We start from the raw sequence: 143,098 nt of genomic DNA, 5'->3' as shown, positions 1-143,098 counted from the left end.
CGCCCAAGCCTATGGCGCCCATAATTTTCATGCTAGATAAAAAATTTTAGCTAAAATGTCTCGTCAATACCTATTGATTGATCCAAAAAAATTTTGCCACGCCCATAACGCTTAAATCTGTCTACCGCCGGTAGGCGCATTTCAATCTCGCTTTGCTGCTTGCATATCTCCATTTCCCTTTGGTCTCATTAGCTGAGTAACGGTCATCTGATAGTCAAGGTACTCGACTATAGCGTTCTTCCTTGTTTTTTTATAACAATTGAGCAAAACACATTTACTGGGTGCCTTCGCTTCAGTCTTCTTCTATGTTAATTGTTGGGTTGAACAAGGAAGCTGCTTGGTGTGAGCTATGAGGCGTTCATTGCACCGACTTGAGTGCCGGTTAATCTGTTCCTTAACAGAGGGAATTGGAGGTCGTTAGCAAGGTATCGTTCCTGAATCGCTTCTTTCTACCTGTTACCTAGTTTTCGACGAATCTAATGTAGCATTTTACTCACGAGTAACGGGTAATAAAAGTTTTGTAGCGCCTAATGTTGTGCTCTTTGTCGTCCTGTATTATCGGTATCCAACTGACCCCGCCAATGGACGCTATCCAGATGGTAGGTAACCTACCGTAGCTTATTTTTTGTCTGACATCCCCCGCAAGACGCCCTGAGTTAGGTGATGCCACTTGGTGATGAACCTCTGGACTGTCCCCATTCCAATCCCATTAAGCAGCTTTCAGAGTCGCCAGTTTACAATGAGCTGCCCGGAACAACGAACTATTATGAATGCTCTGGACGCTAGAATATATTAACTACTGTCTTCCACGTAAGCTTAAGATATTGTATGAAACTTAACTTCCCCGTTAAAAAGTGAAACTAGTAAATACTGTTATTCTTTATAAAGGTTTTTACAACAGAGGTATGGGCTCAGAGACTTAAAAAACACCCACATACATATGTATAGTAGTAAGTTGTGAGATTCTGCCTCTGCCACTTGATTTTAATACAATTTATTATATTTTTTATTATATTATATTTTTAGGTCGTCGGGAATTCGATTACATAATTAGATACAGATATGCAAATATGCAACGCTTTTTTAAAAACTCTGGACTTTACAATATTTTAAATAGAGTGTGGATTGATACTTTTGGAAACTTAAATTCCAAGTTTGATAGTTCTAGTTTCACTTATCTGATTTATTATATACCTTTACACATTAGGAATATGTCATAAGAGTCCAGAGATATTAAAAAACAACCTCTCAGATATGGATAGTAGTAAGTTGTAAGATTCTGTGGTTAATACTTGGGTGATCCTTTCGAACCTTTCTAGAACTCGGTGTGCTCGTAGCCGCCGTTGTCGTAGATCGCCATGCTGTTCCGATTGGAAGCCGAGAAGCTGACGTTCTTGGCCATCGGTACGAGGGGCGGTCGCTTGCCAGCCTTCGGAGTGGGCGTGCCCCCGGGCGTGGCAGCTGCATTGACCTTGGCCACCGAGCGACGCTCCTGCAGCAGCTTCACGGACTTCCGGTTGAGGGCCAGATTCTTGAGATTCAACTCGTCGTCGCCGAAGAAGCGACGTTCAAAGTTGAACACCAAGTTGCTGTAGTCGCTGTGCTGCTTGTTCCGGGTCTCGTGCAGCCGGAAGATCGTCTGGCGGCGCACCATGCTCTCCCTGTGCTCCCCCTCGACGCCATCCATCATCACCTCATCGTAGTGTGGATCCCCCTCCTCGTCGTCGTCAAAGAGCCTCTTCGGGCGCTGCAACTTCCGAGCTATATTCACTGCACTGCCCTTCAGTTCGGTGGCGGCATCCTCGTCCGTGAACTGACCTCCGGATCGGAACCAGTCCACCTGGGTGGTGGCCAGCAGCTGGCACAGGGTGGCGAAACGGTGGAAGAACATGGCCAGGAACTGGATGATAAGGATCAAGCCAAAGAAGATCACAAAGCACAGGCCTATGGGGTCCAGTTCCTTGTACTGCCTATAGATGCCAACCATCAGGTTGTCCCTGTCGAAGGATACGAAATCCGTGGGATCGATGGGCCACTTCAGGTGCAGGAACTCCTTCTTCAGCTGAAGCAGGAACACGATTAGCACGAAGATCGCGTTCACCATCACGAAGGCAAAGGCGATCATGTTCCTCAGCTCCTTGAGTCCGTCGGCCATTGCCTGTTTCTGCTCGCGGCTTAGTTCCAGCGGTTTCAGATACTGCTTGATCACATCCTTCCAGAATCGCTGCTCCATCAGCGATACTTCCCCCAGCTCCGAGTTGATCAACAGTGGATCGTTCAGCCAACCTGGCAGGTAGTTGTCCGCATCATTGGGTGCGTCTTTGTCGTCGTCCTTGAGCACTGGCGCCTCTCGAGTGCCCCACGAAACATCGTTCATATTGAAAACCGAAAATATCATGAGCAGCATGTACATCGAGGGGATGGTGATGTAGTAGATGACGCCGCACAGTAGGGCCCAGAACTCCTGCGGATGCATGAAGCCTGGAGAACCCGGAAAAGAAAGTCAGAACCTAGGACCTATATTTGTCCAACCAAGACTTACCTGCGATCGTGATCTGGACAGCCACGAGCAGGAAGAACAGCGATGCTGGTGCCAAGGGTCCGTCCTCCAGCATCTGCACAATGATGCCGATGAGGACTGCCATCATGACCAAGCAGTAAAGAGAGCTAATAACAAAGGCTATCAGCAGCTGGAACTTCTGCTTGAGGTAGACACACGACAAAATGAAGAAGATGATGGGGAAGAAGTTCCAAAGGAAAGCGGTCCAGATGTCGATCGAAAACACGGCCACCAGAGCGCCCACCATCATGAGGAATATGGTGCCCGGTCCCAGCACGGTTCCAATCATCAGCATGCCCTGGTACCACACGTACATCGTGGATATCGAGTTGTTCTTCTTCACCACCGTGTCCGCGTCGGCCAGGATATCGAAGATATTGGCTATGGTGGAGGGCACCCATCGGCGGCGCTGGTTGTAGAACTCGTTGAAGCTCTCCGGCGCGTGGGTGTACGCATCCGAAGCGGCGCAGTACTCCACCCTGGAGCCCGCCTTTAGGAGCAGTGTGCAGAGCCAGCGGTCCTCGCCCTGATCATACTGCACCATCTTCATGGCCTCCGAGCTGACCATCGTGTACCGCTTCATCACGCTGTTTTCCATTAGGGCGCTGGCCCGGAACAGGCTGAAGCATCCCGGACTGCAGAGCACACATCCGATGACGTGCTCGGTGGCCTTTTGCAGCCAGTGGCCGATGGCGTACTCGAATCGCTGGTACCACACCATCGGACCCCTGCCCACCGGGTGAATCCGCCCACAGGCGGCTCCCAGCTCGTCCACGGCCTTCATGCGGTCAATCAGGAGCTGCACGGCCCGCGGCTGGAAGTCGATGTCCCCGTCCAGGGCCAAAATAAAGGTGTTCTCCGCGATGACCGCCTTCCGACGTGGCGACAGCTGCTCCGTCTCCATAATCCGGTAGCCCAGCAGATAGTACATGTACATAACCTGGGACCACCGCTTCTTGTGTCGGATCTTGTCCTTGTTCTTGAGGTGAGCCACCATCTTGGTGCGGCCTGGCAGGATCCACACCAAACGGCCTCCGTAGGGAGTTTCGATTTTCAGAGGGGGCTTAATGCGAATGCTCACGCCGTAGACCTCGAAGGCTGCCTTATCGATGGTTCGAGTTAGGGTCTTTACATACTCGTTTATGGGTGGATTGCGCTTGTTTTGGCACTGTCGCGGGTCCGAAACGAATGCGTCGTCGAAAAAGATGTTCGCTGTAAATATATGTAGGGGAAAAAAATAATGAGAAATCCACTGAGACAATTTATTAAGACTTAAACTACTTAAAGATTGGTTGTCAGAGGAAAGGGTACCTAATGGCCGAAGCGTTCGACTATACCGAAACTAATTTACAAGCTTTTAGAGACTCGGGGAAAATTGACACACTATTTATTCTCTGTGTGCGGGCAGAAGAAGGGAGATCGTAAAGTTGTCGCAGACAGTTGCCGATGCTTGGCTTAATGCCATTTTGGCAAGCGCGGAAATGAAGTCGGCAAGCGCTATAAATAGAGCTGCAAACAGCATCCCGAGCTCGCATAAATTTTCACTTTGACACATTTTAAATGTGCAATGCAAATGCAGCCGCTGAGCACTGCAGGCGACAGCAGCTGCATCTGCATCCGCATCTCCATCTCCATCTGCTCCCGCATATTTTGGCCCATTTGCATACTTTCCAATTCATAGTACTCGTCGTCCGCCTTGCCGCCATTGAGGTGCGTCTTCGCCATGCGGCGGGCGCATTGATCCTCATCCAAGCGGACAATTGACTTGAGGAACTCCATCATCTCTTCCTCGGTCTCGTGCCACATGGTGGCGCACACAATCAGCTGCGGCACCTTGTCCTCCTCCAGGATGTCCCGGCTGGCGTTGATGTCGGCTGCCAGGGCCACCACGGGATCCCTCGGCGTGGTGAGGTCGCTCTGGCGAGTAAAACAGATACGGGGGTTTAGTTTAAGCTCCGAATGATTGCAGTGCATATCAAGTGGTTATTTCTGAAATCCGATGCGGTGCTGCCGGAACAGCAACAGCACGGAATTTCTTGGTGAAGACGACAACATTAATTTGGCAGAGGTAAACAATTGTGAATATGTTGCTCGATTCCTTTCGGTGTGCCATTTTGGATCATATAAAAAGGAGTCTTTAAAGTAACATCCGAAATGTGCAGTAACATTTCCCGACTCTAAAGGTCTTAAAATCGAGTCCGATTAACTCGTTAGGCCTACCTAATGCACCGACGGCATTACGAATGCACATAATTCGCTGGGCTTCTAATTTATGCCCGTAAAATCAACTCTTATGCCCTGATTTTAATTACTTTAATGTCTTTATGCCGGGTAGGCCCCGAAAACATGCGAGTGGAGCTGAAGCACTTTTAATTAAGTTTACACCCCCGAAAACCCTCGCATCACATCCATGCCCAGTCCCCACGCTGAGGGAACGCAAACATTTCCTGAACTTTGCAGTTTCCCCGTCATTTAACTTAATTACATTGCCTGACATTTGAAGCCCACATCAGTAGTGCCGGCAGTCCCGGCACTCTCCGCCGGAATAGTCAAAAAGTCCTCGAAATAGATGGACGTGGGCGGGCGGATTGGCACAGGGGCCGCTGGGAGCCGGAAGCTGCGAACTTGGCGCGATGATTGATGCCAGGCAGGCGCCTGATTACAATAATTCATTAACACGAACTCGACTCAAATCTGATTTGGCGCACTCAATTCCGGAGGCAGTGCCAGTGAACCCTCCCCGCTCACCTTAATGGCCAAGTACTCCTCGCTCCAGTCGACGATCCGCCTGTTCATCATCGAGCACTGGTCCACCAGGAGGCCGCAGTACCAGGGGCACACGAATAGCTTCTCGGTGGGGGCGTTCTTGTCGTTGTGCGGCTGCCAGACGTGCCACGTGGTCCACACCTGGGCCATCCACCACAGAGGCCACATCCACAGGGCCAGGTCGAGGCATTTCCGGCCCAGTTCCTCCACACTCCCGCCCAGAGCCTGGAGCGTTAGGTAGTCCGGAAGAAAGCCGTGCAGGGAGCACGGGTCCGAGGCCCGCAGCTGCGCCAGGAAGGTGGCCAGGCAGACGGCGGCGGGTCCTGCCAGGCTGAGGGGCAGCGCGAAGCTGAACACCTGGATCTTGATTTTGCAGGCGAACTTACCGAAAATGTGGCACAGGTACGCAGCACCCACCTGGGCGACCAGTGCGTAGACCACCGCATTCGGACTGCACTGCACGGTGAATTGGGTCCGGACCGGTGGGGCCCTGATTGATGAGTTCGTCTGTGCTGAAAGCAGCGCATCGGGGTCACCTCCGGCCTGCTGTAAGTGCACAGAAAGTCTTTAGATGCAACTTCTACAGAATTTTAAGCATATTACGGTAAGACAAGGTAATTTATCGTTGAAAACATAATTATTTAATTAAAGGATTTATATTCAAATATCGAAAAAGTTGTCATTTAAATTAAAAAAATTAAAATCTGTAAAAAATTATAAGAAAAGATATCTACTCCTAAGATAATAAGTTTTACAAAAGGTTAGCTTTAAAAAATATTTTTAGAACCAAACCATTTACCTCAAGAAAAGTGAATTAAACATATATATTAACTTGTCACGGATAGTTAAATAAACGCAGTAACATAAAACTTATGAAAAAATATCTTCATCAAGTGACTGATTTTTTTAACCACGACAAATTTAATTATATAAACTTAAAACTCAGGTTCCTATTTTTTCTGTGTTCGTCAATGTGATGGTAACTTCACTCACCACCAGCGTGATGAGGTGCGGCCGCCAGGCATCCAGGAACCTGCTGAAATACAGCACGAATTCCTGGCCGTGCAGGAGGAAGCCCACACCGGCAAAAACCACCACCTTCAGGGGCGCCAGGTAAAGGTAGGTGTGGTAGCGGGAACGGGTGCAGCGGATGGTGCGAATGATATATGCTGTCGGTGGGAAAGAAGAGAGAATCAATCTGTAGTTGGATGGTTCATTTAACTGTCAAATCAAGCAATAAAGTCGCTAAGCAATCAATTTCCACGATTCTTAACAATGACCTTCCCTAATCTTAATTAAATATAACTAAAAGTTGTATTCTTCCTAAATACAACAGCCTGCGTTCAAAATGAAATCGTTTCATTAGGGCACTACGGCTTTAATATCATCTACAATAGGGAGAGCATGTCATTTTTTCCATAGTTGCGTTTTTGATGTTTCCAAACTTTAAAGTGAACTTGGTAATACAAATGAAAATATAAATACTTGTAATGATTGTCCGGCCTTTAAGTACTACTTTCCTCACTAGTATTTCCAAGTACTTGGAAATTCTAAACGATTTCTGGGAAATTGCTCGAAACCCGTTGAAAGGCTAACCTTCCTAGAATCTAAGTGCGTTCGGTAGTCAATAAGCAACCACTCACCGATGGCCTCGTGGGTGTTGGCGAAGTTCTCCCACCAGCGGAACGAGACGAGGAGCAGCGGAATGGCCAGGAGCTGGACCTCCAGGCTGTCGCTCAGCGAGGGCCAGATCAGGAAGACGCTGCCCTGCGCAACCAGGGCCAGGATGGAGAGCCCGAGGACCAGATTGTCCGACCGCCAGCGCGTCCGCGTGCCCGTCAGCAAATCTGAAACGCGGAGCAGACGGGGCAATCAATTTAATTGTTGTCAGTCGGAGCCTAGACACCGATAACATCTGGGGGCTCTTGTGGGCGGGGTGTCTAGATGTCGGGAGTTACTCACTGAGCAGGGCGGGCACAAAGCAGACGCAGCAGCCGAGAATCGCTCCACGCGTCACATCCAGGGCCGGCAGCACGGTGAAAGTGAGCGAGGCCAGGCCGACGACGTGCAGCAGCTCAAAGAGCGTGACCTGATTAGCGGGGCTTATCAATCAATCTCCGCCTGGGTTAGGGTGGCTCGGTTCGTGGGACACAAGCTGAATCTCATGTGGGTGGAACAATTTAAGGGGATACCGTCGCTTGGGGTTATAAATTCCCCCGACATTTTTGTATATTATTTAAGGTCGACTTCTATAGTGAAAGTTTTTAAGATTTCAAGAGCTTTCGAGGTCGTGACTTCCTAGGTGACCATATATTTACTTTATACAACGAAGGGATATAATTATTTATTGATTTTTGACTTTAAGACATCAACTATTAATTATATATTTAACACCTTCCAAAAAAAAGTTATAAATATTAAATTTTACACTGATCAAAAACGTAATAGATCGAAATATTTAACGATCACTTTAAATATTAGTCGCTATTACTTATTTCTATTCAGTGCAAAATTGATTTATTTTATAGAACTATTTATTTTAATTTAATTATTTTAAACTTCTTGTAATTGACAAAATGAGCGTATTTGAATTTAGAATTATTTGTATTTAATATTATGATTTTGTTGTAGTGCAATGCATACCCACAAATCGTGCCACCCTATACATAAGTGTGTACCGCTAGGAATCCTAGGCTAGGCTAATACCCACCAGGCCCACTTCCAGTCCGCTGGGTCGCTGCTCACGCTTAAACATGCAAATTCGAAGGGCGCGCAGGAAGGTTAGCAGCTCGGGGAAGGCAAAGGCGAAGATCAGGGCCCAGACCCACGCGATTTGATCCAGCTCGCTGGGCAACGCCTCCACCTGCCCCTGCCGGAGAACTTGGGAGGGGGAAGAGGCTCTTTATATCGCTATTCCAACAAGGTATTGACCTTCACTCACGGTATTTGCTGCACACTTGCACCCGAGGCCCGCTGCCACCTGTGTTTCCAGCCATGTAGAGATAAAGCAGCTTGGCAAACACGCTCGTGGCAAGAACCACCGCAAAGACCAGGAGGTAGACGAAGAGTTTGAAGAGTTTGAGGAAGAACTGCAGCTTCTTCCAGTCGGCATCCGAGCCGCTCGTCTTCTTCGACGGCGGGTCCTGGAAGGAATCCCACAGCGGCGGCTTGTCCCTAAGCTTCCTGGAAGAAGTCGGAAGTAGTGGTAACCGGTGACATCACATCGCGATTAGGGCCGGACCCACCGACTGCGCATAAAATAGTCACCGCTTTCGTAGTCTCCTCCGCTCATGTCTATGGGCCCATTGGCAATCGAAAACTGACTGGCTCTCGGAAATTGGCACTACGGACCTGGGCCATCCGATCGGCCGATTGGCAAGTCGGAGATAAGGTTCTTCGTGGCGATATCATCGATGCAAGGCGCATAACTTGTCATCGTGTCAACAACTCGTCCGCCCCGATAAGACACCTTCCGAAGCCCTAGACCCAACGACTATAATTGCAATTACAAATGCCATCAAATCAAATCACGCCAGCGTTTCCCATTCATAGAATGATACACACGACGCGTTTTAGGGTCCCTATAGTTACCTTCACTATTATATTATATCTCTCTCAGGGAGCGGCTCTGTTTGTTTTCCTAAGTGGTGCACTGGGCCCAGTGCATATGCTCCGCCTACGTATGGCTTTAGTTGTTCAGTTTATTGTCCGACATGGGACCTACAAGCACTGCAAAGTTGTAGCTCGACTTCTTGACAAAAGTTTCGAGTATCGTCCATAGCAGAGGGTTTACACCTGGGAAGCAGGGGAAGCCACTCAAGTCGATGGCAGCCAATGCGAAAGTTTGTTTGATCTTTTGATTGGGCTGATTCACGCTCAATAAAATATTTCTCACAATGAAGAGTTTAAATTTTTGTTTTCATAACTTACCACATGCTTTAAATGCAGATAACAAGTCTTAAGCGGAAAACCCTCTAACTATTAGCAAAATTTAAAATATTATAACAGCTTTTGGTATCAATATATATTCCGCGATATTGGTAAAGAAAAAGAAATTGGTAGAGAAAACTATCTAAGAACATTGTTCTTGAATTGAGAACATTCGTTCTCAAAAACCGTGTAAGTACATTTTGGTATCAATATAAGAACGAAATGTTGAGAAGAGAAAAGTTAAATTGAGTTTATTTAACAACTTTTTGATAAGTATACACTAAGGACTGAACTAATAGTTTATTTGTACATACAATTTACTTAATAAAGATTACTCCGGAGCTGTTCACTCCAGTGAGACCATCCGTGCCACACCAATGCATCGCCTTAGTATAAGTCGCTATTAATTAGATCTCACTATTATTACATGCTTTCTTTTTTTGTTGTTTTTTTATAATAATTTATTTTGATCCCAAGGAGGTTTAACAGTTCTCCCTGGTAGTGATACTATAGTTGGTTCTACTTCTTCTAAACTGATACATCCAGCGGTTTCATAGTCCATTGTTTTATCAGTATTACTTTCGATTACAAAGGTTCTATCACTGAAAGGAACTATGTTTTCTTGTATGTTTGCATTATCAGTTTGATTTAAATAAAAATGTTCAGTCTCACCTATTTTTCTTTGTTAATATTCACAGTATCTTCGTTGCTATTTTCAGTTTCGGTTTCGCTTAAAATGACAGTTTCGAATTCTTTTTAATTAACAGTTTCGTTTTCGCTTATTATTCTATCGGTAATATTTTTATATACGTCACTACTTTTATTTTGGGTCTTATTCATTAGTCTGCTGTTTTCTCTAAAGTGGTTGTTAAGATCATTCCTTCTGATATACGATTTTTCATGTACTGATTTTTCAACCATTTCTATGCCAATTCATTGGCTTCCAATCCTATATTTATTACTTTTGTGGATTTTTCCTCTATATGATTCCTAAACAACTCAGATTTTTTAACTGTCATTTTCATTTTTTTACACCTTCCTCCAAAGAACAATTTGGAAGGAGCAAGATCAAACTAGCTACAGGAAAGCATTATACTCAAGTATTCTGTATTTGTTACCTCTGGCTGAGCTACATTATTAAATATTCATTGCAATCGCCACTCCTTTTTCTGCTAACCGCCAACGAGCAAGCTCGACTTGGCAATAAGTTTTGCTTTTCAAATCAATTGTGGTTCCCTTGATGACGAATTGCATCCAATTATGGAGCATGGCTTCAGACTCAAACGTCATGAAAAGTCCAAAAAGTCCAAAAACGGGCGCTGCGTATGATTGCAGATGCCCCTTGGTACATCAGGAACGACACCTTGCTAATGTCCTCCACATTACCTCTGTTAGGGAACAGATTAACCGGCACTCGAGTCGGTACAATGAACGCCTTACAGCTCACACCAACCACCTAGCAGCTTTCTTGGTCAACCCAACAATTAGAAGAAGACTGAAGCGAAGGCACCCCGGCTATCTCTGGACAAGAGGATGTCACATTTCTCGAGTCCGTTAATGTTTTTGCTCAATTGTTATAAAAAACAAGGAAGAACGCTATAGTCGAGTACCTCGACTATCAGATACCCGTTACTCAGCTAATGGGACCAAAGGGAAATGGAGATATGAAAGCAGCAAAGCGAGATTGAAATGCGCGACCTACCGGCGGTACACAGATTTAAGCGTTAAGGGCGTCAGAGTATGCGTGGCAAATTTTTTTTTTTGATCAAACGATAGGTATTGACGATACCAATACATTTCAGTTAAAATTTTGTATCTAGCATGAAAATTGTGGGCGCCACTGGCTTGGGCGGTTTGTGGGCGTTAGAGTGGGCGTTAGAGTGGGCGTGGCAAACTTTTTTTTGGGTCAATCGATAGGTATTGACAAGAACAATACGTTTCAGTTAAAATTTTTATTCTAGCATCAAAACTGTAGGAGCCACAGTTTTGGGCGGTTTGTTAGAGTGGGCGTGGCACTCTGCTGAAACAAACTTGCGCTGCGCAGGAATCTCAGGAATCTGCACGCCTAATCCCAGTAGTGTAGCTTGTATAGTTTCCGAGATCTCAGCGTTCATACGGACAGACGGACGGACGGACAGACGGACATGGCTAGATCGACTCGGCTAGTGATCCTGATCTGGAATATATACACTTTATGGGGTCGGAAACGCTTCCTTCTGCCTGTTACATACTTTCCGACGAATCTAGTATACCCTTTTACTCTACGAGTAACGGGTATAAAAATTAATCATTCCCTTGTTATCTATTCATGTTAGCTGTTTCACAATTTACTCAACGTATTGTAGCCATTAAGTTGGTTTATTGACGTTTAAATAAATTTATATGTTATACTAAAACAAAATTGGCTGGTCTATGTTTCATTAATTTCAGTTAAGTTGAGCTTAGGAAATACCAGAAAATTTACCATAGCGAGTGAAATTCGATGAACGCCGTTGGCCGCGCCCAAAGAATAAGAAATTTAATCTTTGGAGGTAATCTTTCGTGCAAAAGCGGTGTGGAAACAAAAAAATATTTATTTATTTTTTTATTTAATAAATTAAGCTAAGCATACAATGAATAACTTAATTGCAAAATTACCGAGCACTGGCTGCAGTGGCCTTCGAGTCTGGTTGTGATTTAATTATTCTACGTATTTATTAAGGTTAAAACAACAGGGCCGCTGGTGCACAAAGAAATTAAAATACAAATAGATGAAATGTTCAACGAATGTTTTTATTTATGTAAATTAGTAGTTCAAAGCTTCCTTCTCGTCCTACGGATGCTGGGCCATCTTTCCCGCGCCATCTGTAGTCCAACTCCGAGTCCCAATAGACATATTCGAACTTGAGGAAGTGGGAGCCGGATTGGGAACGGGGTTGTTCCGCCTGAAGCCGCATGAAGTCGCCCAGCATCGTGGTAATGGCTGGAGATGGCTACACCAGCTCCTCCTCCCTATAGAAGCCGGCGCGTCCCCCATCTCCCCTTTAGCTACCAAGTAGCTGGTGGAGGTGGAGTCCGGTGGTTTCTCAATAGAGAGCTCGTCGGAGATCGATCGAAGTCCCACTCGGCTTGTTCCTTCCCACTGGGATTCTCTAGTGGATCTCCTCCAGCTCTTCAACTGTTTTGCGGATTTGCCCTGTCGTGGTATTGCTTCCTGTCGGTGAAATCCCACAATAATGGGCAACATCTTGGATTTGGCGTCCCTTTTCATCTGCCCTTACCTCCTTATGCGATTTTTGGGGTTTTTTTTCCATTTTTAATTTTTAAATTCCACACCGTTTTTGCACGAACACCGCCAAAGATTACATTTCTTATACTTTGGGCCGCGGCTAACGGCGTTCATAGAAATTCAGTCGCGAAATCTGGTATTTTTTCTGGTTTTTCGTTAGCTCATCTGAGTACCGCCCTGAAAAACAGACCGACGAAAAAGCGTTAGCAGCGTTTTTGTCTCTCGTTCACTCCTATGGTTAGCTCGCGGTTTTCGTCGATGTGGGTACTAGGCCTATGGGGTTTTTTTTTAAAAGGAACTGCAATGGCGCCGTTATAAGGAGTTAACCCTCTCTGGCATAGCGAACCACTGCCATCGCCAGTTTGACAGCTCCAAAACTCTCCAACTTGACAACAATACAAACAAACACACGCAGTGCAGATCAGGCAGGCAAACGTATAAAATTCATTTTTAATTAAAAATTAAATTAAAAAGGAATTATTATTATTGTAGAAGAAGTCCTTGCTAACAGTCTCCAAAAAAAAAGCCGATACACACTCCCGACAAAACGGACTCACTTTCCACATATGGGACAACAAAAAACTTTGTGTGGAACGTGTATTTTTATTAGGAACGTACGAGACATTTATGTGGCTCCCCAGGCGGATGTTAGCCGAATAAGTTACTGCCTCCCGACGTTTGGAGCGCCACTGAGCCAGCTTCACATATCATGTATAAATCTGTGTCAAAAGTAAATTAATTTACAAGCAGATAGTCCGCCGCAACGTCGTGTAAAATGAATAGTCCAAGCCTGGACCCAAACCATATTTTAAAATTCTCAGAATTAAAATTTATTTGTGAAGCCAGATACCAAAAATCTAACAGCGATAAAATCCGATAAATTATAGCGGCGCCTGGCTCTATAAAATATACTTTATATAATCCAGGTTCGTGTCACGACTGGAAAGAGGAGCGCCCTCTGGGATTCTTGATGTTGTCCCGGATTTAGCGGTTTGTGGGGGAAATGTGGGTTGTGACTTTGATCTAGTATAAACACAAACCATATTTTAAAATTTCTCAGAAATTAAAAGAATCAAGCGTTGCCACTGGCAAATTAAAAGTATCCGTGCTGCCAGACCGGAAAAATGTTTATTTTCTAACAGCACTGTTAAGATGTATCAAAATCTAACAGAAATGTAAAGATGTATCAAAATCTAAAAGCACGTTCTGTTGCATATTAACATTCTTGGAAGAGGAAGAACACATGGCGCCTTGATTCAAAAATATTGCCAATTATTTTTGAGCGCTTCATTCTTGGTGATTTTTGCAACAACTTAGGTAAAATTTGACAAACTTTTACGCTCGAGGACGTACGAATTTGAAGGGAAATAATATTCTGCAGATAAAAGAAAAAAATTCAATTGAGAAGAAATTATTGCTAGCCAGGCTAAAAAAATCTTTTTTTAATATTCTTAGCCAAATACATGTACAGCGGAAGAAATACAGGCTCGACAATGGACCCAATATTTAAATATTATGGCCCGAAAAATAACTAAATCTTATTTTAATGTGATAAAGATTTGTTTGGCTTTGACTGCAGAAAAACAGCAAGCCGCGACAATAAATTAGAAAACGCGTATCTTTTTTTCATAACAAATACTTTGAAAATATATCAGCTTTTACAAATTTATTCTACGAATCGTTCTTTAAAAAATTAGACTATTTAAAATAACTTAACAGTTGCATTCCCGTTTTATAAAAACAGTGCGTTCTATGACCCATATGAAAAATTATTTTACATATATATTAAGCGGAGTTAAGTTAACTAATTTGGCCACAAAAGTTGATATCAGAACATTTGTACGTTAAATGTGCGATCGTCACCCTTCTACTTTACGAGTAACGGTTATAATTATTCAACAGATAAATCTCGGATTCTGGTTATACCAACTATGTAACAGGTAGAAGAAAGCGTTTCCGAACGCATAAGGTATATACATTTTTGATCAGGATTACTAGCCGAATCGATCTAGCCTTGTCCGTCTGTCCGTATAAACGCTGAGATCTCGGAAACTATAAGAACTTTAAAGGTGTGATTTGGCATCCCGATTTAAGAGCTTCTTGCGCACCGCAAGTTTATTTCAACAGGATGCTACGTTCACTATAACGCCCACAAACGTCCATATCGCTAAAATACATGTAGCAAATTTGTTAATATTTTGTAAAAGTATAAATCAAATATTGTTTTGATTATCAATATCCATTTTTTAAAAAGTTAAACGCATATAAAATGTGCAATCTTGGGAACAGTTGCTTTGTTCCTTGCATATCTACATTTCCCTCGCACTCTTCTTAGTTGAGGTAGTTGATGGCATCGACTATAGCGTCCTTTTGTTTTTTTTATTCCCCCTAATAAAAAAATTGAAGTATCGAAAAATCGTTCTTTGTTGTAATTAAATATCTAGATAATATAAGTGCACAAATCAATGCAGACACACTCAAAAAATCAATTAAAAAACTTTAAATTCAGAAGTAAAATCTGGAAACAGGACGTTGACGTAAATGTGTCTGCGAAACATAGCCATAAATAAGTGGTAACAAAATGCACATTCTAAAAAAATTTCATGAAAAAATACATGCTTTTCTACCATTAGTGGACCGGTTCAATTACTTATGTATGTATAATCTAAAATAATAAATAATGACACATACAAAATTTTTAACGTTTAAAAGAAGCTAGAAAGACAGCGCAGCAAATAAATATCACGGATAAAATTTGATGTGCGTGCACGACAAAATCGTACGAACGAACCCTAACTAACTAAAACACTTTTAAAAATCAACAAATGCGTGGACTAACACATATTTGGCTTCTATTAGCCTCCTTGCAGCTCCCGGCCCGAGATCATTATTGGGGGACCTTGGGTGCCGGCCCCTCCCCCAGCTCTTCCCCCTCAACCCCCTGACCCCGGCGCTTGGCCAGGTTGAGGTCCCGGGCCTCCTCCATGGTCGTGGGAAGCACCTTGTCCGCCGTCTCGGGGAAGGCTAGGGTCAGGAAGCCGCTGATCAGAGCAAAGGTAGCGAATAGTATCTGCGGGGCATAGACATAGTATTTGGCCTGGAAGAGGTAATGGCATGGGTTAGGAGATTATTCGTAGAATAGGTGAATCCATTCTAACCAGTAAAGGTGTTTGCGGAGCCAACATGGAGCCAATGCGTCCCACCATGGAGCAGAGCGACAGAAGGCTGTTCCGCACGTTGGTGGGAAAGATTTCAGATGTAAAGAAGTACAGGATCTGGAAGCTGCAAGTGATGGCCAGCTTTCCGAATAGGAACAGAGTCAGAGAACCCGCGTAGTTATCTGAAAAAAGGGAATATATAGAGGTATTGAGAAATTTATGGTTAGTTAGGGAGAAAGTGTTACCTTCTGGCACACCCGCGGAGGCGGCCATGCAGATGGCACAGAGCAGCATTGAGGCGCAGAGCGAGTAGCGCCTGCCAACGCGATCCATGATGACCAAGGGCAGCAGCAGGCCCGGGATCTGGATGAAGCCGTTCAGCATAAAGTTGGTGTACTTGTTGCCGCCCAGGTTAACCGAGTTGAGGCTAAGTCCCAGGGCGATCAGCGTGTGGGTGAACCAGCAAAGGCAGCAATTGGCGATCCGCAGGGAAAAGAAGCGCACGGCCCTCATGATCGGGTACTGGCTCTCGTTGGCCTGGCTGAGCTTCTGTCGGTTGGAGGCCAACAGCTCCTCAACCTGCTCCTCGGGCAACGATCGCTTGTTGATCCGTGCGGCCCGCCGCAGGACGTTGGCGGCCTTCTCCTCGGCGCCCTGGCTCAGCAGCCACCGAACACTCTCCGGCAGAATCCACAGAAACAGGATCTGTAGCACGGCGGGGGCGTAGAGCACTCGGAGCAGCCACCGCCAGTGTTGCACCTGGGAAGCCAGGAACCCGAGGAAGGCCTCCCCGAGAGCGTAGAAGATGGTGATAATCGTGGCCGCTGCCACTCGCCGCTTGGGACCCACCAGTTCGATGGCCAGCAGGAAGGCGGTGGGGAAGAGGGTGCTGCCCACGGCCATGTCCAGGAACTCGAACACCAGGAACATGGAGTAGTTGCTCGACAGCGAACGAATCACGCCCATTAAGGCGCTCAGGGAGCCGGCTACAGCAAGCATGGTGCGGCGACCGAACCTGGGGTATAAGTAGAGGCAATTGGATTGGATCAACTCTGGGCAAGTCAGGAACTACTTACCTATCTGCGAAGAATCCTCCAAGAGGTATGCCGACAAACTGGCCCACATTGTTTATGGTGCCCACCATGGAAAGCTTCCACTCGTCACTACAGTATATTCCGAACTGTTTGGGTATAAAATGAATAAGTTGTTGGCAAACTTTCTATAATTTCTTGTAATTTCATTGGTTAATTCATTTAAATAAGAACCTAACATTTTTTTTTAAGTATTGAGTACAGGGTACTAATAAAAAGCACACTATGGATGCAAAACAAACTTTGTGTAATGTTTTGGTCAAGGAACTAAATTACATTTTTCATTCCTGAGCTTACAAATGCTAGCACGTTTACTTATAGTACGTGCTAAAATTACTGATAATTAATCTCTAACCTATGGGCATTATATTTATTGTCCAGTTAAAAAGTGTGAGCAAGCCCATTAAAATATAACCATAATATAGAAAAAAGCAATTAGGGTTCTCAAATATTAGCAAGTAATTTGAACAACCATGTTAAGTCACGCACGCTATTCAGCACTTAAACTTTCTGCTGATTAACTCAGCACTGCCCACTTCCGGCTCACAAGAGTACCTTCTTAAGTTCCTATCAAGACTTTGCAGCTTTTTAATTACTCCCTTATCAGGGATACCCACCTCAGTTGATATAGTCTTTTCCTCGTCCCTGAACTTAAAGTCATGTCCGCAGGTCTCCGATACCCCGCTAAAATAGTCCTTGTCGCAGTAACTTGAAGATGGATCAGTGATCAGAGTCTCGTTGAACGCGTAGCGATGGCAGGCATCCAAGGCGGAGTTCTTGTAGGGGATGGTAAAGTTCAGCCAGTCTTCCTCGTACACTGTGCTGAGACTATCGCACTGCGGGACGTTGCACCTGAGGCAAGTCGGAAGTCTTAGGATTGGCTATATTATTTCACGGATGGTTTGCTTACCTGTGGACCACTGTGCTCGCCGTGAAAACATAGGAGATGGAGAAGAACGCGTTGAAGAGCATGGGAATGCAGAGCAGAACATAGTTGATGATCTGATAGCGCCCGAACTGGCCGATCCGCACCAGAATTGCGTCCAGCGAGTTGTCGTCATCCGCGCCAGCCGTCGCCGCCTCCGGGTCCGAATGTCCATTGCTCTTGGCATCGCTCGGAGAGCTGCCGTTTCCCTCCTTTTGGCTGGTCATTGAAGGGTCCGCCAGGCACGTGGTGAAATGCACTTCTAATCGGTGTTTTATAACTCGCGACCGCGATCTTTCCGCTTTGGCAGCTTTATTTATAGACGCTCTGGAGCGACTCGCTGGGAGCAGTGCCACTCATTGACTGATTCAACCACATCAACTGGTCGGGTTGGGAGCGCTCTGCTGTGTTTTGATTCGGCGCTCCCATACCTCTTTCCGATTACCGCTCTCTCGCGCGTTTCTATTTTTATTCCGTCTGCTTTTCTCCATGCCACGGATTCTTCCCTTCTTATCGCGGTCTTATCAGGCCCCAATCCAATCCTAAAACTATTTGCGCTCCCCGACGATGGGAGTACCTCGAAAATCACCATCCTAATCCGTTAAGTTCTGAATGGGTTAGCACCATACCGTTTATATCAATCGAACTGGTTTCGCTGCTATTGCTTATCTATCAGGCGGCGAGACAGGCCGTCTGGTTGTGGGTGGCCAACAGCTGTTCCCGCCTGTTAACTGATTGCTCCACTGGGTCAACAAGTGGCCCGACCTGGCCAGCGGCGCCTTATCTTACCCTATTTGCCCGATGTCATTGACTTTGGCGCATGTGTCTGAGACCTCTGTTTGCCTTTACACTTGATTTACTTTACCCGACTATAAGATGATTAAGTGCGGAAACAGTATACACAAGTCCACAGGCGGGCTGGCATTCGATCGCTTGGGCTGCCGAGCAGATTGATAAATCAATGATAAGTTCCGATGAAGCCACAATAAATGGGAGCTAGTGAGTTATTGGCGCGCTGATAGGGCCCGATTGCAAAGGGAATTAGATAAGTACTTGAGCTGAATAAATATTTATTTTGTTAGGCCACTTGAACGAAAATCAATTCCCAATAACAAATAATCTACGCAGGATCAGATGAATACATACACAAGTAGGAAAGTGTAGCCAAAATTAGTCATCTCACGACGTATGCAGTAGTATTACCACGCAGACGATTTTTTTACCATTACAGAGGGTATTATGATTTCAGTCAGAGGCTTGCAACGCAGTGAAGGAGACGTTTCCGACCCCATAAAGTATAAATATTCTGGGTCAGCATTACTCAGTTTTCTCTCAGTTTTAAAACTATTCCAAAAAGTGTTCCTTCTTTTGCAGGTAGTACATAAGTCGAAACCAGCCGGATAAATCTTAATTTTTTTTTTTTTTTTTTTTTTTTTTTTTTTTAGTATAACAAATTCATTTGTTTAACGTTGATAAGCCAACCTAATGGCTATAAAACGTTGTGTACGAACAGAAATAGTTAGCATAGAAACATAACAGAAAAGTATTAACAATATTTACAATGATTGAACAAAAACAATTTTATTGACTTAGGACTCGAGAGATCTGACGTCCTCTTGTCCAGATCACCGGGGTGCCTTCGCTTCAGTCTTCTTCTAGTCCTTGGGTGGGCCAAGGAGGCTGCTAGGTGGTTTATGTGTGTGGTGAGGCGATCATTGTACCGACTAGAGTGCCGGTTTGTCTGCTCCCTGACTGAGGGATAGGTTAGTTGTTAGGGCGAGGTGAGGTGCTTCCAGGTGAGCCGCTTGTCCAGGATCAAGCCCAAATATTGCGCATGGGGTGATTGTGGGATGGTGATGTCGAGAAGCTCTACTCTGGGAAGGATCTTTGCTCTCAAGGTGAAATTGCAGTGTTGCGACTTTCTTCCATTTATGGATATGTTCCATTTATTTGTCCACTTCCCGTAAGAGTCGAGGAATTCCTGGGTAATCCTTGACGCTTCGATTGGGCAAGAGGCGTTCGCAATAAAGGCAGTGTCGTCAGCGTATGTAGCCAGAATCGTGCCCGGCTTGTTAGGACACGACAGATCTGAAGTGAACAGAGTGTACAAAACGGGGCCCAGAACGCTTCCCTGAGGAACGCCAGCTCGAACCATTCTGATTCTTGACCTTTCCCCTCTCACCTCGACCTTGAAACTTTGGTCAAGCAGGTATGATTTTAGTAGGAGGAAATGGCTAGTTGGGAGTAGGGACTTCAACTTATAAAGTAAGCCATCGTGCCACACGCGGTCGAAAGCTTCCTTAACATCGAGGAAAATTGCAGAGCTGTATTGCTTGTTTTCAAAAGCATCTAAGATATGCTGGACAACTCGATGTGCTTGCTCTGGGGTTCCATGATGATGCCTGGTGGTCGGGAATGGCATCCTGCACGCTTCTTACTCCCATGATTCTGCTAAGAAATGTTCTTTCGAATATTTTTTTTTTTTTTTTTTTTTAAAGTGTATATTTATTCAGGATTAACAGGTATACTGCTACCTATGTGGCAGCTTGAGCAGGTTGTAAAACGAATATTGTAGAGAATGTGGGTAGCAAGCTTATCGGTCGGTAAGACTGGACAAGGTTCTCCGGTTTTCCTGGTTTTGGTATCATCGTTATCACAGCACACTTCCATTGAGAGGGAAAGTGGTGGATACGTAGCATTGAGTTGAACAGGAGAACAAGGAACAGGATTCCCTTTTTAGGCAAAGCCTTGGCAATTCTGCTATCGATGCCATCAAAGCCCGGCGCTTTTCTAGGATGTAGCTTTTGGATATGGAGACAAACTTCTTCTGGGCTTACGTGTTGGATTGGTAAGGCATTCGGGGAAGGGGCATCAAGGAAGGCAAGAGTTTCTTCAACATCCTCGCGGCTCGCGAGTTCAAATGGCTGGAAGCGTTTTTCAAGTTCGTCTGCAAATGCTAAAGAAATTTCCGAGTCGGACCTGCACCATGTGTCCTCAGATTTCTTTATGGGGATCTTTCGTAGGGGCTGTCGTTTCATATTCCGTGTGCATTTCCAGAAGTTAAAGCCGTAAGGTTTGGTGGGGTCAGCATTTAGGAGCATCTCATCAAAATATTTCCGTTTGGTTTCATAAAGAAGCTTTTTAAGATCATCCTCCGCTCGTCGATATGCACTTTTGTCGACAGGATCTTGAGATCTCATAAATCTGCGACGTAGGGAGCGTTTCAGCCTTACCAGGTCCATAATCTCATGTTTTAAAGGAGCCTGAGGTGGACTGGAGGGCTTTGAGCTTGAGGTTGAGGACTCGGCAGCGATATGGATGATCCGGACAAATAGCTCGACGGCGTCGTTGATGGCGTCAGGAGAGCGTAACACCATATTTAGGCTCACAAGCCGGTTGACTGCTTCTTGAAAGCGTGGGAGGCTCGCATTCCGAGGAAGGATGCAAGGCCTTCGGGAAGTTTTTTGCGCAGCGACTCTTAGTTTCACAATCAATGGGATGTGATCAGAGCTCAGTTCAAGAGTTTCTGAGATGGAGAGACTCTCGGGCCGAATCCCTCTGTAGACAGCAAAGTCAATGGCGGTTGGCGTTCTTTGACTGTACGGATAGTGTGTAGGCCCTCCGGTTGCAAGGACCTGGACATTTGATCTTTGAATGTAGTCTGCTAGTGCTCTTCCGCGGGTGCTTGAGTTACGGGATCCCCAGAGACGGTGGTGTGCATTCCAGTCTCCTGCGATTATGAAATTGTTTCCCAGATCGTCGAAGAGTTTTTCAAAGTCGTCAGCAGTACATTGAAAGTTTGGTGGACAATAGATAGACGCAATAGCTGTTTCACCAAGGTCTGTTTTAACTTTGACGGCGACACATTGAACATTTGGGCTTTGTAGACTATAAAACTGGTAACATTGAAGACAGGATTTTATTAAAATTGCAGAGTCACCGCGTTTCCGATCAGCCGATCAGCCGATCAGACCTCGAGCAGAAGTGTGTTTCGCTAACAAACATAATATCAATATTATGACATTTTACAAAGAGCTCAAGCTCAAGGGCTTTGTTGGCAAGTCCGTCAGCGTTCCACACATTAATGTTGAGGCCGATTTGACTCATGGTTGTGCAACATTGACTGGGAGAAACTCAGCGAATGCTTGAGCAGTTGCATGGAACAATATCTTACGTAGAAACGGACGGACAGACGGCCAGACGGACAGACGGACATGGCTAGATCGACTCGTCTAGTGATGCTGATCAAGAATATATATACTTTATGGGGTCTGACTGAAATCAATAACCCTCTGCAAGGGTATACAAATTATACCTTTGGTGTTTTTTGTCAAAAAACCTCCTACGCTTGGAAATAACATTTTATAATTAACTCTGAATTTCGAATTTCATTTTATTAAAATCGGGCGACTATATCAATAGCTGCCATAGAAACGATCGAAAAATTGAAAAATAATAGGAAACAAAATATAGCTTCGGTGTTTTTGACATATTATCTTATACTATTGGGAATATAATTTTATGTATCTTTTGTAATAATTATAAGTGCAAGGGTATACAAACTTCGGCTTGCCGAAGTTAACTTCTTTTCTTGTTATATTTAGTTTTTAGTTTTATAAAAATCGGAATGCTCTGTCCATGCAATGCTCCCACGGGAACAACCTGCAAGGGTATAAAAACTTCCGCGTGTCGAAGTTAACTTCTTTTCTTGTTTTTATTTTTTTTTATAAAAAGTGTATATTTATTCAAAAATAACTGGTATACTGCTACCTATGTGGCAGCTTGAGCAGGTTGTAATATAGGGGATAACAAAATGTTGGTATACAAGATTGTACATTAACCCTGTTTAATTTACGTTTTAATTACATTAGACTTCGAACATGTTAAATATATCTTAATTGAAGGTCATGTGGGTGGTATCTTTTAAGTGTTCTTTTTGCAGATCCATGTTAGCCTCTTTGCCAGGGAGTTAGGATGAGAGCCAAGACGTCTGAAGTAGTTTCTTACTTCAGCGTACGACATAAATCGCCAATCTTTGGGACTTTAAGATCTCTTTCTATGTCTATAGTTCTTATAAGCCAGGGGGCATTAAAAATCGATCTGCTTTGCGCCACTCGTATAGATTTATAAATGCGAACTTTGTTGGACAGTGAGAGCTTATTTCTTGGACATAGAAGCCAGGACATACTTGCTGCCTTTGAGAGCACAGACTGCTTTACCATCGTTGTGTGCCTCTGGAAAGTGAGTCCTCTATCCAAAATCACACCAAAGTACTTGTAGTAGGACTCGTGCCGAAGTACAGAGCCGAGCATGGAAATGCCTGAGCAATTCTTTGGCCTTGTGGAGAATGTGACACACACACATTTTCTGAAGTTAGTGCCTATACTCCATTCTGTAGTCCACCTTTCAAAACGTGTCACGTACTCCTGCAGGCCCAAGGTTGCAATATCTATACTTGGACTCCTGACCATAACCGCAGTTTCGTCGGCGTATGTTGCGATGAGCATGTTGTCATCATCAACTTCGGTACAGCCCCAGAAATCTGGCATTTCCGTCGTATAAAGTGAGTAAAGAGTCAAGCCTGCCTTGGGGTACACCCGCTGAGATTGGACGTTTTGACGACTTTTCACCATCGACAATTACACTAAATTTTCTGTCCAATAAGAAGCTCTGCTCTAGTCAGAGATCCGATCTAGTGTCACTCTTTCCATCATTTTGCCCAATGCAGGTAAGAGACTAATTGGTCTGTATGCATCTTCTTCGGTGGGTTGCTTTCCAGGCTTGGGGATCATCATGATAATAGCATTCTTCCGTGCACTTTGGTAATGACTCAGCCTTAAGACGCTGTTAAACAACAGGACTCTAAAAAGCAGTGCTTTGGTGGGAAAAATCTTCAGCGTTTTGTTGTCCAGCAGGTCCTTGAATGGAGCTTTTTGTTTTTGAGCTTTCCGATCTTTGTCACAACCTCTTCCTGGGTTACAGGCTCGGTGGGAAGAGCCATTTGAAAAGGTCTGTCCAGACGCAATTGCACAAGCATTCGTTTTTCCATGGGAGTTAGGTTTAACGGCTTAAATCTGTCCCCTAAATTGTCAGCAAAGATATCAGACACACCAATCACCCGCGGGATTTCTCATAGGAGCCTTTGGGGTAATCTGTCTCTTAGCTTCCACAAATAGTAGTTAGTCGATGCATCTGGATTCGCATTTTTCAATATATGGTTAACTTGGCGTTGCTTGTTCTCGGTCAAGACTAAGGCGATTTGAAAGCCTTTTGTAAATGTTTTAGACCGGCATATCTCCTGTTCTTGTGTACTTTCGACGAACTCTTCTTTTCAGCTGTATGAAAACTAAAGCATTTTTTTAGAAGCAGATTGCTTCTATTTTGGTCCGGAGAATGACTTTGGTTTGGGGTAGCAGCTGTCGCAGCAGTGTATATTTGTTCCACTAAAACCGTTACCGCATGTTCAAGACCATCTGGATGGTTAATCACAGTGTTGAGTTCTGAGTTCTGTACAGGGTTTCCTTAAACATTTCAGCGGGGGAGCCAGGACTTCCTTTTTGCCTGAGCGGTGCAACAATTGACAAATGGTCCGAGGATAGCTTGTATTTTGTTTCAATCGAGAGTTTATTGAATGGAACTCCATTTATGAAAAAGTCCAGAGCTGTTGGCGTAAGTCTGGTGTTCAAAGAAAAAAAGGTAGGACCCCCAGAACTAACTTGAACTAGATCGCGAAATGCCTTGTTCGACTCAATCCTTCCTTGAAGAGTTGATCGCTAGAGTGGATCAACTCTTCAAGCTAGTCATGGGAAGGATTGAGTCGAACATTTATATCAAAGATTGCCTTCTCCCAACTAGACAAATTTTTGTTGGGGTTACGGTCATCACCAGGTATATGTGCGACAGACTGCCTAGCTGCAGCGCTGGTACTACTCGGAAGGCTATTTATTGCCATATCAGCATAACAGACGCCATCTCTGGTGATTGACATGGAATATAGTTGACTGTGTCGGCTTTGTACTCCAGCTTTTAGTTTTTTGCTTAATTCCATTCAGACTTTGCAGCCCATAAAACCAGCAGGGTGATTTTCTCCGCAGTTTGCACACATGAATTGGTTGTGACTAACACGATTTGGTGTTGGTAGGATAATCTCCGGCACGATTCCCACAAACAGGCTTTATAAAACAGCATCTTGAGATTGACATAGAATAGATTTTGCCTATCATTATCATTAACGTTGGCTGTAGTCCAGCGCATGCCGGGTTTTCTTGGGCAGTAAATATTAACAACGTTGGAACCTTTGTCCGTGAAGCAACGGTCTATTTCCTCCTTAGGGACTGTGGAATGTACATATGTTCCTCAGCACCAGCTTAAAAGGCTTGACACCACATATTCTGGACGCACTATATTTTAATGCACCTGGAACACGTACCTAGGAATGCATCCAGATGCAACAAACTAGACACATTCTGGACGCACTCTTTTTTAATGCACCTTTTATAATGCACCTAGGAATGCACCCAGATGCAACAAACTAGAACATGTACCTAGGAATGCACCCAGATGCTTTCAAAAATCAAATATCTGTAAATAAAAATCAAATATCCCAGGGAATACATTAAACTGGGTTTCAATTTCATTTATTGTTATTTATATATTTTACTCCACCCTGGTCTCGGTGCAAACCTAACATCAACACCAACCTGCGTATCTCAACAAAAAATCATACTCCCAGCTCAGTACATCGCACCCGATTTCAAAACGAACAAGGAAGAACGCTATAGTCGAGTACCTCGACTATCAGATACCCGTTACTCAAAGGGAAATGGAGATATGCAAGCAGCAAAGCGAGATTAAAATGCGCCACCTACCGGCGGTAGACAGATCTAAGCGTTATGGGCGTTAGAGTGGGCTTGGCAAATTTATTTTTGGATCTATCGATAGGTATTGACGACACCAATACATTTCAGTTAAAATTTTTTATCTAGCATGAAAATTGTGGGCGTCACAGGTTTTCGCGGTTTGTGGGCGTTTAAGTGGGCGTGGCAAACTTTTTTTAGGTCAATCGATAGGTATTGATGAGACCAATACATTTCAGTTAAAATTTTCTATCTAGCATCAAAACTGTAGGAGTTACAGTTTTGGGCGGTTTGTGGGCGTTAGAGTGGGCGTGGCAGTCTACTGAAACAAACTTGCGCTGCGTAAGAAGCTCAGGAATCTGTACGCCAAATCTCAATAGCCTAGCTCTCATAGTTTCCGAGATCTCAGCGTTCATCCGGACAGACAGACGGACAGACGGACAGACGGACAGACGGTCAGACGGACAGACGGACAGACGGACAGACGGACAGACGGACATGGCTAGATCGACTCGGCTAGTGATCCTGATCAAGAATATATATACTTTATGGGGTCGGAAACTTTCCGACGAATCTAGTATACCCTTTTACTCTACGAGTAACGGGAATAAAAAAAACTGTTCGGTGAAAAACGTTGGCTGCTTACCGACGGATCCAAAACGTTGGATTCAACCACTTTCGCAGTTATCGACGCTAACAACACCATCATAGCGGGAAGCAGAAGCTACGGCTATATTACTAGCCTGCGGCCTTGCAACCAGTAAAAACGGCGAGTTTGTTGTCTGCACTGACAGTCTGTCGTCACTCCTGGTAATACATAACCCAAAGTATCGCGATCCCACCATAAGAGAGCAACAAAAACACTCCGATAAAAATAACACTGTTTGGGTCCCAAGCCATCAAGGCATAAAGGGTAACGAAGACGCGGTCCATTGGCCTCTCACCAACATTCGATTTCACTCCAAAAAACAGCAAGGACATACACATGCTAATAGATCGCAACTTGGAAAACCAAAAGATGGAGGAATGGACCACATTCACCCACAGATACACAAATACCTCTCCCAGCGGCAATCGGGATACAACAGTGCAGCACCTTTGTATGGCTTCGTATAGAACACACTAAATACACACACGAACACCCCATAAAAGGCAACAACAATCCGATCTGCAGTCTCTGCGGAGGAATCCCAAACACCGACCACTTTTTAGACAATTGCCCTGGACTGGCCAGTATTAGAGGCCACTTGTTGGGTACACAGCCCCCTTCCCAAATACTCGACTTCTTATCCGTAGAATATATTAAAAAAATGCACGAGTTTATAGGTAAATCAAATCTAGCAATATAATAACAAACTAACCCCATAAAAAACCGCATATACAGATATAAACACAGCAGACTAATTACAGTCAAAATCGAAGGACTCCGCAGCCAGTGCTCGGAAATATAGTAACATTTAACATTTAACAATATATAAATAATTTTTTAATTTGAATCGTTTTCTGGTGCGGCTCCTGGTTCCGGGTTGGCCTTTTCCAGTGCTCTATTCCTATTAAATATTTTATTTTTCTTAGCTTTTCTTATCTTTCACGTAGTCCAGCAGGGCGTAGCCGTCTCTTTTTTGGGATTCTGTAAAGCACATTTAAAATTTTAGATTTGGTCAATAACATTTATAAAATAATATATAATTTATAATATTTTCTACTGTTTGTGTATATCAATTGTTAGTCTTAGCCTTTTTACCAAGTTATGTTTTTATAACCCTGGCAGAGGGTATTATGATTTCTTGACTAGACGAGTTTCTACGCAAACTAGTCTCTCAGTTTTAAAGCTATCTGTCTGAAACTTTACCAAAAGTCTTTTTTCTTTTGCAGGTAGTCGGAACCAGACGGATCGGACAACTATATCTAATAGCTCCCATAGGAATAGTCAGAAAAAAATTTAAAACTTATATCTTTGGTGTTTTTAACATATAACCTCCTACGCTTGGAAATAGAAAATTGGTGGAAAAATAATATGAAACAAATTATAGCTTTGATGTTGACATAATTTCGTATACTATAGGGAATATCATTGTTTGTGTTTTTAAGAATTTCGAATTAAATTTAATAATTATAACTATAACAATTATAACTCGCCGAAGTTAACTTCCTTTCTTGTTTATAAAAGTGCTTAATGCAGACATGGCAAAGATGCCTTAAATAAAATATACATTTTCTCGCCTGCGTGTTAAATGTAAAGCGGATTAAAATGTTCTTAAATTAACATGCACACGGAAATCGTCTTAAAGTTTTTAAATCAAAAAAATGTTAACTAATTTTTGAAAATTACAGTGTGAAGTACCTTGTAAGACCGAATTCAAATTATGGAAAGTTACCAATCCATACTTTTGCCTAGAGCCACTGTAGTTTATTTTGATTATTAAATCTGGGCTTAGTATCTTGTCCAAATTTGTAACTAAGTTGTTGCACAACATCGATTTAAAGAGCGGTATCTGAAAAAAAAAATACAAATTACTAGAAAACCGGAATAAAAGCTTATTTCGAAATTCGAAAATATTAAAAAAACTATATTCCTTAGGTTTCAGTACCAGTCTAGACTTCGAAGAGTAAAGACGTGCTATAGGCAAATCCACGCTAGTGCTATCTGCAACTATTATCTACCAATTTTGTCCAAGCAAATAAGACCATAAGCATACTCGCCAACTAAAGCAAAAACAATTTCTGCATCTGAACAGTTACAAAAGTGCAAGTGCATCGGGCAGCAGCCCAACAACAACAACCATGACACGACCGCCAGACATAAACAAAACCACACCACGAGAAAAAACTCCTTAACAAACACCCAAATTCATCGCCATTAAAAGAAAAGTCAACAATGCATTCTTTGAAAAAGTTAGTTCATCATCAAAAAAGTTATTGACTTTACATGCTGCGGGAAAGTAACGTCAGTTTCAAAAACCAAAGCGGGTACTCTTCTTGTCCAAACCAAAGACCTACTCCAAGCTCAATGGCTAATGAAACTCAATAAATTTCAGGACTTTGACGTTAAAACATATGAATACAAAACACTTAACTATTCAAGAGGAGTCATCTATTCCACATTCCTTGACCTCTTAAATGCCGAAACTGCCAAAAATTTAATCACCCCACCAAAGCCTGCAATAACGACAAAACTTGCTCTAACTGCTCTGAAGTTTACTCCCCCGACGACGAAGACTGCACCAAGCCTAAATTCTGCATCAACTGCAAACACCTCGACAACCCTCATCATAGCCCATTGGACAAGAATTGCCCAACATTTATTAAACAAAAATAAATAATGGCTATAAAAACAATAGAAAATGTTGACTTCTCTCAGAAGCCACAACAAAGAAAAAACCAACCCACTGGCTATACCCCTCAAAGCTAAAAGCAAAGCAGACAAATCGAAAACAGTAAATACAAGCCAACTAAAACACTCGAAGTAACCCAACACTGCAAAGGAGGGTTATTAATTAATCACTCAAATTAGTACTAAGTAATACACCTTCTCTTTACATTTAATTCTTAAAATTATTCAATGGAACATCCATAAATATAGAAATAACTACATCGAACTCCAAACCCTGATCAAAACCTTTAACCCCCTAATTCTTGCCCTACAAGAAACACACATAACGAATTTTATCTCTCTACCCATTCCCATTAACTACACACTATACCAACAATGCTGCACCAACTCTTACGGGGGCGCAGCTCTCCTGATACACAACTCAATATCGCAAAGACAAATCTCAATCACCCAAGACATCGAAGACTTCAATACAAAACTTAAACTAAACATAATATCAGCCTACATTTCACCAACTAAGTCCTTTAACAGAAGTAACTTAGAAAACGTCCTCTGATTCGACAACACACTCACTTTAGTCCTCGGAGACTTTAATAGTTGGCCCTATTCTGGGGCTCTCCTAGCCCTAGTACCAGAGGCAATATTATTGCCAAATTCCTAAACCGTTCAGATTACATTTTATTAAACGACAAAAGCCCCACCCACTTCTCCACTCACAACTCTTTCACACATATAGACTTATCCTTTTCTTCATCCGCTATAGCCCCAGAATTTCTCTGGGAAACAATAGACGATCTCAATGAACCTTAATACCTCCCCCTCATCCTACACCTCCAAACCCTTCTTTAACTTAAAGAAAGCAAACTGGGAAGCATACAAAAAATCTTTTCGAAACAATTCTACTGACAAGCCACCGAGCGAAAATTTCAATCAATATCCCAGAACTCTACATTTAAATTTCCTAGAACAGTCCCTAGGTGGAATCAGAACTTATTAGTTTTGAAGAAAGCCAAACCGTCTAAATGGTCAATACTAAAACGTAACATCAATACCTATAATATAATTGAATACAAAAAAGCCAACGCGAAACTAAAAGTAGCTATTAGAGAAGCCAAACGCATCTCTATTTTCAATTTCACATCCGATATTAGTCCCTTCTCATCTCCAGCAAGAACATGGTCCAACATCAGACGACTTTGCGGCCATTACCCCACAAAGCACATTGCATTAACCACCCTTCTTTCCCCACCACCAGAACATCCCGAAGTGAAATCGCTAACTCTTTTGGACTTGCCTGGTCCAAAGGAGCCGACGACGGTAAATTTTCTGCAACTTTTCGCACTAATAAATTCCTTTTAAACCACACTGTAGACTACCAACCCTCCAAAACTGCACTAGAAATAGAAAAGGACATTTCGTTCTTCGAATTTAGCAGCGTACTCAACTCCCTGAAAGGCAAAACTCCAGGCTTAGATCGCATCTCTTACATTATGATCAACAACTCCCCCATATCATTCAAACACAGAGTCCTTAACCATTTTAATTCAATCCTAGATTCCTCAATCCCTCAAGCCTATAAACATAGCCTTGTACTTCCCATTCTAACACCCCAAAAACTCAAAACGGACATTAAATCGTACCGCCTGATATCCCTAAATTCATGCCTTGCCAAAACACTTGATAAAATTGTCGCGAAGAGGCTGTGGTGGTTTGTTTTAAATAACAATCTAATCAACAGCAATCAGATTGGATTTAGAAGGGGAAGATCTGTTATAGACAGTCTACTCTCAGTAGACCACATGGCAACAAAATCCCTTTCACTCAAGAAACACATCACATTGATCTCTTTTGACTTCAACAAGGCATTTGATAAAATAGGCTTCCACTGAGTAATTAACCAGCTGAAGGAATGGAAAATAGGCAAACTCATATTAAATTACGTCCTTAACTTTGTAACAAACTGAAAAATAATCATTAAGTCCGGCAACAACCTTTCAAGCTTTTTCCCACTCAACAATGGCATCCCACAGGGGTCTCCAACCTCAGTAATTCTCCTTCATATAGCTTATAACACACTCTCCCATATTATCACCTTACACAAAGAAATAAAACTAACAGCATACGCCGATGACTTCTATCTTATAATCGAACACAATAAACAACAAAAAAACCACTACCAACATCTAAACCCTGTTTTCTCAAATAGACGACTGGTGTACGTACTCTGGATCAATTCTATCAAAAGAAAAATGCCAAGTCCTTTACATATGAAGAAAACATAACTGCTCTGCCAAGATCCTTACAGGCGACACAAATGTTCCCAGTTCCAACTCCCTCAGAATACTAGGACTTACTATTAACAACAAATACACCTGGAACACCCATACTTGAAAATTAAAAACAGAACTATCAAAAACTGTAAGTATTATTAAACATCTCTCTTCCCTTAAAAAAAACAGTACCACAACCACTCTTATCAATACTATTAAATCTATCCTCATTTCAAAAATCGATTTTTGCCTGCCTATTTACGGATATTCTCCCAAATCTAAATTAAACTGTTTAAAAACAACAATAAATGCAGCTCTAAGATCAGCCTTAGGAGCCTATCGAACCACACCAGCAAACAACTTACTACTAGAAACTAAAAAAAACACAATAGAACAAAAACGAAACATCCTTACAGCCAAATTAAGTAAAAGTATCCTTTTCGCCCACGGCACCCATATAACTAAACTAATAAAGCCACACAAAAGAAAATACAGATACCCTAGTACCATAGACAGAATAATCAAATCATGCAACCCCCTTTCCTTCCCCGTTTCTCCTGTCCAAATTAGTAACTGTAAAAAATGTAATATGACTACCATACATAAAGCTATCGACACTAGTCTGTCATCTTATAATAAACAAAATACCCGGTCCTTACAATACTCATACCTACAACACAATCTGACGGTTCTAAGGCTGATGGTTTATCTGGATTCAGTATTAATGATGAAAATAACCTTTTAAAATCCGGTCTACTACCAATGTACTCTTCCTCCTACACGAGCGAGATCATTGCCATCCTAGAAGCCACAAAACTTTGTCAAGGAAAGTCCTGAAAACACGCAATCTTCACCGACTCCCTCTCCTCCCTTAACTCGATTAAGAACCACAATAAGCACTCCTACTATGTAACATCAATAAGAAACCTCATAACGAAAAAACTTCCCAAAAATAAGCCTTATTTGGATTCCAAGACAACGAAACTGCTCACTCATTTGCCAAACGTAGCCTTCAATGCCGCCTTATATACACCCCTAACTACAATTTTACTGACATCGCTCGCCACCTAAAACAATGCTTAGACAATGAACTGATATACACCTTGGAAACAGCATCTCCTTGGTACAAACTTGTAAAACCCCCAACATTTATACACAAATACGAATTGAATAAAATACAACAAATTATTATCAACAGAATACGACTTGGACACACCAAGTTCACCAACGCGCATTACATTGAAAGAAACCTTTCCTCTATCTGCCCCCTGTGCAACATCAGCCCAATAAGCCTAACCCATATTATTACCTCATGCCCCGCCCTTACTCTCCAAAGAAGTGCATCGTTCAACTCCCAAAACCCTATCCACATTATATCAAATCCTACTTTAATCAATACCTAGAAAATCCTACTCTTTCTTAATAATTCCAACATAATGTATAAGATATAATAAACTGTAAAATATAATAAAAATAATAATCATCACTACTAAATTACCATAAGCGAGTTTAAGGCCTTTTGCTGTTATAGCTATAAAATAAACCCAGTGTTAGCTTATAGTTTTAACTATAAGTTAGCATTAGATAATAATAACAAGGGAGAACGCTGTAGTCGAGTACCTCAACTATAAGATACCCGTTACTCAGCTAAAGGAACCATAGGGAAATGGAGATATGCAAGCAGTAAAGCGAGATTGACATGCGCCACCTACCCGCGATCTCAATATTGGTTATGTGGGCGGTAGACAGATTTAGGCGTTATGGGCGTTAGAGTGGGCGCGGCAAACTTTTTTTGGGGTCAATCGATAGGTATTGACGAGACTAATACATTTCAGTTAACATTTCTTTCTAGCATGAAAATTGTGGGCGCCACAGGTTTATGCGGTTTGTGGGCGTTAGAGTGGGAGTGGCAAACATTTTTTGGGTCAATCGATAGGTATTACCAAGACAAATACATTTCAGTTAAAATTGTTTATCTAGCAATAAAATTGTGGGAACTACAGATTTAGGCGGTTTGTGGGCGTTAAAGTGGGCGTGGCATCTTCGCGTAACAAACTTGCACTGCGTACAAGGCTACGGAATCTAATTCTGAGATATCCGCGTTCATACTTAACTTGGTTAAAGTGGGCGTGGCAAACTTGTTTTGGGTTAATCGATAGGTATTGATGAGAACAATACATTTCAGTTAAAATTTTTATTCAAGCATCAAAACTGTAGGAGCCACAGTTTTGGGCGGTTTGTGGGCGTTAGAAGTTAAATGTGTTTGATTACTTTGGAATACAAACTTTCGATAAGTGCTTTTGGAATTCGAAGTCCAAATAGCTTTAATATTTTGGCAAATCAAAGCTAAATGCGGTAAAATTCTTTAAGTATAAATTTGCAAAAAAATTTATTGCTTACTGTACCACAAACATCCATCCAGTGTAATTATAAATTTCAACCTACAGCTTAAGTGTGATCTTAAATTTTAAAAATGTTTATTGTCCAATCTTGACTTGCAGGTTTGTTGGTCATCAAATACCACACTCTCCGATGTCTCTGATCACCGATACTGTCGATGCGATAATGGCTCGATTTCGATTATACAGCACTTTTCAAAACTTTTTCCCTAGGTATACTCTTGTCCAGGGCACGTGCTTCAGCCAGCGTGGTGGGCAACACCTTATTCGTAGTCTCCGGGAAGAACAAAGCCAGCCCCGAACAGGTGAATCCGAATAGGGCAAAGAGTAAATGAGGAGCATACTGGTAGTGCGCGATCTACAAGAAGACGTTGAATGAAACTGAGCGAATGCATATCAAAAGGTCACTGACCAGTAGAGTGGTTTGGGGGGCCAGCATGGATCCGAAGCGACCCACACTGGAGCAGAAGGATAGCATGCTGTTCCTGCAGTTCGTGGGAAAGATTTCAGAGGTGAAGAAGTACAGGATCATAAAGCTTCCTGTGGAGGTCATCTTTGCCAGGAAATAAAGTATCGAAGAGGCCGCAGGGTACCCTATTTGGGGAGCGTTGAGAAATACATTAAACTTTTAGTTCCATTTGGAGAAATTCCATCGGGCCCAGAGCAATCCCGCACTTACCCTCATCCGTGGCAGCCACAGCCAGGAGTAGGGCTGCACAAGTGAATTGGCAGGAGCTGAGAGCCCAACGCCGACCTATCCAGTTCATAAGTATAGTGGCCATCAGAATACCAGGCAACTGCATGAAGCCCGTCATGCTGAAGTTCTCAAATTTGCTGCCACTCAGTTGGGTGGAGTTTAGGCTCAGGCCCAAGGCGACTAGGGTGTGGGTGAACCACACAAAGCAGCACAGGGCGGTGCGACCGCCCAGGGCCTGGAATATCTGACGGACACTGTATTGGCCCCCGGAGGCGGAAGACTGGTCCACCAGTTGGCGGTTTGAGCGAATCAGATCGCTGAGCTGCTTCTCCGACAAATCCTTTCGGTTCACCCTCGCCACTCTCCGCAGCGTGGACTTGGCATCCAGCTCCTTCGACTGGCTGAGCAGCCATCGCACGCTCTCAGGGAGCAGACAGATGAAGGTCAGGTGCAGCAGGGCGGGTGTATAAAGCACCCGTAGGAAGACGCGCCAGTCTCGCAGGTAGTTGGCCAGGTAACCCATGAAGGCCTCGGCGAGACCGTACGTTAAGCTGATCGCGGTGGCGGCCACTACCCGGTGCTTCGGACCCACTAGCTCCACGGCCAGCAGAAAAGCGGTGGGAAAGAGGGTGCTGCCCACTGCCATGTCTAGGAACTCTAGGCTCAGGAAGCTGTAGTACTCCGGCGCATGGGAGCGAGCCAGTCCCGCAAAGGAACTGAGGATTCCTGCGGTGACCAATATAAATTTTCGCCCATATCTACGTAAAAATAATAAACTTGAGTCAATCAGGAGTCTAAACCAAGGAAAAGTAAGCAGATGTAATCAGTTTAAAGAAAATTAAAAAAAAAAAAAGCGCCTAATCATTTTCTTATAATAATTATTTATCTGAAAGTCTTTAAAATATTGCAGAAAACTTGGAATATTTTCCGTGAACTAATTTTAATAACACTGGGTGGATTACCATTTTTTTAGTATAATTATTATTATTATTATTTCATTCAGAAGATTGCAACGCAATGAAGGAGACATTGAAGGATCGGACAACTATATTCTAAAGGAGTTAAGTAAAAAACATGCAAGAACGCTTTAGACGAGTACCTCGACCAAAGGGAGATGGAGATATGCAAGCACCACCGCGTTCTCAATATATGGTTATGTGGGCGGCAGACAGATTTAAGCGTTATGGGCGTTAAAATGGGCGTTTGTTTTGGGTCAATCGATAAGTATTGACGAGACTAACACATTTCAGTTAAATTTCTAGTTTCTAGCATGAGAATTATGGACGCCACTGGTTTGGGCGGTTTGTTGGCGTTAGAGTGGGGGTGGCGCACTAAGGAAACAAACTAGAGCTGAGCAGGAATCTCTAGAATCTGCATGCCTAATCCCAGTTTTTCAGCTCTTATTGTTTCCGAGATCACAGGGCTCATGCTGACAGACGGAAAAACATGGCTAGATCGACTCAGCTAGTAGTCCTGATCAAGAATATATACACTTTATGGGGTCGGTCTACTACCTGTTACATACATTCCGACAAATCTAGTATACCCTTCTACTCTACGAGTAACGGCTTCGCCTCTTCTACTCTGAGCTATAGCATTGTTTTAAGATATATAGCTGTCATAGGAATCGATATACCTATAAACAAATCTACCAAATACATTTTTTCTAGCTGCCGAAGATATCTTTTCGTCTTTTTTAATAAAATGAAGTTAACAACTGTTACGTACGCCCTCCACATTGAAAGATTCACATAGAGAAACAACGACGAATCTTGAGTCGGGGGGAGGGGTGCATTTGACAAACCAGACTCAGACTGGTAAAGACAGAAGAAAATGCATTTCGGCAATTCACGGGTGTCGCGTGGCCAGAAAAACGGCCACGATCGACCTTCTGGTAACCATACTCCGGCAGCTGGCAAAGTGCAAAAGCCGGCCGTTGACTCCCAAGATAGCAGATATCAAGAAACAGTAACAATAAAATAGTAATAGAAACAATTTTTGGCTTCGTCTCTTCTACTCTGAGCTTTAGCATTGTTTTAAGATATATAGCTGTCATAGGAATCGCATTATATATGTATATACAAACCTACCAAATACATTTTTTCTAGCTGCCGAAGTTGTCTTTTTGCCTTGTTTAATAAACTGAAGTAAACAACGTTTTTTAGTTTAATCGAAATTTCTGGCCCAATAGGTCTAATTTGTTCATAAAATGTATGTATTTGGCATAAATACATATCTGCACGGCCCCACTTGTGTGCATTTATGTAATAATCGATCGCGCCCGATTTCATTGCCCCTCCAAATTTAATACCAGTTTGGTTGGATTTCAAACTTGCTGTAACCTACAAATTTTTTTCAAGTTTGTATAGTACTTAAACGAAAACAGAAAACAACTTTGGCAAGCATTACAAAATAAATACGGTTTTCCAAGTTTCATGTCAATGGCTTCAACACTGACAAAACTCTTAGGCCTTAATACAAATTAGTATTGCTAAGCCTAGAGCTTTTTTCAGATGTTTCAGCGTCAAAAATAAATGGTTCTATTCTTGTAACATACCTATCGGCTAGATAACCGCCTAGTGGTATGCCCACAAACTGTCCTACATTGTTGACTGTGCCCACCATTGATAGCTTCCATTTATCAGCGCAGAAGATGCCAAACTGTTGAAATGGTGGGGTGCACCAAAATATCAAATGGATAGGTTTATTTTATGCTACGAACCTACCTCATTGGCAATAGTTTTATCGTCGTTTCGCAACTTAAAGCCCGCATCGCAGTCGACCCGCTTAGTCGAGTCAAAACTGCTGGCGTTGCACGAAGATTCACCCAAAAGATCCGATCTTACGGCAAAGTGCTGGCACTGATCCCAGTTCCCGAGGCGTTGCGGGGTAGTGAAGTTGAGGAAGGCTTCGCCATAGCTGGTGTCCAAGCCATCGCACTGAGTGATATTGCATCTGTGGAAGATGTTCTACTAAAGATGGCGATGGCAATATCTAACCGACCCACCTGTGGGCCACATCACCGGCTGTGAATACGAAGGAAATGGAGTAAAAGGCGTTGCAGATGATCGGCAGGCACAGCAAGAGGTAGTTGAAGATCTGAAAACGCCCGCACTGGCCGATCTCAACGATGATCGCGTCCAGCTGGCCCTCCTCCGTCGATTTCGATGGGTCTGAAGCATCCTGTCCGGGTCCGGGCTTCTTCGGAACCACCTCCAGTGTGGGCTGCGGTTTGGACATGCTGCTGCCGATATCGCCGAGCGACGCCAAGTGACTGAGTCCGGCTTTGAAAGCCGCGCACTCGACGCCTGATGCCCTTAATTGGCTAAGTTATTCACGGCGGAGAGCTCTGTCCCCGAGCAGTTCCCCGGACGCTTTTTCACACGTTCAATTACCTAAGCACGCCCACTGAAGCCCGGATTTAATTGCCGGGTTAAGTAACGGCGATGAACGGCTCAAGTGCAGTCTTTTCTTAAACCAGGCAGGTGAATAAACTTTCAGCTTATCACGAACACTGTTTGTGCATTGTAATGTAATTATGCTTTTATTGTTCAGATTCAATGAAAGAATTAAAAATATCACTTGATCTTGTTGTTTTTGTCGAAAGAGAGTGTGCTTGGGTGTGGGTAAATAAGGGGACTAGATAACTAATATATATAAATAGAGTACAAATACTTTAAGGTTTCTAAAGCTTAATTCAAAGGAAACTTGGATTAACATTGGTACGAATACAAATACAGGTAGAGAGGAGGTTTCCTAGTTGCTACTGATCATAAATCTGCTTTAATATGGCGACTACCGCATAAATGCGGGACGAGCTAGTTATTTTTACAACCTACAGCTCCGGAGTTCTTCCCCGTCAGCTTAGCTCAATAAATCATTTCAGGCCTCAGTTTCCGAATGTTGCGCTTTGTGTCAAACTGAAATGTCAATAAATTATGCCTCTTTGTGGGTGTGTTCTAAAACTACAAAATACGTGTCGACCAATTTATAGAGTAGAAGCAAAGCTTTCCGTGCTCACTACTTTGCTACGTAAATATCAATCAATCTTATCGATTTTCAATATGATAACTTTCTTTTAGACTAGTTTAACGTGGAATGTAGACCGACTACAGGTTGTACATGGGATTGCTGGTAGCGTCAAACAGTTGGGTTCCCGTGGACTCGATCATGGACCTTAGGGCAATGCTTCTTTGCTTGGCCACCGCCTTGCGAAGCGTTAGCTCGAACACATTGTCTTCGTCTATGTTGTCCATCGGCATGTGATCCCTGTGACCTTCCTTCCGATCAGGAGTTTTAAACACGAGCTCCTCGTGCTCATAAAGCACACATGTCTCTGCAAATTCCGTGGCAAAGTACTGCGCCGTGTTCCGATTTTGAATCACTTCGCTGGGAAAGCATTGAAGAAGTTCTTCAAAGCTCAGTTCAGCCACAAGGTTATTTAGTATCTCTGCAAAGTAAAATTATTTATTTTAGGCATTTTGATATACTGTGTCTTACGAACCCGTAATGTTTTCCTTCCAGTTGGGCAGCGCTTCCTGCTTGCTGAGAATCTTCCTTAATAGGCTCTCCCAGTGTTTGGGCGTAAAACCACAGGACTGCAAGAAATCAATAATTAATTAATAACATCACGTATAGCTAAATATAAATGTATCCAATTATACAAAGGGTAATAATTCAGATTATTGTGAACCAGCTCTTACCTTTCCATATTGCCACAAAAAAGCGGGACAGAAACTAAGCATGTAGTTAATGGCCAAGTTCTTGGGCAACACAATGACCAAGAAACTGTCAATACCCATTAGATGCGGCGTCTTTTGTATGAAGGCAAGGAACTCCGAGATAATCTCTCGATCCACCTTGGTGGAGGCTAGCAGACTCTGAATCTTCAAGGTGAGGGTCAGCAACTCGTTATGCCAGCTGAGGAAGCGCACCTCGAACTCGCCGTCGTCCTTGTTCGGATAGGTGAAGTCGCTGCGTTCGAAGGGCGGAAGGCGGTTTAGATATTGCGGTCGGTCCAGCAGGCAGGGAATGGGGCGGATGTAGCTTTTGATGTGGCGGTCATACTCTTCTCCCTCGGGGAGCTTATAATCGGGAATAAAGGGCACATAAATAAGCTTGCCCGCCAGCGGATCATTGGGATTCTTTACGATCGGCTTGGGACAGTAATTTGGAGCCATTCCCACCATGTAGGAAATGCATTCCATACGCAGGTTCATGAACTCCTCCCGGCTCGTCTGTTGCTCCACATCCGCTGACTGCAAATCTGTAATAAGATCACTCAGGGCCTTCAGCCGGCCCATGTACATGCGAAACAGGATCTTGAGACCCTTGAGATTAGTTGCAGCCACGTCGTCATCAGCTAGGGGCTGTGAGAGCGAGGCATTTGAATTCCGCTTCTGGAATGGCGAAGACTGTTGTTCCTGCAGCTGGTCGTAGACGATTCGCTGCTGTCTGCCACTGATCGAGAGGCTGGCCGATCGCTCCTCGTGCGCCGAACTGGCGCAAGAGCTGGACAGTGACTGGGCATCCGCCTCGCTGTGCAGCGAGGGAGCCCGCGAACTGCTGCACTCCTCGTCGTAGTCGTCATCCAGCTGTGGAGGCGTTTGCGAGCGAATCTCGTGGGGCTGCAGGGACGAGCTAACGTCATAGAGATCGTAGAAGTACACCTGCAGAATGTTTACAAACACCTTCTGCGAGGTCTGGTAACCCTTCTGACCAATGTGCGAGGCGATGTAGTTGAGGAACAACTGCAGAATCACATCCAGCGTCAGGCTATGCTCAATGCAGAGTGCGTGGATAAAGGCGTCGCTGATCGCTTCAATTAGAGCTGGTTGCTCGTTGGCTAGCAGAATCGTCTCGCAAAAGTCCGAGAAAGACACGATAGTGCTCGGAGTTGGTGTACCGACCGCAATAGGCTTGCTCCTTCCACCTATTCGTCGGTTTTTCTTGGGCCGCGAGCTTGATGCCTGGGAGTCAACCTGCTGCTGATGGCGTCGCTGATAGATCACAGTACTGTCGTCGAACAAAACATTCTTGTGCCGTATCAAGGCGGTGGCCAGGTTGCGTCTGGTAGACTTTGAAATTATCTCCTGAGCCAGCAAATAGTTTGACATTCGGCACGCGGTTACAGCCAGCAGCAGATTTTCATCGGGGGATCTGTGAGGTATACCAAAATAATTAACTTAGGCTGTTTTTACTGAGATAAGTAATTAACTTACAACTTGTTTAAATACTTTAGATAGTTGATTAGTTCCCCACTCATGGAGTCTGCAACAACTGGAGAAATAAGCATTATCTGCGGAATATCCACAGGTGCGTGTTTAATAAACATGTTAAGGAACTCCAGCGATAGTGGAACCTGCTTGTAGCCCTGTTGGATGACCCTGGCTGGCGTAAAGAACGGACGAACTGTCTGGTTCAGGAAGGCCGATTTTAAGCGATCTGTCCCCAGACTAAGCAGGAACAGCTTAACAGTGTATATCAGTCCCGCAAGATCACAGGAATCCACGCTCTCATCGCTGTCCATAAAGTTGTCTATATAGTTATTAAAAATGTCTACCAAATGAAGCTGGCACATTCTGTAGAATCCTGTGGCCTGAAGATAAACTTCCTGCTTGCTGGACCTGTAAAAAAGAATAAATTAATATAATTAATTGTCTAAACAATATATTTTTTCCATACCGTATTGAGAAGTCCGCCAGTTTTCTGCAGTTAGCCGCAAACATGTTCCGAAGCAACAGTTCCCGGTCCGCACCCAAGCGCTCGCCCTGTATTGTGAGACTCAGTCGCAGCATGACATGTGCCTCCTCCATGAGATCGTAGAAGTTACAGCTGCTCGCACTGCGGTACGAGTCCGCAATGCCCTCTAAATCCTCGATGACACACTCCACTCGAGGCACCTCCAGGTTGTACAACGTCCACTCGTTGGCCACCGTTGACGATTGGGCTGCACTGCTACTTCTTAACAGGCTACTGTGCTTTGCCTTTGCCTCAGCTAACAACCGGGCGGCAATATTTCTCTTGACAGCCACTACTTGACCACCAGGCACTTCGCCCATGCTCCGTCGCTTGTGCTGTTCCAGAGCTGCATTCGTGATGAGCACTAGCTGCTCCCGGTTGACGCACACAAACTGAACGTGCATAAAGGCGGCCAGACCAACGACGGCGATGGGCGAACTTACGTCAGGAGATGATTCCTCCGGAAACAAGCCGCCAATCGAGGGATACTCGAAGCGATTGTGAAATAGCTTGTGCCCGATCCGCGAAGTGTGTGTTTCCACAGACTCGGACGTCACCGCATACACCACGTAATCATTAATGTGGACTTGGATGACCGGAGCCGTGAAGCTGTAGCTGGCCACTGGCTTTTCATTTTCACTGTACCATTTTCCTTGGGCGGAGAACTGGTACAAAAAGCCGTCCACACTGCTGGCCACGAGGAGGGCATGCCCCATGCACCTCTGATGCTGAGATGACTTGAGCGTCCGGCGGTTGACGTGCTTGAAGGTTGTCACCGCACTGGGCACCTGTTGATTACCCATGTCGTACTCGTCGTCCTCCTGGTCGACTCCCTGACTGCTCCTTTGGTAGATGGCCTTGAGGTCCATGCACCGAAGAATATCCAGAACTCGCGGCTGGTTCTCCGAGGTCTTCATACAGATCTGCAGCAGTTTTCGCACGTCATATTGCACCGAGGCATCATCCAGATGACTGCCACCGGCGATGCCCCTCACATTCATTGCCTTGGCCTCATTGACGAGCTTGATTTTAATGTCCGCGGCTCGCTGGGGGCTGATCGTGATATCCTGATTGTCTTCCTGACCCTTTCCTGATCCGAAGTCACTCTCATCCCACTGGGAGCGCAGTTCGGGCTCGAATTCCCTGCCGTAGGCATTATTTACCAGCTTGGCTACATTAAAGTCCAACGGTGATCGTCCTGGCAGGGCTCCATTCAAGATCACCTGTGCTTTCCCACTACTCGTCGACTGCAGGGAGTCGCTTTCGCAACTCTGCTGGCTGTGGCTGGAACTGACCACGCCTCCGCCAACGCCACTGGCACTAGCCTTGCTGCCCAGACTCAGGGATTCCGACAATGGCTCGTCCACGGCACCGTAATCGTTGTCCAGACAGCTTACATCCTGCCCGCCACTTGCTCTGCTCGCGAGTGCATCTACCACCTTGAAGGCCACGCAATAACGATGACTAAGGCAAGCAATCACGTTCTCTGCCAGACAAAGGCGCACTGGAATGAAATTCAGCTGCACGAAGAATTTAAAGGGCAGGAAGTCGATAAAGGCGAATCTGGGCTGGGTGTTCTCGTGGACGCACTGGGTGTACTCGTACAGGTAGATCCTGTCTCGGCTGCTCACGATGATGTTGCCGGATGTCTGGCAGCACTGCACCAGCTCCGGCGGACTGCGCAAAGGCAGCTCAATTACATCAATGCTCTCCACCAGCGGCGTCTTGGGCGTGGTCATCGAGGCTATCCGGATGGTAATGGGCAACTCGTTTAGCCGGCTGTCTGGGAACTTCCAGAAGTTGGCGTAGATGCGAACGAACATCTTGGTGTCGTCCTCGGAGCATACCGTATTGCTGTTGCTGCTCGAGGTGCAGCTTATGGTGGAGGAGGAGTGCACCGGACTGCCTGCCTGCTCCTTCTCCAGAGTGAGCAGATACTTGCCTGTGGGAGATTCTGCTTTAGTTGGTCTTTCGGGGGCTATAAGTTTTCACTCACCAGTTTCACAGTAAATCAGTTGCACAACCTCGCCCACCGTGGCCAGTGTGCTCCTACTCGGCGTTCTCTCATCGCCTCCGGTAGTAGGCGCTTCTGAGGCCGCCTCGTTAGGTTGCCCCTCTTCCGGGGGCACTCTTCCCGGGTCCTCCGACTGGGACTGCTTGCCCGCTATGTCGTAGATCTCGATGAACTGCTCCGCACTGCTGATGGCTATCCGGTTGTTTCCGATAAGACTGGCCGCCAGGATATCGCCATTTAAGGCGTAGGTCTGTTGCCTGGCAAAGTTGTAGGCCTGCAGGATCTTCACCATGGTGGCTCACTAAAAAGAAGAGCAGGCGATTCTTTTACTTCGGTACTCTAGAATTGCAGACTACGCCCTCGGTTGAATGGAGTGACTTCATCGCCGGACGTACACAGACTGATGGCCTCACCGCGAATCAGTCGCTAGAGCAGAGAACTCTCTGTCAGCGAGTGAGGCAGAGAAAGGGGGGAAGTCCAAATGGGAATGGGTTGGCGGACCGCTTAGCGGGGGCTCAGTCAAGTGGTTCTTGTTTGGGCATGTGTACCATTAGCATTATTGTGGGCTTATGCTGGGGCCAGGGAACGGGACAGTGGGCGAGGGCTAGGGCTAACGCATAAGGGCTAGAGGGATAGGCCCTTCACATAGTAAAGCAATTAATTTTGATTAGCGTCATAGCTGTATTATTAAGTACCTAGTGAGATATTCAAAAATTATGTTACAATTTTCATGTAAAAAGATAATAAATAGTTCATACGGGGTTTCAGTGAACTTGGTTTTGGCGAACTCTATGTTAATGGTCAGTTATATATTATAACACATCAAAGATTTTAAGCTTATTTCAACAGAACCAGAGTTTGCATAGGGAAATATTTAATATCTAATTTAAAACAATATTATTAGGGACATACTAAAAAAATATATCACAGCATAGTTTTTAACACCTTCCATACCTCAAAAAATTTTTAATCAAACTTCAACCTACTTGTTCGTGGCATTCAGTACAACAGTTTAGTGCTGCACCTTCACTTCCGGTGGAATTTCTGGGGGTCCTACGCTTCGGCCATAAAGTAAACAGACAAGAAATTAGGTCACAACAGTATACAAAAACACGCCCTTCCTGACCTACACCACCCACTACCCAATACCCCCGTGGCGCGATTTAAGAACCACTTGAAGTGGGTTGGGCCCGCGATTCCGACTCTAATTCCGACTGGCTATACGTGAGCTGGCCTAATTAAGCCCTTGAATATACACTGGGCATACACTTGGCGCATCAATCGAAACAGCCGGCAAAGAGGTGGGAACCGGACTCGCGGAGCCGGAAATAGACCCGCTAACGCTAACGGACATTTATTTCTGGTCGCTGGGTCAAATCAATAAATCCAGCGATCATAATCTGTGCATTAACAATAACGCAAATAGATTTGGGAAACGGAAAAGCCAGGATAGTGAAATCCAGAGGGGTGGGTGGGGGAGTTGGCTCGGAATGTGTGTATGCATGTACGTAAATTGCATTTTGGCAGCGGCATCCAAAGAAAAATCAATAGTTTAGCAGTTCTTTTGAAAGTGGCACTACCGAGCGTAGGTAATACTTTAAATTGTTCACCATATTATGTTTAAGTTGAAATAGTATACAGGGAAGCACAGATGGTTTTTATTTTTTTTTTTAAAGGAATTTGTTTACCACTCAGATTTGCTTAGTTGTCCCGGCAAATTTTATCAATTTTCAACCAGCGGTTTTTATTCCGCACAAATAGAACTTAAAGCCGGACCGGACATTGCAATATCCCCTCGTTTGTTTATAGTTTTTCCGAGTGAGAAACAACAATAATCAAAAATATTCAATAAAGTGTGGACAAGTCTTGATTACTGAAAAATATACCAAAAGAGTAGTATTTTTGGGCTTTAGTAAACTACACTAGACTACAAGATATTAAAGAACTCACAACATTTGTTTACCTTTTAATTGTTAATTGTAAGATTTTTTGCAGTGAACAGAAACGTTACCACCCATATGAGATATATGTGTCTGCCTGCCTCTGTTGGAAGTTGAATTTCTTGTGTGAAACAAAGTGGGTGCCCATTATTAAATATTCACCTGGGGAGGTGTCAGCCAAATGAAACAAATTAATTTATTTTTCAAAACTATGATTAAGTCTTACATGCGGGGTGTTTGATTGGGAACGCATCACTCACTCCGCAACAACTCTACCGAAAATACATATTTTCTTAAATTTGTTCAGTATATTATATTGGTATTTCAAAAAGTCCCGAGCATGGTCTTACTACTGGCGCGCAGTGGAATTTCGCGCAATAATACGAAATGAAATCATGACCAGCGCACGCAGCCATGTCAGCATGCAGAGCAAGTACGACCGCGTGGTCCTCCTGGTGGACATGGACTGCTTCTTCTGCCAGGTGGAGGAGAAGCAGCAGCCGGAGTACCGTAACCGCCCTCTGGCAGTGGTCCAGTACAATCCGTGGCGCGGGGGCGGCATCATCGCGGTGAACTACGCGGCTCGGGCCAAGGGAGTGACGCGCCATATGCGCGGCGACGAGGCCAAGGACCTGTGCCCGGACATAGTCCTCTGCCAGGTGCCCAACATCCGGGAGAAGGCCGACACTAGCAAGTACCGCGATGCCGGGAAGGAGGTGGCCAACGTGCTGCAGCGTTTCACGAAGCTTCTGGAGCGGGCCTCCGTGGACGAGGCTTACCTGGACATCACGGAGACCGTGAACCTCCGTATGCAGCAGATGCAGAGCGTAAGCGGCTTATCATTAGTAAAACTTCGCTTATTTTTACCTTACCTTTTAACTCATTGCAGGGCGACTTTGCTCTGCAGCCCCAGGAATTGGTAAACACATTTGCCGTGGGCCACCCTAACATCGGCGACTACGTCAACAAGATCACGACTCGTTTCGCCAATCCCTATATAGACGACGAACGCTTCCAGCTGTCCTACGACCAAAACGACCTTCCCGCCGTCCGGCAGAGCGACATTCGATTGCTGATTGGCGCTTCTGTGGCCGGTGAGGTGCGGGCGGCTGTCAAGAAGGAGACCGGATACGAGTGCTCGGCGGGCATAGCGCACAACAAGATCCTGGCCAAGTTGGCAGCCGGCATGAACAAGCCCAACAAGCAGACCATCCTGCCGCTGGCGGAGACCGCTGGTCTGTTTGATTCCTTGCCCGTGGGCAAGATCAAGGGGCTGGGAGGAAAGTTCGGCGAGGTTGTGTGCGAGACCCTGGGCATAAAGTTCTTGGGGCAGGTAGTCAAGTTTACAGAGGCCGAGTTGCAGCGCAAGTTTGACGAGAAGAATGGGTAAGTGATGAACCACTATTGACGGACCCGTTCGAAATAATTTATTCCTTTTTATTGCAGTACCTGGCTGTTTAACATCTCTCGCGGCATCGACCTGGAGGCAGTGACGCCGCGCTTCTACTCCAAGAGCATTGGCTGCTGTAAAAAGTTTCCAGGTCGGAACAACATCACGGGACTGAAAACCCTTCAGCACTGGCTGGGAGAGCTTTCCAGTGAGATCAACGATCGCCTGGAGAAGGACCTCATTGAGAACAATCGCAAGGCCAAGCAGATGGTGGTGCAATACGTGCAGGACATTGACGGCGAGGAGGTGGCCAGCTCCCGCTCAACAGCTCTCAAAGATTACGACAAGGAGTCTATCGTGAAGTATGCCCTGGAACTAATCAAGGCCAACACTAAGACGTTTTTGCGAGCCGGTAGCGAGTCTGCTCTAAACAATGCTATCAAGTTCCTTGGCATCAGTGTGGGCAAGTTTGAAACCGTTTCTAGTGCCCAGAACAAGCTGCAGGAGATGTTTGCCAACCAGGCTGCCAAAAAGCGTAGGGTCAGCGGGGAAGAGCCAGTGCAACCTCCCAAAGTTCATATGGAAAAAAAGCCCAAGCAGACGGAAGAGTCAAAGATGAAGAACTTTTTTGCCAACTATCTGCAAGGATCCAAGAAAGAGGACACGAAGCCAGATGCCAACCACGCTCCGCCTGCAGAAACTGCGCCAAAGAAGACTTTTGTCGAGGAGTACAAGCAGAAGCTTCACGAGACCGCAAAGTCAAAAGCGGCCGCCGAGGGGTCGGTTCTTACCTCAACACCGCCGGAGTTCAAAGAAAGCTTCTTTTCAAAGTACCTGAAACAACAAAGGCAGACGAGGCAACAAAAGGCGGAGGCAGTGGGTGAGGACTCGTCTGATATGCAGGGCTTGGCAGAGGAACTGGATGCCATTGAGGCTAGCAACACAAATGATTTTGATGAAGACACTGAAGAGGAGGCGGAGCTAACTGGTAACATCCACAAATCAGTGGTTGAAGAACAGGGATCCTCCCTAAAAGCTTTGCAAGGGGAGCAACCAATAACTTCAAATTTAACAACACCGATGGAACACTCTACATCCAAAAATGCTAGTGTAGAGCATCCTGACCTAACAATGCTTCCTCCCCTCACTGAAGAAGAACTGCAACCTTCAACGTCAAAAAGGAAGTTTAATGAGCTTGACAGTTCTGCTGGAAACTACAAGGAAAGCTACGCGGAGTTCGCTGTACCCGAGCTCCGCACCGATATTCTGCCAATGGTCAAATGCGATCAGTGCGGAGCGAATATACCAGACGAAGTGAAATCCCTGCAAACACACAGAGATCACCACTTCGCGCAGGAACTAAACCGACAGCTCAGAAGCAACGAACGTGAGGAACGAATGCAGAGCCACCAAAAGGTTTCTCCTAAGCCGACGCCACCAAAGAAGACTAAGAAGACAAGTGCTTCTGGTAGCATATCACAATCCACGGCTCGACCGACTAACAGCATAGCCAAGTTCTTCAGCGTCAAGCCAACTCAGGAGCTACCATCCACTGATGCCGATATGCAGCAGTGCACCGAGTGCAAGACATTTATCAAAAGCGTGGACATGCCGGAACACCTGGATTACCACGTGGCCAGAAACCTGCAGCGTGAACTAAACCAACAGGACTTGCGCAATCGAACCGCGGCCCTAAGCAAGGAGAAGACTTCCCCTGCTCAGTCAAAGAAACAGAAGCAGCTAAACACAACTATTGGGGGTTCCACAAGTGGAACCAAGACGATTGCCCATTTCTTCAGTCAAAGCAACTAATTGCCATCTATTGTACCAATTTAAGTATACGAGATTAGTACCTAGTACCTAGGATAGGACCACAAACAGCTTTTTTGTTTTTGGGTTTGAAATCAAACAACATTTTGCTCATCATATGCGTATCAATATTTAATTTTGGTTTTCAGATATCTCAGGTATGAATCACAATCAGGCTCTGGACAGCAAAATGATTTGTGCATTTTTTTTTTTGCTTTGTTAAATATAAATTTCGTGTTCTCCAGCTGAGTAAACAATAGAACCTTTTTTGTTAATTGTAAATTTATTCACGTCTCTAAGCTCTGTTCGGCAAGGCGAGCAATGGAGCTCACATACTTTTTGTAAATTTTGTTTAAGTATCTAGGTTTAAGTACCAATGTTGATCATTACCATTTCCCATTCTATAATAAAGTAAGTTCAGTGATTTGTTAATGCTAGAAATAATATATATATTTTGCTTATTCTTAGAGCTATAACACATTTGAAGAGAAATGTCTTTGTATTTGCAGGCTGCCTTAGGATAAGAATAAGATTATTGCGTTTGACTTGCCGCAACGACTAGATCAAGATCCTTGCCCTGAGACGGCTTCTTCTTGACGCCGATGGCATCTGCTTCCTGCACTGTGGTGGGCAGGACGACGTTGGTGGTCTCTGGGAAGAACAAGGTCAGCAATCCGCTCACGATGGCGGCTCCAGCGAAAAGCATGGCGGGAGCACTGGCATAATACTTGGCCTGCGGGGGAGAGAGAGCAACGCACTTAGATTTAAACGGAGGACCAACTGCATCGAGTACCCACCAGAAGGGGCGTTTGTGGCGCCAGCATAGAACCAAACCTGCCCATCATCGAGCAGAAGCTGAGAAGGCTGTTCCTCAGGTTAGTGGGGTAGATCTCCGAGGCGAAGAAGTAGAGCACCTGAAAGCTGGCAGTGATTGTTAGTTTGCCAATGAGGAACAGCACCAACTGCAGCACCGGCTGATCTGCGCCAGCGAAGATTGTTCCGATGCAGCATAATCCACTGGCCAACATCAGGCCGCAGAGGGAGTACCGCCTGCCAAAGCGGTCCATGATGAGCAGCGGCATGAAGAAACCTGGGATCTCCACCAGGGCGATGTAAGCGAAGTTGTTGTACTTGTCTCCGTCGAGCAGAACCACATTGAGGCTCAGTCCGTAGTAGACCAGCACGTGGACAATCCAACAGAGGGAACAGTTGGCGATGCGCCACTTGAAGTTCTTAAAGGCCTCGCGGATGGGAAAGCGGCTCTCCGACGACTGCTGCAACTTGTCCCGATTTGCCAGGACGAGCTTGTCAAGCATGCTCTCCGGCAGCTCACGCTTGTTGACGCTGGCCGCTCGACGCAGGATATTCTTGGCCCGCTCCTCCTTGCCCTGGCTGAGCAGCCAGCGCACGCTCTCCGGAAGGATCCAGAAGTAGGCCAGCAGGATCAGCGAGGGCATGTAGGTGATGCGCAGCAGGATGCGCCAATCAGGGAAAGCCTTGGCGGACATGGCGAGAAACACCTCGCCCACCGCGTAGAAGACGGTAATCACGCTGCAGGCGAGCACTCTCCTCTTGGGTCCAACCAGTTCGATGCCGATGACGAAACATGTGGAGTATAGCGTGCTGCTGGTCATGTTGTCCAGGAACTCGAACACCAGGAACCATCCGTAGCTGGGCGAGAAGGAGCGGATCACGCCCAGCACGGCCCCCAATATGCCTCCCAGGGCGATCGAGAAGCTACGTCCATATCTGATAAAAGGTGTTAGGAGTGAGCATGGAAATATGAAGCATGAATGGGGCCAGCTTACCGATCTGCCACATAGCCACCGATGGGAATGCCGAAGAACTGTCCCAGGTTATTTATGGTTCCGACCATGGATAGCTTCCACTCATCATCGCAGAAAATGCCGAACTACAATGAAACTATTTTTATGATGCAAATCTTTTGTTATCCCAAGTCTTCCGCTTAATAAGAGACGTACATTAAAGTCTCTCATTCATGTTGACCGTTCATCTCATTTTTCTTTTGCATTGTATGAGATTCTTATAGTATAAGCATTTTAAGATCCATGGTTTATTAAAAAGAATATTTTTATATACTACTTCTTATTCATGCTAAGCATTCAACCTTGCACAAATTTAATGGAATTGTCGCCCCAGTCATTCTCCCCAAATAAACAAATTGTTCCCTCACTCGACTAGGAATATCTTAATCTGCATTTGTTTTTTCGTGTTGCAATTTTTATGCCTGTCTGTCTGGCTTCTGAGGCACTTATCTTCCCGCTACTGTTGCCCCATCAACGTGTCCAATTGTCTGATAAAGAATGTTTTAGCATGAAAGCTCATCAGTCCACTTAGGGCACATAATCATCTTCTCAAAGGTTGGCACATCAGATGTGCCCGCGAAAAATATATTTGTTTACCTTATAAGTGGTAAAATTCCTACATTATTTCCAACGACCGACTTAATGTTATGAATTATGTTTGCCTTTGGGCCTTCACAACGGTCTTTTTGTTGATTCAGCTGGTTTACTAAGCGTATACGTAATATTAAAAACTCAAAACGTACAATCAATAAGTTAAAAGTCTTACGACCATTTACTGCAATCCTATCTTCACTTTTTAACCCGTTTCAGGCCCCGGCTGAGTGCCTACTATTTGATAAAGATTGTGAACTACTCTTAGTCAGCTATCAGTGAAGTATTTACCGCTCAATTAGCCATTGAACCCGTGTGAATCGACAGAACTAGTTTTCCTAAAGACCACCACTGAAAATCTTGTTTCATTTCCTATCCACACAAAAAGGTTAAAATCATAATACTATTATAAGAAAATAGGCACTTAATTTCAGCGAGGTCTATGCTTTTCTAAACAAGCTAATAAATACCTCACTGAAGTAATTAGCTTCACTTATAAGCTAATCAAACTCTGATATTTTTTGGATTTCATTCTGATTGTTCAAAGATAAGCGTTCGTTTGTTGTGATGAAATTATGGGCTTAGACGAATTTCGGCGATTATTTTTAGAGTGCATTGCCTCATGCTGTAAATGCGTTAGTCGGCTGACTTATAAGCAAAGTCCAACGTCTGCCAGCGCAAGATCTTAGAGTCTGGCATGCGGTTGTCGTAGTACCTGATAACAGCACCCCCAGTGGCGGTGGACCTTTGATACTCACGTCATTCGAAATAGTGACTTCGTTATCGCGGAACACGAATTGATTATCGGGGCAGGCTTCCGAAATCCTCGTGAAATGGTCGGCCGAGCAGATGTCCACCGACTGGTTCCAGTTGGGCAGTTCGGAGTTGGAGTACCGATTGCAGGCATCCAGATCCTTGCCGTTCCTGGGGATACTCCACTCCGTGTGCGGCGCGTAGTAGGAGCTCTCTGGCGAATCGCACTCTGCGATGTTACATCTGCCGGCGAAGGGGAATTTCGGTATTCGGATTTTCGATTCGCCCAGCAAAAGCAGTAAAGATCCATTAAATGGCCATTAACTTCACCTGTGCGTCACGGTGGCAGCGGTAAACACATAAGTGACCGAGAACATAGCGTGGAACATCATTGGCAGGCAGATCAGCACGAATATGATCAGCTGGAAGCGCCCGAACTGCCCCAGATGCTTCAGGATGGCGTCCAGGGTGACGTCCTCCGAGTCCTTGGCCGGTGGCGCCAAATGAAGCTCCACCACCGCATCTGCGGGTGGCGCTTCGCTGGCTGCCATTTCCCAATCTCTGCCTTCGGTAATTCGAGGGCACACTTAACACACACGTTTTCGGTTTATTTATGCACTCGAGTTGGTTATTTTCATTTACGGAATCTATATATTTATTTTTACCCACGACGCCGAGCACTTTCGCGATGTGGTGTGTAGGGAGCCGCGTCTCGAACTGCGAAGGCCTGCTGCGATCTCCGGTTGGCGCTGCGGGCAAAGCAATCAACGAGCGGTCACGATCGCAGTCCGTCGACGAGTGGGGAAGATCGTTCCACCGACCAACTGTTGAGCGGTTGTAGCGCCTTGATAAGGCGGCCGGTCTCATGGGGCTCCGAGTTTTGGGTAGGCCCGGTTGGAGACTATGCCGTGGTGTGTCGGTGCGGGATTGGCCGCGGTGAAAGTGGACCGCGGGATAGGGCGATAAGCAATCAAAGTTCAAGAGACAGGTTTCCTCATCAGACAACTTGAGCTAAAAAATAAAAAAAACAATCTTCCTGAAATTTTACAGGCCACGCATTCGTACTTACTCCGGATATAAACGGAAAGTGCTCCCGCGGTGAAGATGCCGAGATGCCTATCTTCAGCCCTTTTCAAATCGTTTGTATCAGACTACATTACAAGTCACATTATTAAAGATACCCACTGTATATAAAAGTATTCCAAATTAGCATTATAAACCTATTTGATTTAGAATTTCCCTTCGTTTGAATATCGAGATCCCAGGAATCGTTCGTGCACAAGCATCCGTATCCATATTTAACTTTCCCGACGGGTTTGACCACTTTTAAGGGTCACGTGCCGCAAACGTGATAGTTCCATAATTTATATTTCATTTCTTTTTCCGATTTGGCCAGCAGCCAAACCATTAGACGAACGCACTAACTCTGTGGGCGAATATATATGTATAAGTTCATATAATAGAATGATATATTTAGACCTATAATCTATATGTATGTTCATGACCAGGGCTAAATAAATTTACATTAATGCAGTGATTTCCATTGTGTTTCCAGTTTTCACACTTTAAATGGGTTTATACGCCCTGATAAGTATTCAAAATGCTGTATTTAAATGCTTTAAACAGGAGACTAATGCAATTGTTGAATATAGGAAATGACCAAGCCAATTTTTGGTCAAAGATCGTGTCATGTTTGATGCCATTCTATAGCTGTATAATAACAATTTGACCAAATAAGTTTATTATCAAATATATTGTTTGTTATCTGAAGGGTATTTGGAAATCGTAGTAAATCGAAATAGTAACCTATTTTATCGTTCTGATAAAAAACCGAACTTCGTTAAACCGAAGTTTTTATACCCTAGTTAAGACAAGAAAGGTTCAAAGGTATTAATTTAACATGAAGATCTATAAATTTGTACATATAAACGTTGTAGAGTATAATCGCCCGATCTCAGAAATTAAACTTATTAGCATATATAAAATGTATATATATATATAAATGTACACCAATACTAAATTGGCTTACGAACATCTGACTTAAACTATAACAACATTAGACAGGGCATAAAAAGTGCACGAAACCAGCACAAACTCGAATTGAAAACGATGCACAGTAAATACCCTCGTGGGAGGTCAGTTTCCACCGGAGATATTTCTTAGCCCGAAGGATAGTTTTAGAACATCTACCATGCGCGGATCAACGGGGGAGGAGAGGGGTTGAAAATGGTTAAAAAGTAAATACCAAAAAAAAAAACAACAATTTTTAATTCAAATTTTAAAAAAATTTAACTCGCTGTTTAATTAAAAATTGTAATAATAGCTTATACGTAACAGCCATTTTGTTGCCAAGTGCAGTAAATTAAATTTACTAAATTCAAAAAATCAAAAACTTTTTTAATTAAATAAAATTAATAAACAGGATAAAATAAAGCACTGCCATATATTAGGGGCCGTCCATATACCACTTTTTGACAACCCCCTCCCCCCCTCGCGGACAATCGTGGATTTTTAACCAAACCGCCCCACCCCCCTATTTTCGTCCACGTGGACTTTTTGTTGAACATTTTTTTTTTCTATTTAAAAATGATATCTATAGAAATTTAAAAGTGGAATAAATAACATAAAGGTTAAAATTAAATTTTTACTATGTCCCCTCGTAGAAAATCGTGGACTTTTGGCGAACTCTTATCTAATGTTGACAAATATTATACAAAATCATTTCTGTAACACAATTCCGATATTCATGTTGATAAAAATGTTTATTTGAAATGTTACCAAAAAACAAAGACATCTTTTAAAAAGCGATTTGACTGTACTCAAGGCCTACAACCTGTAGTCTATAATTATTTGTTATGCATAATCACCAAGAATTGGATTAGCGGGAAGTAATTGCAGGGGGTTTTTTTAAGGTGCATGTGCTGGAGAAATGTAAGGCTAGCTGTCAAAGTAAAACATTATTACGTTTTATACCGTTTATTTAGCGGTTTTCGAACGCAATTACCTTCTAGCTAATCACAAATGACGAGGGGTCTATTATTGAATTCCTTTTTAAATTTCTCTCTGTCACTCTCCTTAATTTTGAGTTTCTCCTTAATTTTTTCTCGAGAAGCATTTTGTCACATTGTTTTTGCAACGTGTGTACAATTATATGTTTTACTTTTTTTGAATGTTTTTATGAATGAAGCTTGTTGACCTTATGACGTATGTTGTTATCCGTTGTTGGCCTCGTGCCATTCGCCGTTTGCATTGATGAAGTCGAAACAATCGGACACCGCGTCGTATACTTATTATTCTTCGTGGCGTCTGTTCCTTTGTCATAGAAATTTAATATAGATATCATACACTTCGTACTGCGAACCTAAAATGTTTTGTGAATACGAAAGCCGTAGCAAGGTTAATATACAAAATAAAACCCCATACCTTTGCCACCCACAACCATATTTAGTGAAACGACAAGTCTGGTTTGTTTTGAATATATCTAAACACATACCTTTATTTAATGAATTCAAAAATTGTGTTAAATTCTTGTTTTGCTTTCTGTTCTTCTTATCTTGCTTTTCAAGTGGTACATTTTCATGATCAATTTTCTGCAATATTTCCACGATTTACACACAGATACTTTGTAAGAATGGATCTAGCTCAACGATCTTATGTTTAGGTCTGTGTGTCTTGCTTCTATTAATTTTCTTATGTTTTAAGATTTTTTATTTGTTTTTGAAGTAAAAATTTGACTCAAAAACATTTATTCAAAGAACGCAACACATTTATGTAGCTTTCAAAAATCGATCTTGATTTCTTACAATTTCTTTTGGTTGGGTAAACTTGCAGTAATTTTTGTGTTTGATATGATGTGGTATATGATAACTTATAACTTATTTGCTTATATGGATTGTTTGATCAACGAAAATATTCTTCAGCGATATATGCCGTGTATATATATATTTATATATAGGTGTGTATATGAGTTGTGAGTAAATGCGTATGCATAATAATAATCATAATCAGTTAAATAATTTCACTTAATAGCTTCGTTTAATTCTATAAATTCAATTATAATGCACTTAACTTCGCGTGTGACTGTGTGTTGGAGTCTGTCGTATTGCACATATCTGTGAGGGTCTGTCTAGAGTACTGTCGGTGTAACCGGAGAAGGCAGTCCCGGAGTTGCGCTCTCCTGATTTTCTCGTCCTGTACCGTTACACCCTGATGGCGATGCCTACGTATGCGTGAGTGGTGTGGATGCGTGTGTGTGTGTGACCGTGTCCTTTCTCGGGTTCTTTGCACTTTATGTGGGGTCGCACATACTTACACATTGAGTTTGTTCTTCATATATATGTAAATACTTTTAAATATAATTTTTAGAATTGTAAATATGTTGTAAATAATGTTTGCTTTTCGAGTTTTGTTTCATTACTTTGTTTGTTTATTTCAACTCGTTTTACCGTTTTCTTGTACATTTTGCCATTATTTAAGAATTCTTTAATACCGTTTAGGTTGCTTATTGTGATTAAGTTCTGTGTATTCGGGCATGCCTGTGTCTAAAGTCTAACATATGAAGAGCATCGTCTATAGGGCTGTCCGGGTCGCAGATCGAAGCTGCCAGCGCCTCATGAACTTAAGCTTTCGAAGTCTTCCTGGCGGTCCGATCGAATCTGTCCCAGGTCACTCCGATATAGCCGTGTTTTAATGAGTTCGGTTGAGTGTTGTTCGGTTCTGTTTGTTTTCATAGAGTCGTAATACACATTTAAGAATTATTTAAATATTATTGTTGTACACAGATAAACAATATTAATTTCACTTATGGCTTAACTTTACTTTTATATCTGCGATAGCCGACTTAACATTGCATCGCTTCTCCTTACGGGTGTGTTGGTATTTCAATAGTTTTGCTTTGAGTGTACTCTAACTTAAAAGTTCCTGCTCTGCTACTTTCAAAAAGCACCCTGGAACCCGTGGCGATGCTGTTGCTGTAGCCCCTTCTGGGGGACCCTGTCCGGTTCTTGGGTGTTTAAGAAGGGTGATGATGTATCTTGAGCTAAGCTACATGTACGTGGGTTAGTTAGCCTCTACACTACACTACACACTTTGGTTCAGATCGAAAACTATGCGGTGCTGGTGCTACGTGTTGGTTGCCTTACGTTAGTCCGTCGGCCCCGACCTTTAGAGGTCCTGCGTGATTCTGTTTTGAAAGTCTCCCAAAAATTGGTGGTTCTGAAACCAACTGTTCGTTTGCTTTTTACTTTTCTTACTTTGGTGTATCTATAATAACGTTGAAATGAAAACAATTACGCAAAAATTTGCACTAAAAATTGGCACTAACTTTTGGTTTTGTTTTTAATCGTCTCCTCTGTTTTGCTTTAACCACAATAATAACGCAAATAGTTTTAACCCATTTGTGAGTATTGCTTAAATATATATTTATCCAAAACACTTTCTAGGCATTTTCAACTGGTTTCATAGCCATAACCCTTTCTTTTATGACATTTGTCCTTTTTTATTATTGAAGCTCTAGTTATATGATTGCCTTGCAGTTTTCTTCAACTTGTAAATATGTTTAGTTAGTTTTTGCTTTGTTTACTTTTAATTTTCCCAATTATTCGGTAATTTATTTTAGGTGCGACTGTGTTGCCTCCCTTTTGCAAGTGTCTGCAGATTAGCAACTAAATCTCAGGGGCTAACCGAAGTGCAACGCAAGTCTGAACGCCTCAAAGATTCGCCTAAAAGTATGCAACGAAACCAATGGGGAATGAACTGCCGTCCAATTTAGCTTTGGTTCATCTGGGATCTTTGGCACCTTCTAGCAATAAAACTGCGAATACAGCCAGATTGAATATTATTTATGTGGAGAGGATTACACACATCTATATGGTTTAGTATTGATTTGTTTCGGTTTTGGTTTTCGTTAAATAAGCTCCTTTAAGTGCTTTGCCTTGAGCAAATGTGAACATTTAAATACTTTTGTGAGTAGCTGTCTGACGACTGTGAATCCATTGAAATTCGTATAATTCCTATGTGTTGTTCCCCGAAAAAAGCAAAGAATTAACTTTGTGTTCTCGTTTGTGGCTGCTGTTGTGCTTTTGGCCAGTTAAAGTTGGTATCTATTGTTCGTCTGCTCCGCCTTCTACCTCATTGTTTTGGCACAAATTGTGTTTTCCCCCTCTACATTTTTAGACGTTGCTAGATTTACGTAACTTCTACTAACTCCGGGGCTTAATTAAAAGGTTTGCTTAGGTTTTGTCTTTACAATTTAATCTTATATTTAAAATATAAGTTGATCCCAATTGTTCAGTTTTATCAATTTTATGCTGCATATTCATTCTTTTCGTCTTCTCCATAGATGAGAGTAAGAGAGAGTCCGACATGCCAGGCAAATAGTTTACCCCTTTCGTAATTCACATGCTGATTAACAAGGAAATGCAGTGATCTTCTTTGTTTCGGTTCCCTTTTTTGGATTGAGAGGTCTTCAACTTTTTGTTACACATATACAAACACACACATATACATAAACATATACATATGATAATTTCTTTGAAAACACCTTTAAAGTTTAACCGTACTGCGCCAATATCTATGTGGTTCGTTCAATCCGATTCCAATACCCAGGGATACGTGTACATACCTATATTGTCTGAAGAAGCTATAAGACCCTGTTGCTGTTGTCTATATGTATGCATGCATGTGTGTATGTAGTGGTTAAGTTGTTGTCCTACGTAGGTTTATAAGATATTATGCTCGATATTTGGTTTTGCTTTGATTCGCTTTGTTATGCTGAGAAACCTTAGATGTTTCGTATATTTCTAGTGGCAAGTGGCCGTAGCTCCGTCCTTGCCTAGGTGTTCTATTAATTCTTCAATTGCTTTGATGAATTGGAATACACGTAGTTATATTTCCCCTTCTCTCTCTGTGTATGCGGCTCATACGCGATAATGTGGCAAACAAAAAGGAATACTCGTATGTAAGTAACAGAATCGAATAACAGGATGGTTAGCATTCTCCAGCAGGAAGAATTGGTAGGGCAGATCCCAATACACTCTCCCCGACATCGCAAAATGTCCTCTCTCAGATCCTATCATGTCATTCCAAATTTCTAGAGTGTCCTTAACAATTCTAACACCGATATTTAGTTAAATACACATATATTTGTTCATTACTTAGACCCGATCTCCCATTTCTCTCTCCCTATCTCTGCGTCTAAATTAAAACACTGCTCGTATAATTTCTTGTCTTTTTCTGGATATTAAATAAGAATATCTAAAATACCTTACAGTTAAGTTTCATTTTTGCTTTATATTTGTATATAAATATGTTTTTGGATTGGTTTTCCTTTATACTGTTTTTTTTATACTCTTTTCCTACAGTTGCGTTTTACTTTAACAATGACCTTGCATATCCATATCCATCCAACGATCCATCATTCATTCGACCGATCAAGTGCCTTAAATGCTTTTACGTTTGTTGCTTATTGTGTAGAGTTCTTCGACATGTATTGTAAAAATGTGAGCAAATACATTCAAGTGATTTGTAATTACACTGAGAGAAACATTAATATGTGTGTTCGGTTTGCTGTATATGTATATAATTTTAATAATATGTTGCTTGTGTTCTGGGTATTCATTTGTTTCGGGCTAATTGTTGATATTCTCTGGGTCTCAGTGTCGTAATCGTAATCCACTACGTGTACTTGCTGCTAAGTTCGGTATCAGCCGAATCCAAATCAACCTAGGATTCAAATTCGAATTGAAGTGTAACGGGCAACTGCGCACAGACTCGGATAGCTTTGAGCAATTGTGTCGCTAAAAGGGATAAGTTCTTATGTCGAAACGATAACACAGCTTTAACTAAGCATACCGCACGATATCAGCGGGCTCTCCAATTGATCCGACCCGATCTGATCCGGTCGATCAAGGACAAGAGCTCCTGGGAAGTATCGAGAAGAGTGGGAGAAGGAGTGGAAAACTCACATGCCATCCAGTTGAGTACTGAGTTCGCTGAGGGGGGGCAGGCAAGGCAGGTTAGAAGAAATTTGCTTGGTTTGGTTTTTAAGGCACCATTAAAATTGCTTTTCTTACACGTATTTTTCCTTTGCAAATTTACAAGTTATCAACAAAATGTCGTTAATAATTACATTAGTTACACGCATATTTAGTAAAAATTGTTTGTGAAATCTTTTGAGCTATTTCTCTTATACACACGTACACATAAATTAATTATCCCTTTCATTATTTTTATTTTACAAATATCCCAATTAGCCACTGTTGACCCGTCTATCTCCGTAGCCGCCCTCATCTTTTTTTAGTGTTTTTGTTTGTTTTTTTTTTGTGTAACTTGCGCAAAAAATTTACTAAATATTTCAAATACATTTAAATACAAGTGTACATAATAAGTATATATTTAATTTATGTATATTTATATATAGATATATCATTTATTTATATATAGATATACGGTTTCTTGACTGATTTTCCATTTCCGTTTCTCAATATTTTCTTTTTTCCTTCGATTCCACATTTATGTGGGCACCAAAGTTCTTGTTTTCAAAATGATTGCTTCAAATTGTTTGTCGTCAGCGAAATATATTTGTCACTAAAATCACGAAATAGTTTCGCCATATGATATTATTTATCCACTGCCTGCCAGTTGCTGGATCCTCGATAAGTTTATCGGAATATTCAAAAAGAGGAGCTAACGTTTTGGGCTAGGCTCGTCTTCTTGTGGTTTTTATGTTCATTTATTTATATTTTTACTCTTTATGCTATTAACAATTTCCTGTAATCAAGTTTTGTTGTTTCATAAGTTTGTCTTTCTTGTGTGAGCGGAAGATGCTAAATATGAATGCAGATGAAACTGAAGATCAATTTACTGTTGACAAGAGAAGTTGTTCAGGGGAAATCACTTTTAAATGTTTCTTTAATCAATTCCTCAAGTCAAAGCATTTACCGCGATAAATGTTATAAATCATAGATATTTATATAGATTCATGCATTGCGTTCTCTGGGATATGTTTGCCTTTATATGTATGCATTGTTTGGATTTATAATTTGTTCATTCTGTATCTTGTGTTGGTTAATATAATAAGTTGTGGTTAGATTGGTTTTCGTTTGCAGTGGATATGTTTTTTGTTTTCTTTTATGCTTTGATAATTCCTCTTACTAAATAATTAATATGTATAATAAAATTTGACACATTTTGCCATTTGCAAACTGATGCTCTCGCTTTCACCTTCGGCTTTAGCTCATGTCCAGAGGCTTTATTGTGAATTAGTGTGTATAAGTAACTAAACGTTTTAGTGTGACTTAAAGTAATTACCACACTTGTGTTTTTCTTGATTTTTTTTGGTTTTAACTGCCCAGCCTATGAACTAAATTAGAATAAAATTAATTTAATTTTAACATTGAAAATCAGTTTATTTTTGATGTTCTCTTTTGTTGTGGTTCTTTTTTGTTTTGTTTTTCAGTTTTGTTTTGCGTATAAATTTAACAGCTAATAAATTTAAATTATACTTTAATTTAAGCATAATTGTAATATAATATTTAAATCCATTTCTCGTTTTTTTCAACGCTTTAGAAAGTCTTTTTAATCGCCGCAAAAGTGCTTAAAAATTATTATTGTAACTCGAATTGTTTTCGCTAATTTGTAAGTAGATTAAATGTGGTTTTCCATTCAGCAGTAGGCATTTTCACTAGAAACCAAACGAAAGAAACTACAACGTTTTTGATAAGATATTCATTTGGAAATCCTTTGCTAGTTAGATTTTCGATTATCAAGTTTTGTTGCTCTCAACAAATTATAACTAATTTTGAACAAATGAGTAATTTAATTAGAAGATAGAACGAAGAGAAGAGATATCTAGTAATTAGTCCATAATTGTTTATGTGTAGTTTACTTGTAATTTATAAACAGAATCAATTTTGCACATCAGTCTAAACATATTCAAAAATCACAAATACAATTTCGATAACAATTACCATAATAGAAATAATAAAATAAAAATTATCGTATCAATATATCGCCGTGTCTATATATAATATATATGTTTACATATAAACAAACAACTAACAAACGCAAACATCGATGCTAGATGCGATTTGCAGTAAATATAATTTATGTTGTGTCCGAAGTCATCTGTATGTCTTTGCTTGCTTGGTTTGTTTGCTTGTCTGTTCAATGTCTCATTCATATCCGTTCTCATTATGCTTAAATTTTTTCTCATGTTTGATGTTTCTTTTTTGGTCATGCTCGTGCACAAGTTGTTGGCTTAGAATTACTGCTTTTTGAAATTTCTGCCTTTTTCGTATTTTTGTATGTTATGTGGTTAATTGATTTTTATACTTTTTATTTTGTCTTCATTTTGACTAATCTTACAATTAATTGCTGTTCTGTTCTTACTTTGGGCGGCCTCACGGGATCCGTGGGGCCCCCGAAAACGGTTTAACATAAAAGTTCTTGTATTTGTTTGCCCTTGCGTTTAAAACTTAATGAAAAATATCATAATTAATAAGAATCAATGAATAAATATAACGTGTATGTATGGTTCTCTCCGAGCCTGTCTATGAGCGTGTCCGTGGGTATGAGTGTAATGTATTCAATGTGTGATTGCTGACAGTGTCATATGAGTTGAGTTATGTCCTCCTTAATTTTCCGTTTTTGTTGTATTGCTTATGATTTAACATTTGACGTTCTATGTTACTCCTGCTCCTCTGCCGGTGTCCTCTAGTCGCAGTCCTCCTCCGATTTCTGTTGGTTGCTGTGGCTGCTGCATTGCTTGCGGTTGATTGTTGCATTTAGTGAATGGGTGTTTTAACAATTGCGCTGGGCGCAATGTAGTGGTAACCGGGTATGGGCAGACCAGCAGTCTCCATTGATATTCTGAAAGGCGAAGGGTAAAGGTGCATTAGAAGTTTGCCATAAAGTGTTTTAAAACTTCCCCGTTCGACGGTATCTCACTTCCCCCGACTAAGAATGATTGTGGGGCACCCCTTCTGCGTTCGTTTTAGTATTCATTTTTCACTTTATTACAAACTCTTGTGTTTTCCATCATGTTTTCATTGCATATAAATAGTTTTGCTTTGTTTCTGTCGCTATTGCGGTTCCTTCTGTTGTTCTTGTTGTCGTTCTACAGGTAAAGCCTTTTCTAGTTGTGTCTATTTTGTTTATGTCAAGAAGAATATAATTCAATATAAGATTTTCACATTACTGCAGTACTCCTTTACTTGTTTAACTACGTTGTGTTAATGAGCCATAATAATTATGTTCGCATATATGTATGTACGGGTATGTGGGTATGTATGTATGTAGATGTATGTATGAATAGTTAGGAATATAATTTGGTTATAAAATCGTAAGCCCGCTTAGCTTAATGTGTTACATAATGTGTAATTTTTCTTAAACCTACTGGTAAATATAATAATAAGAAAATCATATCAAGTTCCTTTAAAGTAGCTACAATAATTCCGTGTACTTCAGGGTAAAGAAAATTAAATTTCCAAATACTTTTCAACATTATTTTCGACCAATTCAAAAGTGTTTTGGTTACAAATAATAACAAAAATTTACAATCGCATAATAAATACAAAGTGGGGTTTGGGAAAATCGCTACAACTAACAAATAAAATTCAATAAACAATCGAAGACTTAAAGTCTAATACATGATAACGTTTTCTTCAATTTAATTTAAATTTTGTTCCTCCTATTGAACATACGCCTTGAATAGGTTTCTCTGGCCACCTTTTCTTGGCGGCTCCATGATTTTCTCTGTGTGCTTGTTTTTCTATTCAAATAGTTGGTTTTTGTACGCTCATTGCGTGGATTGCGTCAATTAGAGCGAATTGGTCCATAAAGGTCGTTGATCCCCCTCGCTCCGAGCTCGAATCTCATTGCTCCCTTATCGGGGGCTCAACGCATTGGAATTTCTTCTTTGTAAACTTCTTATAGAAGGTTCTTTTATTTCATATTCTGTCTGTTTCACTTTTCTCTGCTGCTGCTTCTGTTCTCGACACATGGCTTTTGGGTCTTTATGCTTAATGTTTAAATATAATCGTATATATGTATAGGGAAAAAATACGTTTAGTGCTTACAATCTAGGAGAGTATAATGAATTATAAGATATTGGAGCGTGTTTTATGTTACAATGAATGGATTGGGGAAAGATTGTTGGCTGTTGAGGATAACGCAATGCTTGGTACCTGCTCTATATCGATATTCGGCATTCGACGCCTATAAACGCGATCTAATCTAATCTAAAGCTTCGAAGAACGATACTAGGGGATGCGCTAAAATTTGGCAAGTTCTTTTATATACGATACACTCATTATGTACCCATGTATATATGTTAGTAGGCGTTTATCAAAAGTTTAGGGTCCAAAATCTATAGCGCCCGCTAGGGTCCTTGGTCACTTGGTCAAAATATCTCGATCGGGCCCACAAATAACCCTGTCCTTATATATTCGATACACAATATTGTTTAAGTGCTTGATTCTGATTTCGGATTCTGATCGATTAATCTCTAGCTGCCCTATACGGCCGATCTAAGTGTGACTGCTTATTGTTGCTGGTTAGTTTGTTTTTCAAAAACATTGATACATATTGCATAGGGTCTGTTTATCTATTACTTGGATACTGTGCTTTAACTAGATGTAAAAATTGTCTTGAAACTTCGAATACGAATCTGAATACAATATGAATACGTTCGTAGCTTGTTGTACGCATGCCACATAAGTTTAAAGCGAATTTTTTACAATTTTGCTTCTTCTTCTTCAAGAATCTAAAGTCTAAAGCTTTCGCAACGCTATCATGGAAATCCTATAAAACTAAGCGACTATATCTCCACTGCTCTCCGGCTGATGCAGCTGCAGCCCTAATCCTAGTACGGATTGAACTTGTTGCGCGGCTTCTCCGCCTCGCCGCCGGTCTCCGTCTGGTGCTGCCGGAACCGGGAGGTGGCATAGTGGCCCTTGGCGCGGTTCACGCCCGTCGTCTGCACCGGCGGTCCGCCCGGAGTGCCACCGGCCCCGTTGTTGTTGCCCAGCGTGGTCAGGTTGAGCAGATCGAGGGCGCTCAGGTTGGACAGGGCGCTCAGAGCTCCCGGCTTGGTCAGCAACTGCAGAGCCGAGGCCAGAGGACTGGACAGAGCGGCGGCCGCTGCCGGATTCACTCCGACCGATCCGTTTGTTGCCTGGCCGCCATTGGCACTGGTGTACCCGGTGGCGGAGATGCTGCTGCCACCGCCGTTGGTCGCCGGAGCAGTGCCATTAGCCACCCCGGTGGCTCCTGCGCCACCACCCGCGCCCACGACTCCTGTGCCGCCGGTGAGGGCCACCGTCGGGATGGCTCCGTTCGTGCCCGCGGTCGGAGCTGCTGCTCCGGCGACTGCGGCCACTCCGGCAGCAGCAGCTCCCGGAGCTGCGGCAGCACCTCCGTTCTGCTGGGCCTGGGCTTGCTCCAAGAGATTGGCCTTCTGCAGCTCAACACTGTGGACGAGGTTCGGTTAAGGTAGATAGAAAGAGAGAGAAAGAAAGGAACAAATTGGGATATTGTTGGTATTTGTTTCGGTTTCTTTTTTTGCTTTTCGGCAGGTGATAGGTATTTCAAAACATTTGGTTCTTTTTCGATTTTGTGGAATTGAGTTGGTTTTATTTGATCTTTTCTTGATTCTTTTCGTGTTTTGTTATGCAAAAGGTTAAGGAGGTTTTGTGTGGAGGAACGGTTCGGAGTTGACGGAGAGAGAGATAAAGAAGAAGAGCTTTTTCAGCGATTTTTGGGGGGTTTTTGGTGGGAGAGCGGCGTTCAAATTTTGGATGGTAGGAGTAGAAAACTTTTGGTGAGCTGTTCTCTGTTTTTATGGGGAGGCATGGACCGAAAGAGTTTGTTTGATTTGGAGGATGAACTAGGTGGTGGTGGGATTCGGCTGGGTCGGTTTGATTTTTGGACGGGGAGTGAGGTTTTGGATCGTTTTGGAGTTGAACTGCAGTTTGAAGTACCAATTGGATCAGGTCCAGTTTCTTTTTGATTGTCATTTTCAGTTGTGTGAAAAGTGTGCGATGCGTAGATTAATTCGGTGCTGGCCTCATCATCCTCATAATCATCCGCCTCCTGCTCATCCTCGGATTCGGCCGGGGCCTGCTGAACTTTTATATTATACATGGTTGGTAAGACTAGATGCTAGGTTTATACAGTTAGATATTTATAGTTTCTATTAGCTAGAACATTTGGTTAGGCTAGCGTTCGATGCGAACTAAGCTCTAGGGGTGTGAGGGTGGAAAATTATACGATTTGTGGTGCTAGTTTTGGCATTGCCGGGCTTACGACTTACAGGCTAGGACATGTGTGTGGCTTAGGCTACGTACGGAATCGTGTTAGTCCCCTGACAGTGACCCTCCCGCTTCACCTTTTCACCTTTTCACCTTATAACCCATCCAACCCAACCACCCACCTCCCGGGGCCTCGTCATGGTCTAGACATTTGAACGCACCGCCACTCCGCGACTGAGAGTTGACCTACGACCTACGACCGACGACCTCCTTATACCTTCGTTCTTTCTTTTTGTCAATTAGCAAGTCAATTCGACAAAATTGATGTTAGACAACAACACACGCAACAAACGCTCACACATACAGAGAGATAGCTGATGAGAAGCTGCTCAAGATCGATGCACTCACCTCATATTGATTAAGTATTGGGCCAGAGCCACCGAGTCCGGATTGCCGCTGATGGTGATGGTCCGGTCGGTGTTGCCGCCCTCGCGCTCCTCGCAGTTGGAGATCCGGATCATGGCGCCGGAGATCTGGCGAATCTCGGCGATCTTGGTGCCACCCTTGCCGATGATGCAGCCGATCAGGTCGTTTGAGACGGTCATCTCGTGCTGCTGCTGCTGGGCTCGGTTCGCGGGATTCGCTGTACGCAGTTGCGACCCGGCCAGTGCAGCCAAGGCTGCTGGGGCAGAGCCTAGATTAGATTGGAAATCTGTCTGGCATCTGGCCGCAGAAGCGCTCAACTCACCTGTGTGGTTGATGCCCCCAGTGCTGGCCGGATTCATCCCAGCCAGGCCTAAGGCAGCCAGACTGGCCAGCGGGTTCTTGGCCACCTGTTCGCAGAGCGGGACGAAAGGACGAAACGCATTAGATTGGATTAGATTCATGTTTCACCGCCTTCTTTGGGGCTCAGGGGCTTCGTGGGTTAAGGTGTGTGTGTGTATGTATACAGTTGGGTTAATTATCATCTATTTATCTGGGGGCCGGGGTCTGTTTTTGGGGGGAGGGGGAGATCACAAGATCACAACACAACGCGCGTCAACTCCAGTAACAGGTAACGCAGATGGAACATAACAAAAGGGAACGGAACGGTTGGAACGGAAACGGAAACAGGGATTGAAACGGAAACGCAAAAGCATCAAACAAATAGTTACAAGAACAGAATGCAATGGGCAAAAGCAAACGGGATACAAGATTATACTCCATCTTTAGCTCTTTTTACATACACCATCGAGTGGATTGTGGTGGGGATCGTAATTCTCTTTGTACATGGAGCCAGGGGTTCGGCAATGAGTGTGTGTAAGTATTTTTGTGCAGTGTAGCTGATGTGTATGAATCGGGTGTCTCCCCTGTCTAACGTTTTTATTTTCTGTGTTACTTTGGTTCTACACAATTTACAGGTTGTCTTTACAAAATATATAGGTACAGAGACAGATAGATGGATGGAGAGGGAGAAAGAGAAAGAGAGAAAGTTGACACATTGAATAGATTTACAGGGGGTACACCTAGGGGAAGCTTAAGCTGAGTTCTTCTCAAATAACTAACTTAATCCACAAGGACTCGGGACTGCATTAAAATATCTTTGATGTTCGTACTTGAGTCTACTCCAAAAAGTATGCTAATGCTTTTGTAAATTATATCCTTTTAATGTTTTCCTAAATCTGGGCTAGGTGGCCCTTCCTTGAGGCAACATTCAATGCATTCTGAAGTATTTTTGTCTTCCTCTTTTCACCAATAACACCTACAGCAAATAACATACACACACTGACACACACGCACACATGTGCATGTAAACTAGGACTCGAAAGGGTGAAGAAATGGGGGCTATGGGGGTGACTTGGGGTCGGAAAACGGGAACTATGCACGCGCTCTATAAATTAATCAAATCAAATGCAACACTTGCAAATATGTTTCGAATAATTGCATCTGAATGCAGCTAAGGGGGAAGAGGGAAATGGTGGCACATGATACTCTAGAAAGGGACACAAAAAAGGGATAGAGAGAATCTGAAATAAATCATACAATATTGAAATGCTTTGTGTGCTTTTATTTCTGTGAGCTTGTGTAAGTGGGGGAGATGCATCTCTGTTTGTGTGTGTCTGGGTGGGGGGTTGCATAACCGTGTGTTTGTGTGAGAGCTTAGGAAACAAGAACTGAAATATTTATCAAAATGCAATACGAATTTCAAATGAAACAAATAAAACATGCGCTATGGAAATATTTTATGACCCAAAAATGAATTGCAACTCAATAAAAAGTTCAGTGACAGAGAGAGAGGGTCGGGTAGGGGAAGCTACAATGGATTATCTAGGAAAAACTGTCATAAAACTTGTGTGTGTTGGCATATTAACAAACACTTCTGCCAAGCGCACACAACACATACATAGAGGCAAACACACAGATACATATAGAAAACAAGTTGAAACAATTTTCCAAAACTACGAAAAACTTTAGCTTTGGGGGAAAGAGAGGGGGGTGGGCGATAAAGTGCATTTTTTGATGACTTCTGGCTGGGATAAAGGGTTTGCTTTAGTCCTCGGATTCCAAGTCCCCTTGGTCTGATTTTTAGTGTGACTTCGGCCACCGACTTTGTGGCGGCAACGACTTCGGGGACCTGGACTCGGACCAGGAGCTGCAGTTGGCCCAATGCTAATGTCATTGAAATGCGGCCAACGGTTGCGCCGACGGGGGATCGTAAAAGAAATGCCAAAGGTAGTAAACTGGGTATACAAGCTACAAAAACCGGAACTTGGGGCTACTCAGGAGGTTGCTACGGCGGGTAGAAATACAACAGCAACATACGAACACAACTATCTACACTCAGAAAAAAGTATTTTTATACATAGTATTTTATTCATAAATTTTGAAAATATTTATGTTTCTAAAGTTTATTTCAACCACCAATCTAAGTGTTTAGTAAACTATTTTAAAATTTATTTGACATCAAAATTAATGTATTTGGTTGGTACACCTTTAAAAATACTTGAAGATTTCTTAGGCTAACCAACTAACCCAGTTCAATGTAAAAATTCGGGTAACCATAGCAATTTTAGTACAATGTTAAGGGGTTTTTTCCGTTTGTTCTTTAAAATGTAATTTTATAATTTTATTGGGAATGGTATTTGGCCCAAAGAGAACCTCATTTCGTTTTTTCTAACAGTTATACTTTTAAGCAATGTTCATGTTCTAAACTCAAGAATATTTTAAGAGGAAATGAACAATTTTTTCTGAGTGTTTTACAGTCTGATGCATGGGAGTGCAGGCAGGTGTCGGGGGACGGTACATCATCATGCTCTGCCAGGCGGAGTTGGATTCTCGGGTCATGTTGCGTTTGATTATATTGGTTAAACGAGTACAGTTTCTTTCAAGAGTCTGGTGGAGGTATTCATGTTCTTGAACCGAATCGCATCGATAGCTAAAAACTCACATCGGGCATTTGCTGTAGGTGATGGTGGTGTGCTGGTATCGCTCCTTGTAAATGTGCCCCCTTTAACAAAGGATCCGCCAAGCCTGAGATACCAGCATGTAGACCGCCGGTAGCCAGGGCAAGTGGAAATACTGGACAGGTCTACGTTCGATTGATTGATTGATTGATCATTACGGTTGTGTGTGTTTGGTGTGCGTGTGTGGAGTTACAATTTTGTTTTAGTGTATTTTTCATTTATGCGGTTCAAAATATGTGGCCAAGGAAGAAAGAAAAGTAGAAGAACGAAAATTGTTTACCACAAGTAAAATGTCTTTCAAAGCAAGTTGATTAAGATCTTAACTTTGTAGTTGCTATGGAGAGATGTAAGCTTATCAGATACATGTTTAAATATAGACGTATCGCTAGAGAAACTCTTGGAGAAAGCTTTCGAGACGTGTGTGCAAATTTCTGGTGTGAGGGCGGGGTTTCTCAACGGGGTTCGTTGCAACGCAGAACAAAGTATAAATGATATCGGTTGGATGAAATACTAGAAACAAATGATGACATCTAAGAGGAGGGACAGAGAAGGGGGCTTTACTTTGTTTTCGAGTGGGGCGGATTCAGGGCTCGAGGGAACCAAGGGTTTGGGGGCATACAACATTATGAAGGACTCTTAGAATGCGGGACCAATGCCGACAGTTTAGCGCAGGTTGAGGTACAGTTGCCAACAGACTGACTTTACTGCCATGGCAAATCAAAGTCACATTGGGTACTCTAACATCGGTTTTCCTTTATATAAAAATACATTTTTACCGCAGCTCTAAAAGTTAACCCTGCAAACTGTACCCATTGTGAGCAAATTGACAACTGTGGGGTTTAATACACTACACGCTGCATTGGGCTAACGAATTGTAAACCAACACCGACAATAACCAGGACCAGGAGAGAGTGAGAGAGAGCGATTTGTGGGAGAGAGACAGAGAGAGATCGCAATGGATGGTACAACTAGTTTTTGATTTATTAAATTTTTTCTGGACATTAATTGAATTTGATGTGACAACAAAAACTTTGTCTGTTTTAGTTTTGAGAAACTTTTATTTTTCGTTGGGGCAATGGCTGGCGAGGGGGGCTCTGAAGGGCGGAGAACTGAACTGAACTTTACTGTGCTGTACTGTACTGTACTGGACTGACTGTACTGGAGGCTGAATTGGATTGAATAGAATTAGTTTGCTGTTTGTTTTGCTGTTGTGTGCTGTTTGCTGTTTCCTGTGGTTCTGTAGAGCACAAAATTCAATTTTGGTATGGGATTTTTAACAGAGTTATAAACAATATTTATTGATACGGATAGAGAGAGTGGCGAGAGAGTATTTAGAGTGTGTGAGATGGAGGGCTCGGGCAGGATGGTATTGGCACAGTGTGCTGTTGTTATAATTGCTAATTGCATTGTTGTTCTGGTAAAAACGCATCTAAATATGTCTGCTGCTTTTTTAATTATTTATGTGGTTAGCTTCGTTGATTGGATTTATCCGTTGTACGAAAAGCTAAATTTCAGTGACGGTACTACACAAAAATCAGGAGAGATGTCGAAAGAACGCAGGACGTTGGCAAATAAGTGTATATAGATATATATAGAGGGGTGTTGAATTATAGTTAGCTGGCGCTCAAGGAGGAGTTTAACATTTTGTGGATCTTGTTGTGTCGAGGTATTTGATTAATAGATGTTTACTTTTGGGCTGGATAGATATGGCGGATATATGTATGTAGATGGGTTTTGGAGAGACAGGTGGACTAGTGTAGTTTGAACATACTTCTTCACACACGCTGCCAGCGAGCCCTCTTCAGAACAGAACTTAGAGACACAGAGAGACTGAGCAGAGAGTGAAGAGAGAGAGTTCTAGCCCCCGCTCCCCGCGAGCCTTTCTTTCTTTCACACGAACTCACTCGCCTCGCCTCGCCACGCCTTCAACACTTTTCTCTGAGGCGGAAGAAACCCAACGATTCTCCCCTCAGGATGCTGCGGATTCGATTCTCGGAGATCGAAGATTCCCGGAGACTCTCGCAGTGAGACAGAGACAGGTGCCGGGGCAGACTGAGAGAGAGACCGATCGCGCACGCACTCTCCTCGCAGCCACACGCTCTTAACCTGAGAGAAGAGAGTGCAAAAGAAACTAAAAACAAAACAAAAATACATATTTAAAGTTTATTTTAAAATTGTTTCGTTAATTATTATCGTCGATTCGATGGCTGTAAAGTTTGTTAACACATTAGTTCACTGATCGGGGTCACCACTTGGACTTGAAAATAGATGAATCTCATGGGTACGACGATAGGGGAGCGGTAATCGGTATCGGTTCGGATTCGGTAATCGGTAATCGGTAATCGGTACAGTAGATTGAGAGGTTGGGTTCAGAAGGGTCAAAAACGGGACACAAATCGTAGTAGGTTCTTCTCTGGACAGCTATCAGGGGTCTCCAAGTGAAGAGTTTACGGAGAAAGAGGGGAGGGACTCGTGGACGGTGTTGCAAATTATAATCGGGGTCGATAGAGTCGAGCAAGGGGATCTGGATTATCGGCAGAACACAAGATATAGAAGTATAGACAGAGAAATAGAGTGACATGAACTTAAGAAATATTAAGAGGATAAACAGAAAGTGAAGACGCGCAATAACCAAAAAGATAGTTGGGCTAGGTCGGGGCAAAATCAAAGAGTACAAAATTGTTTAGCTGGACTTATGTGGGGTCGGTTAAGATAGAGACAGAGCGAGAGATATAGCTGCAGTGGCTGGCAATAGAGTACACAACACTGTTCACTGATCTTAACAACACGTTTAGCCTGGTTTTCTGGGTGAGAAATCGGCCAGACGGTCCACCTACATACCTCTTGTGTGGGCACTGCGTAGTTTCCTTGAATGGTGAATGCCTGTCCATTGGCCAGAATGACGGGGCCAGTCACCTGCGGTTTTGGTCGGTACGGGATGGTAGCACCGCGTGGCGGGGACTGTTCAGAAAATAGATTATTAGTTAATCTCAAGCGATACTGGATGCAAACTGACTTTTCCAACAAGAACACGTACGATATCAATGATAACGTAGTATTTTATTAGAGAAGTTTGTTTATAAAGGACAGAAGACTCACCTCCAACATGACAAGACATATCTGATAGATGCACTGGGTGATCTGCTCGGCACTGCCGCTCAAGGTAACCGCCCGCTCTGTCGAATTGGGCAGCATTTCACTGGCCACCTGGATGGAGCAGCCTGTGGTCTGGCGAATCTCCTTGATCTTTGAACCACTCTTGCCTGCCCCGAGTGCAAATAAATAGCATTAGAATTGATGACTGTGCTTAACTGCAGTCCGCTTACCAATTAACGATCCACATTGACTGGCGGGCACAATCAATCGAATGGGTATTTGAGTTTTGCCAACTTTGCCTACATCATTGAACTGCGAGCACCACTGAAACGGGTCAGAAGTTAGTAATGTGAACCGGAAACGTTTGGGTCCTGGGGTGATTAAACGGGGACTGGCCAGTTGTACCGCACACATACCTCTTCGAACTTCTTTGTAATGAGCGTAAATGCCGAAAAGATTGCGTTAGTTGTACCAGACACAGTCACAATACGTTCCGGGCATGAGCCGTCCGAAATGTTGATTTTGGCACCAGACTGAGGAGGAATAACAGAATTAACCCGGGGTATGTTTATGTTTTAGGGATGAGTAGCCTTACCTCTTCACGAAATCTGTTGACAATTTCACCCTTTTTACCAATAATACTACCAACTTCCTGCAAAGAAACAGAATACGGAAAATGTGTTTAGCATTATAGTTGGAAAACATGTTGCAAAGTAACTTATAAATGCTCTTAAGATGTATCTTGCTCGAGGCCATCAACTTGCCACCCTCTGCGGACATCGAAAACACTTTAAGCGAGTTTCGGCTTTTTCTTTTGCCTGACACTGTCAGAGACGATGCTCAAATTTGATTAAATATTAAGTGATATTATGCCGGAGCATACAGCACAGGGAGGCATCGTGTGTGTGTGTGTAACTACTTTTGCATATTTAATTGCCACAAAAAGCAATTCACACGCGCCACACCCCGCATCACCCACAGTGGCAACCAGAAAACCCAAACCCAGCCCGAGGCGAACCCATTTCCCTTTCACAGTCAGTCGCCTGTCGGCGCTGCGAACTGTCGCACGTAATGAAATTTGCGGCCAGCGCGTTTTACGCGTTTTAATTGATTGTAAATATCAGCACTGCCACAGCCAGTAACTGAGTTTTTAACAAGAAAAAACCATTGCGAAAAATGAAAGCGCAGAGCAGACAGGGAGGAAAAGTAAAGAGGGAATGGTTTTACCTTACCATTTGTATCGCCCCCTAGTGGGGTAATCAATATATCACTCATTTTCTATAAGGAACTTATTCATCCATCATTAAAATAAAGCCAATGAACTTCCGCCCGTCTGAAGCATTTACTTAAACTATTGTTAAGTGCGATAAAAATTTATAATAGGAAGAACTTAAATTTAAATTTAAATCCAGACAAAACAGATAATATTTTTAGTAGTCCCCATAAACTTGTCAACGGAAATGCATTAAGTTTCTTAGTTGGTACCTTAAGATATGACTTTATTTTAATGCAATTTGGCACTTATCCCTACAGTTTGAGATATGTTTTTCAAGTGCATTAAATTTCTTAGTTGGTACCTTAAGATATGACTTTATTTTAATGCAATTTGGAACTCATCCCCACAGTTTGAGATATGTTTTTCAAATGCATTAAATTTCTTAGTTGGTACCTTAAGATATGACTTTATTTTAATGCAATTTGGCACTTATCCCTACAGTTTGAGATATGTTTTTCAAGTGCATTAAATTTCTTAGTTGGTACCTTAAGATATGACTTTATTTTAATGCAATTTGGAACTCATCCCCACAGTTTGAGATATGTTTTTAAAATAGTTCTCCATTCTCCAAGGATACCCAACCCCGTTCCTACGTATAATGTAGAATTGAAACAATTTATTTGGCCATGTTTAAATGTTGCCACTCACAGCCATTCAATTTGCCGGCCATAAACCATAGAACAACCTTCACAAATCCAAAGTGCAGCAATCCATTGTGCCAGACCGAAAGAGCGCACCCAGAGCCCAACAAATACATCTTGGGTCGGGCAGCTTGCCAGACGAAATGCAAACTGGGCAAAACAATGTGCGAGGGAAATCTGCCCCCGGCCATCCGAATTTTATGCGGTGCTTGCATTCTGGCCACTCTTCGCCAGAACATTTGTGCCCACGAGAGCGAAATAGATGCAGGCCAGCTTATTCGGTTGCATAGATATTTATTGTACACAAATGTCAGAGCGAATGGGCATAATTATTGGCGTAATTATCGTCGAACGGCGGCGAACGTTGCCTCAGATGCGTTTTTACGCCTGTCTGCACTCATAGACGAATTTCTCGGCGACCAGTGTAATTTATAGGACAGCTTTGCCGCCACAGACTTGGCAGATATAAATTGTATCTGCGTAAGTGGTATCTAAGTGCGGGGCGGCCTAGAGACTACGCACTTTCGGGGCCTCATAACCATTCAGGTTGATGGCTGCTCATCAGCGCCTAGGCCTCATCATCATTAATAATGTGGCCAGAAGCCGCTCCGATGTCCAGCGCAGTTCCCTTCAGCCGACCAGCCACCCGCTGCTCCATTCAATTATCTCGTTGCGATTGCGAGCCGGTTCAGTTCCGCTCAGAAGTTTGCGCCATTTGCATAAATCGGATCTGCCTGACATTGCTCGATCCCTCCGCCGTTCAAAATCCCCCGCCGTTTCATTACTGTGAATCGAGCGAAAATCGGGACTTTCACTTCAATGCATTGATTTGGCCTTTGCCCACTGCGCCCACCCATCCGATCCCCTGCTGCGCTCCCTGCCGGCAATTAAATTCACAGCATTCCTCCACACAACTCCTGCAACAATGAACAATCGCATTTGGCATTTTCGCATTTTCGCATTTTCCGATTTCCACATGCGTGCGATTTTCGAATGCAAAAAACACTTTGCGGTCCAGCTGGAACATTTCGACTGCCTTTTGTCGAATGTTTTGGGCTCGGTCCACCCAGCTTGTTCGGTTGGGTTGCTTGCATAAAATATGCATAGGAAAAGTTGACATGCAGGCAGCCGCTTCAGAATGCCAACATTCCGTTCTGTGGTCAGGAAATAAGTTTGATTGTTCGTTGTTATTGATTTCGTTTTGTTTTTCACAAGGGATTACTGCAAATCGGCTGGTCCTTAGTAAATATAAGCCTTGAAACAACAATGTAGGGTGAAAATCGTTGAACAGGATTGAAAAATGAGTTATTCAAGAAATGTCACTCAGAACCTGGATGAAAACGGAAGAGGAAGGATCACGGGAAACCTTTGAAAAATTTTTGTAAATCAAAGATATTGAATATATTCCAACTAACCTGTAGAAAACTTTAAGAACTAACTATCAAATAACAATGCACCTTCACTTTTAATGCAGTTTCAAATATTCCGAGAAAGGAGCTGCTCCAGGCCGGTTATTTGGTTGCATAATCATGAAATTTAGATCAGCAAACCCATCTTAAAGTGCTTGTGCACATCCATTGTATTTTCCCACACAATATCCAGCCAAGCGCAAAATTTGGCTAGTTCCATTTATCACTATAAGACGAAACATGGACTGGAGATTATGACAATAACAATGGCCATCAGGGGAAAAAGACAAACAATAACTGAAAACGCATTAAAGACGAGGTCCAAAGAATGGACAACGCTAATTGTGGGCCACAATAGAGGCGGCTCGATGGGGGGGTTGGGGCAAAGAGTTTTTGATGTTAGTGGAGCAGACGGTTAAAAGCCGGAGAAAAGAGAAAAGAAAACGAACGCGGCTTTGGCTTCAGCTCAGACAACAACCCAAAAAAGTTCGAGCAGCATGACTTGTTTCATGTTTTTCCCCTTTTCCGATCTTTTGCGGATTTCGGTTTTAATGTGTGGCGTTGTAATGGCGTTGAAAATTGTACAAAAATAAGTGAATTGCAGCAACAAAGAAAACAGCAGCCGCACTAACAACAGCATCAGCGGCAAAAAATCTCCGACAGCAATTGCGAAACCGTGAGAACCATTTATGGGAGCTGCTCGGCAAAGGAAAAATGCAAGAAAAACTTGCCACAAATGCTGGAAAATGCAATCTGACAGAGGGGGCGGGGTGCTCACATATGGCCTGCTGTGGCACACATGTGCCGCCCCTCCACCCCTCCCCCTTCCCCATCCCATCCAATAAATCATGCAGCGCATTTGTCGCCCTGCAAACTTTTATTTCGTATTTTTGGCCGTTGTTGTTGCCGCTGCTGCTGGCAGGCGAAAAGCAAAAAATGGTACAATTAAATTATTTACAATTTGCCAGGGCCAGATGCAGGACAGGGCCATGCCACGCAGCAAGTGGCAAATTTTTAATTTGATTAAATAACGAAAACAACGCACGGACGAATGAGAAATGTCTCCTGCAGGCGGAGGGCCACCGAAAAGCCCTCTGGAGGGTATGGAATTCTAAGTAATTGAATTGGAAGGGCATAAGCCAACTAATAAACACCGAAAACGTCATCGGGAATACTTGGTTGAGTGCAACCCATTTCCACACCCCTCGAATCCATTGCACAACCATGCCCTAAAGTCGGACGCCTCGAAAAATAGTTCATTAAAATTAGACAAGTGCTCGGGAAATGTGGCAGACTGTGATGAAAATTCGCATAAAGGTGCCGTCGTCGACGTCGTGCAATTTCACTAATTAAAAATGCATGATTCAAAAATAAGAACAACTGCAACAAATATCTCTGTCTACTGCCCTGACAATTTTAGGCGAGAGAGCAACCCACATTTCGGTTTCTTTTCTATGCAATTTGCGGATGGCTGCCAAGAAATAAAAAGGTGAAAAAAACCCAACTGCAGGGGCCCAAAACAAAAGAAAAAGGTGTTTTTGCGCCCTCTGCCGCTCGATTGCATGGCAAAGTTGTTTATTTTTCGCCCGTTTCTGTTTTCATTTTTCATAAATTAATTAACTGCATCACGACTTTGGACGCGACTGCAACTGCGACTTGGCGACTCTGACTCAGAGTCTGAATGCGACTTTCGGCATGAGACTAATAAGTTAAAGTTAATTAGAGACGCAAAAACACCTGGCTAACAATGACTTTTCGGATCTGCCGATGGCCTTGCACCACTCCCTGGCGCATAACATTATGTCGCTGACTGTATCTGCCCAAAGAGATAACATATTTAATTTTCCATTAATGAATAATTGCAATTATGATCGGCTTGCAGATTTACGCAATGATGAGTTGGATTAATCACAAAGGAATTGAGTTACCTGCACATTCGTTCGATATTATTAAACTCATCCTGACATTTTAATGTTTATTTCAATAGTCAATACCAGAATATGCAATACAGACCTAATTTATCTTTTGCAACCTCGGGGTGAAACAATTTGCATGCATCTCAGATTAATGGTCCTTAATGGGAAATTAAACAAACCTAGATAGATTTTTCCCATCTCAACCTACCCCAATACCGTTCGCACCTTCTAGTGGCAATTAAACAATATCGATACGGATGTCGAGATTTGTGTTCAATTCAATTTTATGCCAACTCAGTTGACAGTAGTTGGCTGTTTATCTGCCGCTGCTGACGTTTCTTTTTTCCTGCTCGCCACTTGATTTGCATTGCGCGTCAAATTTATTCATATCTGCGCGGCTGTTGAAAAAATCGCATAAATCATGCTAATCTATAACTATCGATCAAGAGACCAGCAACAACAAACGACAGCCTTAGTCTGTCGGCGCCGTACAAAAGTGTCTTGGGAATTTATTGCCCGAATCCTTGCGTTGGCAAGAAAAAGAAAATCTCAGAAAATGTGCAGAATTTGCATTTACACAATATTTATTCCTACACGGACGCCTTTCCCGCTGCCATATTGTGCTAAAGCCAAAAAGTGCGCAATTATTCACGAGATCCGTGATCGGCGGAGGGATTCCGCACCAGGTACCATATCTCTGCTAGAAAGCTCCACCCCTCTCCATTTTGGCTTAATTTTGCTTTCTTTGTCTATCTGCCTGCTATTGCGGCCATAAATTGTCGCGTCTAAACATATTTCTGGCCTTTTTGCCAATTTTCAACTACACATCATGTAAGAGCCCCCTCGCCGCACTGCTCATTGCACCGGCTTGTCGCCTTATCTGCACCTGCCTCGGCCTTTCAATTGCTTGTGGTTTAAAAATAATACCCAACAACGACCAAATTTATAATTAAATCGATGCCTGGGCAAATCTGAAGCTGCAAATCTGCTTTTTCAGGGAATCGGGCTAAAAAGATAAATGACAGCTTTGCCAGCTCAACACGTGCTCGGCAGTCGAAGTCTTGCCAGCTCCCCGTCTTCTGGCCAACATCTCTCGAGTGGCAAGCCCCTCATCGCATCGCATCTTAACTCAGCTGAACTCGGCTCGAGAAACAACAACTACGCTGCGGATTTGCGTGACAGCCTTTTCTGGATGGTTGTTGGTGGCTAATGTCGTTGAATAATAGTTTTTAATGGCTGTTGACTGTTATTAAATAAATAAGCAGCTATTTAGTGTCGGTTTTTCTATCTCTTTGTGTAATGCCGCTTTTATCTTGACTACTTCGGCTGCCGTGATTCACTGCCTGAAGTAGAGAGGCTGCAGTTCAATGTAAACATATATCCATGTTGGGTTATTGTGGCATAAAGCGTGGGCCATTAAAAATAGTTTACTTAATCATTTTACTCTTCATTTATTTCTCAAAATCAATGTTCTTTAATAAATATTGATTAAAAATATTTGAATGAAACTATTATCGCTTTATTTGGGGCAAATGAATGCTTCGCATATTGGTTTTTTCAGCATAAAATCTGTATATAGTTTGCTTTGAAAATGAACCGCCTCGGGGTGTTTGTGCTGGAAAATTGCTGTCAAAACATTTTCCTTGATTAAAGCCGCACACAATGCGCTCCTGTCCTCGATTTGTGGTTAATTTTACCCAGGCAAATGTTAAATATTTAATTGTTTATATATGCCATCTTTTTGCGACTGGTTTAACCCGTTGTCCCGCAGGCTGATTTGCTATGCGATACAAGCCGCTGGTCTCACCTGTCAGTTGCCCCAAACAGCATTTACATAAATATGATACGAGTGTGTGCACGACTTTTGTTATTGTACGCAATGAAAACAATTTATAAATTGGTGTACTTTATTTGTTTTGTTTTTTTATGACTCATATCTGGGAGCCGTAATGATTGTTTAATAGCCGATGCCTTACTTCGTCTCGTTTTTATGGCCCTGTATTTATATCTCCACGTATCGTATTCATATACACACATATTCCACTGACTCCCTCGCATTTCCCCTCACAGCGCCATTTCATTTACCTTTACTGCGATGGAATAATGCGTGACGTGGCGCGTATTTAATTTTAATTTGCATACAAAATGCACGCGTTAATTTGTAATTTTTTCATTAATGTTTGTTCTGGCCAGGTTGCTTTTTGTTTGCCACCTCGTTCTGAGCCCCCATCCGCGTTATTGATTTTCGTGCGAATTGAAAAAAGGGGTCTATAAATATTTAAGATGACAGAACTCAATGGTGTGCATAAAAGCGTTCATATTTTAATAGGCAATTGCACTCTATCCAAAGTGGGTGGAGTTAAAGTTAGTTGCTCAGTTTTATTGGATTTCGCTGAATTGGAGAGGACCCAACGGATTGTTTATCATCAGATCTGTCAATACTTAGTTGTCTCCGACAAACTTTGTAAAAATCTCCTACTCATGTAGATAGTATCTACTAGATACTTTTGATACAACTAATTATACCCGTTACTCGTAGAGTAAAAGGGTATACTAGATTCGTCGGAAAGTATGTAACAGGCAGAAGGAAGCGTTTCCGACCCCACAAAGTATATATATTCTTGATCAGGATCACTAGCCGAGTCGATCTAGCCATGTCCGTCTGTCCGTCTGTCCGTCTGTCTGTCCGTCCGGATGAACGCTGAGATCTCGGAAACTATGGGAGCTAGGCTATTGAGATTTGGCGTGCAGATTCCTGAGCTTCTTACGCAGCGCAAGTTTGTTTCGGCACAGTGCCACGCCCACTCTAACGCCCACAAACCGCCCAAAACTGTGGCTCCTACAGTTTTGATGCTAGAATAAAAATTTTAACTGAAATGTATTGTTCTCATCAATACCTATCGATTGACCCAAAAAAAAGTTTGCCACGCCCACTTTAACGCCCACAAACCGCGAAAACCTGTGACGCCCACAATTTTCATGCTAGATAAAAAATTTTAACTGAAATGTATTGGTCTCGTCGATACCTATCGATTGATCCAAAAAAAAAATTTGCCACGCCCACTCTAACGCCCATAACGCTTAAATCTGTATACCGCCGGTAGGTGGCGCATTTTAATCTCGCTTTGCTGCTTGCATATCTCCATATAGCTGAGTAACGGGTATCTGATAGTCGAGGTACTCGACTATAGCGTTCTTCCTTGTTTTCTTTACCAACTGCTGTATAAAAAACATCTTAAGCTTACCTTAAAATTGTTATACCAATTTAATGAAATATTTTTATTTTCCACTCACCTTTCCTTGCATAATCAGCCTTATTGTGAGTGTCACCGATGGATCCTCGTGTTTGATGGACGCACCGCCCGCACTGCTGCTCGTGTTATTGTCTTCCATGGTATCTATTTTGCTGCCTTTGTCTTAACTCGGTTTAGATGAAAATGTATCTGGATCTGACCGTATTCAGCGGTCTGTATCGCAGCAGTGGATTTGTCTGTCTTTTCTGGGCTCCCCTTCCGGTTATGTTGTGGGTTTGTAAATATAACTTTGCTATATATCAATCATAAATGACCAATACACGTACTATACATATAGAGATTTTGGCTACTTTGCTTGCGGTATTGTATGGTTTTCTAGATAAAATTAAATTGGTGGTGTCTTTTGCTAGTCGTACTACGTTGTTGGCTTAAGCTCGCTGCGTTCTCTTTGCTGCTCGTATCTTCAGTGGTTTTTATTCAAATGCAACAAATAATCACGGCTATCAAAATATTTCTTCTATTTTTTTGCCTTGAGAGTTTTCGTAAATTTATTGTTGAGCAAAAATACTGTTGCTTAGCTGATGCATTTAGAGATGTATATTTATTGGGTGCCTAGGCTGCAAAGAGAAAGATAGATTAAACAAAAATGGTTAGTTCAGCACGCATAAATCATTTCAAAATTCATTTATAAAATTTAATTTGCCATCTCAGAATGTTTAAATTTCCACTCGGCCCAATAAATCATGAAATTAGCCAAATTAGTTTTGTGCACAAAGTGCCGGCAATGCATTTAATCACATTCCCATGCAGAGTTCACGACTTCCGGCACTTTGGCTGAACTGAGCAGCAACAATGGGGACGGGAGGGTCCCCAGACGGACTCGTTCATCATCCACATTCTGCTGGCAGAGAGTTGGCCCCTGTCCTGGGCCTGTTTGTAATTTTGATATGAAATTCTTCTTTCCCATATTTTTGCGATTTTTTCTTTTTGAACCTGCGCCAAGTTTTTCCGCATATTCCAACCAAGCGCTGTGCATGTACTCGTGAATATATCTGTACATATAATATTGATGTACTCCCGCTGTTGTTGTTGCCGGGGCATTTCTTACGCTTGAAATCACTTCATATGCAATTTAGTACAGATACTCGTCCACATTTTCGCTGGCTCCTTCCCAGCCTCCTTTCCGAAAATTCCCAGCATAACTCGATGTACCCCGTGTACATTTGCATGTGTTCGGATATGTACATACGAGTGTTGCCGGCAGCATCAGCACCGGGCAAAAATCATTCCCGGGGGGCACAAGAAATATTTGCGCAGCGACCAACGCGATGACTACCAAAAGCTTCCTGTCATTTCCCTAGGCTCCACGCCCCCCCTCCGCACCAGGGATGCCCGATGGCAGAGTTGTTTATGAAATTATGCGCACTAATTCCCCATGTAACGTGGCTCAGCTCCAGCTCACCTAGACAGAAAGAGCCAGGAACTCGGTTCGGAATACAATTCTGAAGCTTAGAATCTCCCCAAAAAATGCGCATAATTTGTCCGAGTCTGCTGCACTTAACATTTGACAGGATAACAGGCAGAGAAGAAAAACCTGGCTATGGCCACGCCTAATTTGAATGTCCTGACTCAGAGGTCACAGGTTATTCTCCTCCTAGCAAGTGGTGTTTAATGTCAGGCCAACTACGATGTATATGCAAATTGAAGAGCAGACATGGAATAGTTATCCTCAGAAGATACCAAAGAATAAAATAGTTCTTAAAAACTTGAAATATTCTTGTCCTTTAAGGCATCAAACTAGGTGCAAATTGACTTTTCAAATAGAGTTTTGATCCCATTTTCTTAGGAACGGTGGCAGAACTTTTCGTCAGAAGGCAAGTGGTGTGGTCCTCAAATCAGAATTGCCTTGAATGTATAATTACAGGACTTATGTTCTCAGAACCCTTTCACCAGCCATCTGCCCGCATCAAAGATGAAAGTAAATTAGAAATTACATTGCTAGCTTCATCCTGTCGTCCACCCACGTGAATATCCCATTCCCTAACTGGCCTGGAAATATGTAAATTGCACCTCAATGTATGACAATGGAGCCACCATTGGAAGCCAGTCTGTTTATCCTCCCCATGTTAATATATATTGCTCGGCACTGGGGAATGCCCGCAGCGATGTCTTGAGGTTGCACACCGGGGAACACCGCAGTTGAAGGTCGGAGGCGGCGGAGGAGGAGTTGCCCAGCAGGAGGTGGCAGGACAACAATGACAGTTCGGGTTGCACACAATGGGGGATTCTGAGGAAGGGGGCTACAAGTGTCCGAGCCAAGTGCAATAAAATAATAAGTTCCGCTGCAAGAAGTGTGCATTCTTCGCATTGCCCAGACAGGATGAGCGGAGAAAAATGGAGATGTCTCAGCAGAGCTCCGTCCTTTCAGCTCATCCTGCCCCTCCTTCGCCGGGCCTCAACTCATTATCAATCATACGCACTGTCTGACAGACAACTCTGGCTTCGACTCCGACTCCGATCCTACTTTTTAATGACTTTTTCTTGACGGAGGGGAGGGAGGAGCAGCAGGAGCAGTACTAGCATAACTAGTTTTCTTTTAATTAACTCGACATATAAATGCCAATGTCTGTAATGGCAGCCAAACCAGTTTGCTTTCTAATTTTCTTTGGCTTTCCACACACACGCACACAGCGAGGACGGCGGAGATGGGAAATGTGGCTGTGTGAAAAGATTTCTAATTTCCTGCAAGAGAAAAACAAAGCCACAAATCACAAAGAATCTGCTCATCCGTCCTCTGTCATTCTCCTTTGCCCGGCCAACTTCATCAGCGTTGGCAAATAGGAGTAACCCAGACAAGGGCCACGTTTTCAAACTCATTTACATTCCCAGCCATTTCGATTCAATTCAAAATTGTGGCTGAGCGGAGCAGCAAGTTATGGTTTAATAAAACGAAGCAACAATAACCGTAGTCTACTTCGGGGCTCCCATAACTGGAATACCTCTCCTAGGCACCTTTCAGCCAGTTTTTCAATTCAATTTTGGGCTATCCCCCAAAAAGAAGCAGGGAAACAAACACACAGACACAATAAATGCTAAATGCTGAACGTGACACACACATGCCTCAAAAGTGCTGTCATGTGTTCAGCGATGGGTTGGTGAAATGGAGAAATGGAAACTGGAGAAAGGGAGACGAGGAGCGACTTTGTTGACGCCGTTGACTTTATACGTCAATTTCATCGCCGTCGTGAGGAGTTTTCGTTCCGTTTATGGCAGCCAAGGGAAAATGAAAGAAGGCACTGTGGCAGGGGCTCCGAACAACATCAACGGCAGGCGGACGAGGCTGCAGTACGGAGGCTTTCACCCCGTCTGTCTTTTCTAGTCACCGGCCTCGGCTCCCATGTCAAGTTGTCGTTGCCGACGACGGCGTTGTTGTGGCAAAGTCAACCGCATCATCATCATCATAGCCGCCGTCATCTGCCTTTAACAACATTTTCGTTACACTGTTCACCTTGGCTGCTGGTGGACTTTTCCCATCTCTGCAAGGCTTCTCTAGCCCTTTGAAACGGAACTCTTCTGAAATACTATAGTAGGTTCTATACCTGTATATTTATTTTTCGTTAATTACAAAAGGCTGTTGGCGAACTTTATTGGTTTCAATTTAAGAGAGAACTTGGACTTGCTTTCTATGCAAAATAAAAAGCATTTATTATATATATACCCTGTATCATCTGCCTTTAAGGCTCTGAAAGGCTTTTCCAGCCCTAAGAAACATAACTCTACTGAAATACTATAGTAGGTTCTCTGTTAGTATATTATATTAATTACCAACTGCTGTTAAGCTATTTCTTTGGTATTAGTTTTAAAAAGAATAGGAAATGATTTTAATTTAATTTCACATATTTATCCCCTATATTTGTCTGCAAAAAGTGAGAAAATGTTTTCAGTAACAATGTTGATTCTCCATCATACACGGCCAACCCGCACATCCGAAAACTCCTTTATGTAGAATTAATTTTTCACATTAATTATGCACATGTGCAGCTGTCCTAGCAAAGGGGCGGGAGTTGTGGGCGGGGCGGCATATCTCTCCGAAGGTAGAGTAGCCGGGGGCTGCGACAGCAAAGAGAAAACTCATTAAATTGCATAATTATGTGTACACACACGGCCTGTGCCACATACAAAAACTTGTGTCGTCTCCTGTAATAATATTAATATTAATAACGTAAAATACTCAAACAAACTTGCGAGTCGAAAGTGGTCAAGGGTTTTTGGATTGCTCGACGTTCTCGGTCCCGAGTTCTGGGACCCTCGCTTTGGTCCCTTGGTTGCACTTAATAACATTTCGGTCTTGATTCCCGCCTCTCGTCAGGTCGTCATAATTTGATTTATGATGCGGTGGATGCCACTCGCACACAGTCCCACAGAACTTTAAAAGATTTCCCACTTGAAGGGTTTCCTCTTGGCAAACTCGTTGCTTTTCCTGCCCTTTTCCTTTTCCTTTCCTTTTCGTTTCAAAGTGGTATTCTTCTCTAGCTTGCAGAGCAGCCGCAAGTGTTGCAGAAATATTTAATTACCCGAGAACAGAGTTTAGGGGAAATTATAGCATACTTATGTGGATTCGACACGGACATTCGGAAAGGGTGGAGCCAGCGACGACGCCTGCCATATTAATTTGTGTCAAATAAGTAAAACGCAATTAAACGCACATGTCATCGCGTGGGCAAATGGCCAATAACCATGCAGAGAAATGGGGAGAACCCGGGTGGAAAGTGGGTGGCAGTGGCATACAGCATCCGTTGCCACACAATCGATACACAAACAAAGCGCCCCCGCTCCGCAATAACAACCATGGCCATAACCAGAAAGCAAACGAATTGCCCGGGAATCCCTTAATATGATGACCTATTAAAATTACTCTATGCCATAACCACAGACCTCCATCCCACACACAAGGCGAAGCAATCTTTTCCTATGCCTATTACAGCACATTTCTATGTGTATTGTGTAGTTTTCCGTTTCAGCGTGAGCAGGACTCTCCTCCGACCCTCTATTAATGGTAAAATGATATTCTCCGCCAGTCAGTCCGCCATGATAAAGCAATTATTGGCCATCAACGGGGAGCTGCCATCGGATCCAAAAAGCTAGCAATGAGTACGTGAGTCGTGAGTGGGTTTCGGCTTTGATTGTCACGTGGCTGTCACTTCCACTCACGGAAATCCCCCAATTTAATTTCCAATTACTTTGGCTTATGACCGGTCCCTTTACAATCTGTTGCCTAAGCTCCGTCTTCATGTTGGGCAAAGGATTTGCATATTTAGGAGGGACAGCCCTCACGTCAATTTCCTTTTAATGACTAAAACTAAACTGCTGGATTAACAAGTAATCCAGTGCGGGTAAATTAAACATTTCTGTTTAGAGTGCCCAAAGTGCATTCCAAGGCGGAGACTTCTCAAAAAGGATGTCTCCGGAATTATGATTTGATTAGGTCAAATACAAAAGCCGACTCTTTGTCTGCGCCAGGCACTTCAAATATGTTTGCTCCCTTTTTGGGGGCCATCTTTGGTTGTGTTTTTGACCTGGTCTTCAGTTTGGGACAGTCTAATTAAATGTCACTTCGCATTGCCTGACGTTTAAGTATCAAAATATTTTGCATGTGCGAGTGGGTTTGCTTCTGGCTGTGTCACATATATCATCGTTTTGTCTTTCCCTTTGACAAAGCACATGTCCACATCGCCGTCATCATCATCCACACGAGGATGGATGATAAAGGATGCTGGCCGGAATGAAAAAGTAAAACATGCTGAAGGAAAAACCTGTGCCAACATTTTTGTCACTCCTGTCATTGTTTGCTGCATTGTCTCTCTGTGTATCAGTATCATCCACCCACTTCTTCTCCATTCATGTGTGGCTGTGACATAATCCTTAATCCTTCTACTTTATTGTGCATTTACATTTCCATTCCATTCCATTCCGCCAGTCGGTCCAAATCATTTCGAGCTCTAGCCCCCTTTTCGACATTAAAATCCCCTGGCAGCTCTTTGTTGTGGCTGCCCCGGCCATACGCACAGTGTCAGCAGAAAGTTCACCAACAGTCTGCTCGGCTTCCAGATAATAACTTTAATGAGGCCACTCACTGCAGCCGAATCGTCCGCAATTCATGTTTATAATTTGACTTTTCGGACGGATTTAGGATTTAGTGCGGTTCAACGTTTTGGGGGTAGTAAACTGACAACTATTTGCCATTTAAAAGCATGTGTGCAGAAGTGAAGGAATGCTTACCAAGGGAGTTTTTTCGGAAGGGGTAATTATTCACTGGATGTAATTATTTCAACCAAATAAAATGAGGTGAAATATTTAACCACCACATACGAGCATATTTGTTTTATTTAAATCGGAAACAAGCTTTCAACGCATATTCTTCCTTGAAAGATTGTAAGGAGATAGTAAAAAGTAGTTTCATTTTATTTACTTTTTAAAACATTTAATACCAAAAGTTTTGGAACGTAATAGTCAGGTTTCTGCACGTTAAAAGGTTATTTGATACGTAGGTAGCCCAAGAAAAAATGTCATCGACTCCTCGCGGCATTTCATTAGCTTTTTCATTAAGTTTCCCTAACGCCTCCCATTCTCCCACCTTTCCACACCTTAGACCCCGTGAAAAATCACCCATTTCCGCACCCCTCCCGTTCTTTGCTCCCCATGTATTTGCCCTAACGCGGTCAATCACACGATGTTTGCCATGGCTTTCTGCAAATTATCTGCTCTGTTCCGTTCCGTTGTCGTTGGATGTCGCCTGCGAGGCACTAAGTATCTGCCAGATACATTTTCTTTGGCTGCAGATTTACGCTCTGCACCCTGCACTAATTACAAATTGCACAGAGTACCTTGCTCCACCCGGCGCGTCTTCCTCCTGCTCCACAGTGCAACGAATTCTCGCGTCTCATAAATTAAGTAGGCCACCCATAGACAAGTGAATACGGACGCCACCTAGCTTCTGCTGCAGCTCAGCGGGCTTGGGTCCAAGATGGAGGCGCATCTTCATTAACGCCGACGACGTCAACGGGGCGAAACATTACAAATGTTGCCACGCTAAAAAGAAACACACGCACAGGCAAACATATGGACTTGCACCTGTGTGGCATGTACACCTGTCTTGAGACATCGTCATCGTCTGCTTGAAGAAATCTTATTAAAAACAAGAGGAGAAAAACTAGAAAATAGGGAGAAAAAACAGCAACCGACTGAAAATATGGCCCAGGCCATGTTTGTTTCTATCTTTGTTTGTTTTGTTGTTGCAGTAGCGGAAGGCACCGTTGCAAGTCGCATAAATTACGTGCACCCCCCTGTCCACCACCCCGTTTGCACCTCTCTTCAGGGGGCATTCGCCTTTTTAGCACCCAAAGATGATTATGCCAAAGCATGAAATGCGATTTGGCGTGGCATCATCATCATTATCTTTCATCTACGTCATCATCGCCAGACATCGGCCATCAAAGGCGGCGTTAATTTCTTAAACAAGATTTGCTGCTTCCCATTGAATACAACAAAGTTTTCGAGCTATCTGTATATAGGTGAAGTATAATGGAGATAGAATTCGTTTGGCAAAAGGAAAACAATTCAAACTCCCATTAATGGGGTAAGTACGTTTGAATTGTTCATACAGGAAAGAAATTTAAGAAGAAATTTAATAATAATTACGAAAAATTGTAAAGAATTGGTAACTACATTACAGCACTACTGCTTCTGAGGTTGGGTAATGTTGATTGCTTAACTAGAATCGAAACTCCCCTCTCAACAGTTCTGATTTCAATTGTTCATAAATTGGAGTTCAATTGAAATGTAATCACGTTGCAATGCAGCCACAAGTAAGCCACTAGTAATCTCAAGTCTGGAATTTCAAAACCAAAACCAATTAAGGCTAAGAGGGAACCCCTCAGGCCTGGCCATTAATTAGCTAATTGAATATAACTGACCGATCTCGTTATCCCGGCGCTAATTAGAAGCGAACAGGATGTTGCAGCTGAAATCCCTCTGACCAGCCCGCAGCGAAATCGTTGCAGGACCGGTGGCGAATGGGGAAAATATTTTGGGTGCTCAAAAAGCCCGTCTCTTGGCATCTCAATCCCCCTCCCCCTCACTCTCCCCGTCCCCCTCTTTGACCCATCTACACCTTTGGTTTCAAACATTTTGTCGGTCAGATGTCATCGGGATACACTCGGAGAGGCGTGGCCGATTTCAACTTTTTCGACTGGTATTAGCTTACATGGAAACTGACGTAAAAGTTGGGCACTGGGCGTTGGGCTTTGGGCTGCCGATTGGGGGTAGCGAGCGAACGAGAGCTTTTCGTTCTCGGCTTTTATGCAACAGTGCACTTCGAAAAGTATCTGACAGTGCAAGACTAAGCCACACACACACTGGGTGCCTAGTATGGTTTCGCAACAACAACAACAACAGCTACAGCAACTAGAACATGAACCCAGTCAGCATATGAAAGTCGCTTTAAAAGGCATTAAAATTCATTTAGGTTGCCCTCGCCCCTTCCACCGCCACCCACACAAAAGCCCCCGGGGAACGGGCTGGGGAAGGGGAAGGGTAAAGGATGAGGTTGCCGCATCGATATTGAAATTTATGCTACAGATTTAACTAATAATGCAGTTAAATCCTGTCAGACCAGACCAACTTAGGAGCGGAGCTGTAAGTAAAGCAATCACACGCTTCATAAGCCAAGGCAGACGCGACTTTGTGCCCCGGGGGTTGGGGGTGGTGGATAGGGGGGAGGTTTAGCCCGCCCGACTGGTTTAGTGGGAGTGTGGGGGCACAACAAACACAATTGAATAAGCGAGGCAATCAATCAAAATACAAAATCTATTAAGGAGCAGGAAGACGCAGACATTCGCCCCGAAGGAAGTTTTCCGATGTCGAAAACAGTGGGGCAAAGCAGGAAACATTTGAAACCTACTACACAAGATAAGTATTACGAATGCCTTGGTTCAATAAAAGGCAACCGTTAAAAACGTTAAAGTCTGCTTTTAAAAAGATTTGTGCTTACACAGAGACAATTATGACGTTCTCAAATTGAGTATTTATATTCTCAATTGAGAATGCACTAAATTTAAGTAGAACGTTTGGTGAAAAACGCATTTTGAGAAGAGTTTCACTCATTTTAAGAAAAAAAAAACTTGAATTGATCACAAAATGATCAAGTTAAGGAAATGCGCTCTTAAATTTTCAACTTAAGAATAAATATTCTCATATTGAGTAACCGAAAAACTCAAAATGGAACTTTCACATTGAGTTCTAGAATACTCATTATAAATCAGTTTGGCAAACGAGACGAGAGATGAGCGGCCTTTAGTTCGTTGCGTCTATTGTTGTCTTTCTTCCTCACTACTGTGTGTGTAAAGTATCATTTGCACAATTTAAAATGCTAATAACTTAAATTTTTAAAGTTTACTTATAAGTATAATGGATTAAAATAACCATCGGCTCTTTTGGTCCATGGTAATATCCTACTCCAACTAACTTTGAGCCTTAATGAGCTTTGCAGGGGACAACACTCAGTTCCAATTATAATGCGTTAGAAAATCTCTTCCGTTCATTTTGATCGAACGTCGGGGCTAATTTGAAAATGCTGCAGCTCCCAGTAAGTAAATGACATAAATTAATAATTTCATCGCTTTTGTGCCCGGAGTGGGAAGTGCAGACCGTCTTTCACCGTGGCTCTAAAATGGAGTCTGAAACAAAGTGCTTTCCATTTTAATTTATTAATTTAATGATGGGCCGGGGGCAAGGGGCGGCTGTCGATGTCGTCGAGTGGAGAAAGAAATTGCCTTGCCAAGGCAAATTTTGAATTTTTAATTCAATAAAGCGACAAAAATGTTTCCCATTGCAAAAGGGACTCCCCAGGAGGTCTGGAGGGCAGGAGGGCAAGAGAGTTGCGCCAGGAGCAAGGATATTTAGCGCGACAGTCGTTGAGGCCATAAAATTTAAGGCAGCCCAAAAAGTTTTCCTCCCGGCTATTTTTAGAGACAAAATATGGGCAGTACATTAAATTTTCCGGCCAAAAAGTGCGGGGCGGAGTATGTGAGGGCGGGTTTCGGGACGGAGGCCAGGACAAACGATGTCTTGGGGGCACGGAGAAAGCGGCAAGTCATAATGCTTATTGGATTTGAGCTGGCCAGAAATATAATTATGGCTTAGAGAAATAAAAAAATCTGTGGGGAAAATAAACCAATGGAAAAAGGAATTTCAATTTAAGTAACAATGTGTTCGGGTATATAGCAGAGAGAATGAATCAGTATTTCGGGATTTCTGTTGCGGCAAATAAATGTTTAAAAATTTAATTAAAACGCAGAGCATAAATATCAAATTGGGTTTTAATAAAGAGCACTTTTAGGCGCTCAGCTCCACCCGAGCTCTTCGCATAATGAAAGGCTGCCCACAAGCCCTTCGGGAACCTTTTGTTACTCTGCCCCTATTTTCTCTTCCCACTCTTTATATTTTCCTGAGCTAAAAGTTTGCTTTGCCTAATGAAACTTGAGCGAAACGCTTAAGGAAATGCTTGAAAAATGCTTTGTTCAAAGTTTACTTTTATTTTGTATTTTCTCCCTGTTTGAAGAGCCCCATAAAGAGCCAGAGGCAGACCGAGAGATTCGTTCTGATTCTGAGCTAGCCAAACGATACTTCTGTGATTGATGGTCAAGTCTCCAGCTCAACTGGGTTCAGTTTGGCTCAGTTTCGGTGCAAATTGGTTAACAAACAAAGTTGGACAAGAAGTCGCTGATGAAGCTGGCAGGCGAGAAAGCACGCATTTCAAGTGCCGTTCGGCGGCCTCTTTCAAAGATAATCTACAAACGCAAACTCAATTTGGGGCCAAAGAAATGACAGAAATGCCAGTTCTTAAAGGTTAGCTGCTGCTGAATTTAAAATCCACACAAAAACAACTCCTTCAGAAATACTTCAGTGCTCGGATGGAGGTTTTCCGTGAAATTCATACATTTTTCCGACGCAAAAAGGGAATAAAAATCTAAACAAATACCGCACAAAGTTTGCTTTTAGGACAGCCAGCAGGGGGATACCCGAAAACGAAAACCCAACCAAAACCAAACCAAAGCCCAACCCACACTCGCAGCTCAGAGCACCAGCGGAGCAGTTATGCAATATTTTTGTATAACGAAAATCACTTTTTGAAATAATTGCCAGAGCCAAAGCGCTGGGGTAATGTGTGGGTAGCTGGAAGCTGCTGAAAATATGCCAAACGGTCGGGAACGAAGAGCTCTACAAAGGTATATCTCCCATACATACCTATGTGCAGGTTTACAGCTAACAAGAGACCAATTTTGGTAAGCGCATACTCTATCTAATCCAGTACATCTGCTTAGTCAAGAATCATCCAAAATATTACAATTTGGTTTCAGAAAATCACAGGGTTCTCGCATAAAAATTTTAAATTTTTCAAATGAGGTAACCACCAATAAAATTTCGAAATATTTTTAAAACAAAAGTGAACTTTTTTTAAATTGATGACAGTTTTTTTGATTCGATGGATGCACAGATTTAATTGTATACTCCTAATAAATAAAATGGCAAGCTTAAAGCAGACAAAATGCAGAACCATTTCAATCTTCATCATCTACTTATACCGATTTGAAGTTTCGGGTGCACTCGAGAGCATTTTTAATTCGTTTATCCGCCTTTTGGAAAGAGATCCCGGGAACTTATGCTGCTTCTCTGCCACACAAACACACAGTCGCACTCTAGAGCACTCGCAGATTCACAGACACATGAAAATAAATAGCATTTAGTGCATATTTAGTACAAGCAACGACAACGTGAAAAGCCATTCCGAAAAGGAGAGAAGGAAAGCGAACCAAGCCAAACCAGACCAGACCGGGCCAACATACCTGCAGAAAAAAGGCAGCGCCCCGTCCTCCTCTTGGCCACAACTGGCTGGGCTGACTGGGCTGTTGTTAGCAAGAAAAATGCATCAATGCATGCAGCAGCGGGCAAAAACCGACGAGAAACAAAAAGAAGCCAAAGCAACATAAAATTCAGGGGATAATAGAAACGCGGGGCGCGGAAGGCAGGCATGCAGCCAGCAGAAAATGGCCAAACATGTTCTATGAATAAACGGGGGCCGGAGGCAGGTTGGCCAGGAAAACTTGGCGTGCCTCCTCGCCTTCCGAGCCGAAGTCAAAGTTGTGGAACCTGCAGGTTTTCCTTTTCCTCCGCCTTTCCAACAGTTTTCATTGCCACCGAGCTGGAAGTTGCAAACATGTTTTCCTGGTTCAAGTTGAATCGCAATCTTGGCCCGACCAAAACAGCAAAGATATCCGGATTCGGAGCCACCGCACACATCAGTCGGTCGGTCATTCATTCATCCCCACCACTCTCCTTGGTTTTGGCCACCGAAAATCCTTCAAGGGTATTATGACGGGTTCGGTTCGGATCGGTTTGGTTTGGTTTGGTGCAGTTCAAGTAGCTTACATGCCCCAGATGAACCCGAGAACATGCAACGTGCAGCAATTAGGAACAGCCAAAAGAGCTGGAGGGAGTGGGACGAAGCTCAAGAGTTTCCCGCAGAAAATCCTAAAAACTTCTAGTTCAACTTTAAGTTGCGGTTGCTTCGCAACTTGTGTCAAACTTTGGAGCAGTCTTGGGTGGATGCAACTTTGATGGGTGGATACATTTCGGCGAGTGCGATATAATGAACTTTCAATCAATATGCAAGCAAAGCCCATTTGGGGTGAATTTGCTCAGCTGTAGTTTAGTTCACTCGAAACGCTTGGCTGAAGTTGGCCGTCGCGGGAGGGCTAATCTCTTTTTATCAATTTTAACAGCTTTTTGGCCACTTCATCTGGAACTAAATGAGGGCAAAATCTTGGCAACCAAAGTAAAGCAAAAACTGTTCAATGTACTTTGCCGTATACTTTGTAGAGTAGGGGAGAAGCAGTCCTTTTGGACTCCATAAAACCGCCCTCCTGTCTGTATTTGGGAAGGTATATATACGAGTTGGAAATGTTGCTGAAGCCTGGAACAGATTTTATTGCCATTCCTCGCAGACATATTAAAACTTATGAAAATGAGTAGCTACATCGAAAAAAAAAGTCATACAACAATTGTTACATTAATTGTACACTCTTGAGTATCGATTCGGCGGCGATAAAAGGAGTATTAAATTATTACTTCCAAAGTATCAAACTAAAATGATTCAGTTTTAAAAATAATACCACAAATTCAAACTCTAGACTCTTTAATATAGAAACGAAACTGTAAGGTAGACTTTTTATTATTTAGTCTTGAAACACAAACGATATTATAACTTAACTTTTTTTTTTTTTTTTTTGGTTTACTGGTATTTCCTTCACACCCCAAAACTCGCGATCAGAGGTTAAACTATTCTTTTCCACAAAATAAAAAAAGCAAAGACGATATATATTACTAGCATGGTAGATCTAAACTTAGTATATTTATAAGCAGCATTTATCAAAGAATTTATCTATAAAGTATTTGGAAAACAACCTTCCTAGAAATGTACCAAAAACTAAGTGACAAAATATGATATTTAAAAATGTTCAGCTTGAAAGTGCAGCGAATTAATAGATTTCTGGGAAATTAGTTTTCCGAGTGCAGCAGTGCAGCGGATCTCTCCTCCTCTAAATGCACACAAAATCGACGCGCGAAACTTTAAAGAGGAATTTAATTATAGCCAAAGCTCCTTCTCCCCATCTCTGTCCAACTCGTTCTCCCTCTCTCTCTCGCTCGCTCGCTTATCTACTTCTTCTTCGCTTCGAGGGAGGATGAAATAAAAATTAAAATCAGCAACAGCGAGTACCAGGCCCGTCCCCCTCCCCGCCCCCAAACGGATCCCCCTCGAGACCCGAAAGTCCGCCTACGGTGGTTCTCCGCTCTCTGTCGCCGTCTCTTTCTCCCCCCGTATACCCCTCTCTTTCTGCTTTCTACACTGCTTCTGCGGCTGCTGCTGTCGGGTTTAATGAACGGAAATCTCTTGCAAATATTCAATTGCTATACAACTCTGAAGCGCAGACAGTCGCAATATACACACCGATATGTACATATCGCACCGAGTGGAGTATGCCCAGGCCGGTGTGTATGTAGGCACAGGCACACAGATGCACCCAGTGGAAGTCAACAGACAAAAGAGGCGCATGTCGACGTTGCCCACGAGCAATGTGCAATGTGCACTGTGCGATATGCGTTCTCCGCCAAGGCGATGATGGAGTTTTGATACTGATAATGACGTTGCCCTACGGCTGAGAGCAAGAGAGACGTAGCTCTGTCTCCCCGAAAGATTTGCAATTATTTCTAGCAATCAACGGATCATCTGCAATCTCGGTTGCGAAGAAAATCTTAATCCTCACATTTTTTCACACATCATTTCGGGGGATTTGGTTTCTTTCAAAGTCTGGGAAAACAAAGATTCGCATTATAATTTGCGAGACTTCAATATTAGTTTTTGTTGTGGGAAAGTAAATATAAAAAGTTTAAGTAGAAGCCTTTTTCACCTTTAATTAAGAGTTATAGCTTCTATACATAAGATTTTCTATATATTCTGCAGAATAAAGAGAATTCATGTAAAATAAATTATAATACAACTTATAATATTTTAATTCTGACTTCCGCTGTCTTTGATTTCCTTAAAATTCAAGATAACCTAGGAAATCTAGACAAAAACCATAAACCCCGAGTTTATAGTGATGTATAGCTTCTACCTGAATTGCTCTGTTTTTCCCAACTCAAATCCCCAAAAAGGGGCTCGACTTCGAGGTAAATCACATTGCAACCGGTTTCGTATCACCCATCTAACCGTAACTGTGAAACACTCGCCTAATCCACCCCGATACGCCGTCTTTAAGGCAGATAAACCCATAGTCCTAATGCCAAGTCACATTTATAGGCTCGGATGCTCAGTCGCCGCTCGGTACCGCCACTCTGCTCTCCGCACACATTTGCAATATTAATAATCTGCTTGCCATTGAAAGCCATACAAGGCGCGACTTCGCCGTACGTGTCAACATTCGACGTCGACTGAGGCAGCGACTGCATGCGCGACGGCGCATATAAATTTTGTGTTTTTTCTCTTTTTTGGAGTGGTCTAGGAACTTTTGCGCCGTTGCGAGTGGCATGCAACCCAAGAGCAACAGCAACTACAAAACTCATTTGGCAGCCAGGCAGTGGCGGAGTGCCGAAAGGGGTGCGCGGGGAAGGGGCACAGGGAGGAGACCAGAGCTGGCACAGTGGAGGCCATAACCATAAACAATCAGGTGTGGGAAGCTTTTGTGGTCGAAACGCGGGCTGCGGCGTAATTCCCAATTGAAGCTAAATTATTTATTTCACTAAAATTGTGTCAAGTCATGTGTGAGGAAAGAAAGTAGGGAACCAATCTTGTTCTAGAATTGTAGTTCGAAAGCAATTCCCGTAATAACCCCTGGTGGGGTGACCACCTGACCGAGCATGATTACAACAATGCATCCAACTAGAAAATGAGTTTGGTTTTAATTTTGCTTTTACATTTTTTAGAAAAAATATACTTTTGAATAAGCAGAGGTTCATTCAAATTCCCAAAGGGCTTTTTAAAATCGTTAAGATTTTTTTAACACGTCCAATCACGTGATACTTTTTCAAGAGTATATATATTGGTAAAGCACAAGGTTTGGACCTACATATCTTTGTTTTCAGACCTCAACGTCTATTATCAGCTTTAACTTCAAATGTTTCTAGAGATCGAATTGTTTATATCATCGAATCAAGCCAATATAGCATCGCTGAGAAGAGCGAAAGGCGAAACTCTCTTTCCTTGTTTTATGAATTAGTTTACGTAGCTCACAGTTAAGATTAATTGGTTAGAAAACTTAGAGATACAAATCTTATTTTCTCACAATCACTGGGTTGTTTTCGTTTTGCACTAAGGAGTCATCACTCCGTTTAAAGATAATATTTGGTTATTGTAACGTTGGAGAGATAACTTAAAGGGTTATTCAACCGAAATCAGGAGGGTACATTTATTTTACTCAAATTTCGCAGGTTCTCGGCCCACTGTAACCGCAAAATGCCTAGGCTTCTTCAGTCTAGTGCTAGGAATGCCGGGCGAACTGCCTTCCCATTGGCCTTTGTCTGCGCCCCTCTCGTCGCGCCCCTGCCATTATATGGTGTGCCCGCTTTTGTGGATCCTGGTCCTGCCCGCTCCGCGTCGCACCCCGCCCTTCTGCCCTCCTGGCGGCTTTGGCGTCGAGTGCACAACAAATATTGTCGCCGGCTAGGTCGGGAAATCAACGCACTAAGCCCTCTGCCACGCCCGACCGCCCTGGCCCGCCCCGCCCCTTTTTGCAAATGCCGGCGGCGACAGTGAGCGACAACAACACAAAGTAAATAGTAAACAAAAATAGTTGGCAGGCCAAAGTAAAAATGCAAAAAAGAAAAACAAGGCAGTAAAAACAAAGCAAAAAGAGGCAAGCAAAACGCATGGGCAAGTGAATAAAAATAGAATTTTAAATAAAATGCGAAACAGCTTGTTTCGCTTGCCTCTCTTTCCTGCTGTATTTTGATTGCGTTCAACTTAAATTAAATCGGCAAATTAAACACACCAGCAAGACAAAGCACGAGTAGCTGAAGCCCTTGCACACGGAGCTCTATAAATACAAATATGCACATTCATACGGACTCTACCGACCGATTAAATGACTGCAAGAACCGGCGTCCAACGGAAAAACAAGAACTGCCAGTACGATCATAAATTGATAAGCAATCGGGCAGGGAGATTAATCAGACATCCGAAGGGGGGTGGTGAGGTGGAATACAACCGCGATAAATGTGTAGTAATGTGTTCCCTAACTTCATGTGATTTGTACACTGATCTTCCCATAAGAGATCGAGTTTATATCATATCAAAATTACAAAAACAACCCTTCCCTTATTGTCATAATCATAAATCATAAATATTATTACTTGTCTTGACTGCGGAAATATTAAAAAATAAATAATAAATAAAAGATAGCTTGTACTTTGAAGTTTCGATATCATGATATATTTCACGATATATTTCAACTATTTTTGTCAGTGTGACTAAACTTTCGAAATGGAACTTTATAATCGGTCATATTTTAACGATAACAGAAAACATTACGATTTAATCGGAAATACCTGAAAGCCATTAAGACAGATAGCCTGCTCCAACAACTACGTAATTAGTGAAATTGTATGTGAACATTAATATGACAATTCCGTCATAGTCGAATTATGCTATTGAAAGCAATTATTAACCACGTAGTTTATCTGGAGCTATCGCGTATCGATATCAACTGTACAATTAAATGTCTTTCAATTTTAATCAGCCGACAGCAGAGTTATCCAAAAGAAGGTCAACTCTGTGACCTTGAAGACAGCAGTTGCGAACCCACAACCCCTGCTTAACACCCCCTTTGTCCTTTCCCACAGTGACTCCGTCGTAACGAAATGCTAAATTATGCGAATTAAAAATAAAAACAGAACAACACTTCGAGTCAGATTAACAAATTGTGTGTACGTTAAAAATAAAAAGATACAAAACCAAAATCAAAATGCAGCAAAGGCAAAAGCAACACAAACAACAGGCAAAAAGGCAGAAACAGCGAATCGCGGGCAATGAACGCTTGATATACGCAAAAAAATAAAAACACAAGCAAGCTACGGCCAAAGAAAAAGCAAGAGGAAGAGAGCAAGTAACCAACGGAACGAGAAACACACACATGCAGAGCCGATTGTGCTGCACTTGCACTGAAAAAAATGATCTACTTTATGACGTGAAAATATATACCTGGAAAAGGTCAAAACAAAATGGCATTCTTAAGTCAGAAAAGTAACTTTATTAAACCCCTTCAGCATACATATGTATTTTGTTCTTATTTTTTAAAAACCCCTTCTGTATTTTAGCCATTTGTTTACCATTTGCACTGACAGGATTACACATTTTTTTGCAAAACGAACTACATTTTTATCAATGCCATTTTTTTCTCCTTTTTCAGTTTTGAAAATAAAGAAGTAACCCCCCTAAAATATTGTTTTCAGTGCAGTGAGCGAGCGGGATACGGAGAGAACTTAAACATTTGATTGAGTTTGCGATAGAACAACAACAAAAACGGATAAGGAAGAGGAGAATGAACTTTTTCCTTGCTCACACATTTGAAATGCACATAACTTAGCGAAGAATTGAGATAGAGTCTCCCGAGAGAAGTGCTAATGTTCCACTTGGCGTATGAGTAATGTCTCGTATGTGGGGGAAAACTGGTTTGCAAAGGTTTAATGCGGAAAATATCACAGTTCAAGCGATTCGATGGCGTCCCAAGTCAAGCTGAAGGTCTTTGGGTTGGACTATTTTCGTATTTTCGTAGCTATCCAATTACCCTGTCAGAGCAAAAACAATAACAACATCAGGGGAGGAGCAGGCCCGCAAACAGAGCCCTTAACTAATGCACAATGCATCCGACTCTCTCCCTCTCCTTCCTCGCTCGCTTTGTAAAAGTCAAACTATCAATTACAATTATGTGCGCAAACGAGACAACAATGCAATGGCAAATAGATACTCGATACTCACAGATACATCCAGTTACTCGCTCAGATAGATACTGCCAACAGCAATAACAAAACAGCAGCAAACAATTAGCCAGAAGTCAGCAGAGCACAAAGCCTTAAACTCAAACTAAATCGAAAAGAGCGAGCGGAAGGGAGCGATGCCAGAGAGAGAGAGACTGCTAGTGCCCGGACTCATGTGCCAATTTTGAAAAACGAGATACTTAGATACAATGGGAAGACGAGGGCTTTGGGGGCTTCAGGGTTCAATATGGCTTGACCCAAGCCTCAGAACCCCCAGCCAAATTGAGAGCTGCAACTCGGTCCCAAGATGACTAAGCGGGTCAGTCGAGAATCGTTCTGCGAGGAAAGTTTATTAGTTCGATAAGTCAGCAGAGCAAATCATTTATGGGCCAATATTTATAGAAATATTGTGTAATAAACAATATCGTTTAATGAAAGAATACTGTTATAACCTTTTAAATTTATTTATTGCGGAAGTTTTCTCTTAAAAGGTGCACATTTCAAAGCAATACATCCTTTATGCACGCAACGACTACCGCAAGTCGAAAAAGAATTTTTAAAAAATAGATATTCGTCAGTTTACGATTTCAATGTAATCCCCATGGAGCTGCATTCGCCCATTCCCTTTGTCGCATTAAAGGAAAAATCATTTTCCGTCGTTTGCGATGTAAAGAACATTGCCCTTTGTTTGATAAATACTCTGTAACCTTCGGTGCTGGGCGAAACCAATAGCTTTTCTTGTTTTTGTTCAATATTATTAACAAGCAAGCTCAACAAGACCTGTCGGGGGCAAGGGGACGGCCGCGGGGGGAGAGAGAGAAGGATAGGTAACAACAATTACGCTTCAGTGCATCTTTAAGATATTGTATCTACAGAATGCATGTGCCGCCTGTGGGCTGTATCTATATCTGCGGAGCTTTTGTGTGAGTACTCTCTCTCTCTTTGTGTACGTATTTAGATAGCTTTTGCGTGTAGGAGAAACTCGTACACGGTAGATGCAGTTGTATCTGCTGTGCCAGCTATAGCTACATATATCTGACGCCGGACGAAACGCAGATGCATCCGCAGGCCAGACTATGCAAACGACAGACAGCAGAATGTTGCAACTTCACCTCCCCCCGTTTTGCACTGATAAGATAAGAGCGGCTGACACTCGCCCCCCTCCAGCCGTCTAAAAAACATTGACAACTTTTCTATTAACGGCCGGCCCGCTCGACGAATGCGAAAGGCAACGGCAAAGGCAATGTATCTCTCGGTTCGTTTTGTATCTACACAAAGAAATCTTGCTCAGATCTGGGTGGAGAAGCGCTGGAGAGGCTGTGTAAAATGCAATGAGGCGGCACAGCGCTGCTACAAAAGTCTGCAATTGATTGCAGCAAAAGTTAAGTAGATTATGATGGAAAAGTTTCTGACACAGGCCAGGCAAGGAGACGAACCTCTCTCGGCCATGATACGAGTTTTTGCTACTGGATAACCACCAGCTGCACGGGCCGGGAAAACTTTTCTTAAGCCCGAAAAAACAGGCAGAGAAGTTGCAGGAATAACTAGTTTTTCCCTTGCCAGAGAAAGATGAGTTTTCCACAATTTCTCTAATACTTATTTGTCAGCCATCAAACTTATACGCTGCTCTTTAGAGCCGCTCCCGAACCGACCGCAATTCAAACTGATTGAGAGGGAGTCAGAAGTCCGCAGTGCAAAATAAGCGACTTCCTCTCTCTCGGCCGGAAATTATTAACTATTCTTGGGCGCGCCTTGGGTCCAAAAACCTGATTGTTCAAATATTGATTGTGCCAGTTATTGTATCAAGTTTGTAGTGGCAATCCAAATATTGATATAGATCAGAGTTCCGAAGACGTATAAGTAAAAACAAGGTCTGCTTATGCTGCGCTATTTGCGAAAGTAATAAATATCTTGCACAGTTGATATTATCGATCTTGTCCCTATTAAAGCAATCCCAAAGTGTGTTTCTTCCTCTTTATCTCAACACCACTCATGTTCCACTGATTAATCCTAATTTGTTGATGGCTAAATCGCTTGCTAGCCAACTAGACTGATGAATGCCGTAATTACTGAAACATCTGCTACTGGAAAAAGTTCATTCCGAGAAATCTATTCACAGCCAGACATTTTATGGGCGGGAAAAATCTTACTCGAAATGGGAGATGCCTTCAAAATTCGTTGGCACAAAATTCAATGCATGGACACGTACCTGAAACGAGAGGAACAGAGAATATAATGAATATACGTTTTAAAGCAAGTGGAAAACAAAATAGTTTTAAATCATTCAAGTAAATAAATCAGAATCTCCACCGGAAACATTTGCATATGGAATTTACTCAGGCACAAACTTCCAATTTACTAGTAACTCAAGCAGAGTAAATAATTTTAGGACGGGAAACTAAATGAGCTAGGGAAAGTATCTAGAGGGTAAACAAACTTGGCCGCTAAAAGATGAATTTATTGGATTTTTCCTCTTGCGGCTGTGTTACTTTGGCAACCAGCTGTTGGAAAACACATTTGGAATGTTTAGATTAGACCAGGAAACGGAAAATTACTCCTCGGTCACTGCAGACAGTGCGTATCTTTAGGAAAATATGGCTTTTTAGTTTAAAAACCTCACTAGTTTTACTTCTTAAATCGAATTCATAATGCAAATAAGATATCCGATCTAATCTTTTGTTTCACGCTTTGGCCTATTAGCACAAGGAAGCTGTCAGGTGGCGTTTAGGATAAGTCCGGTTGGTCTCCATGCTGGTTTTATTGAACCGGTACTACATGTACCCTTGACTTGGATTTAAAGACTGGGTGTATGCTTTCCTAAACGGCGATTCGCACGCATATTAAGCGAATTATGACGATATGGCATAATCTATTGTTGTCTCATAGTCAGGTGCTCAACTTAGCCTAGTCTCTTATGGGTTTTAATAATTGTGACGTCACGGCGACTTCGAAACGGAACTGGTACTGCTAACCCCTAAACGCACAGATGTTAAAAGCTAAAGTAAACCAGCTCAGCAGGTAGCTAGTCAGTCAGTCAGTTAGTCAGTCAGTCAGTCAGTCAGCCAGCCAGTCAGTCAGTGTATCTATCATTTGGTCAAGTGGGGCAGCAACGGCTAATCAAAGACAACTCCAAAAATTAAAACCGGACACAACTTTGTCTGGGCCTTCTTAATTGCCTGGACAAACTTTTATTTGGTAGCTCGCATGTCAGGCATAAATAGAGAATTATGGAGGAGAAATGCTCGGAACGCATATGGGTCAGCTTGAGAATGCGAGAGGGAAATAAACAACATATAGGCAGAAATGATGTGCACATAATCCGGGTATATAAAATAATAATTAAAAAATCGCATGTCTGACAGAATTTTTGACAAATTGTTGCCCCCGCGCACAATCCAAAAGTTAATGAACTTGCCTGAGGAAAAGAGCGAAAATCCCAAGAGCTAATGATAATGCCATAACACACAGAGCACACATTTTCAGCTACAGATACAGATACAGATACAGCCGCGTTGAGTATATGAAAAAATAGCGCGTGCTGCCCCGCGCATAAAAAGATTTATCATCTAAAACTGTCCGACTGACTATGAATGAAAATGCCGACACATAAACAAAGGCAAAACCAACAACTGTGGCACACACACCCATTTAGTTTACTTGATCAAAAGCGAAAAAGCAACAGCGAAAAAAAAACATTTAAAACCAAATAAACAGAAACAGAAGGCGTTTTTAGAGAGCCATCATAATTGTTTATCAAACACAAAGCTGGAGAGCATTTCCACACCGAGCGCGAGCGTAAATTAGAGCTTCTCGCGCTATGCGTCACGTTTAAAACAATTAATTGCCGGACAAATTGTTTACACGAATCAGCGAAAACACCATTTGCCAAAACTGAAAAACGGTAAGACTACCATCAGAAAGCTAATTTAAAAGCGCACGGAAAAGCGGTAAAAAGTATGGAAGATTCGTGCAAATATTTAACCAATTCAGAAATGATCTTATCAGTTTGTGAATGACATATAGTAAGTGTTTTTGCCTGGTAATCCCTTCTAAAAAACACCGAAACATTTGTTCAAAAAAGGTGATCACTTTTATAGCATTTTAAAATATTTTCAATGTATTCCCAAAGAGAACATGTTACATTTTTGAAGTGATCTTTAAAGTTTATGAATATATTAACCCAGTCACAATATTATACCTCATGCAAAAGGCTTCCAGATGTTACAACTGAGGATACTTAAAAACAGCTTTTCAATGTAGGCCTTCGCAGCTCGGTAATTTTTCAATTTGCAGGGAAAAAATTGAAAAATTGTAGGTTTTTCTGGAGAGCATCTAAAATTATGGGCCACCTATGTTATATTTTCCGTTAGAAAAGGGAGTGTTAGTAAGTCGCCACAAACTAAAGCCCCTGCATAACTAAATTCCATTCCAAGTCAATCATCCGCAATCTCTGATACGCTTCCATTATTACGAGCTACGAGTATTAATCATCAAATTGCCTTAATAATCCCATACGCCCCGCAATTGAAATGCTCTCCCCGACTTTCCTCGGGCCCCTTCTGTATTTTCTCCTGCTCTCCTCGTTGAAAGCATTTATAGGCAAGCCCACACATTGCAGGCAGTTTAACTCAATAAAAATGTTTTTATTTTTATCGCGCTTTTGTGTATTTTTTGATCAGCTTTTGTATAGAAATTTGCGAACAAGATATTCTCTGTCTCTCGCCTGATTTGCATAAACAGGTCGATGTCGACCCGTTTAGAATTGCTCGAATAGCCGACGTTCCACAAGGCGTATCTTTAAGATACATATATTAGGTGCGAGCGGAATTGATATGTTGACATTTGGCTTCGGGGTAACAATGCAGTTTACAGTTGCTAATGATTTCGAGCTGGCAAAGTAAAAAGCATCCAAGCAATGTGACTCCGACAAATTGGGCAATTTTTGCAGCCGTTTCTTGGGAAAGAAAAATCTTTTTGCTTTGGCCAAATATAGCGAGCGACGACACCAATATGGGCAAGTGGTTAAAGCCGCTTCGACGTCTTTGGAAAAATCAATGTTTATTGCAGTCTCTGTGGCTTGCCTTTTTGCGGTTCGCTATTTGGCTGTGTGGTAATTAGCAACAACAAGGCTGGGACAGCTGCTGCGGCGAAAACGTTCCTAGAAATGGGCATGCCCATGATTGAGTAGATGGACGAATGTCTGGCCAGACACATGCCCCACGAGATGCGGCCTGGCAACTGAGAGATGCAGGCAGAGATGGCCAATTTCCGAATCTCCGAATGCGTTTTTAGATTGGCGAAAACGATTGCCTGGTTATCGGATGGAGTCCGACAAGATGCAATTTGGGCAACTGGCCCATGTGTACATTTTGCAACTGTCAACGGCATTGACGAAATATCAGCCATTTTCGGTCTTAATGTGCCCACCCAACTGGTTTTCCGCACTGCAGACACACATTTCGAGATGCAAATCAAACTGGTTGAAGCGATTGCGAGCATTTTTTCAGATTGACTAGATATCATTTTGAATTGATAAATACTTCCTTGACTACCCAGTGAAATCATACATTTCGGTAGAGGAGAAATGTATCCGGGATGCTTTCAAAGATAATTGCCAATAGTTTACGGCTGGCTACGTTGAGACTAGAGACAAGAAGACTATTTGGCAAAGAGCAACGGAAAATGTTAGATTAACATTAATATTAACAAATGCCATATATTGGTAAAATTGATAGCAAACAATACTAGATTGATTTTACATTCTTAAACTGGAGTTAGTTTCTAAGCCGTTCTCGTTTACCATCAGTTTAGAAGATTGACAGAAATCCTTCTGGTGGTTCCTCTTAGTGAGTAATGACTGTGCTATGTGCTTGCCATCTGCAGATATTGCGAACCAGCGAAATATGCTTGCATTTTCAGCTTTACCCTTCGCGTGCAATTATGGAGATTGATAGATACATTCCCTCCGAATCCAGATCCTTTTCCCACCTCCCCACTGCCTCATGCACGTCCCCCTCCCCCCCGCGTGCCGCCAAAGCAACTTCCTGCCACACAAGCTGCCCCAAGTCGCTCGAGTCCTTCACTCCTTTGACAAATCTGACAGCTGGCCCGAAAAAGAAACGAGCGTTTCTGTTCTCCAACCCCCAAAAGGAGCTCAACAACATAAAGCTTATGCTGGCAACAAAGGGGGATGAAGTGGAATGGGGAGGGTGAGGCGAGGTGGTTAGAGAGGCAGCAGTCATTATCAAAGCCCTTCAAGGTCTCTCAAGGCAAGCGTCTGTTTTACAGATTTTTATGTTCACGACACGCACACTCTCGAGTGGGGGTGGTCTCATATATTTTATGAAAATTAGGAGAACCTGACTGAGTGCTGGCCGGGAAGGGGGGCGAAGACGAGAAGTCGGAATGTGGCCATAAATAAATGGTCTCGTTTACGACTTTGGACATTAACCTGTTAAATTTCTAATGTGTGTGACGGGTCCTTGGTCTCCTTAGGCGCCCGGATCGTCAACGTTTTGCATATTTAAGCAGCCTCAGCAGCAACGGCTTGGATAATCTAACATACTAATGTGTGCGAATGCCCAGTCAGCCCCCCTCCCCTCCCTTCCGGCCGGCTCAGTTCCGAGTTCTCCGTTCCAGAGAGACCGGACCACAAAATCAATAATGATTACATTTGCCTTGCATATTTCACCAGCCAAGAGAGCGGACAAGAGTGGGCGGGTGGGTGGCTGGGTGGGTTAAATGACATTTGGTGGCATACGCCAATTGGTTGGCAGGTCAGGTGGTGCTCCTCCACCGCGCCACCACATCCCTCGGTGGAGAGTGTGAAAAGACAAAAGCCAAGAGACGGAAAAGCGGTTAAGTGGCGAGGTAGCAGCAGCACCACCAGCCAAAAGCCCTTACGGAAAGAGCCTATGCCTATGCCCACTTCTGAACAACAGGGCGGCCTCGATATGGCAAGTCTTTGCCAGGAGAATGGAATGGAATGTACTAGGGTATTCTTGCAGCAGCACGGAAAACATACATTTGATGGACCAAAGCCATTAAGACAACTCCTTCGAATCATCGTTTCAACGCAATGATTTATGGCAGTGATTCTGGTTGGGTCTTTAAATTACTCTCTGGCGGGCAGATAAGGAAAATTAATATACAGTTCTGTCCGGACTCTAAAATACCAAGTAGATATATTGGTAAAGAGGTAAGTGCAATAAAACGCCGTCAACAATTCTGTAAAACAAACGCTATAATTGCTCAATTACTGGATAAAGACTTTAAAAACGTTAATGGCACCGATTACCAATAGTAAAGAAGCCGGAATGGCCAATTATATTTATACATATATATATTTATACTCTGAATTCAAGTAGTAACAACGTAATCAAACACTAACTGCTTATTATTTTTATTTTCTATAAGGAGCATGTACATACATCGCGAATTCTTTAGAGACCTTTTTGAAATTTTTAGATTTTTTCGAAATAAGAGGTAAGAAGAATGATCCTCACCTTAACATAGACATTTTATATTACGGTACCGATAAGTACTGAATGTCATAAACTAATTACACAAAGGGATCGTCTAAACCGACAAAATCAGTGCTTTGTGCAGGTATGCAACTACAGAACAGTATCTTTAGTGAGCAAATCTAAGCCAAATCACCCAATACTTGAGATCGATCTGAGATACGGTAAATGCCAAGAAGTTCCCGCACCGGGGCCCCACTGTACCCCAACTGTAGCCACCACCAAACGGGTTGAGTGCCTGGCTCTGGTGGGGCTTCGAAGCAAAAGAAATGCACTGCACTGGCACCAGAAGCAGCGGAAGGCAGAAGATGCAGGCGAAGAGGAACGAAATAAGTGGCGCGCAGGGTCAACGATAAAAGGCGGTGCAGGGGGAGTGGCAGAGTGGGCGAGGGGGAGTGGCGGGCAGGAAGGCGACGCCACTCAATGCAGTCAACGGCCTACGGACTGCGGAGTGCAGAATGCAGACTGCTGACTGCATACTGCAGCGACTTAGCCGCGATGGGTATGGGTCCTAGCCAACCAGTTAGAAAATGCAGGCGGGCCGGAGCAAGAAAGTGCAACAAAGTACAGACCTCAATCTGCAGTTCAGCCGACGCACTCACAGATACCCACTCACACAGGCGCAGGCTGCCGCCCCACCACCCACCGCCCCTTCCGCCCGCCCGACAGGTTGAAATCCAACGCAGCAGAACGAACGAACGAGCGAAGCGACTGGGGAAAAGTAAATGGAAAACGGCGAGGAAAATGCACACAACAAAAGCGAAGCGCTGATGACGTTGACGACGAAGACGACGGCGACAAAGCGATTGCACAAAACAGGCCGAGTGCGAAAAAATTGCAGAGGAGGTGGAAACACATGCCCAAAAGGAAAATGCAACAAAAGCGTAAAGCGAAGCAGTCAAAAGCCGTGGAGCCGGAGAAAAGCGCGGAGAAAGGGGCTGCGGCATGGGAAAACTGGCTGGGAGCGAGCCAAACAAGAAGTTGGGATTCCTGCTTGTGTATCTGCGACTTTTGCAAAATCTACGCGTTGTTCTCCTGAATATTTTCAAACAAAATTGAGCCTTGTGATAAAACATCTTTGTAAGCATACTTATCGCAGTAATATTACATTTGTTGGTATAAATTACCTACTCATCACAGTAATATTAAATTTGTTGGTACACATAAACTGCCTTTAATGATATTTGGTATTTATTAAGTACTGACTGGCTTTATGATCTATTTATTTAATAAAACTCTTCAAACTTTAAAAATCTTTAAAATCAACAATTTACTTTAACCAATGGCCCCTGTATTAATCTAAAACGTGCTAAACATATCATTCCACACCATATCGCTAAACGAATTTTATAATACAAACTTTTACTTTCCAGTTAGTCGGTTCTTTTATTTAAATGAAAACGAAATTCTTGCGAAATACTAGTTAATTTTGCTTATATACCTTCAAAGTGAACTTCGGTTAAGTAATGGTTCAGCTGATGTCGTGTAATGCCATAAAATGTGATTTCAGCACTAATTGGTGGCTATGAATAACCGAATGAAATAATTGCACTGAACTGAGCTCCGTAAAGTTCCTCCCCCCGTATTCGTAAATATAGTAAATGATATTCCCCCAACAATAATAAAGAAAACATGAGGGTGGGGAATGTTTGGGTAGGGCGCTGCACTGAAACGAAAAGTTAGCTAAAGCTAATATCAAAACTGATTAAATTAACATTTAAGATCGACATTTATTAGTCTTGGTTAAACTTGATTAGTAGCTTAGATCAATAAAATTGTTTTTGAATGAGCGATGAAGAAGAAACTGATTTAATTTTTATAAGAGTTTGAATATTTAAAAACCAATCAATTTAAGCATATCGAATAACTTATTTTTATTGAGACAAATGCGTTAGTTAAACATCAAATTTCATAAATTCCTGTATAGACTAGAATATTTTTAAAAAATTATAATTTTTATATTGTGTATTCTTAAAAGTACCGAATCTCAAATGCGGAGCATTCTGTTGTAACAACATTTCTAGATTTAATCGAAGTAAAACCCGTTTTAAATTTAGACTATGTCCAAAAGTTTATCTTTTCAATTTTATATCTGTCAAAATACACATGCACTTATGATAATCAATCACACACAACCGCGAAACTAATTTAGAACACAGTTCACCGACTTCGAGTTATTCAAGTTAGGTTTTGGAACGCATAGTTCTCAGTGTAAGACAGATTCAAATCCGTTTTCAAGTGCAGCGAGGCGACGACGACGGTTTCGCCTTCGAAAGTAATCACAATTGAGTTTCCCCAGCTGCAGGCAGCAACAAAAATAACAATGAAAACAGCAAAGCTGCGAAAGTTTCCCCGGGATGAATTTGTTGCCTTGGCAGGTTCTGATAAGACTTATATTTCGTATATATACAAATGTATCAAAAAGGAGCCCTGGCAACGCCTTTTTTGCGAGCCAAACATTTGACGATGCGGAAGTGATTACACAGCACAGAAAAATAAGGGGAAAAAGGGCAGGTTACCAAAATTGATTCTTTTAAGCCAGCCTTATTTGTATTGTGTGGCTAGGCGCCATCTGACTTTTCCATCGGAAAGTTTCGAAGTTAGGATAAATGAGTTCCTAATGATTTGAAATGAGTTTTTAGTACGTACTATTACTTGTAAGGATAAAAAGACAACAAAATACTCATTTAAAATTACAAAGCCGTGATTTATCATAATTAAAATATATTAGACACCTTTAAATTCTAAAAAAAACTATTACACTGAATTCTACTTTAAAATGTATTAAATCGAACACCAAAATTGCATGATCGGTTTATGTATATTCTTTACGTTAACGTTATCCACTAGAATAACAACTTTATCCACACACAAAAATAAAATACGACTGTGGGTATAAAAGCAGATATAGAATATAGACAAACTCAAAGGACATTATATTATAGAAAACACTGCAAAATTCAGGAGCACTTTTAATAAATCCAAAAATTCTAGAAAATAAAATCTTAGGGTTCTTAGGACAGATACAAGTCAAAGACATCCGACTTGATTGGTTTTCAAAACTAGATCTACTTATGAAGTGACGAATGGAAAATTTTGAACAGAAAGCTTTTGATTTGAGATCGCAAACGGTATAAGAACAGTCGTAAAGTCTCTCCCAGTAATATTCTTCATCATATTTGAAACATGTATAATTTTAAGCATCGGAACTGCGATTTTCTTGCAATACAAACATCAGACCGAAATCATAATACCCTTTGCAGGGGATAAAAGATATTCCATATTTACGATAGGTCAAAAATCAGAACTAGCTTTAGCTGGTCAAGAATATACCGAAAACAAGTACAGGGGGTCCTGTGGGGTTAACAAGCCAGAAGAATCAACAAAGAAGCGAGGCGAAGGAAAACGCGCGCTTTGCTCGAGCCGCTGCCCACTCCAATTAGAATTTTTAAGTCCAACTGGGCGGCGCTTTGCAACACTGCCCGACGCCACTCGCACACACACCGCACGCACACCAGTGCAGCCAGAGCCAGTTTGTCTGGCAATTGAACAATTGAGCGAGAAGAGCGACTTGCGCCGAGAGCGCGAGAGAGTGGGAGAGAAAGACGCGCGGTTTTTGCCAAGGGTATAGAGAGCATATTGGGACTGGTTTTTGATTTGGGTTTTCGGGCAGCAAACTGCAGAGGCAGAACTCGTCAGGGAAATGGGAGTGAAATGTTTGTGCCCCCTTTGGGCCGGAGGAATAGGGGTGGCTTTCGGCACCAAAACAAAGCTGGCCCATCACATTCCGTCCTGCGGACCTACAGGGTATCACGGCGAATGCAGGCCCAAAAGGGAGTCGGCAATGACAACAAAGAGCGGAGAACGCGAGAAGGCAAATAGGAAAAATAACGACGGAACGACGGAGGAGAACAAAAATCAATTTGAGTGGATGTGGATGCTGGACTTATTTTGTTCGCTGCTCCTCGCCTCTTCCTCTTCCTTTTTGCAAAGTTTAAAAAGCTGTATGCAGTACACACACACACGCACACAAGCAACGCGGGGAGACACAGACAGCAACACGCGACGGCTTTTTTCGCCGGTTGGGGTAAAAGCAACTACTACTAAGCAGAGAAAATGCAAATCGCCGAGAGAACGCTTTAATTATGCCTAATTCGTTGTTAATCAAACACAAAACACCGCTTGGCCGTTAAAAAGCAGGGCCCATAAAGTTGGAATTGGAGTAGGGGAAGCTCACGTTTTTGCTGTAGATGTAGATCGGAATCGGTATCGGGTTTGGGTTATTGCCGGATTGTTATTTCACGTTTGTTAACAATTCTGCGCTGCTTTGTTTGCCTCACTCCGTTCGCTGCGCACACTTTAGATTTGCATTGGCAATGCGACAACTAAACTTCGATATTTCGCTCGTTACTCTTGCAGTTACTCCTACACACCGTGAACTTGGAACTTGGCTGGATCTTAGGCCCGATTTTTCTGAGATATATTCTTAGCTCTGCGAGACTTTAGAGACTTTGCCTTGCGCGACACAGAACCGAACACCACCATTAATTTTCGCCGAATGAACGTTCAAAGCAGAGGCGGCCAAAGCAGAGGCGAAGCGATACACCGATGAACAACGGAGCAGGCGACGGGGTGGGAGCGGGCGTGTTTTGCGCTCAGAGCGCGAGAGAGTGAGCGAAATTCTGTACTTTTAATGAACAGGGGGGGGTGGGAACGGGAATGCTTTGCTCTCAGAGCGCGAGAGTGAGCCCGATATACCAGGGAAATTCTGGTACTTTGCCACTGCCTCGGTATTTTTCTTCTGCGCAGGCGCGGTCACACCGGAGCGTGGGTGCACTCAAACGGGGACTATGGTCGTCCCGCTCGCACCCACAGCCGAGTGAGTGAAACTCGGAGAGCGAGCCCTGAGTCTTTTCCCGCTCACCCAAGAGACCTTTCCACTCCACTCACTGTTAGACTTAACAGAAATTCTGATTTGATTTCCCGATCACTGCAGTTTCCCATTCGATAGTTCCAATCGGAAGAGTGAGTGAAAGTGGGTTAAATTCTAAACCCCTTTTTCTCCTTCGCACTCTGCTCGCAATTAATGAAAGGATTAAAATTGAGGCCAGCAACAACAAGCAAATGCAAATGTAATGAATTGCTTTTAAATTAAATTATGTAATTAATTTTACGCCGAAACGGCGACAAAACGACAAAGGATTACACAAATATTTTCAGTTCATTATAAATGAGCGAGCCACAATAATAACAACCGAATTCCAATTAGACACGACTGCGATGGGATTTAAGTGCTCCTGATTGGATTTTCCTGTTTTCGTTTCAGCGTCCCAAATGACCTTCAGGTGTGCAAAAACTGCAATCGAACATAGTTGAAAACTTCAGCAAGCCAAGGGAAAAGTAACGAATATCTTTATTTATCTGGTTGCTCATGTGAAAAATCTGGTTGGATATGGGCATATCCGCCAAATAGTAAACCAGGACCGAAAAAAATATTCATAGTCATCGTATTTTTTTTGTATTTACATAAATAAATTTAACAATAAATTTAATGCAGTGGACCCATAGCATATTTCATTTGTTTTGTTGAAGAAATTTCCCTGAAAACTGAAAAAAATTACTTTTTCCAAATTTACTTTCTTTTAAAGCCATTTTGATGTTTAATTATTTCGCAAGAAAAACATATCAATTGTACTTATTTCAATAAAAAACAAATGGAGATATTTCCTTGGGAAAAGACTCGATAGAAAGCTACATGAATCCACTTTAAAGGTAAAGTGATTGCTTTAGAATATTCCATCCCAATTCGCAGATTTTTGCATTTTACTAGATTAAGCCCAAGTCATCTTACATTTTGAGTACGTTTGCGACCGCTTTTTTTTGCCAATATTATGAAAATGATAGCTCAATAAACCCCATCATTTACACTAAACAAAGATCTAACAATATGCTATCGAAAAAAACTTTTATTTTCTTTTTTTATTTCCACTAAGTGTGTACGCGACCCTTGGAAATGCCCATATGCTATTGAACATTCATCTTTAACTGAACGAAAGATTTCCAAATTGATCCATAAACTTATCCAGACACGAAAGTTGAGCATAATGACAATATAATAAAAAGGAGCGTCGGCACCCTGGCGATCTTTGTGCACGAGGACGTCATCGTACCCGTGTCTTAAAACAATAATGTAGAACTGTCACTGTTATTATTATTATTTCTGTTGTTTCATGTTATTTTTTCCTTTGTTATTTCCATGCGTTTTATAGACATTAGGTTGGCTGATCAACGCTTAAATAAATATTAACACAAAAAAAAAACTTAATATACTATAATATCTTTTAAAGTGGAATTTTCATTTATCATATGTTTAAGTGTATATTTTATAATGGTTTATTTATAAAATATTGGCAAAGAGATTTTTGAACAATTCTTAGTTTTGTTTGGGCAAACTTTACGAATCAAAAAATTTTTGTATTCTAGCCGAGGAAAAAACTTTAAAAAGTAGACTTTCATAAAAATTCTACATTTCCATTGATGCCAAAAAGTACATTAAGTAGGTTCAAATTATGAGTAGATTTAACTTTTGTTTCGTCAACATCATTGGTTAGGATCACTGGCCGGGTCGAACTAGCCATGTCCGTCTATCCGTCTGTCTGTCCGTAGGTATGAGCGCTGAGATATCGGAAACTATAAAATTTGCAAAGTTCGGACTAGGCATGCAGATTCTTGACGTTCTTGCGCTGCGCCCACTAACTCTCACAGCACTAAAAACTGACTAAATTTTTTTATTTTTTTCAATTTTGTAAACATCTGATTATCAATACCCATATACATATGTATGTACAAGCCAAAAATTGATTAACCCGGACCCATAAACAATTCAATAATAAAGTATCAAATCTAGGATGCAGCCGATTTGCTCCATACATATATCCGTCTCCCTCGCACTCCACTTAGCTGAGTAATGGGTATCTAAAAGTCTTAACTTTTCTTTATATCTTGAGTTTTGGTTGGATATATCAATAAGTAAGATTTGGTCTACCAGGACCCCATAACAAAATAAAATTTAAGTGAAGAAAAAAAAATGTTAAAGGAACAGCATTCTAATTAAAGATTTTATCAGATTATCCATATATAAAGAATTTAAAACCCCTTTTAAAAATAAATTTAGAGCTGGTAGTTTGACAATCATTTTTTTTATTCAAACCGCCAGGACCTCAAAACAAAATAAAATTTGAGGATTATCGACATATCAACAACTTAAAACCTCTTTTAAAAATATTTGTTGAACTGCTTATTTGAGAATTATTTTTTTTTTTTTAAGCCGCATCTGTGTAGATATAGACCATTAGTTCGTATCCCAATCTGAAAACATTTTTATTAATCGCAAAAAATTATTATTTTATTTGTTACAAAAACAATAAAGTTAAGTCGATTTTACTATTAATTAGCGAGTGATCCCTCTAGTATGTGTTCGCACTAGATAATTACTAATACTATTTTATTATGCTGAAAATAACAGTTCAAACCATCTGGCTTCTAACGATTGAATTTTTGTGGATTATACGGCTTAATAAAATTCTACGAATAACGTAAGACTTCCCAATTGTCCAGTAAAATAGTTATTATGCAGATAAAATGTTTACTTTACTGAAAGAACAACATTATCAAGTAAAATAAATAGTTTTGTAATGGTTTTAGTTGGGATTTAACTATTTAGCGGTCCAAAAAGCAAAACAATAACTGGTCAAATCTTCATTTGTTTAGGTTTAAGCGTTTGTCATAAAAATAAACAGTTTTCTACAAAAAAAACTGCGGTTACAAAGCTTTATTTACTTGTTTTGAGAATTTTTTACATTTGAATTTAATGGCGATTTTTATCCTGCATTTATTTGTTTGGAATGTGAATGTGCGCTGCACGCAACACATGACTAACTTGAACAACAAACACAAAGGTAAAGTCAATTAATTGATTCAAAATAAGAGGAAGCGGCGGAAAAACAACTGCAAAAAACGGCAGAAAAAGTGGGCGCTGTGAAAGTGCACAAAAAACACACGGACATTGGTCGGCGGTGGGCGTGGCACTGCATTCGAATACGGCAGCCAACTTTCGTTTGAGGCCTTTGTCCGTGTGGGTTGTGTAAAAACGATAAGTGCAAAATTTAATTAAATTTCATTTCAGGCGCAAAAACCCTAGAGAAGAGCATCGCGCAGAGCTCGCACTGAAGTCCGCTACAAGCGAAATGCATTAAGCCCACGAGTTTTAATTAAATTATTATTAATCTCATTTGACTGCGTGCGTGTGTGTGGGTTAAGTCCGTCCGCACCTGACTCCGCCTGATAAAAAAGCGAGAAATTAAGTTTCATAAATAAACAAACCGAAATGGAGGAAAATCAAGTGGCAAAAAGTTTGACATGTCCCACAAAATATTCCTATCTGGGCCAAAAAGTTAACTGCCTGTGGTTGGCGGTTAGTGGGCGGTGGGAGGTAGGCGGTGGGTGGAGTGGTGGTAAAAGCTGCCGAACAGTTTGACAGGCAAAATTGGGTCGTCTGAATTTTGAATGAACTCTAATTGTCCTGAAATGCGGCTAAAATTGTCAATATAACCGATTGCCACCGATTGAGGGCCTGCCCACACCGCCCGCTTATCAACTGCACAATCCACTGATTATCGATTCGGATTATGCAAATCGTCATTAGTCAGCTCCATAATCAATTTCCCTTCGCATTGACTAAATACTTCTTTGGAAATAACTTGTATGGGGTGCATAAAGCTTCTTGCAGGTGTACCGAAAATGGAAACTTCAATGAAAGGCAAAAAGATTCTTGTTTTTAAAATTCTACAAAACCACTAAATTAAATATTTCCCTATTTTGAAATGTTTAAATTTCTTTAAAGTTATATCTAGTTGTAAGCAAAAACAAGGCTTACCCTAGTTTATATTGGATACACAGAGATAAATATTCAAGTAATTTGTTCTTGAATTAAGAACATTCGTTCTTAAAAACCGTGTTAGTATATTTTGGTATCAATGTTCTTAATATTAGAAGGAAAGTTAAAAACAAGATATTGATAACTATTAGTTTATTTGTTGAGGTATGATATGATGTTAAACAAAAGGAAAACGTTTTCAACTTCAAAAACGTCGATCTATTTTTAAGAACATTTTCAACTAAAAAGAGAACGTCAGAATTTTCTCTGTGTACATTAAAAAAAGCTATGTGACAACTGGACTATTTTCTTATAACTCTATTAACAAAGGTGTAGAGGTCGTAACTCAACAAAAATTTATTCAGAATTTACCGACTTAAATAAAATTAATTTTGTTATGGTTTAATTATATATATCGAAGCTAAGTAAAGTATGAAAATCCGATGTATACACCACTTTGTGATTTAACCATTTTCGAATATATAAGTTCGATAGTATTGGTCAATCAGCAATAATCCATAAAGCCTTAATTATGAAACCCTGAAATTCTTCACAATATCCCTTATAATCAGAAATTCCACCCCACACTTGTTGAAAATACCACTGAGATGTATCCTTTCCCTACCAGCTCCTTCTCTCCCAGCATTTCAATTTACCTCAACCTCTCTGTGAATCATTCACCTTTCATAAGCTTTAAGTTCTTAGGAAACATTTAAATGTAAATCTATTTGAGTTGGCCTCTTTCAGTGGCTTAGTGGTTGCTAACTGAAATGGCCAAAGCAGGGCTCGAGCAGAAAACGGCAAGTTCATTTAACTAATAGCCAACAATTTATAACTAGCTTCAGCTGACCTCGTCCTCCGCCGCTGCAGAAAGCTGGCGACGACACACAACTAATGGCCTTTGCCCACCTGAACCGAACTCCCGCCCCCGCCCCCGATTCCCGGGCAGGAAAACTAATCCGCTTAATGTTTTGCCTATCTCCTAAAATATGACCAGCCCCGCCCAGGTCCTGCAGGATAGGACAGCCTCCGTATGCCGATTGTGTGTGTGCTGGAACTTCTTCTACTATTGATAAGGCAAAGGAAGTCCAGAAGGCATCGACTTAAACTCCTCGTCGGGACAACCGAGATAGAAAGAAAGTGCTGGGTAAAAATTTAAATAAAAGTGCTATGCAGTGCGTGAAGAAAAGTTTATCTGAAATAACTTAAACAGCCCCCAAAGACGGAGCATGTTGATAATGCGATAAGCAGTTCGTGATGCGAAATGATGAAATGAGGACCAGAGCCTACATGTGAGTCTGCTAATTAACTAAATTGAAGCAAAACTTTTGTCTCTGAGGCTCAAAAGGCACCGACTAAGGCTGCGGGAATGGGAAAACATTTGAACATTCTCGATACCCTCGATGGTGTCAGCACTTAGTTTTTACATACTTTACATACTTTTTAGGACATACTTAAAACAAAAATATAAAAGTCAAATTACTTTTTTAAAGAAACAACTTACGTGCTTTCAAAGCTGTCCTAATTTCTTTTAATCTGAAAAAAACACAAACGAATTATTAAAAAATGTATTCATTTGGTAATATTTTTTTATATTATTGCACTAGTCATAACTTGTAAATTAATGCCTGTAATCTCCTAATAAGTTTAATCTGTACTTCTTAACTTCCAAGAGCATATTTCTGAATCCAGACCGTCTGTAATCAAAAGGACCAAATCGTAGTATGTGTTATGGTATATTGGCAATTGTAAAGCCAAAAACTTATGCAGTAGACGGCTATGAGCTTTCGCCAATTAAAATTCCACCTCGAAATTTGAATAAGTCCTCCGTTTAAAGGTAAGGTAAGTAAGTATGGTAAGGCAATAATAAATATCTTAATTAAATTAAATTTTGGTTTATATTTATATTGCAAGTCTACTTTTATTTTTGATTTTTACGCTTTAAAGTTTTGATTAACGGTTATGTCACTCAAAGAATTTTGTTGAGCAAGACTTTTTGTTAATTTCATTGAAGTAAATGCCGTATAAAGCCATCGAATTTGAACTTTGTACTCTTCCAAATTGTTTTAAAATTCTTTGATATGCTTTTCCTACTCTCGTTATTTCTGATAGTACTTTTAAATTCAATAGTTATTGATTTTAGATGTTTTTTATTATTGCGTTATCATCCTGCGCAGATTCACGGGTTATTTTGGGGTTGAAGCAAAAGGCAACATAGAGATTGTTTAAAATGTTAGTTTTAAAGTTTTTTAAAGAACTAAAGGTAATGCGACACGACTTTACAAAGAACATAGTCATCCTAGAATTTATAAAATTGTAATTGGAGCGGTTTGCTTGATATTAATCTTTTAATCTTAAAATATAATTTTTCTTTATTTCAGAATACAATAAATCAGATTTAATCCAGTTTTCTTTTACAAAATATAATTGACAATAGTACTAACCACACTTCCTAGCCCATTCTCATCCGTAAATTATATTTTGAACAAATGTGTACACAACTTACCTCATCATTTTCTTGATTGACTACTAAGACCGTAACCCGCTAATCCAGCCCCAAATGTTCCCGCATTATGTGCTCCCAGACCGGCAAACCCAGTTCGGCTACCCCCTACCCCTAAAATGGACTACCCCCACACACACTCACCACATTAAAGCGAGCAGCTGCGAAATCGCTTATGAAGCTTTAAATGTGGCACGAAAAGCGCGACCCCGAAATTTCCGTTGCATACTTTGCTGCGCCCAGACTCACAGAGGTGTTTTCATACATATGCATGAATGTACTTTCAGGATGTATATCTGGGTGTACGAACGCTTCGCTCGCTTATTTAATTTGCCACAAAATTGTATACACATAGCCAAAAAATAAAACGAAAACAAAAAGTTGAAAAGGCTATGAAAGCAAATTAAAAACTTTTAGTCCGGAACTGAGCGAAGTCAAAACCCCAAGCGGAATACACCAGTAGTTTTTGTTGTGCCGACTCTTGCTTTGCAGCATTTAGGATATTTATATTGTGCTGCCGGTTAATGGAAATTTGTTGACTTGACACAACGGCTCAATAAACAACAGATTTAAACTACTAAAGATACATAGATACAAATGTAAATATGTCCAATGATGATTTATTTATTTAAACGTAACGAAGAAAAAGTACATAACAACTATAAAATATAAATTGTGAAAACGCATATAAGCTACAGCTTATTTATTTCTTCTGTGGTTACTGGCATAAAGTCCAAAACGAAATTTCGCTTAAAGAGGTCAAACCTTACGAATATATATATCTTTAAAAAATGGTATAAAGTATATAGAATACATATATATTAATACACAGTGGTGGATTCAGGACTTGGTTGTGGGAAAAATATAAAAAAAAAACAGAAAAAGTCTAAAAAATTTAATAATATATGTACATACTTTAATTGTAATACTCTATAAATTTTTTTTTGTTTTTACTTTTCAACCCGAGTGAGGGTATTTTCCCCCATAACCCCCCGTAAATCGGCGCATGTATATATATAACTGTTAAAAAAGGTTAACTCCAGTTTTTTCGTTAATTCAAATGACTATGAATTACAGCTGTCTTTTAAATGGTCCATTTAAGACAACAGTAATATACAATTTTGACCAACCCAAAGTTTATAATTTTAGTCACTAATATGGTTAAGCTGAAACCCTTAAGAAATAATCTGTCAAAATTATATTTTTTTAAAAGAAACATTTCCTTAAAAGTATATATAATCACAGACAAATTCATGAAATTATATCAGCAGAGGGGTCAGATTATTTGAATTTATTTATATTTATGTTATCGATTCATTTAACGTTCTTTTTCACCCACGATTTTTCATTTGATGAAATGATTTAATGAAATACGCATAGCATAAACACAATAACAGTTCATATTTTTTGACATTAGGCATTTTGAAATATGAAAACATTTTATTCCCCTTACAGAAAAAGAGCCTCATAGGTGTCTTATCCCAGTCCCAGTCAAAGTAACTATTTGAATTTCAGTGCGGTAACATTTAGTTTTCAAATTTGACTTCAGTTGTGCACAATCAATTGCGAAGTCAGCTCATGAATATTTATAAATCAGTTTCATATACATACCAGAAGCGAGTATGTGGCAAAGGCGCCTCGAATTGACCAGCCCACCTTGCCTCACGCCACCCCCTCCGATAAAAAGGAACCTCAAAAGCAAATTCAATTAACCCTACAGACCGTAGAGAGCATAAGCAAATACACTCAACCAATACAAATACGACGACCGAGACAGACAAACCGAACTCCCCTTCCGGCTGCCGGTTCCCCGCCCCTGGGAACTCCGTTTGGGCCTCCTCCGGACTAAGGCACGCGCCAACTACTACAAATCCTCCTCAGAGCCAGTGGCGCCCGGGACGCGGGGGGCTGACCAACCGCAAGGACACAAAGTAGCTAATTATCTCGCCTTAACCCCTTGCCAACAGCTTCCTGCTGTGTTTACTCAGCACACCACCCCTCTAAAGTTCTCCTGCAGCCTCATCGCACGTGGTTGGGAAACCGACCCAAAAAGCGGAAAGAAAGCTGGGGAAAATTGAATGCAAACCCGATATGTTTTTCACATTTGAATGGACAATGGCCAGCCGGACCGGAAAGGGGAACTTCAAAAAATAAATGCAAATGAAATGTGTCAAATACTGACACATGCCGCGCCTGAAACTGGAACTCTTGGGTTAGGTAAAAAGCGAAGGGGTGAGGTGTTGCAGGGATGCCCGAGGAAAGGAAACCCTGCCTGAAACAGGGATCTCGTCCGGGGAAGTGGGACTTTTCACAGCAATCACCGGCTGAATGAATATTTATCGATAACAAACCGAAAACACCCAACCCCGACCCCAAAGTCGAGCAGCCGAACTTCAATTCCATTTCCACTCAACATAACGTCAAACAAGCGAAATTGGGTGAGGAGTCGGGAGTTCTTGTTGGTTCTGGAGTAAGCCTTCCATCCTGCGAGCAGGAGGAAGCCCAAACACTGGCCAGACCTCCGTCTGCAATCTCGAACCGGGATGGATGGATGGATGGATGCCAGCTATTATTTGGACAGCACTCGTGGCGCGTACACGAAATGAACATGGCCAACTACATCGCAGGGTGTGCGGGTCTGATTTAGGAGGATTTCCACGTTGGCAAATGGCACGAGCCATTGAGCTAACGATCGAAGTTGTATCTCGCACGCATGTTTTGTATCTGCAACTCCAAGCGCAGCACTGAAAGAAGCTACTGATGAAAAGGCAGCAGTATGCAAAACTGCATTATACTGAACATATTTAAACATAAGTCCATTTTTACAAAAAAAAAGATTAGTTAAGGTTTAACTTAATTAATAATTTTTTGGAAAATACTTTTTTTCTGATTTTAGGTGATCTTAATTCTAAATATATTAAAGCAAATCTTTGCAAGGTCGTATGTTTTCATTTGGTTTGTCAACTGATTTGAGCTTTCTTTATTTTAAAGATTATTTTTTAAATATCTAAAAATTTTAATTATTTTTAAAAATGCGGGTCTGTTCTAGGAGGATTTTCACATTGGCAAATGGGCACGAGTCATTGAGAAAACGACCGAAATTGTATCTGGCACGCATGTTCCGTATCCGCAACTCCAAGCGCAACACTGAATAAAGCTACTCTGATGAAAAATAGTCATGTCATATGAAAAATAGTAGTATATTTAATTTTGTTATAATGATTTTAAGTATAATGGCTTTTTACAAAAAATTAGGGTTGATAAAGTTTCTACCCATTTGAGTGTTTTAGTCCTGGGAAGATCAAAAGATTTGCAAAGTCGTATGTGTTGAACTGGTTGTTCATCTGATTTCTGCTTTCTTTATTTCGATGTATATTTTTTGCAATATTTAAAAAATGTAATTATTCCATATTCCATAATTACATATTTTGAAGCATATTAATTGAAATCCAACGGTTTTAAAAAAAATAAAGAAATACGCTAAAATTAAAATTTTATATCAATAAAAAAAAATATAGTGATCGTAAGAATCAAAAACCCACGTGTCTTTCTCAAGAATGAAAAATGTGATTGGCCACAATTCAATGTTTATCATTTAATAAAAACATTTTATATATATGCTATTATTATTCAAGTAAATATTGTAAAATGATTTTTAATTGGAAAGTAATTAAGAGTCTTATTGTAAGACGCATGCTTAAACCCAAACTGGTTTTATTAAGGAGAAATTTAAAATTAAATTTATGGGATGAAGTACTTAAAAGAAATTATCTTATTTTATGAAATCTAAATCAAGTACTATTTCATCCCAGTGCACTAGTGCACACTTCGACAATCGAATCTGAAGTCCCGAGCGTTTAACGTCAAATAAAAACCAAGTAAATAATTTAGCAGCCAAGGCAGCCCAACGAAGTGCTCGATGCGAAGACGTAGGAAAACTTTAGCGTATTTATTTGCAATTTTCGCATTTTAAGCCGATAAAAGCGGGGCGGAGGGTGTGTGTTTGTATCCCGTGTGGGAGGGGTGCAGTTGGGCGGTTGGGCGTTCAGGGGTGGTGACCGTATAAAATGACAAGCGTTTGACACAAGCACCGGAATATCCGTCAGTGTGGCGACGAAGCGGACGACACGACGTCCTGCGGCCAGGAGCAGGAGCAACAGCAGGACAAGGGAGCCGGAGCCGGAGCTCCAGGAAAACGACAGGATGGCGATGATGAGGCCAGAGGGGGGCGGTGCAAGGGGGAAACCTAGAACTGTGTGTCCTGCGCGTGCAGTGTTTGCTAGCGTGTTACGGCCACATCCATAATACAAAAGGATGCTCCGGCCAAACCGAGCGAGCATCATTTCCCGATGCCATTTTTAGTTGTGTCTCTCGGTCTCCAACTGTGTGTCAACTATTCTAATAGTTCCCGCTTGAGCGGTGTGTGTGTGCAAGAGTGTGTGCGGGTGTGTGTGATTTACAGTTGCGCTGATTGCAAGGATAATGCCAAAGTACTCTCCGCTCTGGCAGGAAGTCTCCGGCGCGCTCTCGTTCTGGGCTCGCCAAGGAAGTCCCTGCCAAAGCGGATGTTAACTTAAAGGTATTAAGAAATTGAATCAAAGTGGAAATATTATAAGAAAAATACGTACTTCTATACCAGATAGGGAGCGGGAAAGTCCGTGCACCAAGAGAAATAAGTTTTTCAGATTTAATTCAATATTTACAATAATTGTTATTTAAATTAACTTAAAAGAAGGATTTAATTTGAGCAATGAAATATGTTTCCCAAGACCTCTATTGAAACTATAATCACTATTTAAAAGATTTAAATAGTGGACTAACTGACGAAATTTAAATTATTAATGTATACCATCACAAAATGGTATGGTATGTAAGGTATATATGTATTTCGTGACCTTTTTAAAATTACTATACGTAAATGTATGTGTCGTCGATTTGTGGTACTTGATTTCTTTATGTTTTTCAAAAGCGAGTTAAAAACTTAGGACCTTAGCCAAACTATGTCATGAGATTTTGACTTTTAACAGAACGCTTACTTTCTGGGCCGGTTGTTGATGAATATAATCAATATAAATATTTGAAAACGTTGCCAAACTAGTAAACTTAACTTTACAAATATCGAGTATTAAAAATAGGATATTCAAACCTAAGTAAACTTATTTTCCCTGAGTGCATTGGAGTCGTGCGACGGAAGGGCAGAAACTGGTAGAGAAGCAGTGGCGGATGCTGCAGTTGAATTTGCCGTTGCCTAAGTGCCGCTCCGACTTTGAACTATGACGTTGGCTTTTAGTGTATTAAGAAAATGTCAAAGGAGCTGGCAGCTCAGCCCCAGTCGAAGCTGTACCAGGTGGATGGCTGCGAATTCGGGGGGGCAGGGCCAGGGAACTAATACATAATAATGCAATTTCGCCAAGGACAACGGCAATGAGCAAGGCGGATTCATTTGGCTTAGGCCAAATGCCAGGCTGAATTTAAAATCTTAAACGAGAGAAAAGTAATTGAGAAAAGTGAAAAAGCTGAAATGAGGGGAAAATGCGGTGCTTACAGGATTATAATTTTCTGCAGCCATTCCGGGCATTCTGGTGAACAAAAGTGTACGCAGCATCACCGGCACTCAATAAACAGAATAAACAAAACAGAATATACATTTACCCAGCAAAACTCCATAAGCCCAACATAACAATTACGGCCATGTTGGAGCACATAAATGTTGTATAAGGCCCGAATCCCAGGGATCCCCGTCGCAGCATCCACCTGTTTGTACATATACACATAATTCAGCCACCTATGTATAACCACTGGCAGTCCCAAGTGTCCTGCCCTGCACTTAATCTCAATTTGATGCCTACATATACCCCGTAGTCGGGTAACGAGGGTGTACTAAAAAAATATTGTAGCAAGGCTATGAAAGCTTCTATCAGAACTTCTTCGTGTTTCTTTATAACATGTTTATATGGAATTTTCATTTCACTTTTTAGTAGAATAACAAAAAATGGTCTGCTATATTAAATATGTTTAGCTAGGTGCATCCAAAATAATTATTTACAATTACAATTTAACAGCATTGTTGAAGTCGCAGTAAAAACATGATAACAGGTATCTCGTATTCTACATATTTGCTCTCAGCACTCTTGGTTGTTTTATCATAGAATTTCATATGCATTTTTATTTTCGCAATTTATTACATAGCCCTACCAAACCATGGCGGTATATCCTGGCCCCTTCCTATAATCGTATATGCCATAAGCGTATTAACGCAATTCAATTTCGAGCCATTTTGCCTCCCTGTACAGGACAAAAAACCAACAATACCAACGATAGGAATAACTACAGCAATAAGAGTTGGCCGAAACAATGTAGATTGCGCCACCTGCGCATAGCCAGCGGATAAGAACGAAGCTTTCATGACCTTCAGCAAGTGGAAATATACCCACTTTAAAATAGATTCTAAGGTCCTTTTAATCAAAAACTGTGCTCTATCTTTAAAATAAAGAAAATTGTTTATTTCTAAAAAATCAACTGTAATCGATTTACCATCCAAAGTTCTCAACATCCTTTTATCAAGCACCCACATATTTCAAATCTCAAACTTTGCTTCTCTTTTACTTCGTCTTTTAAAAACAATAATGAAAGTTATATTACTAAATTTTTTAAAACCTTTAAAACTTGACTTGACTTATTGGCGTTTGGGGCATCGAAATGCCGCGCCGTTTCAAGTAGGGCATCAAACGGTAAACGTATTAACTTCCGTTCACTTTTATAGGCACAAGCAAACACACCCACACCCCAGCAGGGCACATTGCGGCACACATATGCCAAACTCAACTCGATGATGACCAAAGGACACGTATGGACACCGCCTCCTGGAAAACGAGGGGAAGAGCTCCGGCCCTAGGAGACCGGAGACCCGGCAGGACAGGTCTACATCGCGTGTTTGCCCTAGCTCATACATATGATGGGGCGAACAATTGGATGCTGGCAATGGGTTGCTGGGGGGGGTCGGTATTTTGTGGGGTTGCACGAGTATAACGACTGGCCGTACATGTCGCTTTTTGTTTACTCACTGTACAAAATTTACGGACTACCGAAAATCCTTTTTAGTAGTAACATTAAACTGCACAATACAATGTTCCAGAGTGTTGCCCTTAGCATTATAATTTGTTTTCATTATCAAAACCAACAGTTTTGTTTGGGAAACCATTGTGTTTCACAAATGCTACTTACAAAAAAAATACTTTTTAAGTAATTTTAAACAATAAAAATGTATCCCAACTTAAAAATAAAAAAGGGAGATGCAAGTGTATACCCCATTGCATAATAAAGATCCAGTGTTAACACAGTTCTAAAACAAAATACGTTAACGTTTTTTAAAAACCCGATTTTTCAGCAAAGGAACAAATACAATCTTGAGAGATAAATATAAAATAATAATGTTCAACAAAGTATAGATATACAAGACAAGTTATAGACGTACATCTTAACAAATTTTACCTCTACGAGTACTAGTAGCAGACCGTAACTAACGGGTACAAAAATTACTAAATGCTTTTGGTAAACTTCGCTTTAAGAATCGTTTTTGTCACTGTATCTAAGGTTGCTGCCTGACGCTGACAGTCAAGAGTCCGTTCAATTTTGCATGGCTACCTCCTTGGTCAACACATGGATGCCGACCTGTACGTGCAGGGCTGCCAGGCTTGCACTTTGTTTTTCCCTTTGCCTGATTCTGAGTCCCTGTCCTCGGATCACCGTCCTTTTTTATGGGTCACCAGAGCGAGTGCCCACGGACAAAGCGGAATGAAAATATTTGTCTGTTGTGCGTTAGACATTTTCGATTGTGTAAGAATCGGATTGGACGATTTGGAATGATGCGGATTTTGAATATGTGCTTGAAAGGGTAAGCACTGAGTGGCGTCGGTGTGTCTTGACCGAAGAATAGGGAAGGTTGACAGGTGTTTGACAGGCAGGAGTTCCATTATGACACTTTTATTTTATCGCAGCTACTCATAGAAACCCCCTTCATTTCTGTTCTGTTGTTTAGGTAAGTTGCAAAAAAATGTAATACGTCAAGTAAAACACTTCCGACCCAAAATGTTAGCAGTGATTTTAGAACCATCACTGGGAGTTGGGTATAATCAGACAGAAACACTCGAATCTTTGTTGTTCGAGAACAATGACCAAATATAAAAGTATAGAAGGTAATTGTAAATAACTCTTAAAAGCAGTCACACATTGCCTAGAAAAAGTCTGTTGCTTTATATTTATAACCGTTACTCGTACACTCACGGAAAAACACCGTGCTAAAAACAAGTACAAACAGCCATGATTTAAGAAAAATTGCATGGTTACCATTTAAGATCGTTCGTGCTCAAAAAATTCTCATATTGAGTACTTTTTGGAATTTTAATGTCTGCCAACTCTAATAATTCCCAATTGTTTATTCTGAAAGTACTCGGTATATAAGGCCCATAAATTAGACAGTGTTAATACAAGCAAGTCGTAAGTAAACTTAAAGTATTAATATTATTTATATTTATCTCGTTTATTTCGTTTAGCATAAAATAAAAACTCAATTTAATTTCTTAATATTTTTATATTGATTTAAGAATTATGCATCCTTAAATCATGCCTGCAACTTTCTTACTTTATTATCAAATCGTTCTCGTTCTTGTTTGTCATGCCTGCAACTTTCTTACTTTATTATCAAATCGTTCTTGTTTTTAGTCCAAATATGACTTGATTTAAGAATTATTCATACTTGATTGAAGACCGAAAGGTTCTTAAATCTAGTATGATCGGCCTTGAAAATTCGTGCTCGAATCTGTATTTTCCATGCTTGGCGAAGTTTTTACACCGAAAATGAGTGTAGAGAAAAGGGTATACTAGATTCGTAGGAAAGTGTGTAACAGGTAGAAGGAAGCGTTTCCGACTCCATAAAGTATATGTACATATTCTTGATCAGGATCACTAGCCGAGTCGATCTAGACATGTCCGTCTTTCCGTCTGTCTGTCCGTCCGGATGAACGCTAAGATCTCGGAAACTATACGAGCTAGGCTATTGGGATTTGGCATGCACATTCCAGGGCTTCTAACGCAGCGCAAGCTTGTTTGGTGCCAGGGTGCCACGCCCACTCTAACGGCCACAAGCCGCCCACAAACTTCAAAAAATCGTAAATATTAACGCGGATACCTCGGAAACTATAAAAAATAGAGAATTGGGATTTAAGATTTAGATTTCGTAGCCTTGTACGCAGCGCAAGTTTGTAACGCGAATATGCCTCGCCCACTCTAACGCCCAGATCTGTGGCGCCCAGAATTTTCATGCTAGATAAAAAATTGTAACTGAAATGTATTAGTCTGGTAAATACCTATCGATTGACCACAAAAAGTTGGCCACGCCCACTCTAACGCCCATAACGCTTAAATCAGTCTACCGCCCACATAACCATATATTGAGATTGCGGGTAGGTGCCGCATTTCAATCTCCATTTGCTCCTTGCATATCTCCATTTCCTTTTGTTCCCTTAAGCTGAGTAATGTGTATCTGATAGTCGAGGTACTCGACTACAGCGTTCTTCCTTGTTTCTTAATAGTATACAAAACAAAATAGATAATACATATAATCCTTAGTATTTAACAGAGCATATATCGTTATAATACGCCAATAAAGAGTACACATACGACAAAAAAAAAAAAAGTTTTGTATACAATTCTCCGGGACCAGCCTTCATTTATGAAACATCTGAAACTATTCAAGTATATATCGAACATCATGGTACAAACGTCCATGTTCGTTTCATAAAACTTTTTGAAATATGTGTTCTGAAGAACATGCTAAAATACAAAAAAGTCCAACAAACTCCTTGAACTTGGGGTTGTTTTCATCAAATAGAAGTAGTTTCCTTTACTTTCAATCAATATCTCAACAAATTTATTGATAAGTAATAACTAAGTTTTCCCTAAAATACATTTTGTGATAAAAAGCTTTTGCCAAACAAAGCACTTACACGACATTTATGGAATGTTTTTAGTTCTGTGTGTCAAACTGCTGAAAACTTTGTCAGTGAAAGGTTCCTTAACAAACCGGGAGAAGGACGAAGATCAATGACAGCCTTTGACAAAGTCAAGATTTAAATCAACTTATAAATGCTTTCAGCTGGTTAATCTTGAGACGGGCGAAGGACGAGAACACAGCAGGGACGTGCCACCTAAACTTATCAGTCGACATCCGGTGTGTGTGCCGCAACAAGACAAGACAACACACCAGCAACCAGCAACCAGAAACCAGCAAGCCGGCAACCAACAACCAAGAACAGTGACAACAGGCCACCCACATGCACAGCCACGTTCACATCCCCATCCCCATCCACGTCCACATCCACAGAGAATGCCAGCCAATATCCTGCACAACATGGCGATACAGTGCAAACAATGCCGTCCCTCTCCCTTTCGGCCATGTAAACCAACTAATGAAACTGTCAACTGGCCACAACAGTCGGGGGGACCGGGAAGCGGAAGGTGGATTGAGTTGAGAGCTGCCCGCTTTATCGGGCAGCCTTTCACGTTTTCACTCGTCCTTATGGCCAGCCACCCATCCGTCTGTCCAACCCACTAACCCACCAACCCACCAAGCCACCAGCCCACCGACGAGCAACAGGCTGATCCTCCGGAGCGGGTCGGCTTCATTAAAAGAGCTCGCCACCAAATTGATTGCCCAGTCAGCGTTTGATTAGCACTCGAAGGCTTAAAACTTATCAGCGCCCATCCACGTACACAGGGCCAAGACACAGGAGCGGTTCCTTTCCAATTCGAAAATCCAATTTGGCCCGGACAATGGCTGCCTAGTGGGTGATTGAAAATTTCCATGTGCCGCGGTATTTTTAGCCTGGTCATAATCGCAGAATGGGTATGGGAACGAGACTGAGCCCGAGACTGAGTCGGTTATGAAAATGGATTTTCCAGCCATTCACACACATATGTCTATTATGCATAAGCCATCGTCTGCCTTTTGCTCGGTGGGCGGGTGTGGGGAGCAGTCGCAAATCGGAACAGCTGTGTTCAGACGATATGTAGTGCCTATCAAAAATATTCCAGTCATTGCCCGGACCAGAATTGCTTATTTGAATTGTATCTTTTTTTGCCATGCTATGAATCAGCAGTAAATATTCTGGCGAGGAAAGTTCTTTCCACCAAAAAAAATGTTGTGTTATAGGGTTTATGGAAATCAAGCATTGGAACAAAAGTTTTTATAGTGTATTTAAATTAACATTTCAGTACTTTTTTAGGGATATAAATGGTTTGGCTTGTTTTATTATCAAAAAAAATACTCTTTCTTATTAACATGATTTCAAATCTAAAATATTAAAACAAAATTCGCCATGGCATTATGATAGATCAACAAATACTTTACGGTCGGTTCACATTTAGAATATGAGGATATTATACTCGTACATATGTGACTAAATTGACTAGAATGTAGGGATCTTGCTTAAGTTTCTGTTATGTTTGTTCCTGATGTTCTTTAAATCTTCAAATAGATGGAATTTGAATCGGGTTTTTTCTCAAAATTGATTTGAAATCCACCTCAACCAAAGGTCTCCAAAGTTTTCCCATTGTTTCGAAGAGAGACTTCAAAAATCCAAGGTCCAGCTTTAAGATCGAAAGAGTTAAAGAGTGTTTCCTGCGACCAGAAGTACGTGTGTTATATGGGACTCAACCTTTGCGCGCATGCAAATTTATGACAGGTGGCAATGGGCTGCTGGGCTGTGTTCGCTGGAAACAAAGGCGGGATGGGCGGAGTGGGCGGGCGGGGCGTGGCCGGGGGCGTGGGCGGTATATCGGATGTGTGCGGATATGTTTTGCCGCTCGAGTGAGCGTGTGTATGTGCGAGAGCTTTTTTCCGTGTGCTTCTTCTATAAAATAAAAGAGTGGCTTTGTATGTTATGAGCAGGCGATGGGGAGGTTTTTTGTTTGGGTGGTTGAATCTGTCAACACGGGGCTGACACACACACACCCACCCACACACAGGAAGCATTTGTTTGCTCATGTTTGTTGCATGTGTTTGACGTTAACGCGACACAATTAAGTCGCTGAAGAGCGCCTACACACAGGCACACGGACATACAGCCACACAGACACATGGACATATAGACACACACCCGCCAGTCAGCCATTACACATTTCAATTTTGAAGTGACGGGAGCGAGAGGGGCGAACAGCCGTCTCCCTCCGACACAACTTTCTTAATGAAATTTCAATTTATCTTCATCTGCGAAAAAGAGAGAAAGAAAGTACATGTGGGCATGCAAATTACATTCCCTATTCCGATTCTCTCTGGCCCTCCATTCCATTCTCCGCCTTCCACTCTCATTTATAATTGAAAGCATTATATGCACACATTTTAATTACACGATTTGAAAGGATTATGATTATGATTACGATTATGCACATAAAAATCTCCTGGGAATTTCAGCGCAGCAAAAAGCTTTAAAGGCCACCGGGGCCCGGGGCAGGCGGCTTTCACTAGGTTGAGTGAAAGTTGCCTTGAAGCGAGGTAAGCGCGCTAGTGGGCTCTTCAAGGGAAATCAAGCTTGGCCTGATAATCAAGTGGTTGCATTGAGTGGTCATTATAACGCAGTCAATGCCATTGGCTGTGATGATGGTACTGATGGTTTCCCCTTACCAACACACCTTAAAGACCGTGTCCTTATTCCAGGAATTGTTGAAAAAATATGGAAGAACTTATTAAAAATTGCGACGGTCATTGGCATACTAATTAACCGGTACTGGTAAAGTAAAATGGTATATAACAAGAAAGGAAGTTAACTTCGGCAAGCCGAAGCAGTTATAATTATTAAATTTAAAAATAAGAAAATTGATATTCCCAAAAGTATAAGATAATATTTCAAAAAACACCGAAGCTATAATTTGTTTTATATTTTTTTCCCATCAATTTTCCGATTGTTCCTAAGGCAGCTATATGATATAGTGGTCCGATTTTGATAAAATTAAATTCAAAATTCAGAACTAATAAAAAAATGTTATTTCCAAGCGTAGGAGGTTATATGTTAAAAAACACCGAAACTCTAATTTGTTTCATACTATTTTTCCACCAATTTTCTGATCGTTCCTATGGCAGCTATATGATATAGTCGTCCGATTTTGATAAAATTTAACTTGAAATTCAAAACTAATTAAAACATGTTGTTTCCAAGTTTAAGAAGTTATATGTTAAGAAGCAACAAAGATATACTAAAAAAAAAATTTTTTTTCCGATTATTCCTATGGGAGCTATAATATATAGTTGTCCGATCCGGCTGGTTCCGACTTATATACTACCTGCAAAAGAAATTAGAGTTTTGGGAAAGTTTCAGCCTGATAGTTTTAAAACTGAGAGACTAGTTTGCGTAGAAACGGACGGACAGACGGACATGGCTAGATCGACTCGTCTATATATACTTTATGGGGTCGGAAACGTCTCCTTCACTGCGTTGCAAGCTTCTGACTGAAATAATTATACCCTCTGCAAGGGTATACAAATTAGGGATTGTGCAAAATAATATATAGCGCTGAATTCAGGGGGATTTCTTAAATGTTTTTTTAAATTAAGTACCGTTTCTCTATATCTTAAAGAAACATTTTTCCGGAAATATTAAAATAGGAATTTATAAAATCCAACAGAGATTTGTTTTCAGTGTAGGTTCACAGCTTTCCCAGGCAATGCATGACTCATCGGCAGCGAAAGAATACCCGTCATCTAATTGCAACTTAAAACGGCCATCCGGCAACACATTGTCATTTAAAGCCAGATTTAAGCACACACATGTCTAATTAGCAACTCATTAGCCCGCCAGTCGATGCAACACAATGTCGTCCCATCCAGCCAGCAAATGGCAGGCCAGTCCCCGCCGAGAGGTGATTTGGGGGGCGGTGGGCACGTGGAATCAATGCTTATCGGAAAAGTGCAGCAACCGCAGGAGAAAAACCATGGGAAGTGGACAACACTGGGGAGCTGAAGTTTATTGTTTCAAGCGGGTGATATAAAGTCCACTAGTGAGGAATTGCTGCCACCGACCTTCCTTCGGGCATAATGACATTTTCAGTTGAGCATTGTTGGGCCAATGAATCGGTGTACCAGTATCACACTTCTAAAAATTACGGCTTAAAACATTTTTAGTTGGTTAGTTTTCCCTATAAGTTAATGGCAAACCATAATACATTTATATATCATCTGTAGGTTAGTTTTCCATATGAGTTAATAGCAACCGATTAAAAAAATAGTTATTTAAAATATTTCAAAAAGTAATTATCACATCCTTCTTTGTATATATATAGTCTTTCCATTGTCTATATGAGCAAAAGATTTCTTTGCAATATAATACTATGCCTATGCTACGAATTTCATAATATCTTAAATACCTGAAACAAAAATTGTTTCTGTCTATGCGACAAAGACGAAATCATGAAATGCATTCGCAATTTTATAGAGTTAAATAGGCTTTGCCTCAGCATTTCATGCATTAAGTCAGATAACATAATCATCTTTCGTGTCTTATTGAATTGATTTAGTGGTGCCTACACACACACGATTCTGCCCACTTAATAAAACGAATATTAAACTAATACCGGATATCCTAAGGTTGGAAACATAAGTGAGGCCGAATATAATCTGTGGAGGTCTAGATCGTTTGAACATGAAGTATCTGGAATTTTTACATGTGCAGGAGAACCACTCCCACTCCCAGAGAAGGGGACCAGAAGCAGTAGCAAAGCCAGAACCAACGGCTATACGATAATAGGGCCAATGAATGCCATATGCAAATGGCCAAAGCTCTGCCCTTCTGCTATTATTGTGGCTGATGGTCGTTGGTGACTGTGTGGCAATTTCCAATTATCGATAAATAAGTGAAGTGAAGAGTTGACAAAATTATTGTCATAAAAAATGGCTTGTAAATTCAGCAGCTGTGCATCCGATGGCGATGAGGACGACGACGCCGTCGGTCAGGCAAATTACAAAGAGAACACAAGGAAGATGAAAGCCCGAGAGGGTAACATAAAGTCGAATTGGAATTACTCTGTTTATCAGGTTTAAGAAATTTTAGAGCTTATATTATAATGGTTTCTTCAATGATGTTATTTTAAATAAGTAAAATATATATTGCTACTAAAAATCATTGGCATTGTATATCAAAACATTTTTATATGGTTCAGTACAGTGGTGTTTTCATATGTGGGCGATGTATATGAAAACGTTTTTTGAACCAACCACATTAAGCCACATTTGAGATACAGCCTTTTGCATATCCCTACATAAAAACACACCTTTCTTTTTGGCTTGTACCCATACGAAATTGAAACTGCTCTGGAATTTCAAAATGCTATTGCACAGCACGTCCAAAGGCGCCAGGAGCATATGGAGATGAGGTCACCCATAAACAGTTTCTTGTCCAGGATGAGTCAAATGAGTTAACAGGAAGTGGAGCGAAGGATATGGCAGCAGGACACTGCCAAGTCGATAAACAAAGAAGCAAACTTCGGACCCGGGCGAGGTCCTGTGCACATGAGCAGACGTTTTAATTTTATCGAACGGATGACAGGCTGCTGGACATCGCAGGACATCGCAGGACATCGCAGGACACCGACCGGACGAGCCAGGACCAACATCGGGCCTCTCAATGGAGCACGCTTGGTGGCGCAAATAAGTCCAGTCCGGTCCAGAGGAGGCGTTGCCCATTGGACAATGACAAAACCGTATTGGAAACTGTGGGAAAACCAGCAGAAAGGAAACAGCGCTCACATGTGAGGTGGATGCTGGTGGAAGGGGAGTGCATTTTACAAGCCGCTGCTCCTTAATTTAAATATGTTTCAATGCACAAAGCTAAATTAAAATGTATTTATAAAGCACAAAGGTGGGTGGCCGCAAAAGCAGGGCGGGCCAACGAGCAGGAACAACCCTTTTAATGACTATTTTTATCAATATGCGCGCGCTCACCTTGCGAGTGCTCAGCCCAGCGTTAAGTACAAAATCCTTTAATAAGGCTCAACCCGTGCCACCCAGATCCGCCCCACATCCTACCCCACCCCCTCCCACCTCCACTTCCACTCCCACTTCCTGTTTGTGTGCACTTGCTTCATTTAACCAGCTCTCCCGCATCCGTTCACTAAACAGTGTCAACCGCGAAGCCAAACCAAAGTCCCGCTTTTGCGTCCAAAGCAGCCGCACATTTTTGGACACCCGCGCGGCAGGGGTCCCCGGGCTGGGGGCCAGGGTCTGAGGGCTAAGGGCTCCCAGTCCCGCGGGTAATTAGCGGGGCGAAATTGGGCGACGGAAATGTTCCCACAGACAAAACGGTTCTGCGGTGGATACGTGTGTCTATGCTGGATATTGGGGGAACATTTCGGGATATAACGCCTTAAAATTCACTGGGCAACATTTTTGGCGGCTTGGAAATTTACATTTTGTACCTTCCTATGTCTGCCTATGCCTATGTGAAGTGCGAATGATACGCTTGATTGCCCTTATATATCAAGTTTTACACCGAATTTTTACGTCGCTACAATATCCAAAATGTACTGTTTTGGCTAAAACTTTAAGATTTCATTAACATGGTATTCATACAATCATTACATAAGACTAAAGTATATATATTCTGTTCAGGATTATAAGCCAAGTCAATGTAGCTATGTCCGTCTGTGTGGCTTTAAAAGTGTCGCTTTGGGAACCAAATGTTTAAAGCTAGAGTGTTAAAATGTTGCACGTAGATTCTAGTAGTGCCCAATTTGTCTGTCCGTGCATATGAACGCTAAGATCTCGGAAACTATAAAATCTACAAAGTTGGGATTTGGCCTGCAAGTTTGTGAGGTTCTTGTGCAGCGGTAGTTTATTTTAGCAGGGTGCCACGCCCACTCCAACGCCCTCAAAACCTGTCTGATTATCAATACCCATCAACATGTCAAAATTTGTTTAAATCTGACAATTCATTAAAAAGTTAGAAACAAATAAACTGTGAAACCTCGGAAACAACCGGTTTTTTGAGTAATGGGTATCAAATAGTTAGATATAGCGTATATATATTGACGTGCCTAAAGTTGATTAAATCGGACCATTAGTTAACAAGACAAATAGTTGGGGTATATGATAGGCGAGGCACTCAACTATAGCGTTCTCTCTTGCTTAACTCAAAAGAAGTTTGTTTGTAGTTTTGAACCGGAATGTGTTTTGAATTTGCTGTTAATGCATAACTAATCGTTGCAAAAAGTGCAATCAATCGGTCATCAGTTCCAAGCAATACCCTCTGAGGTAATTGCCGTCAGAAACTTTACCTCAATGGCAACGAAGCCGTAGACGGAGGAGTTCAATTAACGCTGCCAAACCAAACAGATTCATCCCCACAATTAGCACCGAATCAACAGCGATCCATGAGTTGCCTAACCCCACTGCCAAGACTATCCTGCAGTTGGACACGGTGAAGCCAAACAGGAAAAGGAGGGAAGGAGCCGACTTTTCACTGCAGCTATACACTCAACATAATCTCAACCTAAATTTAGGAAATCGAAGCTTAGAGATTCCCGTTTTATCTGTAATTAAAATTTAGTACTTTTACAATTTCAGAGAATATTTTGTATTGAATAAATAAGTTTCCAAAACATTTAAACATTTTTGGATATTTTACATTTTATATTTTAGTGTCTTGTAAATACGTTATTCGTAGGGTTATTATTATACTACATTTGTATACTTTTAAGGCAATTTTTCCGATCTATTTCGAGTGCAGTTTCGGAAAAGAATGCGGATATTAACAAATATCGAATTAAAATCAGAATTGTAATACGTTAAACCAACAATTTTATATTGTCCAGATGAATACAAATACTTTAATCCGATTTTCCCGATTTGTTCCGAGTGAAGAATCAAAATAGTATGAGGATAATTAGAAATATCGAGTTAAAATCAGAATTGTAAGTACGTTATATGTACGATTTCTATTGTCCAGATGAAAACAAATATTTCCAGACTTTTAAGCCTATTTTCCCTATTTGTTCCGAGTGCAGAATCCAAAAAGAATGCGGGCTTGCAGATGTGGTTCCCTTTACGGACAACGGACTTGAAAAGCCGCTGCAGAGTCAGGTTCAGAGCCAGAATCGGAATCAGCATCAGGATCGGACTTGGCCAGCAAGTGTGGGCCTGGCTAGAACAAGCCGAACAGGCGGCTTCGTGGCCGTTTAGGTTTATTCCCCTTTGATGATGATGATGGCATTTTTTGCGCGACCATTGAAGCATGCAATGGACTGGCTCACTCCAGCAAACATCAGAACCAGAGGCGAAAGCAAAGGAAAGCGGGGTGGCTGGATGGGTGAAAGAGTGCGCGCTTGAATAGTTTGCCTACTCCTCCCTGGAAACTTTGGGGCAACTCCTTTCCTTTGCTGCAATCATTTTGCGCAGCGGAAAAAATTAACTTTCAGTGGCTTCATAATAATCAAGCTTAAGGTTTCCCCCATCCGAAATAATTTTCCTTTATTTTGATATTTTTGCCGACCAGCCTAGATGAGAAAATTCGAAAAAAGGCCAACTCAGCTCCCAACAAAATTGAATTAGAGTAGAAATTTAAATGGCAAAAGGCAGGCCAGAAGAAGAAAAACGACAAAAAATTGGGCAGCAGGAGGGGGCACGTAGCAGTTTGGCTGGCCGTCCTTGTTTGTATATTATTTATTTTAATGATTGTGATTACCCGGAAAGGAGCCCACAACCGAAACTCAACTGGGCGGAACCCAGTTTTCTGTTTTTTTTTTTTGCAGCCCGAAAAGCTCAGCCCAAAAGCGTGCTAGGAAATCATTTGAGAATTGCTTCGCTAGGTGGAAAAGGGGGGGAGGTCGGTTTTCAGTTGGGCATGCCAACTTAAACTTTGATGGTTGAATGCGAAACCATGTGAAATATTAAGGGCTAATTTGTCACGAAAGGGCCAAGCAAAGGGGTAGCCAACGAAGATTGGTATGCAATTTATTAACCAACAAAAAACCAAGTAAACAGAGAAGGGAATAGAGTAATGGATATATTCGAACATCTAAATTGTACTAGGGCAGGCAATGTTAAAAAAACAATGATAATTATGTGTTCAAATCTTTAAAATTAATGCAATGTTTGCTTTAAAAAAATAAATGGTTTGTAGGTCCGACATAACTATTTCTATTAAGAGTGTTTTTTTTATCAAAGAAAATTGTTCTGCTATCTAGAGTATCTAAAATGTAGTTCAAAACCTCGTTATAGGAATTGTGGTTAGTTAACGTAAAAAGCGACTGTGTTTTAATAACTGTATTGTAGTCTAACTGTTAAATTAATCTATTCTTTTGATACTGTTAAAAATTTAACAACTTCTGTTTGTTACCTTGGTCTTATAAAAATTAGGCATGTTATTGATTTTTAATACAACTTTATATAGAGGTAGAACAAAACTTTTATGGTAAAAAATGGTACACGACTGCCACAGAATAAATCTGAAATAAGCCTGGCTTATAATTTTTTGACCAAAAGCTTAGTCACTTAAAAATATTCCAAAACAATTTTTTTTTTTTAAATATCTGAGAAAGTCGGCGGCACCAACTTACAAACCGTCCCAGCTTACAAAACGAAAAAACAGAAACTGTATTACATAAATCAAGAAAGAACGCTATTGTCTAATACTTGGCTATAAGATACCCATTACTCAGTTCAATTGAGTTAAGGAAGCGGCAAAGCGACTGTACCCGATTTTCTTGATCTCAGAGATCAGCATTCCTAGGGACGGACAGACATTATATAAGTACCGTTTAGGGTCGGGAACGCTTCCTTAGTAAAAGCTGGAGTGGTGCTTTTTTATGTTTCAGCATTAAAGCTTTAAGCGCAACTAGTTTATCATATCCATTTTCTGAAAAATTTTTTAACGAGCGTGGTCCACAAACTGACTTATGTTTGGTTGTTTATAAGTAGTAATTTCGGATATAAAAGAAAATTCTTAAGAATGGTTTGTAATACTTCTACAAAAGTCTTTAAAAGATCTGAATTGTCGTGCTTTTCATATCTTTCCGACAAAAATGTAACTCACAATGGGTCTCAATGAACATTCAACAAATGTTTAGTACTTGCCCAAAGCGTTTTATGATTACAGACACATCATAAAAACCCAATTTAAACCAGTCACGCCTCCACAACCTCCGTCGGCAAACATTTCCCCGGCCCGGCTCTCCATGGATATTGACTGAAATCTCAGCTGCGGAAATATTGAAATCTAAAAAGCAAATAATTTAATTCGCTTAAACTTTCAGCCTGAGTCAGGATCAGGATAGCGACAGGTAGTGGTGGCGAGGGGCTGGAACTGGGACTGGAAATGGGAATGGGGCGGAGCTGTAGAGGACGACATAGACAAGCTCCGCTGCTGTTGCCTCACATCCGGCAACGAGGGAGGCGAGGGGAAGGTGGGTGACTATGGGGCGGGGGAGGAAGCCACAGCCGCCATCAAATTTGAATTCGCAAAATGGGAATTAGGGGAAAGGGGCGCCGGTGGAGAACTGGCTGCAGGGGTGTTTCTGTCACGCATTAACTAGGAGCTGGGGCAGCCTGCCTGCCCCGCCCCACAAGACACTCAACGTTTTTAGCGCAAGCTGTCAAGGCACAGGACACACAGGACACAGGAGGAACAGAGAGACACACCGGCTGCCAAACACTGGGAATAATTACTTATAAATTACACATTTTTTGGGACTGTACTCCTTTTCTTTCGATCTAAATTATTCCCGTAAAAAGAAATAAAATTATTATTGCATTTCAAGAAAAGTTCCAAAAATAAAAAATTCAAATGCAAATTATCGATAGAGTTCAGTTTTAATTTTAAATAAAAAAAATATAATCCCATATGTTTTTAATTTTGCCATTTAACTTAAGAAGGAACGGCAAATTCATGCATTAATTTCATTTATTTACTAAGGTATTCTAGGTAGAAAAAACATACTGGTATCCTGACCCAACCCACTCTAAATATATCCTATCCTTGTAAGCTACAATCTGTTTTTAAACTAAAAAGTCGAAGGAATACTTGTAAGTTTTTCTCTAAGTGTATGCGTGGAGGCTGGTTTCCTGGATGGAGCGGACAGCCCATGTCTGTCTCTCCTGTCTCATTTGCTTTCAATTTTTATTTGCCGTGTTACAACCAACACGGAGAATGGAGAATGGAGCATGGAGAACGGCGAAGAGAACGAGCAAATGGGGCTAAGAACGGGGAACTACAACAAAGTTGCCCGTGAGGCATTTGACGCGTCGCAGAGTTTGCCTCTAAATGCTTTTGGGCCAGCACTTTAGTGGATAAGTTGGGGGGCGGCGGGGCCGGGGATGTGGTGCTCGGTGGGGGCATTGTTGGGACTTGGACAGGTCCTGCTGCTCCTGCGGCTGCTCCTTTCCCGCAGGCCGCTCCACTTGAGCAGATAATTTTCACGGTTGTGTTTTTATAATGATGATGTGAAAATTCCGTTGGTTTTTATGTTGCATGGGCGGCGGGCGTGTCTGACCGGGATTTGTTGTGACACTTTTTGTAGCCAGCATTCTATGTAGTTTGTCATATTTCGGGGATGAAAGTGGCGCATGATGTGGGCGAAATTCATCCTTCTAAAAGTGGTCAATTAAAATTCATAAAAATGAAGGACATTCGAGGTAAGCTTTATAAACATGGTTCAGAAGTGGTGGTCCTAAGTGATGGAATATTTTACGCTTTTGTAGGTTTTCAGAAGACTAACAATCAAAGTTCCACTAATTCACAAAGTGTCTCATAAAATGTTCCTAAGTATAGAATACAATTACAATTTAATACAGAATTAGGTGAACTGTTTAAAACTTTTTTAAAACGACAGTAATGTATTTGAAGGGTCAGATTCGTTTAGATTGTACCCAAGATTTGATTTCCTTTTTATCTGGACGCCTCACCGAGATTCCACAGATATCAACTTCCTGCCACCTTCAAATTCTTCTTAAAGTTGGTCACCAACCACTCAACTTGAGGGACTCGACCTGGCTAACTTCTCCGTTTACATGCCATCAGGTTCTTTCAAATTTTATAACCTCCCTCTGCTCCGGGTGAGTTTTGATTACCGTTTGAGGAGCTGCATTCGAAATCAGTTTTAGTTTGCATATCCTTTAGCGCAGAAAGCGGAATCGAAATTGAATTTTCGATGGAACCAACACTTTGATGTTGCTGTTGTCGTCCCTAAACAAGGATAAACAACAGGACAAAGCACAGGACACTTATCGCTTTTGGGGCATTTAAGGACTGGGTCGCAAGTGACCTGCGATTCCTGGCTTTCTGATTTGTCCCCGTTTGATTGACTGACTGACTAACTGAATGCGTGAGTGAATGAGTGACGGGCTGACTGAGTGATTGACTGATTGCCCTCGCATGTCCTGCCCATGTCAGCCAGCTCATTCTCCCTCTTTCTCGGCGGCTTTGCAGAATGCCTGCGGCTCGTTTTAGTTGGCCGGGCTAAAAAGCTTTTTTGTGATAATCGCAGTTAAGTGTCAATTTTAATCTAAAGGCATCCTCTTAGTGCTTGGCTTTGGGCGGGGATTCCTTTTGATTTTCAAACAGTCTTAAAGACTACAAATGTGGAGGAAAAATGGTTTAAAATAGTAAGACGTCTGCTATTCATTGTAAAAAGTTATTTTGAATTAAACGGCAGGACGTGTCTGACTTTGGGCTAAGATGAATTTGTATTTCTTCTGATTCAAGGTAAGTGGTTTCTACAAATCAAATACTCACAATAATAAGTCGCTTTCTTTTCGACCGCCTTTCTTGGTGTTCTTAGATTATATTTATATAAACTTTACCTTGCCGAAGAGAGCTTTCACAGCATATGCATTTACATATTTTTTCCCATCAAAATCGTGGCTAAACCAGAATCGGTCGGTTTAATCTAGTTTCTCAAAAATGTATATAATTTTTACCATGGGTAATTTGACATATTTTCGCTGGTCAACATTAAATCTCCCTTTGACAATTTTTTTTGTTGTTGTTTTTGATCACGAAGCTTATTTTGTAAAAAAAATCTGACGGGTCGGAAGACTGTATCATATAACCGCCATAGGACTAATAAGATCAACTTTGCTATTTTGATAAATTACATAAAACTTTGAAAATACTGTTTAAATATGATGTTAAAGCCGTATTATTTGTTTATTTATTTATTCTCAGGTTAAAAGGCAATTGAGAAATTAAAGCCATATAAAAATGTGGAATACATTAGAACATTATATCTTATTGTTGTCATAGAAAACAAAATCGTTAGATATAACTTCACATTTTTAAAAGTAGAGTAAAAGGGTATACTAGATTCGTTGGATAGTATGAAACAGGTGAAGGAAGCTTTTTCGACGCTGTGAAGTATATATATTCTAGATCGGGATCACAAACCAGTCTGCCGACCCTATAAAGTATATGCATTCTTGATTAGAATCACAAGCCAAGTCGATCTAGCCATGACGCTGAGATCTCGGAAACTATAAAAGCTAGAAAGTTGGGATTTGGCATGTAGATGATTGAGCTACTAGCGCAGCGCAAATGTGTTTCGGCAGGGTGCCACGCCCTCTTTAACGCCCACAAACGCGCAGAACACTAAAACCTGTCTAGCGCCCAAATTTGTTATATTTACATCTACATTCCAAAAAGAATTCAAATCGACCCATTCAATAAAAAGTTATAACCAAATAAGGTGTGCAATCTTGGGAACAGTCGATTTGCTTATCTCCATTTCCCTCGCACTCCCTTTAGCTTAGTAACGGGTAATTTATAGTCGATTGCATCGACTAAAGCTTTCTCTCTTCTTTTACATTTTTTTAAATTTATTTCTTTGATCATTCTATATGATATAGTTCTGTCTGATCCGCCTCGCTCCGAATTATACACAACCTGGGACTAGTTAGCGTAGAAACGGACAGACGAACGGACAGAGAGATAATTGCACAAAACTTAGTAAAATCCATTCAAACATGACATGAAAACAATATTATAAATTTGGAGTAAATCAGAGGAATATACCATATTGAATATAGCTTGTAGTTATTATAGAAACAAAATTTGTTTGAATTTACTTCACATTTCTATCGTTTTTCGTTAAAGATATAGCGATATTTAAAGTGGTCAATGATGGCACTAGGTGTTTTTGCCTTACATTAATAAACATTTTAAATAAAAGTCTACTTCATATCTTTAGCCCACAGTGCCAAAGAAGGGGCTTTTTCTAAATTTAAGGTTATATTAGGTTATCTAAAAAATACATTTCTTCAAGAATCGAATAAATTGATTAATTTTAGAGAAGTGGACTCCACTGGACTCGCTTTGTATCTTAACTTAAAAATTAGTTTTAAAAAAAATATTGTTAGACTGCTCACTTAAACTCTTGATTACATACAAACGCTTAGTACACACCACCATCCTTTGAATTCATTCCAAGAACTCCCTTAGAATGCATTTCTAATGCCCGCGAATGAACCTTATAACAGCTGTTATCTATGCAGAAGCGGCCCCTATCGAAATTGAAGAACATTGAAGATTGGTCTTCAGTTTTAACGATTATTAAGAAATGGGTTTTGGACAGAAAAAGTGGAAAATTCGGCATAGTGATTTGTAGGGACTTCGACATGTTACCTACTTTTCATCGTAAACATGCCCTTTTACTCAATGAGTAACGGGTAAAATAAATCGAATTCCATGTGCAATTTCGAGCATGGAATTTGAAAGCGTAATCGCAAACTGATAATGAACTACCAGTGAAATTTTAATTATTATTGAAGGCTTCGGTTTCTGTTACGTATTTTACCAATTAAATTGGTAATTTTTCAATTCCACATGAATTTTGCATCGCATCTTGCTCTTCTCCCTATTTTATCTCCACTATACCCCTATTTCTACCCGCTGTTTAATATGCAAATTACTTTG

At 41.7% G+C, this 143,098-nt stretch overlaps 7 protein-coding genes and 1 long non-coding RNA gene across 28 annotated transcripts; 2 read left to right on the top strand and 6 right to left on the bottom strand.

Annotated features, from left to right (window-relative positions):
* Nucleotides 1-978: 978 nt before the first annotated feature.
* Chs2 (Chitin synthase 2) lies at nucleotides 979-8,728 on the bottom strand. The gene is made up of 10 exons (XM_017071527.4): nucleotides 8,572-8,728; nucleotides 8,268-8,509; nucleotides 8,037-8,206; nucleotides 7,289-7,415; nucleotides 6,970-7,173; nucleotides 6,320-6,495; nucleotides 5,309-5,872; nucleotides 4,228-4,477; nucleotides 2,543-3,772; nucleotides 979-2,481 (listed from the first exon to the last, which is right to left on the bottom strand). Exons 1-10 carry the CDS (start codon nucleotides 8,616-8,618, stop codon nucleotides 1,316-1,318), a joined length of 4,176 nt encoding a protein of 1,391 aa, XP_016927016.4. The 5' UTR covers nucleotides 8,619-8,728; the 3' UTR covers nucleotides 979-1,315.
* A 6,202-nt stretch (nucleotides 8,729-14,930) lies between these two features.
* LOC108007762 (organic cation transporter protein) lies at nucleotides 14,931-18,134 on the bottom strand. Its single transcript, XM_017071517.4, has 6 exons — nucleotides 17,684-18,134; nucleotides 17,391-17,625; nucleotides 16,759-16,862; nucleotides 15,928-16,697; nucleotides 15,683-15,864; nucleotides 14,931-15,621 (listed from the first exon to the last, which is right to left on the bottom strand). The coding sequence occupies exons 1-6, from the start codon at nucleotides 17,923-17,925 to the stop codon at nucleotides 15,412-15,414; spliced, it is 1,743 nt and encodes a 580-aa protein (XP_016927006.4). The 5' UTR covers nucleotides 17,926-18,134; the 3' UTR covers nucleotides 14,931-15,411.
* Nucleotides 18,135-33,530: 15,396 nt separating this feature from the next.
* On the bottom strand, nucleotides 33,531-38,356 carry LOC108007767 (organic cation transporter 1). Its single transcript, XM_017071522.4, has 6 exons — nucleotides 37,262-38,356; nucleotides 36,981-37,209; nucleotides 36,812-36,915; nucleotides 34,237-35,012; nucleotides 33,970-34,151; nucleotides 33,531-33,915 (listed from the first exon to the last, which is right to left on the bottom strand). The coding sequence occupies exons 1-6, from the start codon at nucleotides 37,492-37,494 to the stop codon at nucleotides 33,739-33,741; spliced, it is 1,701 nt and encodes a 566-aa protein (XP_016927011.4). The 5' UTR covers nucleotides 37,495-38,356; the 3' UTR covers nucleotides 33,531-33,738.
* Nucleotides 38,357-38,362: 6 nt separating this feature from the next.
* On the bottom strand, nucleotides 38,363-44,859 carry LOC108007765 (uncharacterized). The gene is made up of 7 exons (XM_017071521.4): nucleotides 44,698-44,859; nucleotides 42,992-43,310; nucleotides 40,939-42,937; nucleotides 40,476-40,880; nucleotides 38,958-40,413; nucleotides 38,759-38,852; nucleotides 38,363-38,704 (listed from the first exon to the last, which is right to left on the bottom strand). Exons 2-7 carry the CDS (start codon nucleotides 43,299-43,301, stop codon nucleotides 38,364-38,366), a joined length of 4,605 nt encoding a protein of 1,534 aa, XP_016927010.4. The 5' UTR covers nucleotides 43,302-43,310; nucleotides 44,698-44,859; the 3' UTR covers nucleotide 38,363.
* A 419-nt stretch (nucleotides 44,860-45,278) lies between these two features.
* On the top strand, nucleotides 45,279-50,361 carry PolH (DNA polymerase eta). The gene is made up of 4 exons (XM_036815210.3): nucleotides 45,279-45,776; nucleotides 45,839-46,335; nucleotides 46,396-48,559; nucleotides 48,658-50,361. The coding sequence occupies exons 1-3, from the start codon at nucleotides 45,345-45,347 to the stop codon at nucleotides 48,149-48,151; spliced, it is 2,685 nt and encodes an 894-aa protein (XP_036671105.3). The 5' UTR covers nucleotides 45,279-45,344; the 3' UTR covers nucleotides 48,152-48,559; nucleotides 48,658-50,361.
* SLC22A (SLC22A family member) lies at nucleotides 48,573-52,117 on the bottom strand. The gene is made up of 5 exons (XM_017071526.4): nucleotides 51,649-52,117; nucleotides 51,324-51,561; nucleotides 49,957-50,060; nucleotides 48,946-49,897; nucleotides 48,573-48,881 (listed from the first exon to the last, which is right to left on the bottom strand). The coding sequence occupies exons 1-5, from the start codon at nucleotides 51,867-51,869 to the stop codon at nucleotides 48,681-48,683; spliced, it is 1,716 nt and encodes a 571-aa protein (XP_016927015.4). The 5' UTR covers nucleotides 51,870-52,117; the 3' UTR covers nucleotides 48,573-48,680.
* An 8,582-nt stretch (nucleotides 52,118-60,699) lies between these two features.
* Nucleotides 60,700-111,272, bottom strand: mub (poly(rC)-binding protein mub). 21 transcript variants are annotated; one of them, XM_065864766.2, is made up of 11 exons: nucleotides 110,951-111,262; nucleotides 80,643-81,219; nucleotides 72,702-72,758; nucleotides 72,523-72,639; nucleotides 72,337-72,430; nucleotides 72,110-72,273; nucleotides 71,852-71,971; nucleotides 68,995-69,135; nucleotides 66,316-66,400; nucleotides 65,976-66,261; nucleotides 60,700-62,187 (listed from the first exon to the last, which is right to left on the bottom strand). In XM_065864766.2, exons 2-11 carry the CDS (start codon nucleotides 80,739-80,741, stop codon nucleotides 62,103-62,105), a joined length of 1,248 nt encoding a protein of 415 aa, XP_065720838.1. In that variant the 5' UTR covers nucleotides 80,742-81,219; nucleotides 110,951-111,262; the 3' UTR covers nucleotides 60,700-62,102. The 21 variants fall into 21 exon arrangements, with proteins under 21 accessions (XP_065720838.1, XP_065720837.1, XP_065720842.1 ...); XM_070996286.1 differs by lacking the exon at nucleotides 60,700-62,187 and adding exons at nucleotides 62,306-64,787; nucleotides 101,341-101,399 and having other exon boundaries at nucleotides 65,976-66,400; nucleotides 110,951-111,272; XM_065864776.2 differs by lacking the exon at nucleotides 60,700-62,187 and adding an exon at nucleotides 62,306-64,787 and having other exon boundaries at nucleotides 65,976-66,246; nucleotides 72,337-72,418; nucleotides 110,951-111,271.
* Nucleotides 97,185-99,630, top strand: LOC139353076 (uncharacterized). The gene is made up of 2 exons (XR_011604210.1): nucleotides 97,185-97,343; nucleotides 98,623-99,630. It is a non-coding gene; the product is annotated as an uncharacterized lncRNA (long non-coding RNA).
* Nucleotides 111,273-143,098: the final 31,826 nt, after the last annotated feature.

Source organism: Drosophila suzukii, chromosome 3 (assembly GCF_043229965.1).
Source record: "Drosophila suzukii chromosome 3, CBGP_Dsuzu_IsoJpt1.0, whole genome shotgun sequence".
NCBI classification, from domain to species: Eukaryota; Metazoa; Arthropoda; class Insecta; order Diptera; family Drosophilidae; genus Drosophila; species Drosophila suzukii.
The sequence above is the reverse complement of the archived record's forward strand: the minus strand, read 5'-3'. Positions and strand labels throughout refer to the sequence as shown.

What these genes read in the sequence shown, in the direction of transcription:
- SLC22A (XM_017071526.4), bottom strand. Translation starts at nt 51,869, where the DNA reads ATGGCAGCCAGCGAAGCGCCACCCGCAGATGCGGTGGTGGAGCTTCAT. An exon ending in AAGTCACTATTTCGAATGAC is followed by an intron (nt 50,061 to 51,323) that starts GTGAGTATCAAA and finishes GTTTCATTGTAG; the next exon opens with TTCGGCATTTTCTGCGATGA. An exon ending in CGCCACAAACGCCCCTTCTG is followed by an intron (nt 48,882 to 48,945) that starts GTGGGTACTCGA and finishes TCTCCCCCGCAG; the next exon opens with GCCAAGTATTATGCCAGTGC.
- LOC108007767 (XM_017071522.4), bottom strand. Translation starts at nt 37,494, where the DNA reads ATGTCCAAACCGCAGCCCACACTGGAGGTGGTTCCGAAGAAGCCCGGA. An exon ending in GCCGGTGATGTGGCCCACAG is followed by an intron (nt 37,210 to 37,261) that starts GTGGGTCGGTTA and finishes CATCTTCCACAG; the next exon opens with ATGCAATATCACTCAGTGCG. An exon ending in TGTGGCTGCCACGGATGAGG is followed by an intron (nt 34,152 to 34,236) that starts GTAAGTGCGGGA and finishes CTCCCCAAATAG; the next exon opens with GGTACCCTGCGGCCTCTTCG.
- PolH (XM_036815210.3), top strand. Translation starts at nt 45,345, where the DNA reads ATGACCAGCGCACGCAGCCATGTCAGCATGCAGAGCAAGTACGACCGC. An exon ending in GTATGCAGCAGATGCAGAGC is followed by an intron (nt 45,777 to 45,838) that starts GTAAGCGGCTTA and finishes AACTCATTGCAG; the next exon opens with GGCGACTTTGCTCTGCAGCC. An exon ending in AAGTTTGACGAGAAGAATGG is followed by an intron (nt 46,336 to 46,395) that starts GTAAGTGATGAA and finishes TTTTTATTGCAG; the next exon opens with TACCTGGCTGTTTAACATCT.
- LOC108007765 (XM_017071521.4), bottom strand. Translation starts at nt 43,301, where the DNA reads ATGGTGAAGATCCTGCAGGCCTACAACTTTGCCAGGCAACAGACCTAC. An exon ending in ACTGATTTACTGTGAAACTG is followed by an intron (nt 42,938 to 42,991) that starts GTGAGTGAAAAC and finishes AATCTCCCACAG; the next exon opens with GCAAGTATCTGCTCACTCTG. An exon ending in CTGGCGGACTTCTCAATACG is followed by an intron (nt 40,881 to 40,938) that starts GTATGGAAAAAA and finishes TCTTTTTTACAG; the next exon opens with GTCCAGCAAGCAGGAAGTTT.
- Chs2 (XM_017071527.4), bottom strand. Translation starts at nt 8,618, where the DNA reads ATGAGCGGAGGAGACTACGAAAGCGGTGACTATTTTATGCGCAGTCG. An exon ending in GCAAGTGTGCAGCAAATACC is followed by an intron (nt 8,207 to 8,267) that starts GTGAGTGAAGGT and finishes CCCCCTCCCAAG; the next exon opens with TTCTCCGGCAGGGGCAGGTG. An exon ending in CAACACCCACGAGGCCATCG is followed by an intron (nt 6,496 to 6,969) that starts GTGAGTGGTTGC and finishes TCCCACCGACAG; the next exon opens with CATATATCATTCGCACCATC.
- LOC108007762 (XM_017071517.4), bottom strand. Translation starts at nt 17,925, where the DNA reads ATGACCAGCCAAAAGGAGGGAAACGGCAGCTCTCCGAGCGATGCCAAG. An exon ending in CTCCGCGGGTGTGCCAGAAG is followed by an intron (nt 15,865 to 15,927) that starts GTAACACTTTCT and finishes CCCTTTTTTCAG; the next exon opens with ATAACTACGCGGGTTCTCTG. An exon ending in CTCCGCAAACACCTTTACTG is followed by an intron (nt 15,622 to 15,682) that starts GTTAGAATGGAT and finishes TACCTCTTCCAG; the next exon opens with GCCAAATACTATGTCTATGC.
- mub (XM_070996286.1), bottom strand. Translation starts at nt 80,741, where the DNA reads ATGGAAGACAATAACACGAGCAGCAGTGCGGGCGGTGCGTCCATCAAA. An exon ending in GGCTGATTATGCAAGGAAAG is followed by an intron (nt 72,759 to 80,642) that starts GTGAGTGGAAAA and finishes GTTTCTTTGCAG; the next exon opens with GAAGTTGGTAGTATTATTGG. An exon ending in CAATACTTAATCAATATGAG is followed by an intron (nt 64,788 to 65,975) that starts GTGAGTGCATCG and finishes CCTCGTCCACAG; the next exon opens with TGTTGAGCTGCAGAAGGCCA.